The 124,391-nt window shown below is 35.9% G+C and overlaps 1 pseudogene across 7 annotated transcripts; it reads right to left on the reverse strand.

The window, feature by feature from the left end:
* Nucleotides 1–29,023: 29,023 nt before the first annotated feature.
* On the reverse strand, nucleotides 29,024–115,282 carry LOC143257376 (dopamine receptor 2 pseudogene; annotated as a pseudogene). Of its 7 annotated transcripts, none has more exons than XR_013031824.1 (4): nucleotides 115,145–115,276; nucleotides 100,854–101,030; nucleotides 43,545–43,622; nucleotides 29,024–33,580 (listed from the first exon to the last, which is right to left on the reverse strand). The product of XR_013031824.1 is annotated as a dopamine receptor 2 pseudogene, transcript variant X2 (transcript). The 7 variants fall into 7 exon arrangements; XR_013031825.1 differs by lacking the exon at nucleotides 43,545–43,622 and adding an exon at nucleotides 97,400–97,537; XR_013031826.1 differs by lacking the exon at nucleotides 100,854–101,030 and having other exon boundaries at nucleotides 115,145–115,282.
* Between the last annotated feature and the right edge of the window lie 9,109 nt (nucleotides 115,283–124,391).

The following is a 124,391-nucleotide window of genomic DNA, read 5'->3' on the forward strand; positions in this document are numbered from 1 at the left end:
CTTAAAGTAGATCCATCATAAGACGTGAGCAATAGACAATATAGTCTTAAAGTAGATCCGTCATAAGACGTGAGCAATAGACAATATAGTCTTAAAGTAGATCCGTCATAAGACGTGAGCAATAGACAATATAGTCTTAAAGTAGATCCGTCATAAGACGTGAGCAATAGACAATATAGTCTTAAAGTAGATCCATCATAAGACGTGAGCAATAGACAATATAGTCTTAAAGTAGATCCATCATAAGACGTGAGCAATAGACAATATAGTCTTAAAGTAGATCCATCATAAGACGTGAGCAATAGACAATATAGTCTTAAAGTAGATCCGTCATAAGACGTGAGCAATAGACAATATAGTCTTAAAGTAGATCCATCATAAGACGTGAGCAATAGACAATATAGTCTTAAAGTAGATCCATCATAAGACGTGAGCAATAGACAATATAGTCTTAAAGTAGATCCATCATAAGACGTGAGCAATAGACAATATAGTCTTAAAGTAGATCCATCATAAGACGTGAGCAATAGACAATATAGTCTTAAAGTAGATCCATCATAAGACGTGAGCAATAGACAATATAGTCTTAAAGTAGATCCATCATAAGACGTGAGCAATAGACAATATAGTCTTAAAGTAGATCCATCATAGGACGTGAGCAATAGACAATATAGTCTTAAAGTAGATCCATCATAGGACGTGAGCAATAGACAATATAGTCTTAAAGTAGATCCATCATAGACGTGAGCAATAGACAATATAGTCTTAAAGTAGATCCGTCATAAGACGTGAGCAATAGACAATATAGTCTTAAAGTAGATCCGTCATAGGACGTGAGCAATAGACAATATAGTCTTAAAGTAGATCCGTCATAAGACGTGAGCAATAGACAATATAGTCTTAAAGTAGATCCGTCATAAGACGTGAGCAATAGACAATATAGTCTTAAAGTAGATCCATCATAAGACGTGAGCAATAGACAATATAGTCTTAAAGTAGATCCATCATAAGACGTGAGCAATAGACAATATAGTCTTAAAGTAGATCCATCATAAGACGTGAGCAATAGACAATATAGTCTTAAAGTAGATCCATCATAAGACGTGAGCAATAGACAATATAGTCTTAAAGTAGATCCATCATAGGACGTGAGCAATAGACAATATAGTCTTAAAGTAGATCCATCATAGGACGTGAGCAATAGACAATATAGTCTTAAAGTAGATCCGTCATAAGACGTGAGCAATAGACAATATAGTCTTAAAGTAGATCCGTCATAAGACGTGAGCAATAGACAATATAGTCTTAAAGTAGATCCATCATAAGACGTGAGCAATAGACAATATAGTCTTAAAGTAGATCCATCATAAGACGTGAGCAATAGACAATATAGTCTTAAAGTAGATCCATCATAAGACGTGAGCAATAGACAATATAGTCTTAAAGTAGATCCATCATAAGACGTGAGCAATAGACAATATAGTCTTAAAGTAGATCCATCATAAGACGTGAGCAATAGACAATATAGTCTTAAAGTAGATCCATCATAAGACGTGAGCAATAGACAATATAGTCTTAAAGTAGATCCGTCATAAGACGTGAGCAATAGACAATATAGTCTTAAAGTAGATCCATCATAGGACGTGAGCAATAGACAATATAGTCTTAAAGTAGATCCATCATAGGACGTGAGCAATAGACAATATAATCTTAAAGTAGATCCATCATAAGACGTGAGCAATAGACAATATAGTCTTAAAGTAGATCCATCATAGGACGTGAGCAATAGACAATATAGTCTTAAAGTAGATCCGTCATAAGACGTGAGCAATAGACAATATAGTCTTAAAGTAGATCCGTCATAGGACGTGAGCAATAGACAATATAGTCTTAAAGTAGATCCGTCATAAGACGTGAGCAATAGACAATATAGTCTTAAAGTAGATCCGTCATAAGACGTGAGCAATAGACAATATAGTCTTAAAGTAGATCCATCATAAGACGTGAGCAATAGACAATATAGTCTTAAAGTAGATCCATCATAAGACGTGAGCAATAGACAATATAGTCTTAAAGTAGACCCATCATAAGACGTGAGCAATAGACAATATAGTCTTAAAGTAGATCCATCATAGGACGTGAGCAATAGACAATATAGTCTTAAAGTAGATCCATCATAAGACGTGAGCAATAGACAATATAGTCTTAAAGTAGATCCATCATAAGACGTGAGCAATAGACAATATAGTCTTAAAGTAGATCCGTCATAAGACGTGAGCAATAGACAATATAGTCTTAAAGTAGATCCATCATAAGACGTGAGCAATAGACAATATAGTCTTAAAGTAGACCCATCATAAGACGTGAGCAATAGACAATATAGTCTTAAAGTAGATCCGTCATAGGACGTGAGCAATAGACAATATAGTCTTAAAGTAGATCCGTCATAAGACGTGAGCAATAGACAATATAGTCTTAAAGTAGATCCGTCATAAGACGTGAGCAATAGACAATATAGTCTTAAAGTAGATCCATCATAAGACGTGAGCAATAGACAATATAGTCTTAAAGTAGATCCATCATAAGACGTGAGCAATAGACAATATAGTCTTAAAGTAGATCCATCATAAGACGTGAGCAATAGACAATATAGTCTTAAAGTAGATCCATCATAAGACGTGAGCAATAGACAATATAGTCTTAAAGTAGACCCATCATAAGACGTGAGCAATAGACAATATAGTCTTAAAGTAGATCCATCATAGGACGTGAGCAATAGACAATATAGTCTTAAAGTAGATCCATCATAGGACGTGAGCAATAGACAATATAGTCTTAAAGTAGATCCGTCATAAGACGTGAGCAATAGACAATATAGTCTTAAAGTAGATCCGTCATAAGACGTGAGCAATAGACAATATAGTCTTAAAGTAGATCCATCATAAGACGTGAGCAATAGACAATATAGTCTTAAAGTAGATCCATCATAAGACGTGAGCAATAGACAATATAGTCTTAAAGTAGACCCATCATAAGACGTGAGCAATAGACAATATAGTCTTAAAGTAGACCCATCATAAGACGTGAGCAATAGACAATATAGTCTTAAAGTAGATCCATCATAGGACGTGAGCAATAGACAATATAGTCTTAAAGTAGATCCATCATAGGACGTGAGCAATAGACAATATAGTCTTAAAGTAGATCCGTCATAAGACGTGAGCAATAGACAATATAGTCTTAAAGTAGATCCATCATAGGACGTGAGCAATAGACAATATAATCTTAAAGTAGATCCATCATAGGACGTGAGCAATAGACAATATAGTCTTAAAGTAGATCCGTCATAAGACGTGAGCAATAGACAATATAGTCTTAAAGTAGATCCCATCGTGAGCAATAGACAATATACGTGAGTCAATACGACAATATAGTCTTAAAGTAGATCCGTCATAAGACGTGAGCAATAGACAATATAGTCTTAAAGTAGATCCATCATAAGACGTGAGCAATAGACAATATAGTCTTAAAGTAGATCCATCATAAGACGTGAGCAATAGACAATATAGTCTTAAAGTAGATCCATCATAAGACGTGAGCAATAGACAATATAGTCTTAAAGTAGATCCATCATAAGACGTGAGCAATAGACAATATAGTCTTAAAGTAGATCCGTCATAAGACGTGAGCAATAGACAATATAGTCTTAAAGTAGATCCATCATAAGACGTGAGCAATAGACAATATAGTCTTAAAGTAGATCCATCATAAGACGTGAGCAATAGACAATATAGTCTTAAAGTAGATCCATCATAAGACGTGAGCAATAGACAATATAGTCTTAAAGTAGATCCATCATAAGACGTGAGCAATAGACAATATAGTCTTAAAGTAGATCCATCATAAGACGTGAGCAATAGACAATATAGTCTTAAAGTAGATCCATCATAAGACGTGAGCAATAGACAATATAGTCTTAAAGTAGATCCATCATAAGACGTGAGCAATAGACAATATAGTCTTAAAGTAGATCCATCATAAGACGTGAGCAATAGACAATATAGTCTTAAAGTAGATCCATCATAGGACGTGAGCAATAGACAATATAGTCTTAAAGTAGATCCATCATAAGACGTGAGCAATAGACAATATAGTCTTAAAGTAGATCCGTCATAAGACGTGAGCAATAGACAATATAGTCTTAAAGTAGATCCGTCATAAGACGTGAGCAATAGACAATATAGTCTTAAAGTAGATCCGTCATAAGACGTGAGCAATAGACAATATAGTCTTAAAGTAGATCCGTCATAGACGTGAGCAATAGACAATATAGTCTTAAAGTAGATCCATCATAAGACGTGAGCAATAGACAATATAGTCTTAAAGTAGATCCATCATAGGACGTGAGCAATAGACAATATAGTCTTAAAGTAGATCCATCATAAGACGTGAGCAATAGACAATATAGTCTTAAAGTAGATCCATCATAAGACGTGAGCAATAGACAATATAGTCTTAAAGTAGATCCATCATAAGACGTGAGCAATAGACAATATAGTCTTAAAGTAGATCCATCATAAGACGTGAGCAATAGACAATATAGTCTTAAAGTAGATCCGTCATAAGACGTGAGCAATAGACAATATAGTCTTAAAGTAGATCCATCATAAGACGTGAGCAATAGACAATATAGTCTTAAAGTAGATCCATCATAAGACGTGAGCAATAGACAATATAGTCTTAAAGTAGATCCATCATAGGACGTGAGCAATAGACAATATAGTCTTAAAGTAGATCCATCATAGGACGTGAGCAATAGACAATATAGTCTTAAAGTAGATCCATCATAGGACGTGAGCAATAGACAATATAGTCTTAAAGTAGATCCGTCATAAGACGTGAGCAATAGACAATATAGTCTTAAAGTAGAGTCATAGACGTGAGCAATAGACAATATAGTCTTAAAGTAGATCCATCATAAGACGTGAGCAATAGACAATATAGTCTTAAAGTAGATCCATCATAAGACGTGAGCAATAGACAATATAGTCTTAAAGTAGATCCGTCATAAGACGTGAGCAATAGACAATATAGTCTTAAAGTAGATCCATCATAAGACGTGAGCAATAGACAATATAGTCTTAAAGTAGATCCATCATAAGACGTGAGCAATAGACAATATAGTCTTAAAGTAGATCCGTCATAAGACGTGAGCAATAGACAATATAGTCTTAAAGTAGATCCGTCATAAGACGTGAGCAATAGACAATATAGTCTTAAAGTAGATAGACAATAGACAATATAGTCTTAAAGTAGATCCGTCATAAGACGTGAGCAATAGACAATATAGTCTTAAAGTAGATCCATCATAAGACGTGAGCAATAGACAATATAGTCTTAAAGTAGATCCATCATAAGACGTGAGCAATAGACAATATAGTCTTAAAGTAGATCCATCATAAGACGTGAGCAATAGACAATATAGTCTTAAAGTAGATCCATCATAAGACGTGAGCAATAGACAATATAGTCTTAAAGTAGATCCATCATCATAGGACGTGAGCAATAGACAATATAGTCTTAAAGTAGATCCATCATAGGACGTGAGCAATAGACAATATAGTCTTAAAGTAGATCCTTCATAAAACGTGAGCAATAGACAATATAGTCTTAAAGTAGATCCGTCATAAGACGTGAGCAATAGACAATATAGTCTTAAAGTAGATCCGTCATAAGACGTGAGCAATAGACAATATAGTCTTAAAGTAGATCCGTCATAAGCCGTGAGCAATAGACAATATAGTCTTGAAGTAGATCCATCATAAGACGTGAGCAATAGACAATATAGTCTTGAAGTAGATCCATCATAAGACGTGAGCAATAGACAATATAGTCTTAAAGTAGATCCATCATAAGACGTGAGCAATAGACAATATAGTCTTAAAGTAGATCCATCATAGGACGCGAGCAATAGACAATATAGTCTTAAAGTAGATCCATCATAAGACGTGAGCAATAGACAATATAGTCTTAAAGTAGATCCATCATAAGACGTGAGCAATAGACAATATAGTCTTAAAGTAGATCCATCATAGACGTGAGCAATAGACAATATAGTCTTAAAGTAGATCCGTCATAAGACGTGAGCAATAGACAATATAGTCTTAAAGTAGATCCGTCATAGGACGTGAGCAATAGACAATATAGTCTTAAAGTAGATCCATCATAAGACGTGAGCAATAGACAATATAGTCTTAAAGTAGATCCATCATAAGACGTGAGCAATAGACAATATAGTCTTAAAGTAGATCCGTCATAAGACGTGAGCAATAGACAATATAGTCTTAAAGTAGATCCGTCATAAGACGTGAGCAATAGACAATATAGTCTTAAAGTAGATCCGTCATAAGACGTGAGCAATAGACAATATAGTCTTAAAGTAGATCCATCATAGGACGCGAGCAATAGACAATATAGTCTTAAAGTAGATCCATCATAAGACGTGAGCAATAGACAATATAGTCTTAAAGTAGATCCATCATAAGACGTGAGCAATAGACAATATAGTCTTAAAGTAGATCCATCATAAGACGTGAGCAATAGACAATATAGTCTTAAAGTAGATCCATCATAAGACGTGAGCAATAGACAATATAGTCTTAAAGTAGATCCATCATAAGACGTGAGCAATAGACAATATAGTCTTAAAGTAGATCCATCATAAGACGTGAGCAATAGACAATATAGTCTTAAAGTAGATCCATCATAAGACGTGAGCAATAGACAATATAGTCTTAAAGTAGATCCATCATAAGACGTGAGCAATAGACAATATAGTCTTAAAGTAGATCCGTCATAAGACGTGAGCAATAGACAATATAGTCTTAAAGTAGATCCGTCATAAGACGTGAGCAATAGACAATATAGTCTTAAAGTAGATCCGTCATAAGACGTGACGTGAGCAATAGACAATATAGTCTTAAAGTAGATCCATCATAGGACGTGAGCAATAGACAATATAGTCTTAAAGTAGATCCGTCATAACACGTGAGCAATAGACAATATAGTCTTAAAGTAGATCCGTCATAAGACGTGAGCAATAGACAATATAGTCTTAAAGTAGATCCGTCATAGGACGTGAGCAATAGACAATATAGTCTTAAAGTAGATCCGTCATAAGACGTGAGCAATAGACAATATAGTCTTAAAGTAGATCCGTCATAAGACGTGAGCAATAGACAATATAGTCTTAAAGTAGATCCGTCATAAGACGTGAGCAATAGACAATATAGTCTTAAAGTAGATCCATCATAAGACGTGAGCAATAGACAATATAGTCTTAAAGTAGATCCGTCATAAGACGTGAGCAATAGACAATATAGTCTTAAAGTAGATCCATCATAAGACGTGAGCAATAGACAATATAGTCTTAAAGTAGATCCATCATAAGACGTGAGCAATAGACAATATAGTCTTAAAGTAGATCCATCATAAGACGTGAGCAATAGACAATATAGTCTTAAAGTAGATCCGTCATAAGACGTGAGCAATAGACAATATAGTCAAAGTAGATCCGTGACGTGAGCAATAGACAATATAGTCTTAAAGTAGATCCATCATAAGACGTGAGCAATAGACAATATAGTCTTAAAGTAGATCCATCATAAGACGTGAGCAATAGACAATATAGTCTTAAAGTAGATCCATCATAAGACGTGAGCAATAGACAATATAGTCTTAAAGTAGATCCATCATAGGACGTGAGCAATAGACAATATAGTCTTAAAGTAGATCCATCATAGGACGTGAGCAATAGACAATATAGTCTTAAAGTAGATCCGTCATAAGACGTGAGCAATAGACAATATAGTCTTAAAGTAGATCCGTCATAAGACGTGAGCAATAGACAATATAGTCTTAAAGTAGATCCGTCATAAGACGTGAGCAATAGACAATATAGTCTTAAAGTAGATCCATCATAAGACGTGAGCAATAGACAATATAGTCTTAAAGTAGATCCATCATAAGACGTGAGCAATAGACAATATAGTCTTAAAGTAGATCCTCATAAAGTAGATCTTAAAGTAGATCCATCAAGACGTGAGCAATAGACAATATAGTCTTAAAGTAGATCCATCATAGGACGTGAGCAATAGACAATATAGTCTTAAAGTAGATCCATCATAGGACGTGAGCAATAGACAATATAGTCTTAAAGTAGATCCGTCATAAGACGTGAGCAATAGACAATATAGTCTTAAAGTAGATCCGTCATAAGACGTGAGCAATAGACAATATAGTCTTAAAGTAGATCCGTCATAAGACGTGAGCAATAGACAATATAGTCTTAAAGTAGATCCGTCATAAGACGTGAGCAATAGACAATATAGTCTTAAAGTAGATCCATCATAAGACGTGAGCAATAGACAATATAGTCTTAAAGTAGATCCATCATAAGACGTGAGCAATAGACAATATAGTCTTAAAGTAGATCCATCATAAGACGTGAGCAATAGACAATATAGTCTTAAAGTAGATCCGTCATAAGACGTGAGCAATAGACAATATAGTCTTAAAGTAGATCCGTCATAAGACGTGAGCAATAGACAATATAGTCTTAAAGTAGATCCATCATAAGACGTGAGCAATAGACAATATAGTCTTAAAGTAGATCCATCATAAGACGTGAGCAATAGACAATATAGTCTTAAAGTAGACCCATCATAAGACGTGAGCAATAGACAATATAGTCTTAAAGTAGACCCATCATAAGACGTGAGCAATAGACAATATAGTCTTAAAGTAGATCCATCATAGGACGTGAGCAATAGACAATATAGTCTTAAAGTAGATCCATCATAGGACGTGAGCAATAGACAATATAGTCTTAAAGTAGATCCGTCATAAGACGTGAGCAATAGACAATATAGTCTTAAAGTAGATCCGTCATAGGACGTGAGCAATAGACAATATAGTCTTAAAGTAGATCCATCATAGGACGTGAGCAATAGACAATATAGTCTTAAAGTAGATCCGTCATAAGACGTGAGCAATAGACAATATAGTCTTAAAGTAGATCCGTCATAAGACGTGAGCAATAGACAATATAGTCTTAAAGTAGATCCGTCATAAGACGTGAGCAATAGACAATATAGTCTTAAAGTAGATCCATCATAAGACGTGAGCAATAGACAATATAGTCTTAAAGTAGACCCATCATAAGACGTGAGCAATAGACAATATAGTCTTAAAGTAGATCCATCATAAGACGTGAGCAATAGACAATATAGTCTTAAAGTAGATCCATCATAAGACGTGAGCAATAGACAATATAGTCTTAAAGTAGATCCATCATAAGACGTGAGCAATAGACAATATAGTCTTAAAGTAGATCCATCATAAGACGTGAGCAATAGACAATATAGTCTTAAAGTAGATCCGTCATAAGACGTGAGCAATAGACAATATAGTCTTAAAGTAGATCCATCATAGGACGTGAGCAATAGACAATATAGTCTTAAAGTAGATCCGTCATAAGACGTGAGCAATAGACAATATAGTCTTAAAGTAGATCCGTCATAAGACGTGAGCAATAGACAATATAGTCTTAAAGTAGATCCGTCATAAGACGTGAGCAATAGACAATATAGTCTTAAAGTAGATCCGTCATAAGACGTGAGCAATAGACAATATAGTCTTAAAGTAGATCCATCATAAGACGTGAGCAATAGACAATATAGTCTTAAAGTAGATCCATCATAAGACGTGAGCAATAGACAATATAGTCTTAAAGTAGATCCATCATAAGACGTGAGCAATAGACAATATAGTCTTAAAGTAGATCCATCATAAGACGTGAGCAATAGACAATATAGTCTTAAAGTAGATCCATCATAAGACGTGAGCAATAGATCCATCATATAGCAATAGACTTAAAGTAGATCCATCATAGGACGTGAGCAATAGACAATATAGTCTTAAAGTAGATCCGTCATAAGACGTGAGCAATAGACAATATAGTCTTAAAGTAGATCCGTCATAAGACGTGAGCAATAGACAATATAGTCTTAAAGTAGATCCATCATAGGACGTGAGCAATAGACAATATAGTCTTAAAGTAGATCCATCATAAGACGTGAGCAATAGACAATATAGTCTTAAAGTAGATCCGTCATAAGACGTGAGCAATAGACAATATAGTCTTAAAGTAGATCCGTCATAAGACGTGAGCAATAGACAATATAGTCTTAAAGTAGATCCGTCATAAGACGTGAGCAATAGACAATATAGTCTTAAAGTAGATCCATCATAAGACGTGAGCAATAGACAATATAGTCTTAAAGTAGATCCATCATAAGACGTGAGCAATAGACAATATAGTCTTAAAGTAGATCCGTCATAAGACGTGAGCAATAGACAATATAGTCTTAAAGTAGATCCATCATAGGACGTGAGCAATAGACAATATAATCTTAAAGTAGATCCATCATAGGACGTGAGCAATAGACAATATAGTCTTAAAGTAGATCCATCATAATATACGTGAGCAATAGACAATATAGTCTTAAAGTAGATCCGTCATAAGACGTGAGCAATAGACAATATAGTCTTAAAGTAGATCCGTCATAAGACGTGAGCAATAGACAATATAGTCTTAAAGTAGATCCATCATAAGACGTGAGCAATAGACAATATAGTCTTAAAGTAGATCCATCATAAGACGTGAGCAATAGACAATATAGTCTTAAAGTAGATCCATCATAAGACGTGAGCAATAGACAATATAGTCTTAAAGTAGATCCATCATAAGACGTGAGCAATAGACAATATAGTCTTAAAGTAGATCCATCATAAGACGTGAGCAATAGACAATATAGTCTTAAAGTAGATCCATCATAGGACGTGAGCAATAGACAATATAGTCTTAAAGTAGATCCATCATAAGACGTGAGCAATAGACAATATAGTCTTAAAGTAGATCCGTCATAAGACGTGAGCAATAGACAATATAGTCTTAAAGTAGATCCGTCATAGGACGTGAGCAATAGACAATATAGTCTTAAAGTAGATCCATCATAGGACGTGAGCAATAGACAATATAGTCTTAAAGTAGATCCATCATAAGACGTGAGCAATAGACAATATAGTCTTAAAGTAGATCCATCATAAGACGTGAGCAATAGACAATATAGTCTTAAAGTAGATCCATCATAAGACGTGAGCAATAGACAATATAGTCTTAAAGTAGATCCGTCATAAGACGTGAGCAATAGACAATATAGTCTTAAAGTAGATCCATCATAAGACGTGAGCAATAGACAATATAGTCTTAAAGTAGATCCATCATAAGACGTGAGCAATAGACAATATAGTCTTAAAGTAGATCCGTCATAAGACGTGAGCAATAGACAATATAGTCTTAAAGTAGATCCATCATAAGACGTGAGCAATAGACAATATAGTCTTAAAGTAGATCCATCATAAGACGTGAGCAATAGACAATATAGTCTTAAAGTAGATAGATCCGTCATAAGACGTGAGCAATAGACAATATAGTCTTAAAGTAGATCCGTCATAAGACGTGAGCAATAGACAATATAGTCTTAAAGTAGATCCGTCATAAGACGTGAGCAATAGACAATATAGTCTTAAAGTAGATCCGTCATAAGACGTGAGCAATAGACAATATAGTCTTAAAGTAGATCCATCATAAGACGTGAGCAATAGACAATATAGTCTTAAAGTAGATCCGTCATAAGACGTGAGCAATAGACAATATAGTCTTAAAGTAGATCCGTCATAAGACGTGAGCAATAGACAATATAGTCTTAAAGTAGACCCATCATAAGACGTGAGAAATAGACAATATAGTCTTAAAGTAGACCCATCATAAGACGTGAGCAATAGACAATATAGTCTTAAAGTAGATCCATCATAGGACGTGAGCAATAGACAATATAGTCTTAAAGTAGATCCGTCATAAGACGTGAGCAATAGACAATATAGTCTTAAAGTAGATCCATCATAGGACGTGAGCAATAGACAATATAGTCTTAAAGTAGATCCGTCATAAGACGTGAGCAATAGACAATATAGTCTTAAAGTAGATCCGTCATAAGACGTGAGCAATAGACAATATAGTCTTAAAGTAGATCCATCATAGGACGTGAGCAATAGACAATATAGTCTTAAAGTAGATCCATCATAGGACGTGAGCAATAGACAATATAGTCTTAAAGTAGATCCGTCATAAGACGTGAGCAATAGACAATATAGTCTTAAAGTAGATCCGTCATAAGACGTGAGCAATAGACAATATAGTCTTAAAGTAGATCCATCATAAGACGTGAGCAATAGACAATATAGTCTTAAAGTAGATCCATCATAAGACGTGAGCAATAGACAATATAGTCTTAAAGTAGATCCATCATAAGACGTGAGCAATAGACAATATAGTCTTAAAGTAGATCCATCATAAGACGTGAGCAATAGACAATATAGTCTTAAAGTAGATCCATCATAAGACGTGAGCAATAGACAATATAGTCTTAAAGTAGATCCATCATAAGACGTGAGCAATAGACAATATAGTCTTAAAGTAGATCCATCATAAGACGTGAGCAATAGACAATATAGTCTTAAAGTAGATCCGTCATAAGACGTGAGCAATAGACAATATAGTCTTAAAGTAGATCCATCATAAGACGTGAGCAATAGACAATATAGTCTTAAAGTAGATCCATCATAAGACGTGAGCAATAGACAATATAGTCTTAAAGTAGATCCATCATAAGACGTGAGCAATAGACAATATAGTCTTAAAGTAGATCCATCATAGGACGTGAGCAATAGACAATATAGTCTTAAAGTAGATCCATCATAAGACGTGAGCAATAGACAATATAGTCTTAAAGTAGATCCGTCATAAGACGTGAGCAATAGACAATATAGTCTTAAAGTAGATCCGTCATAGAGACGTGAGCAATAGACAATATAGTCTTAAAGTAGATCCGTCATAGGACGTGTGGCAATAGACAATATAGTCTTAAAGTAGATCCGTCATAAGACGTGAGCAATAGACAATATAGTCTTAAAGTAGATCCGTCATAAGACGTGAGCAATAGACAATATAGTCTTAAAGTAGATCCATCATAAGACGTGAGCAATAGACAATATAGTCTTAAAGTAGATCCATCATAAGACGTGAGCAATAGACAATATAGTCTTAAAGTAGATCCATCATAAGACGTGAGCAATAGACAATATAGTCTTAAAGTAGATCCATCATAAGACGTGAGCAATAGACAATATAGTCTTAAAGTAGATCCATCATAAGACGTGAGCAATAGACAATATAGTCTTAAAGTAGATCCGTCATAAGACGTGAGCAATAGACAATATAGTCTTAAAGTAGATCCGTCATAAGACGTGAGCAATAGACAATATAGTCTTAAAGTAGATCCATCATAAGACGTGAGCAATAGACAATATAGTCTTAAAGTAGATCCATCATAAGACGTGAGCAATAGACAATATAGTCTTAAAGTAGATCCGTCATAAGACGTGAGCAATAGACAATATAGTCTTAAAGTAGATCCATCATAAGACGTGAGCAATAGACAATATAGTCTTAAAGTAGATCCATCATAGGACGTGAGCAATAGACAATATAGTCTTAAAGTAGATCCGTCATAAGACGTGAGCAATAGACAATATAGTCTTAAAGTAGATCCGTCATAAGACGTGAGCAATAGACAATATAGTCTTAAAGTAGATCCGTCATAGGACGTGAGCAATAGACAATATAGTCTTAAAGTAGATCCGTCATAAGACGTGAGCAATAGACAATATAGTCTTAAAGTAGATCCATCATAGGACGTGAGCAATAGACAATATAATCTTAAAGTAGATCCATCATAGGACGTGAGCAATAGACAATATAGTCTTAAAGTAGATCCATCATAAGACGTGAGCAATAGACAATATAGTCTTAAAGTAGATCCGTCATAAGACGTGAGCAATAGACAATATAGTCTTAAAGTAGATCCGTCATAAGACGTGAGCAATAGACAATATAGTCTTAAAGTAGATCCATCATAAGACGTGAGCAATAGACAATATAGTCTTAAAGTAGATCCATCATAAGACGTGAGCAATAGACAATATAGTCTTAAAGTAGATCCATCATAAGACGTGAGCAATAGACAATATAGTCTTAAAGTAGATCCATCATAAGACGTGAGCAATAGACAATATAGTCTTAAAGTAGATCCATCATAAGACGTGAGCAATAGACAATATAGTCTTAAAGTAGATCCGTCATAAGACGTGAGCAATAGACAATATAGTCTTAAAGTAGATCCGTCATAAGACGTGAGCAATAGACAATATAGTCTTAAAGTAGATCCATCATAAGACGTGAGCAATAGACAATATAGTCTTAAAGTAGATCCGTCATAAGACGTGAGCAATAGACAATATAGTCTTAAAGTAGATCCGTCATAAGACGTGAGCAATAGACAATATAGTCTTAAAGTAGATCCGTCATAAGACGTGAGCAATAGACAATATAGTCTTAAAGTAGATCCATCATAAGACGTGAGCAATAGACAATATAGTCTTAAAGTAGATCCGTCATAGGACGTGAGCAATAGACAATATAGTCTTAAAGTAGATCCATCATAAGACGTGAGCAATAGACAATATAGTCTTAAAGTAGATCCATCATAAGACGTGAGCAATAGACAATATAGTCTTAAAGTAGATCCATCATAAGACGTGAGCAATAGACAATATAGTCTTAAAGTAGATCCATCATAAGACGTGAGCAATAGACAATATAGTCTTAAAGTAGATCCGTCATAAGACGTGAGCAATAGACAATATAGTCTTAAAGTAGATCCGTCATAGGACGTGAGCAATAGACAATATAGTCTTAAAGTAGATCCATCATAAGACGTGAGCAATACACAATATAGTCTTAAAGTAGATCCGTCATAAGACGTGAGCAATAGACAATATAGTCTTAAAGTAGATCCGTCATAGGACGTGAGCAATAGACAATATAGTCTTAAAGTAGATCCATCATAGGACGTGAGCAATAGACAATATAGTCTTAAAGTAGATCCGTCATAAGACGTGAGCAATAGACAATATAGTCTTAAAGTAGATCCGTCATAAGACGTGAGCAATAGACAATATAGTCTTAAAGTAGATCCGTCATAAGACGTGAGCAATAGACAATATAGTCTTAAAGTAGATCCGTCATAAGACGTGAGCAATAGACAATATAGTCTTAAAGTAGATCCATCATAAGACGTGAGCAATAGACAATATAGTCTTAAAGTAGACCCATCATAAGACGTGAGCAATAGACAATATAGTCTTAAAGTAGATCCGTCATAAGACGTGAGCAATAGACAATATAGTCTTAAAGTAGATCCATCATAAGACGTGAGCAATAGACAATATAGTCTTAAAGTAGATCCGTCATAAGACGTGAGCAATAGACAATATAGTCTTAAAGTAGATCCATCATAGGACGTGAGCAATAGACAATATAGTCTTAAAGTAGATCCGTCATAAGACGTGAGCAATAGACAATATAGTCTTAAAGTAGATCCGTCATAAGACGTGAGCAATAGACAATATAGTCTTAAAGTAGATCCATCATAAGACGTGAGCAATAGACAATATAGTCTTAAAGTAGATCCGTCAGACGTGAGCAATAGACAATATAGTCTTAAAGTAGAATCATAGACGTGAGCAATAGACAATATAGTCTTAAAGTAGACGTGGACGTGAGCAATAGACAATATAGTCTTAAAGTAGATCCATCATAGGACGTGAGCAATAGACAATATAGTCTTAAAGTAGATCCGTCATAGGACGTGAGCAATAGACAATATAGTCTTAAAGTAGATCCGTCATAAGACGTGAGCAATAGACAATATAGTCTTAAAGTAGATCCGTCATAAGACGTGAGCAATAGACAATATAGTCTTAAAGTAGATCCGTCATAGACGTGAGCAATAGACAATATAGTCTTAAAGTAGATCCGTCATAAGACGTGAGCAATAGACAATATAGTCTTAAAGTAGATCCATCATAGGACGTGAGCAATAGACAATATAGTCTTAAAGTAGATCCATCATAGGACGTGAGCAATAGACAATATAGTCTTAAAGTAGATCCGTCATAAGACGTGAGCAATAGTCAATATAGTCTTAAAGTAGAGTCATAAGACGTGAGCAATAGACAATATAGTCTTAAAGTAGATCCGTCATAAGACGTGAGCAATAGACAATATAGTCTTAAAGTAGATCCGTCATAGGACGTGAGCAATAGACAATATAGTCTTAAAGTAGATCCGTCATAAGACGTGAGCAATAGACAATATAGTCTTAAAGTAGATCCATCATAAGACGTGAGCAATAGACAATATAGTCTTAAAGTAGATCCATCATAAGACGTGAGCAATAGACAATATAGTCTTAAAGTAGATCCATCATAAGACGTGAGCAATAGACAATATAGTCTTAAAGTAGATCCGTCATAAGACGTGAGCAATAGACAATATAGTCTTAAAGTAGATCCATCATAAGACGTGAGCAATAGACAATATAGTCTTAAAGTAGACCCATCATAAGACGTGAGCAATAGACAATATAGTCTTAAAGTAGATCCGTCATAAGACGTGAGCAATAGACAATATAGTCTTAAAGTAGATCCGTCATAAGACGTGAGCAATAGACAATATAGTCTTAAAGTAGATCCGTCATAGGACGTGAGCAATAGACAATATAGTCTTAAAGTAGATCCGTCATAAGACGTGAGCAATAGACAATATAGTCTTAAAGTAGATCCGTCATAGGACGTGAGCAATAGACAATATAGTCTTAAAGTAGATCCATCATAGGACGTGAGCAATAGACAATATAGTCTTAAAGTAGATCCGTCATAAGACGTGAGCAATAGACAATATAGTCTTAAAGTAGATCCGTCATAAGACGTGAGCAATAGACAATATAGTCTTAAAGTAGATCCGTCATAAGACGTGAGCAATAGACAATATAGTCTTAAAGTAGATCCGTCATAGGACGTGAGCAATAGACAATATAGTCTTAAAGTAGATCCATCATAAGACGTGAGCAATAGACAATATAGTCTTAAAGTAGATCCATCATAAGACGTGAGCAATAGACAATATAGTCTTAAAGTAGACCCATCATAAGACGTGAGCAATAGACAATATAGTCTTAAAGTAGATCCATCATAAGACGTGAGCAATAGACAATATAGTCTTAAAGTAGATCCGTCATAAGACGTGAGCAATAGACAATATAGTCTTAAAGTAGATCCGTCATAAGACGTGAGCAATAGACAATATAGTCTTAAAGTAGATCCATCATAAGACGTGAGCAATAGACAATATAGTCTTAAAGTAGATCCGTCATAAGACGTGAGCAATAGACAATATAGTCTTAAAGTAGATCCGTCATAAGACGTGAGCAATAGACAATATAGTCTTAAAGTAGATCCGTCATAAGACGTGAGCAATAGACAATATAGTCTTAAAGTAGATCCATCATAAGACGTGAGCAATAGACAATATAGTCTTAAAGTAGATCCGTCATAAGACGTGAGCAATAGACAATATAGTCTTAAAGTAGATCCATCATAAGACGTGAGCAATAGACAATATAGTCTTAAAGTAGATCCATCATAAGACGTGAGCAATAGACAATATAGTCTTAAAGTAGATCCATCATAAGACGTGAGCAATAGACAATATAGTCTTAAAGTAGATCCATCATAAGACGTGAGCAATAGACAATATAGTCTTAAAGTAGATCCGTCATAAGACGTGAGCAATAGACAATATAGTCTTAAAGTAGATCCATCATAAGACGTGAGCAATAGACAATATAGTCTTAAAGTAGATCCGTCATAAGACGTGAGCAATAGACAATATAGTCTTAAAGTAGATCCGTCATAAGACGTGAGCAATAGACAATATAGTCTTAAAGTAGATCCGTCATAGGACGTGAGCAATAGACAATATAGTCTTAAAGTAGATCCATCATAGGACGTGAGCAATAGACAATATAGTCTTAAAGTAGATCCGTCATAAGACGTGAGCAATAGACAATATAGTCTTAAAGTAGATCCGTCATAAGACGTGAGCAATAGACAATATAGTCTTAAAGTAGATCCGTCATAAGACGTGAGCAATAGACAATATAGTCTTAAAGTAGATCCGTCATAAGACGTGAGCAATAGACAATATAGTCTTAAAGTAGATCCGTCATAAGACGTGAGCAATAGACAATATAGTCTTAAAGTAGATCCATCATAAGACGTGAGCAATAGACAATATAGTCTTAAAGTAGATCCGTCATAAGACGTGAGCAATAGACAATATAGTCTTAAAGTAGATCCATCATAAGACGTGAGCAATAGACAATATAGTCTTAAAGTAGATCCGTCATAAGACGTGAGCAATAGACAATATAGTCTTAAAGTAGATCCATCATAGGACGTGAGCAATAGACAATATAGTCTTAAAGTAGATCCGTCATAAGACGTGAGCAATAGACAATATAGTCTTAAAGTAGATCCGTCATTGGACGTGAGCAATAGACAATATAGTCTTAAAGTAGATCCATCATCAGACGTGAGCAACAGACAATATAGTCTTAAAGTAGATCCATCATAGGACGTGAGCAATAGACAATATAGTCTTAAAGTAGATCCGTCATAGGACGTGAGCAATAGACAATATAGTCTTAAAGTAGATCCATCATAGGACGTGAGCAATAGACAATATAGTCTTAAAGTAGATCCGTCATAGGACGTGAGCAATAGACAATATAGTCTTAAAGTAGATCCGTCATAGGACGTGAGCAATAGACAATATAGTCTTAAAGTAGATCCGTCATAAGACGTGAGCAATAGACAATATAGTCTTAAAGTAGATCCGTCATAGGACGTGAGCAATAGACAATATAGTCTTAAAGTAGATCCGTCATAAGACGTGAGCAATAGACAATATAGTCTTAAAGTAGATCCATCATAGGACGTGAGCAATAGACAATATAGTCTTAAAGTAGATCCATCATTGGACGTGAGCAATAGACAATATAGTCTTAAAGTAGATCCGTCATAAGACGTGAGCAATAGACAATATAGTCTTAAAGTAGATCCGTCATAAGACGTGAGCAATAGACAATATAGTCTTAAAGTAGATCCGTCATAGGACGTGAGCAATAGACAATATAGTCTTAAAGTAGATCCATCATAAGACGTGAGCAATAGACAATATAGTCTTAAAGTAGATCCATCATAAGACGTGAGCAATAGACAATATAGTCTTAAAGTAGATCCATCATAAGACGTGAGCAATAGACAATATAGTCTTAAAGTAGATCCATCATAAGACGTGAGCAATAGACAATATAGTCTTAAAGTAGATCCGTCATAAGACGTGAGCAATAGACAATATAGTCTTAAAGTAGATCCGTCATAAGACGTGAGCAATAGACAATATAGTCTTAAAGTAAATCCATCATAAAACGTGAGCAATAAACAAATAGTTTTAGAGTAGTTCCGTAACAAGACGTGAGCAATAGACAATATAGTCTTAAAGTAGATCCGTCATAAGACGTGAGCAATAGACAATATAGTCTTAAAGTAGATCCGTCATAAGACGTGAGCAATAGACAATATAGTCTTAAAGTAGATCCATCATAAGACGTGAGCAATAGACAATATAGTCTTAAAGTAGATCCGTCATAGGACGTGAGCAATAGACAATATAGTCTTAAAGTAGATCCATCATAGGACGTGAGCAATAAACAATATAGTCTTAAAGTAGATCCATCATAAGACGTGAGCAATAGACAATATAGTCTTAAAGTAGATCCGTCATAGGACGTTTGCAATAGACAATATAGTTTTAAAGTAGATCCATCATAAGACGTGAGCAATAGACAATATAGTCTTAAAGTAGATCCGTCATAAGACGTGAGCAATAGACAATATAGTCTTAAAGTAGATCCATCATAAAACGTGAGCAATAGACAATATAGTCTTAAAGTAGATCCATCATAAGACGTGAGCAATAGACAATATAGTCTTAAAGTAGATCCGTCATAGGACGTGAGCAATAGACAATATAGTCTTAAAGTAGATCCGTCATAAGACGTGAGCAATAGACAATATAGTCTTAAAGTAGATCTATCATAGGACGTGAGCAATAGACAATATAGTCTTAAAGTAGATCCATCATAAAACGTGAGCAATAGACAATATCGTCTTAAAGTAGATCCGTCAATTGACGTGAGCAATAGACAATATAGTCTTAAAGTAGATCCATCATAAGACGTGAGCAATAGACAATATAGTCTTGAAGTAGATCCGTCATAGGACGTTAGCAATAGACAATATAGTCTTAAAGTAGATCCATCATAGGACGTGAGCAATAAACAAATAGTTTTAATGTAGATCCGTCGTAAGACGTGAGCAATACACAATATAGTCTTAAAGTAGATCTTTCATAGGTCGTGAGCAATAGACAATATACTTTTAAAATAGATCCGTCATAGGACGTGAGGAATAGACAATATAGTCTTAAAGTAGATCCATCATACGACGTGAGCAACAGACAATATAATCTAAAAGTATATCCATCAATAGACGTGAGCAAAAGACATTATAGTCTTACAGTAGATCCATCATAAGAAGTGAGCAACAGACAACAGAGTCTTAAAGTGATCCGTCATAAGACGTGAACAATAGACAGTATTATCTTAAAGTAGAACCATCATAAAACGTGAGCAATAAACAAATAGTTTTAGAGTAGATCCGTAACAAGACGTGAGCAATATAGATTATAGTGTTAAATTATATCCGTCATAAGACGTGAGCAATAGACAATATAGGTCTAAAGTAGATCCGTCATAGGTCGTTAGGAACAGTCAATATAGTCTTAAAGTAGATCCATCATAAGACGTGAGGAACAGACAATAGAGACTTAAAGTAGATCCGTCATAAGACGTGAGCAATAGACAATATATTCTTAAAGTAGATCCGTCATAGGACGTGAGCAATAGACAATATCGTCTTAAAGTAAATCCGTCATAATACGTGAGCAATAAACAAATAGTTTTAAAGTAGATCCGTCAAAACACGTGAGCAATGGGCAATATCGTATTAAAGTAGTTCCGTAATAAGACATGAGCAATAGACAATATAGTCTTAAAGTAGATCCATCATAAAACATGAGCAATAAACAAATAGTTTTAGAGTAGATCCGTATCAAGACGTGAGCAACAGACAATAGAGTCTTAAAGTAAATCCATCATAAAACGTGAGCAATATAGTTTTAAAGTAGATCCATCATAAAACGTGAGCAATAGACAATATAGTCTTAAAGTAGATCCGTCATAAGGCGTGAGCAATAGACAATATAGTCTTAAAGTAGATCCGTCATAAGACGTGAGCAATAGACAATATAGTCTAAAAAGATCCGTCATCCGTCAATAAACATAAAACGTCCGAATAAAACGTGAGCAATAGACAATATCGTCTTAAAGTAGATCCGTCAAAGGACGTGAGCAATAGACAATATAGTCTTGAAGTAGAACCGTCATAGGACGTTAGCAATAGACAATATAGTCTTAAAGTAGATCCATCATAGGACGTTAGCAATAAACAAATTGTTTTAATGTAGATCCGTCGTAGGACGTGAGCAATACACAATATAGTCTTAAAGTAGATCCGTCATAGGACGTGAGCAATAGACAATATAGTCTTAAAGTAGATCCGTCATAAGACGTGAGCAATAGACAATATAGTCTTAAAGTACATCCGTCATAGGACATGAGCAATAGACAATATAGTCTTAAAGTAGACCCGTCATTAGACGTGAGAAATATGCAATATAGTCTTAAAGTAAATCCATCATAGGACGTGAGCAATAGACTATATAAACTTAAAGTAGATCCATCATTGGACGTGGGCAATAGACAATATAATCTTAAAGTAGATTCGTCATAAGACATGAGCAAGAGACTATATATTCCTAAGTAGATCCGTCATAGGTCGTGAGCAATAGACAATATACTTTTAAAATAGATCCGTCATAGGATTTGAGCAATAGACAATATAGTCTTAAAATAGATCCATAATAAGACGTGAGCAACAAACAAATAATCTTAAAGTAGATCCATCATACGACGTGAGCAACAGACAAAATAATCTTAAAGTATATCCATCAATAGACGTGAGCAAAAGACATTATAGTCTTACAGTACATCCATCATAAGAAGTGAGCAACAGACAATAGAGTCTTAAAATAGGTCCGTCATAAGACGTGAGCAATAGACAATATCGTCTTAAAGTAGATCCGTCATAAGACGTGACCAATAGACAGTATTGTCTTAAAGTAGAACCATCATAAAACGTGAGCAATAAACAAATAGTTTTAGAGTAGATCCGTAACAAGACGTGAGCAATATAGATTATGGTGTTAAAGTAGATCCGTCATAAGACGTGAGCAATAGACAATATAGGTCTAAAGTAGATCCGTCATTGGCCGTTAGGAACAGACAATATAGTCTTAAAGTAGGTCCATCATAAGACGTGAGCAACAGACAATAGAGACTTAAAGTAGATCCGTCATAGGACGTGAGCAATAGACAATATAGTCTTAAAGTAGATCCATCATAAAACGTGAGCAATAAACAAATAGTTTTAGAGTAGATACATCACACGACGTGAGCAACAGACAATATAATCTTAAAGTATATCCATCAATAGACGTGAGCAAAAGACATTATAGTCTTACAGTAGATCCATCATAAGAAGTGAGCAACAGACAATAAAGTCTTAAATTAGGTCCGTCATAATACGTGACCAATAGACAGTATAGTCTTAAAGTAGAACCATCATAAAACGTGAGCAATAAACAAATAGTTTTAGAGTAGATCCGTAACAAGACGTGAGCAATATAGATTATAGTGTTAAAGCAGATCCGTCATAAGACGTGAGCAATAGACAATATAAGTCTAAAGTAGATCCGTCATAGGTCGTGAGGAACAGACAATATAGTCTTAAAGTAGATCCATCATAAAACGTGAGGAATAAACAAATAGTTTTAGAGTAGATCCGTAACAAGACGTGAGCAATTGACAAAATCGTCTTATAGTAGATCCGTCATAAGACGTTAGCAATAGATAATATAGTCTTAAAGTAGATCCGTCATAGGACGTGAGCAATAGACAATATAGTCTTAAAGTAGATTTGTCATAGGACGTGAGCAAAAGGCAATATAGCCTTAAAATAAATCCGTCATAAGACGTGATCAATAGACAATATGGTCTTTAAGTAGATCCGCGTTAGGACGTGAGCAATAGACAATATAGTCTTAAAGTAGATCCGTCATAAAACGTAAGCAATAGACAATATAGTCTTAAAGTAGATCCTTCATAGGACGTGATGAACAAACAATATGGTCTTAAAGTAGATCCGTCATAAGACGTGAGCAATAGACAATATAGTCATAAAGTAGATCCGTCATAGGACGTGATCAATAAACAAATAATCTTAAAGTAGATCCGAATAAAACGTGAGCAATAGACAATATCGTCTTAAAGTAGATCCGTCAAAGGACGTGAGCAATAGACAATATAGTTTTAAAGTAGATCCGTCATAAGACGTGAGCAATAGACAATATAGTCTTAAAGTAGATTCATCATAGAACGTGAGCAATAAACAAATAGTCATAAAGTAGATCCGTCATAGGACGTGATCAATAAACAAATAATCTTAAAGTAGATCCGAATAAAACGTGAGCAATAGACAATATCGTCTTAAAGTAGATCCGTCAAAGGACGTGAGCAATAGACAATATAGTTTTAAAGTAGATCCGTCATAAGACGTGAGCAATAGACAATATAGTCTTAAAGTAGATCCATCATAGGTCATGAGCAATAAACAATATAATCTTAAAGTAGATCCGTCATAGAACGTGAGTAATAAACAAATGGTCTTAAAGTAGATCCGTCTTAAAACGTGAGCAATAGACAATATAGTCTTGAAGTAGATCCGTCATAGGACGTGAGCAATAGACAATATAGTCTTTAAGTAACAACCTAAGACTAGAGGGAAGGCATCTAGTCATCACCATCCCCCGTCAACTCTTGGACTACTCTTTTACCAACGAATAGTGGGACTGAGCGTCATAGTATAACGCCCTCATTGCTGAAAGGACGAACAAGTTTGGCGTGACGGGGATTACGAGTCGATCGCCTTAACCACCTGCCCATGCCAGAGCCTTTCTATACACACGCACATATATGTAGGATATTTATTAAATTTCTTGTGTAAGTAAAAATTTGTTTTTCGCCCTACAAATGTCGAAACGTTATTTGACGATTCTAGATTCAGCATTAAAATGATAACAAACGTTGATTGGAAACGTAATATAATCTCGTTTCCAAAACACACGATTGTTGTGGTGTTTTTTTTCTTTTAAATGTTCCTATTATTAAAAGCTGAAATTCTCTTGGTAAAGGATAAAATGTTTGTGTGTGAACTGACGTTGTTAACTGTTTTATTTATTCATTATCATTGTTCACGATGTTGGGTGTTTACTGATCGCAGTATTAATTCGTCATCAATTATACCGCCAAAATCAGATTATTAAACATGTTTGTCTAGAGCATTCTGTTCATAATTTAATTAATCTGTTTACATGTTTAATCTAACATGAAAATATAAATGGATTTTATGACAAAAAAGTAATTTGAGATCAGTTTCTAATTACACCTAACCAAATGTAATTAGACTCCAAATGTTAGAACAAGTGTTAAACAACGATGACGTAGCTGTCTTTTGGTTTATATGTATGTATATATATATATATAAATATACGTTTCCACACTGTTTGACTGATTTAAACATACACACTTGTGAATGCACGTTAGGTAGATTAAATGGCTGTGTTAATCTAATTTTTCTTCATTGACTACATTAGCTAAATGAAATTCTCTGCCTTGGATATTCATTTAACCTACGCACATAAGTCCTCAAAAGAACTTTGATGTTATAGGTTTGAACGCATCATTGCCTCCATGAAATGCGCTTGAAATTTGAAATGTTTGGTTCTAATCCCCTTGGGTAACAGATACAAAATAATAATATAATTTATTTCAAGTTTGTCGAGATGTCAAGGAACTAAAATGGCTTAAAACGCATCAATGTCTGTATGCGTGCAATTGCCAAGGGAACAAATTGGTTTCTCTCGTATTCAGTTGTCAATAGTCATTTAAACAAAGACATAATTTTTGTCTATCTCGTTCTTTTGAAAATTATAATTATGAAATTTATGACATGCGAAATTGTCTTTGTTGCATGAAGGATGTTAGATATGTTATCATTATTGTATATATATATATATATATATATATATATATCTTTTTCCTATAATGGAAAAGCGCACGAACTCTATCATTATACTAAATATGTAATTTTGTTTAAATAGGACTGTGATTTTTTCTGACCAATATTTGTGCTTGCGCAAAGCAGTTTCGTATGAAAGTTTGTTTTTTGATTTTCTAGGGTTGTCTGCACTCACCGTCATTAATGTAAAAGTGGCAGACTAGAAGGAAAACAGCTACTAAGCACCACCCACCGCCAACTCTTAAGTTATTCTAATCGAATAGTTGGGATTAATCATCATAATATAACAACATCTCCTATGACTGAAAAAAAAAAAAAAAACACGTTGGGAAAAGGGAAAAGGTACAATACAATTGGTAAAACGACTTGTTGGTGAAAGAGTAGCCTAAAAGTTGGCGGTGGGTGGTGATGACTCTCTGCTCTCCTTCTAGTCTTAAACTACTAGATTAGGGAAGGCTAGCGTAGGTAACCTTCATGTATCTATACGCGAAATTCAGAATCAAACTATTCGTTTAGATTTATAAAAACAAGATGGCGGATCAAAACAAATTTTAATTCTTCATCAGTTACGCCATCCTGAACTGATACACACTTATTCATCTTTCACATTTTAAACACACTCACGGGTTTGGATTTTCGTCGCATCAAACATGTTCGCCCTTTCAGCCGTAGGGACATTATAAGTTACGGTCAATCCCAATATTCGTTGGTAAAAGAGTAGCTCAAATGTTGGTGGTGGGTGGTGATGACTAGCTGCCATTCCTCTAGTCTTACACTGCTAAATTAGGGACGGCTAGCGCAGATAGCCCTTGTGTAGCTAACAACTAAATACGTTCAGAAGAAGAAAAAAATCTTTGAAATACACCAGTTTCCTTATTTCAGCGCAATATGGGTATTAAACCCCGAATTTTAGCGTTGTAAGCTCTAAATCTTACTTAGCAACTGCAAGGAAATAGAACAAGTGTCGCTAGTGTCATTATTCGTATGTTGTGTGTGTTTCTTATAGCAAAGCCACATCGGGCATGTGTCATTTAGGACAAATGTTTCAACCTTTCTACAGTAACACTTTTATGTTTATGTCTAAAATTAATGTACACTCGCGCCGCGTGGCGTACTTAAGTGATGACAAACGTTTAGTAATGTTTCGCCCTCAACAAGCTTGTCCAGTGTATATGAAGTAAACGCCCACTTTAAGATGAATAGGGAGATTTTTCTGGTTAAAGTAATCTCTGACCCAGCGGTTCCACGAGAAGCTTGAAGGTTTTATAATGCTGTAATTCATGGTTCGATTCACGCAGTGGGTGCGGCACAGAAACCTGTGATCTTGGAGGTTCTGATATCACTGTTATAGTAAAATTAATTCTTTCTTTCATTCATGGGTAAAATCAGTTTGATTAGAAATCACCTTTTCTAACTAGATTTGAAACTCTGATGGCCTGAAAGTATTGTAATCCAGGGAAAAAAAGTAATAACCTATTAAATGAACATTCTCTTGTAACGCCACATAGTATTTTCTAACTTTTCCTGTTTTGTGTTTTTGAGAAATACTTATCCCAGATTATGACTATAACGGATTATTTATATATATCGTACATAAACAAACACCGTAGTTGAAACTAGTTGGTACTTTCAATTTAAATGACACATTATGCAAAATAAAGAGAGTTCCATAAAGCTCAAGTTTAAGTTCGTAACTTCTGGTCAGTGGGAGAGCAACCACTAAGATGTGTTATCCATCTACATGGATACCTTTAACCAAATAACACTGTAACAGGCTATAATGATGAGTCTTTACTGATAAAACCGCAGGCCACGTGCAACAGTTCATTGCGGCTCGAGCCTTTGACTTTCCCATCCTATCACCACAATACTAAGCTCGATCCGTTACTTTCAAATTTGGTAAATCTGAGAGGAGGGAGGGCGCCTGTGCAAACAGTGTAAGAATTAGGCTTACGTTTCACTTTATAACCCACAGAGAGAAAGCATACTGAATGTATACGACTGTAAGTGCGTTTTAAAATAAGTTAGACATATTTTTCGTCCTTTCTTTCTTTTTCTCCTCTTGTGTATACTTATAGCAAAGCAACATCGGGCTATCTGCTGTGTCCACCGAGAGGAATCGAACCTCTGATTTTAGCGTTTTAATTCTGAAGACTTACTGTTGTAACAGCGGGGGACTTCTCCTCTTGTCGCTGGATGTTTCCGCAAGTTAAGAGCTGGATTCTCAAACACTTGTAATTAATGTTTGTGGTACTTAGAGCTACTAATGTCGATGGTACTTGGAGCTAATGTTTGTAACACATGTAACTAGTAATGTCGATGGTACTTGAGCTAATGTTTGTGATACTTGGAACTAATAATGTCAATGGTACTTGGAGCTAATGTCTGTGGTACTTCGGGCAGTACGTGGAACTAATATTGTCGGAGATACTTGTAGCTAATTTCTGTGATATTTGGAACTAATAATGTCTATGGTACATAGAGCTAATACTGTCGGTAATACTTGGGGTTAATGTCTGTGGTACGTGGAGCTAATAATATCGGTAGTGACTGGAGCTAATAACGTCTGTGGTACGTGAGAGTAATGTCGTTAGTACTTGGAGCTAATATCGGTGGTACTTGAAGATAATGTTTGTGACACATGAAGCTAATGTCTGTGTTAGGCGCAATGAATAACGTAAAATGTGTAGCTTTGAAATAAACCCAATCTGCTCTACCTGACTCCAAAATCTTACCTTTGGATTCGCCCTCGATTTGACAGACTTACGAGTGTTTTTGTTTCTGTGTTTGTGTTTTCTTGTAGCAAAGCCACATCGGGCTATCTGCTGAGCTCATCGAGGGGAATCGAACCTCTAATTTTGGCGTTGTAAATCCGTAGACATAACGCTGTACCAGAGAGAGACCTTTTTGTTTCTTCAAACTGATACAAAAATCTCACCACATACTTTTCAAGTGTACAAGAAAACCAATCGCATTTTTCCCGTTAAATGGATAAATGTTAAAGTTTTTTTTTACTATAAACCCGGGTTCGTACTTAAAAAACAATACTTTAAATAAAGTTTGACGTGTTTGAAAACATTCAGTGTGACAACTTTAAGGTGTAAGAGTTTAAACGAGCAAATTCTCGTGTGTGTTTGATATTTTAACACTATTTTAAAATATGTTGATTATACAGTCGGTTATTTTAGAGCAAAGTCCAATGGGTTATGTGTTGTGTCAACCGTAGGAAATCGAATTCCGGATTTTAGCGTGGTAAGTCCACATACTTACCGCTGTCCCATCGGAGGGACATTTGAAAAGGGACCACATCGCTTTATTGTTAATAAACATAGCTCATAAGTTATGAGGGACATTTGAAAAGGGGATACATCGACATGATTGTTAATAAACGTAGCTCATAAGTTATGAGGGACATTTGAAAAGGAGGTACATCGACTTGATTGTTAATAAATGTAGCTCATAAGTTATGGTTAAAACACTGACAAATCGTTTAGACTATGTTTTTTGTGTGTGTTTTTCGTAGCATGCATGTTCCGAACGAAAAGCACAAGTAAACACATTCACAAAAACACAAATTTATTCACAAGTCGTGACAAAAGCTCAGGAAGTTAATGAAAGCAACCAAACCTGCAAACATACTTAAGTAATACCATACGTCACATGACTAGAGAGATAACATTCTTCAGTGTACTATCACTTCACATTCAATGTTCCACGTGCATAAAAGCTTCAAATAACGATTTTAGTATTTGACATTTTGAGGAACGGTGGAAGGACAATTCTAATATTTACAAAAGTTCAGGAAATGAGGGGGCAGTGAAATAGTTTTTTTTTTTTTATTTATAAACAACGACCGAAACACTGTTAATATTTTTTTAAAAGCAGAGAATAAGTAATATTTTAAATTTATTTTGACAGTTAAGCTACTGGATATGAAGTTAAAACTAATAGGTTTATGGTTAAACTGTACGGTATAGAGCTAAAAACCACCAGGAATATAGTTGAGCTGTTGACTGTAAAATTAAACAATCATGCGTACTCGGATCTAGAAACATTTTACGTTGAAATAAAGCAAATCGTGTTTACTCTAAACTCCGCAAAATAATTAAAGATTACTTCAACATATGATTTATAATTAACCAGAAAGTAACAGGAGTTAGTGTGTGTGTATTAATTATAAATAGCGTGATTAAATCCGATATTGAAACGTCAAAGGATCGCACGTGCGAAACAGGTTGGCATGTAGTTTGGTGTAGAAAAATGTGAACCCATGAGATCACAACCGCCAGATGACAGCACTAGTGTGCACGTTCAAGATGACAGCCGTCCACGAACCACCGTTTGAGTTCCTCTCTGTAAACTTTCACACATTGTCGTCAGTTTCAGCTAATCAATTACCAACTGAGACAGCAAGGCGTTTTGAAATGATCCGAATAAGATAAATGGACAAACATAGACGAACAGATAGCATATTTTTCATGCGTTATTTTTCTTTTCTTTTGAAACAAATATTTTAATTAATAAAGGGTTAATTATACTCGTTATACGTGACAGGTGAACAGACCTTTTGTTATTGTTTTTTCCTGGTACTTTGTATGAAAATGTCTATTTCTCGCAATTTGTTTTTATAAACCGGAAAACAATCGTTTCTTAGTTCTGACGAAATACAAAACACCCAAGCTCAGAAGTGAAAAATCACAACATACCCATAAAATATATGTCGTTGGGGTTTGTTTCCGCGCAAAGCTACACAGTACTAACTACCTTCAGTCCGCTGCGAGAACTGAACCCTGCAATTTTTTAGCATTGGAGGTCTTAAAACGTACCGCTGCTCCACCAGGAGGACTGAAATGTTTGTAAATTGTTTGCAAAGAATTACGTAGAAGTTACGTAGTTTCGATTATAACTAAGCCTTTTTCTCTTTAAAAAATAAAACGTTTTTGATGACTAGGTTTTAAATAACGACTAAACATTTACGTTCCGACAATGCGACGACAACAATGCTACCAGTATTCTATCAAGATTCTCACAGGTCAAAATCTTTGGTGTAAGTAACTACAGGGTGTTCGGAAAGTCACTGTGCAGTTTTTTAATCATATTTTATTCAGTCTATTTCAAGCCAGCAACTGATAGCGGTGTTTAGAAACAAAATAAGAAGGATCCAGGCCTGTAATGATGCCAACGGGAGTCATTTTCAACATTATTTATAATTGTCATTCATATTTACCTCCTGTATTCTATATTTTGAAACATGTCTGTTAATAAATATATAAGTGCACAGTGACTTTCCGAACACCCTGTATAACGAACTTGGTGAGTACAGACCCTGGGAAATCCGAACATGGTGAACTTAAAGTCGGAGATTTATAATAGAGCAATACCTCTTGTAAGACTAAACTTAGCTTATCATTATCTCAGATAATCAAACTGAAATTAAGTGCTTTGTTAAAGTTATTTGATTTGAAAGAGATTCTTGCTGGGGAAAAATTACTAGAGACTTATGGTACTCAACGACAAGTAAACAAGTCAAAAACATAAAGTATATCATCTTTATGTGTTTAATTCATTTTAAGTTAATGGATATTCGAAAAAGTTTAAATTAAATATTTGAAAAAACTTTCAAATGTAAGTGATGTCGTCTCGCACTGAGAATGGAATTTGTAATCATAATATAAACGACAGATAACGCGCACTCATTCGAATAAATATACCAATGTTCACAGTTAAATAAACAAAGTTTATCATAACTTTTCATGTGGTCTAATCTTTCCACCCTGCTTTTTTGTAAATGTACCAGTTCTGTGTTTGTCGAAGATAAAGTATTGATAATACGCGAAACATTTAGTTTACAAACATGTATTGCACACACGTGATGAATGCTTCTCAGTTTCAGATTATCTTCAGTAAATGGGGGAAGGGAGATGAATCGTTGACTCACAGTTAGACCTCACGTAAACATACGAGTTCCGAAACGATGTCTGATCCAAGCCGAAACGATGTCAGATTCATGCTAAAACCACGTCTGATCCATGCCCGAAACAATTTCTGAGCCACACCAAATCTATGTCTAATTAATTCCGAAACGATGTGTGACCTATGCCGAAACTATGTCTGATTCATTCCGAAACGGTATATGACTCACGCCGAAATGATGACCGACCCATGAATGAATCTGTAAACAAAGTGGGGATCTGAGGCTTAAAAGTCGCACTTAGACAAGTCCAAGGAGTCAAATCAAGTGAAATATAACTGATCATAAACTCATTAGATTCCTAATTTCGTTCACGAGCAGTAATTACCTTGGTCCACGAGCCTCGAGTAAAGAGTTTCATGTCTTACCTCGAGCTACAACATGTCATATGTTGACATTGAGTTCGATATAAAGGTCAGTTTCCAGATGATACCCAGCTGCATTTCGAGAGATTACAAGACCGTTAAGTCAGAAGTTTCACTGTTACGACCACAACGAAAGCTAGATGACTGGACTTCATCCCTGGTAGTTTTCCGGAACCTTGTCCTGTACTGTTCTCTGCGTTTTAAGTACCGAGGACAGCAGATGCACAGCAGCTTGGTAAAGGCTCTCCTGAAGTCACGACTCCAGCAAGCATAGATCACCGGGTTCATTCCAGAGTTAATCCATCCCAACCAGGTGACGATAGAGAAGACCAGGTCCGGCTTTACGATGCAGTTCTCGCCGCATATTCCCATCATCACGTTCGTAACGAAAAACGGTAACCAACAGAGGATAAACACACCCATCACAATTGCCAACGTTTTGGCTGCTTTCCGTTCTTTGGCAAGCTTGGCAAGTTTCCTACTGATGGAGAAACTTTTCGCCTGGCGGGCCGACACTCTTAAAGAAGTTCTCTCCGAGCACTCCCCATTAAAGCTCATGGAAGCTGAGCCACTGGAGTATCTGGCCTTATATGTTCTGGGCTCGAACATTCCACCCCTGTGGATTCGGAGGGTCAAAGCCGTCGTGTGCTCTCCGTTGCACGTTTGTACGAGCTTTGAACCCATTTTCAGACTGTGTTTTTGCTCCATAGCTGCACGGTAGATGCGGAAATAAGTAAACACCATAACAGTGAGAGGCAGGTAGAAAGAGATGGTGGACGAAAACACCAGGTATCCTACATCGTCCGTGAAGAGACACTGATAGGGGTGTGAGGGGGTTGTCATGGCCGCTCGCCACCAGGCGATGGCAGGAAAAGAGATCAAGGCCGAGCATACCCACACTAGGGCGATCAGCACGCCAGCCTTGGCTGGGGTCATTTTTCGAGGATAGCTGATTGGATCAGTGATGGCCCAGTAGCGATCAAGTGAGATGACGCAAAGGTTAAGAATGGACGCTGTGCTGGCCAGTACGTCAAAAGAGTGCCAAACGTCACACCAGTCTTGACCAAACATCCAGTATTTGTTCATGACTTCGTGAACTGCACTGAAGGGCATGACCACAGTCCCTACTAGGCAATCGGCCGTGGCTAGTGAAGCAATGAAGTAGTTAGTGACGGTGTGGAGGTATCGTTGCTTAGCAACTGCCACCATTACTAAGACGTTCCCGAAAATAGTAGCCACGCAGAAGATGCCAAGGACCACCGCCAGGGCAGGATAATGGAGCTCAACAACCTCAAAATCGGTAGCATTCGGCCAAACCGAGTTGTTTAATGATACGTTTAAATTGTTGTCAGCTGCTGTTGGTGCGTCTTCATGCCACGAGGCTGTAATTTCATCCAATAACGTGGCCGTAGTCGGCATATACCACAACCACGGCTTACCCATGGTGTGACAAAAGCACGATTAAGAAATGAAAACAGTAGCTCATTTTAAAGAGAAAAGTATCGAAATTGTTTTCAAGCCATTTAAGTGAGATATAAGTTTCGTTTGTAATAGAGTAGAATGATCAAATTCTACAGAAGTCTACACATGGTTTCTTTACCAATTGAATCCACTGCTGACAGCTAGTGATAGCCTTTTCAAGGTCACGTGATTTTTCCTAATTCGAAACGGGAAACAGAAACTTGAAAGATTATGTTAATAAACGTGCTTGATGTTTTTTCAGGGTTTTACCACCAGGGGTCTTGTGTTAACTGGTGAACTTGTCATCCGAGTCTTGACGCTGTAAAACAATTAACAGGACAGTAAAAAACAAGAAAAATAGACAGAAAATATATAAAAATAAACAGATGACAATATTGTGGTTCATTAACACATAGAAGACAACAAATTAAGAAAACTTAATGAAGTTAGCGATATTTTCATTGTATGGTTAGTAGACTTAAGCCTAATTATTATTATTTTTTTATAAACTAGCTAATAATTATTAACTAGTTTATGTTATATCTTTCTCGGCTGCTCATGTGCTGCTACCTTAAAAAAAATTGTGAATAACTACTTTCTGTGTCCGTCTTGTCAGGGTTTAACAACCAGTACTAAAAAATAATAATTCGTAATTAAGAATTTGGCTTAGGTGACCAAATATGCTGTTAATCATGACAACAATTAAACAACCCACATTATTAATGCTAAGTTTATAAGAAAGTTAATCTGTGTTGTTCACTGCAAAGTATAATATTACAGGCTGTTTGTTTATTTATTGTTATTGTTTTTCATAATGGGGGGATAACACGCAAAGCAACATAATAACCTACAATCTACCAACCTACAAATGGCCGACCCTGATTTTGAACTAGAAGGCAGCTAGTCAACAGCACACACTATTAAACTTTAACTACTGGGGTATAAAAATTAATAGTCGAATTCGACTGTCACTCTTATTGTAAACCCAAGAAACCCCCATCTTCCAAAAAATGGATTACTATTTCGCTGGAAAGTGACGCGAACCATAAATTATCGGATTCACTGTCCGGGCACACTGAGTCTTAGCAAAAATGATGTAAATGTTTTGTTTCATAGTTTGTAGAAGTACGTGTTACTCAGCTTCTAAATGTCGGGAAAAAACAAAGATGGAAAAACAGGAAACGTTACTTCTGTAAGTTTATCGAAAAGCTACACAAGGGGCGATCTGCGTTCTACCCACCATGGAGAATCTAATCATAGATTTTAGAGTTGTAAGCCCGTAACCTCACCGCTGACCCACCAGGAAACATCACATAAAAATAAAATCAAACGAGGTACTTCAAAGAACTACAAAAACTGTTTGAAAAATAAAAGCAGTTGAGTGTTAGGTAAATATTGTACAAGCGAAACGTTATCAAATCCTGCAACGGAATAGAATCTTGTAAAGAAACAAAAAGAAAAGAAGGGGAGGGAAAGGACCACAGATAAAAAAAAAGAAATTCTAAAGGTCATTAAAACAATTATATATGTCTGCACTCCAATGTCTCTGTGAAAAGCTTGAAGACATATAAGTTGAGGTTTCATTCATGCGTTCGACACGATATTTTCACGCTTAACAACAAAATAATGAAAGATAAATGCTTACTCTGATATATATGTAAGTTAAGCCTACCAACAGTCGAATTCGGTTCGACGTGACTTCAAATCAAAACTGCTATAATTATTTGTTTTGAATTTCGCTAAAAGGTAGACGAAGGCTATCTGCGTTAGCGGTCTTTAATTTAGCAGGAAAGGCAGCCAATCATCACCACCCACCGCTAACTGTTGGGCTACTCTTTTACCAACAAATAATGAAATTGACCGTCACATATAACGTCTCCACAGCTGAAAAGGTGAGCATGTTTGGAGTGACGGGGATTCAATCCACGAACCTCAGATTACGAGTAAACTCCTGGCCGTGTGGATAGAAGTGTAGGTTAATGAACAGATAGACATGTAGATAGATAAACAGATAGGTAGAGGTATAGATTTGAACCCGAGACACTCAAACTACGAATCGAGCGTCCTGATCGCCTGATCATCTGTTATAATAAATAATACTTAGTTTTTGTCTGTCCTGTAAACGTGCATTAGCGCGCATTTCATTTCAACGGATAAAAGTAAAAGCCGAATATAATATATATTATTTTAACATTTTGTATAAAAAATATGTTAGAAGTTAATCTTCTTTTTTTAAGTGTAACATTAAATAGTAAAGTAACATTATAATTATCAAGTCATCCCGTAAGTAATATTCGAAAATTTAATACAGAAAGTGTTTCATCAGAAGGCTGTAATAACTAAAATACGTAGTAGGACATGTATAAAAATGTCCAGACATATAACAGAAACTAACTCAACTCCACTTTTTCAGTCCATCAATCAAATAACCCCTCATGAAGATGGATGTGTCTGAGAAACACATTAGACATATGATGCTTTATGAGTTTAAAAAAAGGCAATAGTGCAGTAGAAACTACATAAAACATTCAAGGTGTTTATGGTTCAGTGTCTCTCAATGAAAGAAAATGTTGAAGGTGGTTTCAGAAGTTTAGTTCAAATGACTACAGCTTAAGTGATGCACCACGTTCAGGTCGTCCTATTGAGTTTAATGAAGACTTGCTGCTGGCTGCACTTGATGAAGATTGTGCTGTAACAGTTGAAGAGCTAGTACAGAAGCTTAATTCAACCCATTCAACAGTTCACCGTCATCTGCAACAGCTTGGAAAGGTATCAAAACTTGAAAAATGGGTCCCCCATGATTTGACAGAAGCCGACCTTAGAGCAAGAGTAAACATTTGCATTTCTTTGCACTCTCGTGAATGTAACTTACCTTTTTTGGACAGGTTAGTGACTGGAGATGAAAAATTGATATTTTGTAAAAGTGTTAAGCGCCGCAGATAGTAGCTCAGTGCAGGTAAACCAGTTAAAACACAGCCCACAATGGACCACCACTCTAGGAAAGTCTTGTTAAGTGTTTGATGGGATATTGTTGGTGTGATCCACTTTGAGTTGCTGCCACTGAACGTAACGATTACATCAGATTTCCATTGTTAACAGTTAGAGCGTTTGAATGTTGCACTGAAAGAAAAGAGCCCTGCTTTGATCAATCGTAAAGGTGTTGTGTTACACCAGAATAATACACGGCCCCATACAGCAAGGGTCACATTTGCAAAGTTGAAGAGCTAGACTGGGAAAAACTTTCACATTCTCCTTATTCTCCAGACTTTGCCCCATCTGATTATCATCTATTCCGAAGTTTGCAGAATTATCTTCATGGAAAAGAGCTTGGAACACATGAAGATGTCAAAACTACCCTCTCTACATTTTTTTTTTGGACCTGGCATGGCCAGGTGGGTTAAGGCGTGCGACTCGTAATCTGAGGGTCAAACATGCTCGTCCTTGTGATAACTGTTGTCTCAGTTCATATCGTTTAAGAGCCACTATTACAAAAAAATCCATTCCAAACATACGTAATTTACACGTCTTATTGAAATAAAGATTGTTTGTTTGTTTGTTTGTTTGTTTTTTAATTTCGCGCAAAGCTACTCGAGGGCTATCTGCGCTCCCCTAATTTAGCAGTGTAAGACTAGAGGGAAGGCAGCTAGTCATCACCACCCACCGCCAACTCTTGAGCTTCTCTTTTACCAACGAATAGTGGGATTGACCGTCACTTATAACGCCCCCACGGCTGAAAGGGCGAGCATGCTGGGTGCAATCGGGATTCGAACCCACGACTCTCGGATTACGTGTCGAACGCTTTAACACGCTTGCCGGGCCATGCTGGGCCACGCGAAATAAAGAAACGAGATCTTAAAGTGAAGAAAAATAAACGATGAATTATCCTGGACTATTGATTACTCAATGAAGGCTTCAAGACATCACACTAATTTATCCGTTTATCATTAATACATTATATATCCCGTTCTTAATATGCAGGGTTTGTTTTAAACCAATACAACTTTTAAAAAAAGGGGTTATCTTAAGTTTTCAGCGTTATTTTGCTCATTAACAGAAAATGATGAGAAGTGACATTATGAGTTAACCTCAGAACGTGCTTACGACGTTTCGCTTCAGGTGATTTTGTGCCGGCAAGAATGTTACGGAAATCATTAGACGAAATAATTTTTGCTGACGAGACAACTTTCCAATGTTTCGTTTCTAAATTAAGGTTTTCATTCTATTCGATATGTACAGTGTGTTATAATTGGTTACCTGTGGAAAGAAACGTGGAACGGGTGAGAATCAGCTGTTGGTCAATCTGTGTGTATTGTGTGAATCCACGTGTAAATAACAATAGAAATTGTACCTTATTCAGACTCGAACTGAAACTTTCACTTCTTAACTCATATTAATAAAATAAATAAATAAATCTGGCCAGGTGATTAAAGCGCTTGACTCGTGATTCGAGGGTCGCGGGTTAAAATCCCCGTCGCACCAAACATGCTCGCCCTTTCAGTCGTGTGAGCGTTATAATGTGACGGTCAATCCCACTATTTGTTGGTAAAAGAGTAGCCCAAGAGTTGGCTGTGGGTGGTGATGACTAGCTGCCTTCCCTCTAGTCTTACACTTTTAAATTAAGAAGAGATAATGCAGGCAGCCCTTGTGTAACTTTGCGCGAAATTCCAAAACAAACAAGCATTCTGACGAATACATACGTGACGACAAAATAATACAGACAGGGTTTCATTGTAGCAGACTTCCCACACCGACATCTGCAACATAGAGTGTCGTTCCCATGTCATCATTATGTTGATTCATTTGGATTCTAGTAGACATCTACGAAATAAGGACCCTATCCAACTTTGACACTGTGGGTACTAATTGTATTCATACAATTTGTGAGGCTAGATTCTTTATTCAATATGGTGAAGTCTCGGTTTCGCATCGTCAGTGGAGGAGGCGCTAACCACTTGTAATTTCAGGATATCATAAAACGTCTGATTAGGTGCATCATGAATCTGATTATATCTATGGGGAAGTAACTAAGTTGTTACTTTGGATTCGGGATTCTACAGATGAACGTGGAAAAATAGCCTCGCTCTGATGATGTATAGTGTTCAGATAAAATAAACTTATCATTTTTTATACCAGAGAGACTATCTCGACTATCCTTACAGTATTGCTGTGACGTAAGAATTAAAGGTCAAGCATAAAGGTTCGATCCCTTAAAAGAAAATCAGTATGGTTCGGTTTGTTTTGAATTTGCGCAAAATTACACGAGGGCTATTTACGCTAGCTCTCCTTAATTTAGCAGTGTAAGACTAAAGGAAAGGCAGCTAGCCATCACCACTCACCGCCAATTCTTGGGCAACCCTTTTACCAATGAATAATGGGATTTATCGTCATATTATAACGCTCCCATTGCTGAAAAGGCATGTTTGATGTGACAGTATTCCAAGCCGGGACTCGCATTAATTTATTTATACAAATCAGAGAAATGGTGTTTAACGTTTCGATAGGGGACGCTGATTCGTTGCAACGTAACGTACTGTTATAAAGTTCAACATATTAAGTCGTAAAAGTATGCAAATTGCTCAATAAAAGCAACGCAAGCACAAATAAATCAGTTTTTCAGCTTAAAATTCCATAGTTTCTTTAAAATGTTAAACTTTTGGCCTGCACTTCTAAAAACTTTAAATGGAAAGCATTTAAAAATTACAATGAAATACTTAAAAACTTGACACCTTTTAATTAAATGACTGATAAGACTATAATCACAGCTTAAATAGCGGTCGTCTGTGGTGGTTGCGTTTTTTAAAACAGGCTCAGACATTTAAGTTGCACGGTAATAACCTTCGTCTTGTTTCTTAAAACAGGCACATACATTGAAGTTGCTTAGCAATAAAGGTTTGTTTTTTTAAATTGAGTTTACGCTTACTGAATAATAAAGACTTATATTGTTTTTATGACCAGACTAAGTGATGAACTAATTCGTGAAATTCTTTAAAGGCTTTGACATTTTAGAACCTCATTGAAATTTGTACTTTCACTTCAAAGTATAGCCTAATCAGTGAGACCGTCATAACTATATATTACTGATAAAAGAGTATTGGTGTTTATGGAGTATTGGAGTCGTTGGTTTCTAAAATGTTATTCAAAAGGCAGGCCTAGTTTTAAATAATTTTTTTCAATATAATTATCATAATTAATATCGTATGGCATTAAAATAACAAAATAATGTTGAATAAAAAATAAAAACATCCCTATTCTTCTTTGTAGAGACAAAATAAACTTAATAAGAAATATAAACTTCATCAGTTTAGTTTAGTTCAAAACGAAACTTATCTTGTTCACAACTCAACTTTTGATTATGTTGCACTCCAGTCGATATGAAGAGTTGTAATATTGTGCGAAAGGCCTCGTCAGCCCTGCACATATCAGACATAATGCAGTTAAGATGTTTTTATCACTTTCTCTCGGAAGTTAATATTAATAAAATATAATAGATTTAATAAGATAACATCCGGAAACAATAAGGACAAAATTATATTAAGTATTAGCTGTGCATAATATTCTATACGTATAACAGTTAGAGAGCAAATATTCTAATAACAATTATTGTAGTTTACATCTAATAGTCCTACTTTATAATTATTGTAGTTTACATCTAATAGTCCTACTTTATAATTAGTGTAATTTACATCTAATACTCCTACTTTATAATTATTGAAGTTTACATTTAACAGTCCTACTGTACAATTATTGTAGTTTACATCTAATAGTCCTGCTTTATAATTATTGTAGTTTACATCTAACAGTCCTACTGTACAATTATTGTAGTTTACATCTAATAGTCCTACTTTATAATTATTGTAGTTTACATCTAATAGTCCTACTTTATAATTATTGTAGTTTACATCTAATAGTCCTACTTTATAATTATTGTAGTTTACATCTAATAGTCCTACTTTATAATTAGTGTAATTTACATCTAATACTCCTACTTTATAATTATTGAAGTTTACGTCTAACAGTCCTACTGTACAATTATTGTAGTTTACATCTAATAGTCCTACTTTATAATTAGTGTAATTTACATCTAATACTCCTACTTTATAATTATTGTAGTTTACATAAATAAAAAACTATATACTCACTTTACATCTAACAGTCCTACTGTACAATTATTGTAGTTTACATCTAATAGTCCTACTTTATAATTATTGTAGTTTACATCTAATAGTCTTACTTTATAATTATTGTTGTTTACATCTAATAGTCCTACTTTATAATTAGTGTAATTTACATGTAATACTCCTACTTTATAATTATTGAAGTTTACATCTAACAGTCCTACTGTACAATTATTGTAGTTTACATCTAATAGTCCTACTTTATAATTAGTGTAATTTACATCTAATACTCCTACTTTATAATTATTGTAGTTTACATAAATAAAAAACTATATACTCACTTTACATCTAACAGTCCTACTGTACAATTATTGTAGTTTACATCTAATAGTCCTACTTTATAATTATTGTAGTTTACATCTAACAGTCCTACTGTACAATTATTGTAGTTTACATCTAATAGTCCTACTTTATAATTATTGTAGTTTACATCTAATAGTCTTACTTTATAATTATTGTAGTTTACATCTAATAGTCTTACTTTATAATTATTGTTGTTTACATCTAATAGTCCTACTTTATAATTAGTGTAATTTACATCTAATACTCCTACTTTATAATTATTGAAGTTTACATCTAACAGTCCTACTGTACAATTATTGTAGTTTACACCTAATAGTCCTTCTTTATAATTAGTGTAATTTACATCTAATACTTCTACTTTATAATTATTGTAGTTTACATAAATAAAAAACTATATACTCACTTTACATCTAACAGTCCTACTGTACAATTATTGTAGTTTACATCTAATAGTCCTACTTTATAATTATTGTAGTTTACATCTAATAGTCCTACTTCATAATTATTGTAGTTTACATCTAATAGTCTTACTTTATAATTATTGTTGTTTACATCTAATAGTCCTACTTTATAATTAGTGTAATTTACATGTAATACTCCTACTTTATAATTATTGAAGTTTACATCTAACAGTCCTACTGTACAATTATTGTAGTTTACACCTAATAGTCCTTCTTTATAATTAGTGCAATTTACATCTAATACTCCTACTTTATAATTATTGTAGTTTACATAAATAAAAAACTATATACTCACTTTACATCTAACAGTCCTACTGTACAATTATTGTAGTTTACATCTAATAGTCCTACTTTATAATTATTGTAGTTTACATCTAACAGTCCTACTGTACAATTATTGTAGTTTACATCTAATAGTCCTACTTTATAATTATTGTAGTTTACATCTAATAGTCTTACTTTATAATTATTGTAGTTTACATCTAATAGTCTTACTTTATAATTATTGTTGTTTACATCTAATAGTCCTACTTTATAATTAGTGTAATTTACATCTAATACTCCTACTTTATAATTATTGAAGTTTACATCTAACAGTCCTACTGTACAATTATTGTAGTTTACACCTAATAGTCCTTCTTTATAATTAGTGTAATTTACATCTAATACTTCTACTTTATAATTATTGTAGTTTACATAAATAAAAAACTATATACTCACTTTACATCTAACAGTCCTACTGTACAATTATTGTAGTTTACATCTAATAGTCCTACTTTATAATTATTGTAGTTTACATCTAATAGTCCTACTTCATAATTATTGTAGTTTACATCTAATAGTCCTTCTGTGTAATTATTGTAGTTTACATCTAAGAGTGGCCTGGCATAGCCAAGCGCGTAAGGCGTGCGACTCATAATCCGAGGATCGCGGGTTCGGGCCCGCGTCGCGCCAAACATGCTCGCCCTCCCAGCCGTGGGGGCGTTATAAGTTACGGTCAATCCCACTATTCGTTGGTAAAAGAGTAGCCTAAGAGTTGGCGGTGAGTGGTGATGACTAGCTGCCTTCCCTCTGGTTTTACACTGCTAAATTTGGGACGGCTCGGTGCAGTGGGCTAACAACCTACTCACTTAAATACTTGTTGAAGAATCCGCAAGCGATTGCGGCCCTATATTCCTAGATGGAATTTAATGGTGATAACATTACTAACTAACATCTAATATTACTACTGTATAATTATCGTATTTTACATCTAATAATAGTAACGTGTAATTATCATATTTCACATCTGATAACCCTAAACTCTAATGATCGTATTTCACATCTAATATCCCTACTATATAATTATAATATTTCACACGGTAAAATGTTTTAAAGACAAACAACAACAATAGCTCAGATACATGACTCGTTAACACTACCTGTGTCACGAACTAGGTGTTTCATCTACCACATCTCGAGTGTAGAGAGTATCTCCTACCCTGTGTCGTATACAAGGTGCTTCACCTATCCGACTTTTTTTAATAAACCTTTTACAGAAGAAACTGTATAAATGTTTTCAAGAATAACCTACACCTTTTGTAAAGGAGAAACTTTGTGACATGTAATATGTAGCCATTATCTGCATTGTTTCCTTCCGTGGAAAATGTTAATGTATAATATTAATTTTCGACCTGAGAAAGTCAACCATTCCGATCAAAAACACAAACAATCCCAGTAATAAGTACAACTAATTAAATATACTGTTTCTTACACGATCATTTTATACGAAAAACACAAATAATTGTTTGGTATTATCGCTGTTATCGATATTTTTGGTTGTAAACTGATTTATATAAAAAGGAGTATGAATTTAAAACTGGTTAGTGATGAGTCAGTTCAACTTACCAGTTAGAAATATGTTAATGTGAATGTCTCAAGCTTCGTGTAGTTCATACATTTTACACGAAAAACCTGTAAAACGTCATATTGTCTCGTCACTTTCTTCACCCACTAACTTACGTTTTACCAAGAAATCGTAGAACACGTGCTGTCGAAACATCTGTTTTGCCTGAGCAACAGATGAAAGGGAAACCGAGACAATAGGTTAAATGCAGATATATTTGGTTAAAGGTTATCGCTTTCTTTTTGTTGAATATCATATGTACACATCTATGTTTGACAAACGTAATGAATGCTCTCGATAGTTAAAACACAACATCTTTCTTTGATACCGCATTCATATATCTGTTTCAGAGATCATTCTCTATTTTTATATTATTTTATGTTATATTAATATTATGTTATATTTATTATTATATTATATTATTATATTTTTATATTAGCATACGAACTTAGGACTAACCTCAATTTCCTATGTTGGCTGAGCTTCGTCATTGTGGGGTTTATGGCCGAAAATGTCGTTAAGAGCGAGGGCACATAACTGGTAAAAGAATGGATACTGATAGTTATAATTAAAAACGTAATGACAAGTTTATGTAACTGGACGTAAGCCTTATAAGTAGCTTGAGAATTGTTTACGTTGACGAAATTCATTAACAAAGAAATTAAGGGTTACCTTGTTTCGTCAGTAGGTGCCTAACATGGTTTATGAAACCCTAAATTTTCTTCTCAATGTTTCTAAAACACTTATATACAAATATCGAGCTCGTGTATCAAATACGAACATGTGTTCATATTCCCACTTTCAACAGGACGTTACTGATAATAACCAACTACACGAGATTATGGAAAATTAGTGAACAGAATAGTGAACCAGCGAAGTCTCCGTTTCCGAGCAAGACTGCCGTTAAACATAACTGTCTACACCGCACCATGCCTTATCCGGCACTATTGTATCATCATCTTGGCGTATGTGATGTAGTGATATGGAGAAGCCGACATCCAGCGGAGACGCGTCTGCTCTGTTCCTGACGTAAAATGGAAGGTTCTTTCCAGGCACGTTTAGCTTTACGACTGTATACCCGCGTAGAAATATATTTAGGGCCCAGCATGGCCAAGCGTGTTAAGGCGTGCGACTCGTAATCCGAGGGTCGCGGGTTCGCATCCCAGTAGCGCCAAACATGCTCGCCCTTTCAGCCGTGGGTGCGTTATAATGTGACGGTCAATCCCACTATTCGTTGGTAACAGAGCAGCCCAAGAGTTGGCGGTGCGTGGTGATGACTAGCTGCCTTCACTCTAGTCTTACACTGCTAAATTAGGGACGGCTAGCACAGATGGCCCTCGAGTAGCTTTGTGCAAAAATTCAAAAACAAACAAACAAACAAATAGAAATATATTTATTTACGAGCCTTCTGAATTAAAAAGAATGCTTTAGATTTGTTTTGGTTTGTATAGAATTAAGCACAAAGGTACACAATGGACTATATGTGCTCTACCCAATACGGGTATCAAAACACGGTTATTAGCAGTGTGAATCCGCAGACATACCGCTACACTGCTTGGGGGCACTAAGTGATCAACCAAACTCGTATGTCTTCCGAGATATCGTATAAATTTAACACGTCTTGAGTAACAATCATATAAAAGTTTAAATGGAAATAACGTCTATGGAGCCTCTGACGTAAAACACATGTATGTAAAATCTGTAGTGTGGCAGGTACGTCCAACTAGTAACGTCTACGTCAGCCCATGTTATAACATGTTAAAATGTCTAGTGAAGTAATATGTAAATACAATGAAATATATAAGTCTATTAATTAAGCTATGACTGCAGGGAAAATTATAGAATGTTAACAATCTGTACGTTCAATAATTACATGCAGTATCTATCTCTAAAGAAAATCTAGGCCCGGAATGACCAGGTGGTTAAGGCACTCAACTCGTAATGTGAGTGTTGCGGGTTCAAATCCCCGTCACACCAAACATGAGCGAGCCCCTTCAGTCCTTTCTACCTAGTTACTGCCAATGTAACCTCATAATTTCGCCCACTATTTCGTTATTTTAATCTGTCTTGCTGTTTGTAATCATGGTCTCCTTCACCCTTTTCAACACCGACCTTTGTCTGAAACATTCACCACCATCTTCTCGCTCTAACATTCAACTTTCCATATACATCTCTTGTCTTTCTTTTCCAGATTCCATTCTCTTTCCAACATTCCTCATTCCCCCACTGTGCTATTCTCTCTCCAACATTCCTCATTCCCCACTGTGCTATTCTCTCTCCAACATTCCTCATTCCCCACTGTGCTATTCTCTCTCCAACGTTCCTCTTTCCTTTCTGTATTTCTTTCTCTCCATATTCATTATTTTCCCCACTGTGCTGTATATTTCTTTCTCCAATATTCTCGTTTCCCCACTTGTGTTCCTTCCCCACTTTCTTTCTCCAATATTCCTCGGTCCCCACTGTTCTGTTCTCTACTGTTTCTGTTCTCTCTCCGGCGTTCCTCGTTTCCCCACTGTTGCTGTTCTCTCTCCAAGCGTTATTCGTTTCCACCACTGTGTATTCTCTCTCCAAGCGTTCCTCGTTTCCCCGTGCTGTTGCTCTTCGATTTCTCTCCCGTTGTTGCTGTTCTCTCTAAAGGTTCTTTTTACCACCGTTATATTTCTCTCTCCAACGTTCCTCGTTCCCCCAGCTGTGATGTTCTCTCTCCGACGTTTCCTCGTTCCCCACTGTGCTGTTCTCTCCGGCGTTCCTCGTTTCCCCACGTTGTTGCTGTTCTCTCTCAAGATTCTTCATTTGCCACCGTTAATATTTCTATATATCTCCGACGTTCCTCGTTCCCCGTTGTTTGCTGTTCTCTCTCAGGTTTCTTCATTTCCCACCGTTAATATTTCTCTCAGCGATTTCCTCGTTCCCTCGTTTCCAAAGGTTATTTAATTTTGCTGTTCTCTCTCCAACGTTCCTCGTTCCCCCCGCTGTTCTCTCAACGACGTTCCTCGTTTCCCCGTTGGTGCTGTTCTCTCTCTAAAGGTTATTTCATTTGAAGTGGTAATATTTCTCTCTCCGGCGTTCCTCCCCCACTGTGATGTTCTCTCTCCAGCGTTCCTCGTTTCCCCATTGTTGTTGTTTTCTCTCCCAAGATTCTTCGTTTCCCATTTGGTGCTGTTCTCTCTAAGAGATTCATTTTTTCCTCTCTCTCAGCGTTCCTCGTTAATATGTTCTCTCTCAGCATTCCTCATGCGTTTCCTCGTTTCCCCCTTTTGTGCTGCTGTTCTCTTGCTCAGCGTTCTCTCCACTGTTATATTTTCTCTGTATTCTCTGTTTCACGTTTCTCCAAGCGTTTGTTGCTTTTTCTCTCCAACGTTCTTCGTTTCCCCATTTGGTGCTGTTCTCTCCAAAGATTCTCTCGTTTCCCCACTTTTGCTATTCTCTCTTGACGTTCTTGTTCAGGTTCCTCTGTTTTCTCTCCGGCGTTCCTCGCATTTTCCCCTGATGTTTGCTGTTCTCTCTCCAAGCGTTCCTCGTTCCTTGCTGTTCTCTCTCGGCGTTGCTTTGTTTCCCCCACTGTGTTGCTATCTCTCGTTTCTTCGTTTCCCAACGTTCTCTTCGTTTTCTCGTTTCCCCACGCCTTTGTGCTGTTCTCTCTCCAGCGTTCCTCGTTTCCCCCTTTGTGCTGTTCTCTCTCCAGCGTTCCTCGAGTTCATTGTTGCGTTCTCTCGGCATTATTCAGTTTCCACTGTGCTGTTCTCTCTCCAGCGTTCCTCGTTCCCCCAGTGTTGTATTCTCATCCAACGGTTCTCGTTTCGACGTTCATCGTTTCCCGTTCTCTTATCTCCAACGTTCTTGTTTCCCCACTGTGCTGTTCTCTCTCCAGGCGTTCTTCGTTTCCCCCAGCTTTGTTTTGCTGTTCTCTCTCCAGCGTTCTCTCGTTTCCCCACTTTGTTGCCTATTCTCTCTCCAGCATTCCTCGTTTTCCCACGTTTCGTTCCCCATGCTGTTTCTCTCTCCGGCGTTCCTCGTTTCCCTTGATGGTTGTGTACTCTCTCTATCAACGTTCTTCGTTTTCCTTTCTGTGCTGTTCTCTCTCCAACGTTCCTCGTTTCCCCATGTTGCTATTCTCTCTCCAGCGTTCCTCGTTTCCCCGTTGTTGTACTATTCTCTCTCCAAGCGTTCATCGTTCCCCCACTTTTGTCGTTTCTCTCTCCAGCATTGGGTTTTCGTTTCCCCCATTTGCTGTTCAATTCTCTCCTCAGACGTTCCTCGTTTCCCCACGGTTGTTGTATTTCTCTCTCCAGCGTTCCTCGTTTTCACGCTGTTAGCTTATTCTCTCTCCAAGCGTTTCTTCGTTTCCCCACTGGTGCTGTTCTCTCTCCAGCGTTCTTCGTTTCCCCGCTGTTGCAATTCTCTCTCAGCGTTCCTCGTTTCCCCACTTTTGCTTTCTGTTCTCTCTCGGCGTTCCTCGTTTCCCCACTGTGTGCTGTTCTCTCTCAGCGTTCCTCGTTCACCACTGTGCTGTTCTCTCTCATTTACGCGTTCTTTCTCGTTCGTTTCTCTCCCACTTGTTGTATTCTCTCTACTTCCGTTCATTCTCCAGTACGTTTTCATAATTTTCCCCCTTGTGCTGTTCTCTCTCCAAGCGTTCCTCGTTTCCCCCACATTGCTGTTCTCTCTCCGGCGTTCAGCGTTCCTCACTGTTTCTTCTTTTCTATTCTCTCTCCAGTTCTGTTCACCTCGTTTCCACGCATTCCTCTCGTTCATTCTCCAGCGTTCATCGGTCTTGTTATTCTGTTCTCTCTCACGCGTTCTTCGTTCTACTTGCTTTTGGCTGGCTGTCTCTCAGCGTTCCTCGTTTTCACATGTTTGTTCTGTTTCCTCCAGTTCTTTCCAACGTTCCGCATTGCTCTCTATCGAGCGTTCCTCGTGTTCTTTTACGCGTTCTTCGTTTTCCCCACTGTTCTCTATATCAGGCGTTTTCCTCGTTCTCATTAAATCGTTTCCCCGCTGGTTTCTGTTGCATAGCGTTCGTTTCTCTCCGAGCGTTCCTCGTTTCCCCCTGCTGTTGTTCTCTCTCCAGCGTTTCATCTGTGTTCTCCGACGTGTGCTGTTGTTCTTTCTATGTTCTCTCCAGCGTTCCTCGGTCCACTGTTCTGTTCTTTCTCCGGCGTTTCATCGTTTCACCAGCGTTTCCTTGTTTGGCTGTTCTCTCTCCGGCGTTCATCGTTTCCCCACTGCTAGCTGTTCTCTCTCCAGCGTTCTCTCTATCCAGGCGTTCCTCGGTTCCCCGTTCTCTCAGCGTTTTTCACACGCCACTGTTCTTCAACGTTCGTCGTTTCTCTGTTAGCGTTCTCTCGTTTCCCACTTGTCTTGTATCTCTCTCAGCGTTCCTCGTTCCCCTTTGTTCTCTCTAAAGGTGCCACCGTTAATTGTTTATCTCTCCAGCGTTCATCGTTCCCCCTACTGTGCTGTTCTCTCTCGAGCGTTCCTCTCTCCGTGCTGTTTCTCTCCAACGTTCCTTCCCTTTAGCTGTTCTCTAAAGTTATTTATTTGCCCACGTTTGTATTCTCTCTCAGCATTCATGCTTTATTCTCTCTCAACGTTCTTCGTTTCCCCATCTATTGCTTCCATTTGCCCACAGTTTCTCTGTTTCTTCGGTGTTCTCAACGTTTCTCTCTCAGTTCTTCCACTGCTGTTTCTCTGTTCCTCGTTCCCCCCATGTCTTCTCTCTCCAACGTTCCTCGTTTCCCCTGTTGGTTCTATTGCTTTCTCTCTATTCAGCTCGTTTGCCCACTTTCGTTTCCTGCGGTCCCCGCTGGACATTCTCTCTCCAACGTTCCTCGTTTCCCCGCTGTGCTGTTCTCTCTCCAACGTTTCCTCGTTCCCCCACGTTGCTGTTCTCTCCAGCGTTCCTCGTTTCCCCACTGTGTTGTATTCTCCGGCGTTCCTCGTTTCTTCCCAAGGTTATTTTCGTTCCCCCTGCTTTATTCTTTCTCTCAGCGTTCTTCGTTTCCCCACTGTGCTGTTTCTCTCTCCAGCGTTCCTCGTTCCCCACTGCTGTTCTCTCTCTCAAGCGTTCTTCGTTTCCCCTTGTGTGCTATTCTCTCTCTCAGCGTTCCTCGTTTCCCCACTGTTTTATGTTCTCTCAGCGTTCGTCGTTTCCCCACTGTTGTGTTCTCTCTCCAGCGTTCCTCGTTTCCCTACTGCTGTTATTCTCTCAGCGTTCATCGTTCTGTCGTTTTCCATTTCTCTCTCAATGCTTCACTGTTACTTTCCTCGTTTCACAGTTCTCTTGGTGTTCTCTCCAACGTTCGTCGTTTTCCCCCTGTTGCTGTTTTCTCTCCAACGTTATTTCCTCGTTCCCCGCATAGTATTGTTCTCTCCAAGCGTTTCATTCGTTTCCTTGTTTGTTGCTGTTCTCTCTCCAGCGTTCTTCGTTTCCCCACTTGGTCCGTTAATTCTCTCTCCAGCGTTTCATCGTTTCCCCCGCTCCAGTGTTCTCTCTCAGACGTTCATCGTTTTCCCACGTTGCTTATTTCTCTCCAGCGTTCATCGTTTCTTTTGCTTTCCTCTCCTCTGCGTTCCTGAGTTCCCCATCTCTCATCAGCGCGTTGAATTCTCTCTCTCGTTCCCACCGTTGTTATTATATCTCAAGCGTTCTTCGTTTCCCCACTGTTGCTGTTCTCTCTCAGCGTTCCTCGTTTCCCCGCTGTCTGGTGTCTCTCTCAACGTTCTCCCTGCTGTTGCTATTCTCTCGTTTCCCCACTGTTATTTTCTCTCCAGCGTTCTTCGTTCTTTGCTGTATCTTTCTCTCTCAGCGTTCTTCATTGCCCACGGTGCTGTTCTCTCTCTCAAACGTTTATCGTTCTTCGTTTTGCTGAATCTCTCTTTCAAAAGGTCCTGTTGTTGTGTTCTCTCTCAGCGTTCCTCGTTTCCCCGTTGGTGCTGTTGCTTGTTCTCTCTCCAAGGTTCTCTCGTTCCCGTTTGGTAGCTGTTCTCTCTCCAGCGTTCATCGTTTCCCCTTTTGCTGTTGTTCTCTCATCTTTCGGCGTTTTCCGACGTTTCCGTTTCTCCCGTTGCTGTATTCTTCGTTTGCTGGGTATATTTATCTCTCCCGGCGTTCCTCGTTTCACCCGTTGTTGCTTTTCTCTCCAAAGTTCTTCGTTTCCACCGCTTGTCATTGCTGCTCTCCAGAAGCGTTTCCTTCGTTTCCCCCTTTGGTTCATTTAACTCTATCCCGACGTTCTCGTTCCCCGTTGTTGTGCTTTGTTCTCTCCAAAGTTCGTCGTTCCCCACTTCGGTAACTGTTCTCTCTCCAACGTTATTCCCGTTTCCCCACTTTTGGGTCCATTTTCTCTCTCCAACGTTCTTCGTTTCCCCCCACTTTTGTGCATTCTCTCTCGACGTTCCTCATTTCATACACCGTCGTTCTGTTCTCTCAAGGCTATTCCTCGTTTCCCACTTGCTGTGCTGCTCTCTCCGGCGTTCTTCGTTTTCCACTTCGGTAGTATTCGCTTCGACGTTCATCGTTTCACCATTGTAGCTGTTCTCTCTCCAGCGTTCCTCGGTCATCCCCCGCTGGTAACATTCTCTCTCTCAGTATTCTCGTTTTCCCCGTTTCTTCCTTTTTTCCCGGCGTTCCTCAGGTCCCCTGGTTATGTTCTCTACTCCAGCGTTCATCGTTTCCCCACTGTGTTATTCTCTCTCCAGCGTTCCTCGTTCCCTCCATCAGGATATTTCTTCTTTCTCCACATTCTCATTGCTCTACATTAGTTTATTCTCCAAATTCTCATTCTCTTAATTGTAAGAGCATGTTCTCTTCTCCAACATTCTTATTTCCCTCTAAGCATATTTCTCTATTCAACATTCCCTATTCCACACTGTGGTTTTTCTAATATTCTTTTCTATTTCTGACATGTATTCTTTTTCTAATATTCTCTTTATTCTACTCAGTGCTTTTACTAATTATTTATTTATTGAATTTATTCCACCACTATTTTATTTCTATTCAGTGATCTTTTCCATTATTCTATTATTCTATTCTTTTTCTAACATTTCCATATCCCTCCATTGTATTTTTCTCCAATATTCCTTTATTCTCTACTAGGTGTTCTTTTCTCCAATATTCTTTATTCCCTCATCACTAGCATTTCCAATATTCCTTAGTTCCCTCATTTGTATTTCCTTTCTCTTTGTAATTCATTCTCTACTGTACTGTACATCTTTCTCCTGAATATTCATTATTCCTCTACTCAGTGATTTCTTTCTCCAATATTCTTTATTTCTCTATTAGTATTTTTCCATCTCTTATTTCATTCTTACTTATGTTTTTCTAATATTCTTTATTCTACCCATTGTGTATCTTTCTATCTCCAATATTCATTATTCTTTCTACTTGATATTTTTCTTCTCCAATATTCCTCATTCCATCACATTAGGTTATATTCTTTCTCCAAATTCTTTTATTCCTCTTACTTGTCTCTTTATTTCTCCTACATTAGGCTTCTTCTCCAATTTTCTCACTCATATCAGGTATTTCTTCTTCCAACATTCCCTATTCTCCACTACTCAGTATTTTTTCTCCAACATTCTTATTCTCCATTAGGTTATTTTCTTTCTGATTCTCATAATTTCATTCCCCTATTCCCATGATTCTCTCTAATATTTCTGTTTATTTCTATCAGGGTTATTTTCTTTCTCCAACATTCTCATTATTCTCACTTGTATTTATCCTTTTTCCACATTTCTATTTCTATTAGTTATTTCTCTTCCAACATTATATCCCATCAGTTATTCCTTCTCCAACATCTTCTTATTCTCTACTCAGGCTATTTCTTTCTCCAACATTCTTTGATTCTCCATTAGTATTTTACTTCTTTCTCCAATATTCTTTATTCTCCAGTTTTCTTTTCTCCAACATTCATTTCATTCCTATTAATTATTACTTTCTCCAATATTCTTCTTCTCTTCACTTTCAAGTTATTTTTCTAACAATATTCTCATTATTCTCTACTTGTAAGTATTTTCTTTCTAATATTCTCCTTCTCAACTAAGGTGTTTTCTTTCTCCAATATTTTCTCTATTCCCTCACTGTAGGTTATTTCCTTTTCTCTAATATTTTTATTCTCTACTGTGTTTTCCATTCCACATTTCTATTCCCTCACTGTGTTTTCTTCTCTCAATATCCATTATTCTCTATTGTATACTTCTTTCTTCCAATATTCTCTTGTAGTTTCTTCTTTATATTCTTTTATCTAAGTATTCTTCTCCAACATTCCCTTCAATTTGTGTTATTCTCTACAAATATTCCATTATTCTACATGTCAGGTTTTCTTCTCTCCAATTTCATTCTCACTAGGTTATTATTCTCCTTTCCAATATTTTATTCTACATCAGGGTATTTTCTTTCTCAATATTCTTTATTCCTCACTATTGTTATTTTCTAAAATTTCTATTTCCTATCAGGTATTCTTTCTTTCTTAATATTCTTTATTCTAATTCAGTTATTTCTTTCTCCAATATTCATTATTCTCTACTATTATATTCTTCTCCAATATTCTTTATTCTATTACCCACTGTGTTCTTATCCAATATTCCTTATTCCACTGTGATATTTCTTCTCCAATATTCTTTATTCTCTATTAGTATTTCTTTTCTCCGATATTCTTTATTCTCCACTAGTTATTCTTTCTAATATTCTTATTACTCCACTCTACACTCTCCATTATCTTCTCTACTAATATTCTCTTTATTCTACTGTGTTTATTTTCTCCAATATTCCTCTATTCTCACTAAGAACTTCTTTTTCCAATATTCTCATTCTCTACTGTGTTGTATTTCTTTCTCTCCAACATTTATTCTTATTCCTCTATCAGGTTTATTTCTTTCCAACATTATTTATTCCTCTACTGTGTATTTCTTTTTCCACATTCTTTATTTCTAACTGTGTTCTTATTCCAATATTTCATTTATTCTCTACTGTAGTTTCTTCTTCTCATAATCTATTCCTTTATTTCCACCATTGTTTCCTATTTCTTCTCCAATATTCATTATTTCTAACTCAGTTTTCTTCCTCATTCCTATTTATTTCTATTTCTATCATTGTTATTTCTTTCTTCCAATATTCTTATTCTCTAATTGTGTTATTTCTTTCTCCAATATTCATTATTCTATTTTCATTGTTTATTTTAACAATATTTCTATTGTATTTCTCTCTAATATTCAGTATTCTCACTTCTCCCAATATTCTATTATTCTTTCCTTCATCAGTTTTATTTCTCTTCCAATATTCTATTCTTATTGTGTTATTCTCTTCTTTCCAATATTCCATTATTCCCTATTAGGGTGTATTTTCTTTCTCTCCAATATTCCTTCTATTCTACTAGTTTTTTCTCTTCATTTCACATTATTCCTCCACTATTCTTTCTTCAATATTCTTTGTTCTCTACTAGGCTTTTCTCCAATATTCATCTATTTCCTTACTGTGTTATTTTCCTTTTCTCCAACATTCTCATTCCTCTACTATCTGTGCTATTTCGGGTTTCTCTATTCTCATTCTTTATTTCTTTCCAATATTGTTATTCTCTATCTTCTCTAATATTCTTATTTCTCTACTGTAATATTTTCTTTCCAATATTCTCTTTTTCTCATTTGTTTTTATTTCTTCCAATATTCTTTATTCTCTATTGAGTCAATATTTCTTCTTCTCCAATATTCTCTAATATTCTACCTCTCACTGTGTTATTCTTTCTTCAATATTATTCTTTATTCTCTATTCTTATATTATTTCTTCTCAATATTTTATTCTCTATTGTGTTATTTTCTCCAATATTTTCTTTTTCCTATCTGTCTTTCTTTCTCTAAATATTCCATTATTCTCTATTCCCTGGTTTCTTTTCAACATTATATTCTACCCACATTATTCTTTATATTCTTTATTCTCTTATTATTCTTCTCTTCTCCAATATTTATTACTACTGTAGGTTTCTCTCTCCAATATTCTTATTCTCTACTTAATATTTTTTCTCTCAATATTCTCCAATATTTCCCCACTGTGTTATTTTCTCCAATATTCTTTATTCCATATTATTTTTTCTCACATTCTTTTTATAACTCCACTAGTATTTCTTTTCCAATATTCGGCTTTAGTTCTCTTTCTTTCTTTCCAATATCGATTATTTCCCATTGTGCTATATTTCTATCAATTTACTTTTCTCCAATATTGTTTTATTTCTACTATGTTTTTCTTTCTCCAATATTCTCATTATTCTAATTTGGTAGTATTTTTCTTTCTCCACATTCCTTATTCTCTCAATTTTTATTCTATTTTCTTTCTCCAATATTCCTTTATTCTACTGTGTTATTTTTTCTTTCAACATTTCTTTATTCCCCTATTGTGTTTTCCTTCCTCCAATATTCTACTGTTTCTACTGTGTATTTCTTTCTTGTCTAATATTCTCTTATTCCCCTCATTAGTACCTTTCTCCAATGTTCCTTATTCCCCTAATTCAGCATTTATTCTTTCTCCAATATGTTGTTCTATTCCTTTATTAGGTGATTTATCTTACATTCTCTTATTCTCTAACTCAGTTATTCCTCCAATATTCTTTCACTTTCCATTGTTTGTTTTTCTCTTCCAATATTCCTCATTCTCCCACTTGTGTTTCTTTCTTCTCCAATCGTTCTCATTCCCTTATTTCTCCACTCTTCTTTCCAATTGTTCTATTCCCCATTGTGCTATTCTTTCTATAGTATTCTCTATTCCTCAATCCAGGTGAGTGATCTTCTCCAATATTCTTTCATTCCTCCCCACTGTGTTTCTTTCTTTCTCCATTCCATTTATTCCTTATTCTACTCATCAGCTATTTTCTCCAACATTTGTTTTATTCTTTCATTAGGATTATTCTTTCTCCAATATTCTTATTCCTACTCCAGTTCTTTCTTCCAAATTTTTCATTCTCACACTTAAGTATTCTTTCTTCTCTCCATATTTTATTCTATTCTTCATTGTAGTATTTTTCTCCAATATTCCTCTATATTTCTATTTGAGTTATTTTTTCTTTTTTCAGGTTTAAAATCTTTCCTATTCTTTATTCTATTGTATTATTTTTTCCAATATTCCTTTATTCTCTCACTTCGTTATTTTCCAATATTCATTCCTTTATTTCTACTGTTATTTTCCAATATTCTCCTTATATCTTCTTCATTGTGTTTTTTCTCCAATATTCTCATATTCCCCACTAGTGGATATTCTTCTCCAACATTCCTTATTTCTCTACTCAGTTCTCTTTCATTATTCCTTTATTCTCTTTACTCCTGATTTCCTAATATTTTATTCCTTCAGGTTCTTTCTCTAATATTCCTTATTCTTCCCACTGACGTATTTCCTTTCTTCTCCAATTATTCCTTATTCCCCATCAGGTATTCTTTCTCGTTAATATTCTTTATTTTATTGTATTTTCAATTATTTCTTTCTCCAATCAATTATTCTCTCTCCATTTTTTATTCTCTACATTAGTTTATTTCTTCCCCACTGTGCTATTCTCTCTCCAACATTCCTCAGTCTCACCACTGTTTTATTCTCTCTCGGCGTTCATCGTTTCCCCACTGTTTGTTATTCTCTTTCCGGCGTTCTTCGTTTTCCCTCTCTTGAAACTTATTCTCTCTCCAGCGTTCTTCGTTTCCCCACTGTTAACATTCTCTCTCCAGCGTTTCTCGTTTCCCCCAATTGCTTATTTTTCTCTCAACGTTCCCCACTGTTTGCTATTCTCTCTCCAACATTCCCCCACTTTGCTATTCTCGCTCCAACATTTACATTTTCGTTTTAATACAACATTCTAGATTTTATCATATTTTAACATTTTATCTCCTCCTATTGCACCATTCTACACATTTCTCTCATTCCAACATACATTAGATCAACTAACAGCTATATGGACTCTTTTTCTTTTCTATCTGTTCAACATTTTCGCTTTAAGTATTCACCATCTTTCGTTTCTATCTGTTCTATATTCCTGCTACAATATACCCCACCTTTCGTTTCTATCTGTTCAACATTCACGCTACAAGTGTTCACCATCTTTCTTTTCTATCTGTTCAATATTCCTGCTACAATATACCCCTCCTTTCGTTTCTATCTGTTCAACATTCACGCTACAAGTGTTCACCATCTTTCTTTTCTATCTGTTCAATATTCCTGCTACAATATACCCCTCCTTTCGTTTCTATCTGCTCAACATTACCGCTACAAGTGTTCACCATCTTTCTTTTCTATCTGTTCAATATTCCTGCTACACTATACCCCACCTTTCGTTTCTATCTGCTCAACATTACCGCTACAAGTGTTTCCCATGTTTCGTCTCTATCTGTTCAACAGTTGTTACACTTGTACTGCAGAAAAGGTAACTATTTAAATATTCGGAAGAGCTAGTTATTGTATAGTTAAAATGTTATGCTACTCGGTGACTCAATGATAAGCTAAAAAGATTACATGGTTTAAACTAGAGGTTCGAATTTTCTGGGTAAAACACAAAGAGCTCACTGAACATTTTCGCACTTATAAATGGAAAACTTACTGAACCTGATGTAACAGACAAATGATTGTTTCAAAATTTCATTCGGAAAAATTAAATTAAAATGATAATACGAAAATTCAAGATTCTTACATGTTTACATGTTTTCTTGTTTCTTTAAATCGAAGAAAAGGATTTCAAAAAATTTTCCAACAAAAAATTACATTTCTCAAATTTAAAAGCCTTTTAAATGAAAACAGTCAGTCAACCTTCTAAATCGCATTTCACTTCTATTGGTTAATGACGCGAAAGGGGTTCGAATTTCATGGGATGGATAAATTTTTCTTAAAGAACTATAAAGTCACACGACGAGAACAAACGGCTACAGTAACTTGAATAGAACTCTTAGCCCTTAGATATTAGAAATTAAACAAGCCTTTTGTTCACTTTAATACAGTTTTACTGTGTAAACACTTTCTCAGATATGATTTGATGATGAACGCTTGGAGTAAACTGGGATTTTTCTGTTGGATTTCTACTATTGTAGTCTGGAGAATGGGTCACATAGTCCAGAATGAATAACAACCATAATTCAACACTTCAAGAGCACTTATGATTTTCACAACTAAAGAAACACGAACACTGTGTCAAAAACAACAACATAAATAAAACAACATGGAACTCAAGACGTCAAAATGCTATTTGTGTCTACATAGAAACGTTAAGTGTGAGTTGTCATTGGTTTTCATTTTATGAAAGTTGGAAGTCATTTTAAATTGACAGTTTTACAGAATGTTACAGGTTGTTTATTGTTACCTAATAGTTTTTTTGTTTGTCTCATATTTTGGGCTAGTTTTTCGAAACTGTTTTCCTGAAAACAGCAAAATGTGTAATAAGCTAAAAAGTTTGTATTGGAATTTATTATTGACTTCATTATTTTGTTGGTTGTATTGTTCAGTTAGTGTTTGTTATTGTAAATCTCTCTCTCTCTTAGATATGTTGTTGACAGTACATTAATTTAATTTTTATATTGTGTTGTGACATGGTGGTCAGTTTCCAAACTTCTAGTCGTGTTTAAATAGTTATTTAAAAGTATAAATGTAACGAAATACGTACATTTACGTCACAGTAATATCTAGTTATAAATAATTAAAATATATAGAACTACTGGCCCATGTTTCTTCTATGCTGTAATACGTATTATGATTTCTCTTATTTATAAAACCATGAAAAGTTTTACAATAAACGATGTATTTAATTCCTGCTATAAAAGTATGCATATAAATAATTGCACATTATATTTTGTTGTTAATATTTATATTTGTATATATATATTTTTAATCACATCTCTCACCTACTCTGGTCGTCAGTAGCTCAAAATTAGGGTTAGCGACGCACTGCCTTATTACTTTTGCCGTTAATACACTTACAATTTAGGCAAACTTTAACGCATTAAGGACTACAGAAACAAAACCTTCACGTAGTAGTTACACTATAATATTTTTCACTGACTGATTATTTCTACTTATTTATCCTAAAATATATGCTTCTCGTAAAACTTTGTTGGTCTGAAATAGGTATAATCATTTTCAACACGAGGTTATCTTTATAATTATCTTGGTATATAAAACTAAATGTATGAACTATTGCTATTTTATACAAGTTATGTTTTAACTTTTGATCTCCTTAATTCATTTAGCTACCTGCTTTTCAGCTTGATTCTTTTTTTGTTCTTAGTTGATTCAAGAAAATGTGTGAAAACCCATTCTTTACAATAAGTTGATTCAATATATTATATGAAAACTCATTTGTTACAATAAGTTGATTCAAGAGACTCTGTGAAAGCCCTTTCGTTACAACATAATAAATTCATTCAATATATTATACGAAAACTCATTAATTACAATAAATTGATTCAAAATACTGGGTGAAAACCAATTCGTTACAATTAGTTGATTCAATATATTACATGAAAACTAATTTATTACAATAAGTTGATTCAAGATACTGTGTGAAAACCCATTCGTTACAATAAGATGATTCAATAAATTATACAAAAACTCATTTATTACAATAAGTTGATTCAAGACACTGGGTGAGAACCCATTCGTTAATATAAATTGATTCAAGATACTGAGTGAAACTCATCTCATTCATAAAGATAAGTTGATTCAAGATATTGTGTGAAAACTTATTCACTGTAATAAAAATCCTAAATGATATTGAAATAGGGATTTTTCGACTTGAGACATGTGGGTTAAATGGTCGGGTAAAAAATCCCTAAGTTTCTGGAGAAGTCAATCTAATTTTGAACTAGCCACAAAAAAAATTGGCGGGCAATCAGTTGCCGCCACAAGAACTTTCTTTGTTGGGGTCTTTAAGCCTAATAACGATTTTTACTACCACTTTTATAGCATTTCCACAAATGAACTCGGATCATGTTCTGTAGTTTCACGTCTCGAACCCCAGATGTTAGATCTGTAGTCCCGTATCTTAATCACTAGGTGAAGCACAGATCTAAAAAAACTGAGCAATCTTGTATTAACACAAGCTGTCTTGTACATTTGATGTGAACAGTAAGTTAAGTAATACTGGATGAAAAAATGCACGAGTCGAAATAGCTTTACAAAAATATTTCGGGGACCTCATCTAATTGGTTGAAATGAAATTGTTTACGTCGTCTGACCACGAAAGAATTAATGGCCAACTAGTTATAATAATAAAAAAAAAACACTCTAATTCCCAAAATTAGGTGACAAGTACATCATTGCTGTCGAGGTTTATCACTCAATACCAGTAAGAGACACAGTATTCTTTATTTTCTCCTGTATTAAAAACAAAGCTACATAACAAGATATCTACGCTGTGTTGAAATTCGTTTTTAGCGTTAATAACTGAGCTACTGGGAACGAGAAGACATTCTTCACCAAAATTCAAAAAAAATCCTTTTTAGATTCCAGGATTCCATCAGTATTGTAAAATTTCTCTCACATCTAATATGGAATATTTTAATACATTAATCGTTCTTTAAATTGGTTAAAACTGTTAACGAGAAGAAATGCCAGTTTGGTTAAAAACACCGAAATGGAGAGAGCCAAATACACTTAAGACAGCCGCAGGTCATTATAAAACAGCACACAGCATCAGTCGCAGTTAAATATAAAACAGTGTAAAGGTAACAGTAACAAATAATTATCAAACAGTACCCAATAATACTTACAGTGAATTCTAAAACAACAGTCGCAGTAAATTATAAAACAGTACACAACATAAGTTGCAGTAAATAATAAAGCAGTACACAACATTAGTTACAGTAAATAATAAAACAGTAAACAACATTAGTTACAGTAAATTATAAAACAGTACACAACAATTCTTACAGATAATTACAAAACAGTACACACCATTAATTACAGTTAATTATAAATCAGTACACAACATTAATTACAGTTTGTTTTTTGTTTGTTTGAATTTCGCGCAAAGCTACTCGAAGGCTATCTGCGCTAGCTACAAACAGTAACAACAGTAACTATGTTGTAATTATGGTACTTGTAATTGAATGGTTCATACAGTAACTATGTTGTACTTATGGTACAAGTAATTCAATGGTTCATACAGTAACTATATTTTAATTATGGATGTAACTTTGTTTAACCTTTGTACACATCCTCTCGGTATTTTAAAAAACTTGAAATGCTGTAATACAAAACCTTACACAGAAAGAGAGAATATAAACTCACAAAAGATTTATGATGGGTGCTCCAAAATTGGAAGTTCGAGCGTTTGGAAAGCTCTGAAGTTTGACTCAAAAATTGGTACTATCTTGAATCGATTGTTTGGAATTAAGCACAAAGGTACACAATAGGCTGTCTCTCCTCTGTCCACCACGGGTATCGAAACCCGGTTTCTAGTAAGACATATCGTTGTGCCAATGGGAGGGGGACATTAGATTTTCGAAAATTGCAAATTCGAGCTTCCAACTGGGTTTCATTGAAATTTTAAGACACTCATAATCAGCTCCAAGGATGGACATGGACAAGTAACGTCTCGTTCAAATTCAGTACCTTCTTTTGGATTTTCGAAAATTTCGCGGCAGTACATCCAAATTGGGATCTTTCCAGAACTGGATGTAAACATTTTTGTCCTTCGTAAATTTATAACGATTAATTTAGAAGTACACGTGTACATAACTAACTACACGCAAAACTGTGAAAAAATTCAAGTCTGGGTCTACACTTACGCTTATCACACATCAATACTATACGTTGTATACATAGTTTTTTTCTTCTTAATAAAACGTCCATATTTCACTTCCAGTTTAGTCTGACATGCCTACGTGATTAAAACGGTCATGCTTTTTGCATGTTAAACTCAAGGGTCTGTCGTGATAGCTAAGAACAGACAGAACTACAAACACCCAGTCTGACAGACATGGGACCAAGTGAGATACGGATAAGGAAGGTATAAAAAAAATTCCAAGTCTAAGTAGCTTCGCGATATTGCAGTATTAACAATGACTTTCCACGCTGATGTTTCTATACTCATTTTGTTACTCAATATGCATCACGTGGAGGTATGTTTCCACAGTACAAGTTTATCTTCTCCAAGTTCATTTCCTACGGCATCTCCACACATGTATATTAATATCCTAGCCAAGATGCAACTATATACAAATCACTTTTCTTAGGAAATTACTAAACACTAACCACCGGAGAAAAAATATTTGCAGTGTTATTTTTTGTTTGTTTGAATTTCGCGCAAAGCTACTCGAAGGCTATCTGCGCTAGCCGTCCCTAATTTAGCAGTGTAAGACTAGAGGGAAGGCAGCTAGTCATCACCACCCACCGCCAACTCTTGGGTTACTCTTTTACCAACGAATAGTGGGATTGACCGTAACTTATAACGCCCCCACGGTTGAAAGGGCGAACATGTTTGGTGAGACCGGGATTCGAACCCACGACCCTCAGATTACGAGTCGAACGCCTTAACACACTTGGCCATGCCAGGCCCTAATTACAGTTAATTATAAAACAGTACAGAACATTAGTTGCAGTTAATTATAAAACAGTACACAATTATAGTCGAAGATAATTACAAAAGTATACACAACAGCACATACAGAAAATTATAAAACAGTACACAACATTTGTTGCAAATAATTGTAAAACAGTACACAACAATAGTTACAGTGAAGAAGAGAACAGTAAAGAACAATAGTAACAATACATTATAAAACAGCACAGAACAAAAGTTACAATAATTTTTTTAAACCGTACATAAAAATAGTGACAGTAACAATATAAAACAGTATACAACAATAGTCACAGTTAATTATTAAACAGTACATAAGAATATTCACAGTTAGTTATAAAACAGTACACAAGAACAGTCACAGTTACTTATAAAAAGTACACAACATTAGTTACAGTTAATTATAAAACAGTACACAACAATAATTTAAAAATAATTATAAAATAGTTTACAAAAATACTTACAGTAAATTTTAAAACAGTACACAACAGTAGTTACACGACAGTTCTTCCAGTAAATAATAATTACACAACATTATTTACAGTTAATTATAAAATAGTACACAACAATTCTTACAATAAATTGTAATACAGTACGCAACATTAATCACAGTTAATTATAAAACAGTAATCACGATGTTAAAGTAAATAATAAAAAGTACATACAAATAGTTACAGTAGATTATATAACAGTACACAATAACAGTAACAGTTACTTATAAAACAGTACAGAACAATACTTAGAGTAAATTATGAAAGTACACAACAGTAATCACAATTAATTATAAAACAGAACACGACATTAGCTACAGTTACTTATAAAACACTACACAACAATAGTTACAAACAATTATAAAACAGTGTACAACAATAGTCACAGTTATTTATAAAACAGAACACAACGATGTTACAATAAATAATACACAGTACATAAGAATAGTTACTGTAAATTGTAAAACAGTTTACAACAATGGTTACAGTAAATTATAAAACAGTACACAACATTAATTACAGTTACTTACAAAAGAGTACACAACAGTGGTTACAAATAATTATAAAAAGTTAAATAAAATTATAAAACGGTAAAACCCAATACCAATAGTTGTAGTAAATTGTAAAAAAGTAGACAATAATAGTCAAAGATAATTATAAAACAGTACACAACAGTTACTGTAGTAAATTATGAAAAGTACACAACGTTATTTACAGTTAATTATAAAACAGTACAAAACGATAGTTACTTGTTTGTTTTTTTTGTTAATTTCCCACAAAGTTACTCGAGGGCTATCTGTGCTAGCCGTCCCTAATTTAGCAGTGTAAGACAGAGCGAAGGCAGCTAGTCATCACCACCCACCGCCAACTCTTGGGCTACTCTTTTACCAATAAATAGTTGGATTGACCGTCACATTATAATGCCTCCACGACTAAAAGTGCGAGCATGTTTGGTGGTACGGGGAATTCGAATCTTCAACCCTCGGATTACGAGTGTGTCTTAACCACCTGCCCATCTCGAGTTTTTGTCATTGTCTTCTCGTACGACACGAAGGCTAAACGACAAGGCATAGCCGTCCCTAATTTTGAGCTACTGACAAGGAAAGTAGCACGAATAGTGGGATTGACCGTCACATTATAACGCCCCCACGCCTGAAAGAGGCGAGCACATTATTGGTGCGACCGGGATTCGAACTCACGAGCCTCGGATTACGAGTCGAACGCCTTAACCCATCTGGCCATGCCGAGCCACGATAGTTACGGCACATAAAAAAACAAACAAGAATAGTTACAAATAATTTTTAAAAGTTTACAACAATAGTCACAATAAATATAAAACAGTACACACGCAACAATATAGTCACAGAAATTATAAAATAGTACACAACATTTGTTACAAATAGTTGTAAAACAGTACAGAAGAATAGTTATAGTAATTTATAAAACAGTAAACAACAATAGTCGCATGTAATTATAAAACAACACACAACAAAAGTTACAGTAAATAATAAAACCGTACTTAAGAATAGTGACAGTATATTATGAAACAGCAAACAATAGTCACAGTTAATTATTAAATAGTGCACAACAGTACATAACAATAGTTACAATAATTTAAAAAGTGTTTGCAACAATAGTTTCAGTAAATTATAAAACAGTACACATCATTAGTAAATTTGAAATTGTACCCAACAATAGTTAAAGTAAATTCAAAACAGTGCACAACATTAGTCATAGTTAATTATGAAACAATAGTTACAGGTAATTATAAAACAGTACACAAGAAGAGTCACAGTAAATTATAAAACAGTAGAGAACATTAGTTACAGTTAGCTAGAAATCACTACACAATAACAGTTACAGTAAGTTATAAAACAATTCAGAACAGTAGTTACAGTAAGTTATTAAACAGTAGAATAAAATACTTACTGTACATTTTAAAATAGTACATAAGAATAGTTACACTAAGTGATTAAATGTTTACGACTATAGTTACAGTAAATTATAAAACATTCAGAAGAACTTTCATACCTAATTATAAAACAGTACACAACAATAGTCACAAATAATTATAAAACGGTACACAACAGTACTTATTGTAGATTATGAATTAGTAAACAATATTAATTATAGTTAATTATAAAACAGTACACCACAATAGTTACATATAATTATAAAACGGTACACAACAATAGTTACAATAATTTATAAACAGTACACAACAATTGTCACAATGAATTATAAAACAGTGCACAACATTAGTTATAGTTAATTATAAAACACTACAAAACAATAGTTACAGCTAATTATGACTATCGTTGCGTGTGTACTGTTTCATAATTTATAATAAAATAGTACCCGTCCAACAATAGTCACAATTTGTTATAAAACAGTACACACACAACAATGGTCACAGTTAATTATAAAACTTTACTTTTTAGTTCACAGAAGTTAATAATACTACAATATTCTTCAATGTTGTAAAAATATTAAAACGAATTGTGGTTTGTTATACTAATGCTTTGGGTAATAATGATTAAAAATTGAAGTAATTCCATTTGTCATTTTCTAACAAATATACGAACACCTATTATATATTTTTTCTACGCTCTAACAATGTTGTATCGAACTATAAACGAATGTTTTGAAAACAATTTGTCCAATCGTTTTCTTTTCTGGGATTGTATTCGCTGTTGATTTTGTATCTCTAATATCCAGTATCTTATCTAGTCACAAAGATAGTTTATTCTATATAATTTCTACGCAACTTAATTACAATCTCTTTAAGAGGTATCCTCCAATAAAAAGCGTCTATGGACTTGTTATAGGTATCTGTGTGTTTTTTATATAAATCACTCACAATACAATTTTAATACATAGGCAAATAATGACGAAAATAAACAGCATAGAAGTGAACTTTAATCACATCCGTATTACAGTTTGTCGTACACGCCGACGCTAGCGGGGAGACAGTCCACCTGACACGTCGCTGACTCCCCCCTTCCCGTTTAAATTTGGCTCAGTTATGTGGCTCATGGTCTCCTCCTCGTGAAGAATAACCTGAACCGAGATTACGCAACGTGTGTGTGAAACATAAAAATCAATAATGGAACTCTTCGCGATAACCAATCATGTATTTTCAAAACAGGAAATGAAAGTCAAACAAAGAATCTCTTCTCGGTACTTCTGGAACAAATTTCCCTGTGAAAGACGACGTTCAAACTAATATATCTTTAATGTTTCAAACAAAAGTGCCAAGAAAAACGAATGGCTCGCTTGTATAAGTATGTTTTGGAAGTTTTGAAAGGGCTGATTTCATTGGCTGGAGTTTAAAACGAGAGTGAACAATTTAAATCTCCACTCTCAAAGTCTGTATGGTTGATTATATTCATTTTGTCTTAAGGATGTTAATTATTAGAGATAAAAATTGGTACCTTGGAAGGTGTTTTATAATTTTCGCACACAAACTACCTGAAGGGCTATCTGAACTTATGTGTCCTTAAGTTTAATCTGCTAAGAGCAGAGAGAAGGCAGCTAGTCGACAGAACTAAATGCCAACTCTGATTGGATAGAGACACTCACTGATTTTGCTGAATAGCCACTAGCCTACGCCCGGTCCAATATATATATTGGGTTGAGGAATAATTCGTGAGCATTTTTTCAAGTTTAAAAATATATATATAAAAAATATATAAATGAAACACTTTCGCAAAATATTTCATGTCATTTGGTAGATAATTTTTTGCTCTAATAGATGGTGTGTTTGATTTCCATATGTCTTTAATTTTTGCTTTCATTTTCAGCTCATTAAATGGAATGTCAAGTGGACAAAATCGAGCATTTTCGACACCATCTGCTTTTCGCATTTAATTTCTTGCAATTTCGTTTAAAACAATGCATACTATATACCTAGGTATTACATGAAATAAAGTATCATAATAAATGTTTTGGGTGTAATGTGTTCATGCATTGAAGTATTGTATAGTCTTGCATGTAATGTTTGAATGAAATGATTTAAAAACGCTCACGAATTATTCCTCAACCTAATATATATGTAAAATATATATACTTCTGTTGTTAGGCCTAACACCTCCATTTCTGAGTGCCTGAATAACAGGGTGGTTAGTCTGTTTCTTTCTCTCTCTCTCTCTTTATATATATACAAGCATTTTTTAGACAGTACTGTGTTTTTCAAACACAGAAGTGTGTTTATTATGCTTTCTCAGTTTAAAGATCACTTCAGGCCACGAAAGGTAGATGAAGGTTGTGTTTTCACCCTGTGTGCGTCTCAGTAAGGTTTTTAAGAAAACGGCGTAATGGATTTGGACGAAAGCTGGTGTACGTTTGGGCTGAGGTCACTACAAGGTTCTGCTCGTTTAAAAACAATTCTTATCTGTTAACACGGTGGCAGACTTTTCACTCTATAATTTTAATTGATAACTCAGTAAATAATGATAGGATTTTGATGAAATTTGGTGGACATCGTTCTGCATAAAATGGTTTGTTTCTGTTGTTATCAACGTACACATTTTCGTATTTGTTGAAAGCCGAATATGGCCAATGCTACGTGGCGGGGGTGCGCGCTCTACTGAGGGCACCGCTAGTTTCAAAAGATTTTATTTAACTAAGAAGAGGGTTTGGAAGAAGAAAGTTAGGCCGAAAATAAAAATAAACGAAAATATTTATCCCCTTATTTTGTATTGAAGAGAATCCTGGAATAAGTACCATACTTTTGTTGAGAAAACAACAAAGACATGTAAAATTATGTTAGACGTGTGTGTGTACATACGTGTTCTCCCAGTTTTTGTTCTCGTAACGGTCAGAGTAGAGACAGTCCATTGTTTAGCTATGTGTTCAACTATAAAGAAACAAATAACTAACTAGATACAGTAAGCGATACAATTGTGTGAAAGCTTAAACTTCATTCCGAATTATGATAAACAGTTGAAAGCAAGTTTGATTCCTTTACACTGTGGAGCAACAGAATGATTAGAGTTTGAGCTTTCAATGATTGTAAACATTGTTAAGCAATAGAATAGTTACAGGCTGAACTTTCAATGGTTGTAAATATTTCAATGGTTGTAAACATTGTTAAGCAACAGAGTGGTTAGAGTTTGTGCTTTCAATGATTGTAAGCATTGCTAAGCAACAGAATGGTTAGAGTTTGAGCTTTCAATTATTCTAAAGATTGTTAGGCAACAGAGTGGTTAGAGTTTGAGCTTTCAATTATTCTAAAGATTGTTAGGCAACAGAGTGGTTAGAGTTTGAGCTTTCAATGATTCTAAAGATTGTTAGGCAACAAATTAGTTAGAGTTTGAGCTTTCAATGATTGTAAACATTGTTAGGCAACAGAGTGGTTAGAGTTTGAGCTTTCAATGATTCTAAAGTTTGTTAGACAACAGAGTGGTTATAGTTTGAGCTTTCAATGATTGTAAACATTGTTAAGCAACAAATTAGTTAGAGGCTGAACTTTTAATGGTTGTAAATATTGTTAAGCAACATATTAGTTAGAGGCTGAACTTTTAATGGTTGTAAACATTGTTAAGCAACTGAATGGTTAGAGTTTGAGCTTTCAATGATTCTAAAGATTGTTAGGCAACAGAGTGGTTAGAGTTTGAGCTTTCAATGATTGTAAACATTGTTAGGCAACAGAGTGGTTAGAGTTTGAGCTTTCAATAATTGTAAACATTGTTAAGCAACAAATTAGTTAGAGGCTGAACTTTTAATGGTTGTAAACATTGTTAAGCAACAGAGTGGTTAGAGTTTCAGCTTTCAATGATTGTAAACTTTGCTAACCCATAGAACGATAGGAAAACTTGAGCCTCATGTGCTTTATGAGCACCGTTAAGGAACATGACGGCAGGCTGGTTTAAGATAACATTTTATTTATCTACCAGTCTGTTAACATTTATACGACTTCTTTTCTACTGGCCAGTTTACGTATCACTATGTCTGTTTTACATATATACATCAGCGTGTTTACTAACCGTGTACTCTCTTCATTCTTTATGTGTTTATTCCAAACAGTCAGAAGAAGACATGTTTTATGTCTGTCTTAACGCTGAATCAGGTTTTAGTTTAGAAAGAATATAAAGATTAGTTCTCTGTTAATTATTAATGTGACGCTTCAATCAAACTCAGCATGTTTATAGATTTTGTTACTTAGTTTAGACGTTCTTAGATGCAGATTGAAGTCACACGAATAAGTTTTTTGTTGTTTTATTTACTTTATGACCATCCCATATCAAAAGTTTAAAAAAGTCTAAATAGACCATTCATATTTAAATATTCCTTGATCTATTTTGAAGAGCGGATTAGTCTATTAAATTTTCCGATATCTATTTAATATGCTGTTTTGATAAACAATTTACCTGTCAGGCCCTTCATTATATAGTTGATCATCTGTTTCTAGGAATGTGTTAACCCTCTTGGCATGGCCAAGCGTGTTAAGGCGTACAACTCTGAGGGTTGCTGGTTCGCATCCCCGTCGCACCAAACGTGCTCGCCCTTTCAGCCGTGGGGGCGTTATAATGGTACGTTCAATCCCACTATTCGTTGGTAAAAAGAGTAGCCCAAGAGTTGGCGGTGGGTGGTGATGACTAGCTGCCTTCCCTCTAGTCTCACACTGCTAAATTATGGATGGCTAGCACAGATAGCTCTCGAGTAGCTTTATGCGAAATTCGTAAACAAACAATTTTCTTAAATTTTTGTGATAAACTTGACCTTTTCTGAGAATATTGAAGATTGACATATCTCATACATCGTTTCTTAAGAGACTAAAGGTTGACTGACATATCTCATACATCGTTTCGTAAGAGACTAGCACGTTTTTCGAAACTGAACACAACAACCTATATCTCAAACACGAAAAACGTGCTAGTCTCTTAAGAAACGATGTCAAACTTCAGTTTTTATATATAACGAGTCTCTGATTCCTTGTGTTTAAGAACGAGGTTAAACCGCAGAGATCGAACCCAAAATGTTAGTGTTACAAGACAATCCTACCGCTGAGTCGACGAGGACATAGATAAATAGCATCTCAGATATTAATCACATATCAATTATTTGTGTGTGTGTGTGCAGTCTTTCAAACTGCATATAATGACATCAGAATAATGGGATATTTATTTAAGTTGAATAATAATTACACAATAATATCAACATGATATATCTGATGCGAAGCGATAAACTTTACTTTGAAAGGTTAATTGATAACGTATCATAGAGAGCGCTTTGGGATAATTCACGTTTTAACGTAATCGTCATGACGTAATAACTAATTATCAAGAAGAAACATTTAATTTAAATATTACAAAATATCTTTTATTTTCCAGTACATGTTTCTAATTATTCGTTACGTTATAAACAAATGTATAATAAGTCAGTGATTCTGTAGTGTACTTTAGGCTAAAGTCTCGTTTGGGTAACAATGTTCGAAAGTGACACGACATTACGTTGCGAACAACTTTAGTGCGTGACACGTCGTGGCGTAGCCAAGTTAACGTGACCAGAGATTGAATTCCAGGTTAACGGTTCCTGTCCTGTTGCGTAAAACAGGTACTGTGTACTTAATACGATGAACGCGTGATAAGAGTGACGGTCAAATACAACTATTCATTTAGAACAGCCCAGGAGTTGGAGATTAGTGTCTTCTCTCTAGTTATTTATCAGTTCAAAATTAGGAACGACTATGTGTAGCTTTTCACATATACATACACGATTTTAAAAGCAAACAAAATTACTCAACATTTGGGGCACTGTTTTGTTCTTTATCTCTTCCACAGAGGGCTCTGTCGTCTGCTTTAATGAACTCGTTTAGTTTTGTTCATAGAAGAGCACAAAGGCACACAATAGTTTATCAGTGTAATGAACAGCGGGAGTGTCAAACCCAGATTATAGCCCTCCGATTTTCCTCTAAACCAGCAAGAATCTGTTGGCTTTTTCCATTACAGTAATGCCCTGCTTATGGTTGTGTTGTTAAGGGGCGCTCGAATCGCAATCTTCAGATTTGCCCTTTCAGCTGTTAGAGCGCTATAATGTAACAATCAATCCCACTATTCGTTGATAAATGAGTAGCCCAAGAGTTGGCGGTGGGTGGTGCTGGCTTGTTTCCTTCCCTTTAGTCTATTACTGCTAAGTTATGGACGGGTAGAGCCCTTGTGTAGCTTTGCACGAAACACAACAAATCAAACCAATGTTGTACTGTCTTTTTCACACATACTTTAAAAAATATGTAAAGATACAAACAATGGCCAGTCAAAGAAGGGGCACTGAAAGTGATTGTAATGATATAATACATTACAGTAATGGTATAATATATTATTGTAATGATATAATATATGATAGTAATGAGATAAATATATGACAGTAATGATGTAATATGTTATTGTAATGGTGTAATGCATTATTATTATGATATAAGATATGAAAGTAATGATATATGATAGTAATGATATAATTTAAAATACTATTGATATAATATATTATTGTAATGACATATGTTATTGTAATAATATAATACATCATAGTATTGATATAATTCCTTATTGTAATGATATAATAGAATGGTTAAAATTCTCCTCCAGTCGAAACAACAATAATATTTTATATATTTTTTCCAACAACACTGTTTTGTTAAGATAAAAACACTATTCATCTGGGGCCCGGCATGGCCAAGCGTGTTAAGGCATGCGACTCGTAATCTGAGTTACAAAGTTGCTTATATAGGTAAAATAAGATTTTAGTTACAAAGTTACTTTCAAAGGTAAGATAAAATTCCACATACGAAGTTACCTACAGAAGTAAGATAAGATGCCAGTTACAAAGTTGCTTACAGAGGTAAGATAAGAAACCAATTACAAAGTCACTTACAGAGGTCAAGGCTCGGCATGGCCAAGCATGTTAGAGGGTGCGACTTGTAATCTGAGGGTCGTGGGTTCGCATCCCCGTCGCGCTAAACATGCTCGCCCTTTCAGCCGTGGGGGCGTTACAATGTAACGGTCAATCCCACTATTCTTTGTAAAAGAGTATCCCAAGAGTTGGCGATGGGTAGTGATGAGTGCGTGTGTTTCTAATTCCTCTCTGAATATTTCTCCTCTACCAAGACTTGGCGGAGACCAGCAAACCACCCTACATAGCAATGATTAAACACAGCAAGTAAAACGGCATTTGTACGACAACTGAAACTTAGGGTTAGTTTATTGGTCTCGCTTAAAACTGATGCCAATAAAAGACAACAATCTGATTCAAGCTTTTCAACACCTGCTGTCTCGACGGAGGGATGGCGTATTTACCATATGTCGGTTTGTCGTTAAGCGCAAAGCTGTATAATGAAACTACCCGTGTTTTTTCTTCTTATCGCAGGGATCGAACTATGCATATCAGAGTTATAAGCCCTTAAGCTTACCGTCGAGCCACCAGCTTTACCATTTCAGCCTAACATACTGTCCAAGCTTGGCTCGAACTCCGGCTTTATTAAAACCCTTTCGAATCCTGCGTAAAGGGACATTCTACTCTCACGCGCTGATACTGCGCATGTGTAATAAAACGGATAAGACTTTATCAGAACTTTCAGCTGTCTGTGCTTCTATAAATAAAACACGTGATTTATGTTTCACGAGTGGAACTGGGTTGTGAAGAACTACGTCTACACTTGCCAACCATTGAATCTAACTTTACCGCGAATGAGACGTAATTAAACATCTTCTTCAGAGGTTCAGAGATGAGACCTTCTTTTATATTACACTCACTAAAACAAATAACAAACAGTCAATACCCTTGATAACGAGTTCTTTTAGGGCATGTTAGCAACTATTGACACATTGCTACTTATCAAACAAGCGTGCGTACAAGGCAGATATTAAATGCGGTATGAAGAAAAACTGACCCCCTCCCGAAAATGCGAAAGATTGTATTTTTAATCACTTAACACTAACACACAAAGTTTTTACAGCGTTGCTCAATAAATTGTGCGTTGGTAAATTCTACAACGTCATACATCATGTGTTGTGACAACGTTGTGGCACTGTTTAACGTTAATGGTTAACATATATATATATTAATGAAATAAACCATTTATCAAAATTTAAATAGCAGTTTGCGTATTTGTAAGTACTGAACGACATTATTTGATGGTTGTTGGTTTGTTGTTTTTTTTTGTATGTTTTCAGAACGTTGCAGCAAAGTTGTACGCACAACTTTTCTTCAAACACAAATTGTCGCCAAATTAATATGTTTTCACTTTCTATTGAGCAAATATTTATTACTTTATAAACGAGAAATACGCAGATAGCCCTGGTGTAGCTTTGTGCAAAATTCGAAATAAAACAAACCAAACTAGTTTTAAATAACACGATCATTCCAGGAGTTTATTGGTAAAGACTCAATACCAATGGAAGCTCGTGCACTGAGTTTGACTGTTTATGTCTTGATATCTATAACTGATCGAATTTGGATCTGTTTGTGTGCCGTCAGTAATTAATTATAAATGTGTTAGAAAACAGACTATCATAACTTTTGGAGTTGTTTTAGAGTCAATAGTTGGTTGTTGTTGTAGAAAACATATTATAGTGGATTTGAGAGTTGTTTTTTTAATCTTAAACGAGTGTACATAAAAGCTTTTGTATTTCTTAAAGTGATTTAAATATATTAAAAACGGTTCCCTTAAAGAAATCAGGCCCCACACACAGACAGACAAAAATTCTTTAAGCACATGACAAGATTGGTGTTATTAAAATTATTATTTCATATAATTTCTGTAAAGAGATGATTTTAAACAAATCAGTGAGAACTGAAGTACCTTAGAAACCAAATATTTTTAGTAATACACGAGCAAGTATTAATATATTCAAACAGAATACTTTAATGATTGGTTTCAGTAATTACGTAATGTGATAAATGGCCTAGTCCGTGAAACCACTGTTTCTTTGCATTTTCACGCAAAGTCATCCCTAATTCCGAAATGATATACTTGAGGGAAGACAGTGAAATTATTGTTTAATTGTTTGTTTGAATTTTCACACAAAGTCGTCCCTAGTTTTGGAATGGTATACTTGAGGGAAGACAGTGAAATTATTGTTTAATTGTTTGTTTGAATTTTCACACAAAGTCGTCCCTAATTCTGAAATGGTATACTTGAGAGAAGACAGTGAAATTATTGTTTAATTGTTTGAATTTTCACACAAAGTCGTCCCTAATTTTGGAATAATATACTAGAGGGAAGATAACTATTCACCTCTACCCACCACCAGTTTGTGGGATATTCTAATCAAATAATGGTATTTGACTTTTATATTATAACGCATCGTGGGCCCCAAAGTTTTAAATACGTTTTTGCCCCGGCGGTGAAACCTGGGACTCGCTGTCCAACACGCGTTAACCATTGTAAAACTAAAGTCCAGAAACCTTCATACTTCCAACAAATTTATCATTGGTTCACATTTTAACGTCTTTGTGGACCATATGAACTACACTTTCTCGTTTTTACCCCAATGAATATACAGTCGCTACGTTTAATTCTGAAGAACCTGGAAAACTACTGAACAAAACAAGTAAAAGGAAAAAAAAAAAAAAAAATCACTCATCGTATTGCATATAACATTGGACTGATCACACGTTACAAGAACAGTTCGTTCTCAGTTATTCAGTTGTTCAACTAGTGAATGACCAACAATCGGACCATGAAATGCCACTAATTATTACAGCCATTTCTGAGGAAACATACTCGAATAGTAAGAATTTTAACAGCATAGAGCTAAATCATATACGTATCAAAAGAAAAATGGCCTCAAAACTACACCTAATAAGCAATTTTAGAACAATGTCCTTATCCAAAGAAGGAAAGTTACGATCGTGAAAGAGAATCTTTGAACCCAGAAAACCCATTGAAATAAAGCTAAAAGATATTTTCTAAAGCCGCTAACAATAAATCAAATTTAAAGAAGGCTAAACAAGTTTCTAGATGCACCTAGAAGTCAGCGAGAAACTGGAATTAAAGAAATCTCATTTGACAACACATCTGAAATATCCACCAGTGTTACTACAATTAATTTTTGAACATTTAATCTGTTTATATTTGGTGTTGGAGGAGAGTCTGCTAAAACGACTGCTAAGATTTAAGTTGACAGTCGTTTAAAATGTACGCCTTATATATATATCTGATGTTCTTTTTTTGGAGTTGATTTTTACCAATAGTTAAACATGATTATCCTTCTTTTCCTCAGATTACGTAAGATCCGTATTTTCGAACTCATATGGAAGGGCAGGGTGACCCTCAGTCAATCGCCAGTTGACCCCCAGCTCATAGCCAAGTACCGTTTATGGAGTTCGGTAGACAGCAGAAACAGTAAATGGACCATTGATCCACGCAACCCCTTTTACCCATCCTAGTACCCGTATATTTATGTAGAACTTAAGTCAATACACCTCCAAACAACGTACATCCTACCACCCCTGCCTCAGTAGCACAGCGGCATGTCTGCGGCCTTTAACCGCTAGAAACCGGGTTTCGATACACTATCTGGGCAGAGCACATAGTCCTTTGTTTAGCTCTGTTATTAAACAAGTTCTCCACTGCTATATGAAACATTATCTTGTCCCCGATGAGACGTGGAATTCCCCGAAACCGATACAACCGTGTGACAAGTGATAAACCAATTTGACAGACTGAACTTTATATATACGCATATATCTATACTTTATGTAAAGACACTTTTTATATAGAAAAAAAGTACTTGAAATGAATTAACACTTACGTAATATCTCTCTATTATCTAGGTAATAGCCACATACATTATTATATAAAAATACTTTACAAATTATAATAATTGCATTTAAGTGTGTGTGTGTAAGAAACATTATAAGGTAAACCTTTTGTTTCAGTATTTTCAAATGATACATACAGTACCAGCAAACGTCTTTTCCGTACCTTGCAGAACGATCTCACCATGTGTTTTACACAGCTAATATAAATGTGTTTCTGAAGAAAACTTTAACGTTGGAAACTCTCCGTAATAACTAACTCTGGGCGTCACAGTATAATTTAATATAATTAGCTTGAGTTGTGTAATAACTAACTCTGGGCGTTACAGTATTAGCTTGAGTTGTGTACGTCACAGTATAATTTATTATAATTAGCTTGAGTTGTGTACGTCACAGTATTAGCTTGAGTTGTGTACGTCACAGTATAATTTATTATAATTAGCTTGAGTTGTGTACGTCACAGTATAATTTATTATAATTAGCTTGAGTTGTGTACGTCACAGTATAATTTATTTTTTCTTATGAACGCTCTCGCTCACTTACTTATCTGACATCTCCTTTTTATTTGTCTGTTTTATTGACATACGCGCTTTCTATACCTAGTCGAAATGGAATCCCGGATCTTGCCATTGTAAGTCTAACATTTCCACTCGCTCATCGAGAACGTATACAAGATGAACTACTGGAAAATATTGAGACGACGAAAATCAATTCCGTGTTCGTCAGTGTTGCCCCCATCCTCCAGTGACTCAGTAACAAGTACGTAGGCTTATAACGCTGAAAACAGGGTTTCGAAACCAGTAGTAGAACAACGAACAAATATCCCGAACAACAACGAAATCAAACTCGTTCAGTGGTGAATGAACGTCTGATTAGTAAACTTCACAAAGATCAGAGTGACCCTAACAGGTCGAGTTAGAGTAAACATTTGTGGGATGTTTGGAGAGTTCAATGAGTTTTCACGTGGTGGTTAATTCTCTATTGATCTGAAAGAAGTTCGTTCAATTGAGTGTCCTATAGGCTGTTACACATACTCCAATAACTCAGTCAGTGTATATATACGTTATCCTCATGAATTTGTTTTTTCCATACTTGTCTAGGGAGTAAAAGTTGTTTTCTTTTCTCTATCTATCGTCTTTGCCAAAAATGTCTAAATCCCTCTAGTACGCGCTACAAGTTCCAAAACTTAACTGAACCGTATCACAAACATTTTTGGTATTAAATAACTTTTTCGGGCTTGTGTATTAATCTTAAAATATTTGTTACCAATAATGTTCGTGCACTAAAGGAAATTTACTTCCTTTAGGGCCACAGATTATAAATTAAAAAACTACAATTATATTTTTTCTCGAATGAGAATAAATAGTTTGTTCATAATGAAGTTAACGTATTCTGTTAGACTGGAGGTAAGGCCTGCAGTACTCGCTGCCAACAGTCAGATTACTGCTCCACCGCATTGCAAGTGCGTTTTGCATTCGACGGAGAAGAATCGTTCACAATCGGAATCGTGGTTAAAATTAATAAGAAAACGTTTGACGTCATTACTGCAAAAAATATGTATGCGTTCTCACACTCAAAGCATTTTGCGACGAGACAAGAACATGGAATTACTTTTTAAAAATCCATGAGAATGTAACCATCCTATTTAAATAACACTGTCGCCCATTTCAGTTACGTTATTGCCTGTCTGGGGTCATTATATAGTCTTCTGTTACTATGGTAACTGAATAGTTAAAGTATCTCGAAAGATTTCAAAGCTGCCGGTTTTTATCCTTTCTTTTTGTAGAATAGAAATCTTTTCTTTTCAGAAATGCACTTTTTATATAACGACATTAAGGCTTTCGTTTGGTTTGAATTTCGTGCAAAGCTACACGAGGGCTACCTTCCCTAACTTTGCAGTGTTAAGACTAGAGGGAAAGCAGCTAGTCATCACCCACCGCCCACGGCCGAAAGGACGAGCATGTTTGGTGTGACCGGGGCTCGAACCCTCGACCTCGGATTACGAGTCGAGTGCCTTAACCACCTGGCCATGTCGGGCTCGACATTAAAGGAAATGGTGAAGGTAATTTCAGTTCGTTAGTTACATGTAGGAATCATTATTTTTGAATAAAATTTATATTTTTAATACAGTAGAACAAATTGTTAATAATGGGTGAATATTTTTATATGCATAATTATTTGTTTGCTTGTTGTTAGGCGCAAGTTCCACAATGAGTTATTTGTCCACCAGGAGTATCGAAAGCTTCTGGCGTCACAGCTTCTGTAGTCACGCGGGCGGGGAATGGAGAGGCTTTATAATGACGAAAAGATGGACCGTATCCTAATAAACTCGATGTTAAATATTTTATATTCACAGGAATCTTTGGATTGACTTATAAAAATGACGTTCCCCCATACCCCAAACTAATATAACGAGAACAAGAGAGACCACATAATTACAGAATGTGGATATTCATTTCTCCCCATCATTCAGTAAAAAACTTGAAACCTTATAATTATCAGATTCGATCCGTGCTGTTAGTTCTAGTGCAAGTTTGCCTTTGAAAACAAATAAGTTTCAGTGATTTATTCCATGTTCTCCCAATCATCAAATATAGTTAGTTACTCAAACGCACGCGCACAAAGATCATAATTCATAGGTTTACGTAGTGCGACTTAGTTTTTAAAGTTTGTCGATTAGATTAGATCATCGTATCTGATTTTATAGACTATACTGATCTTTAATATTGATTTTTTTTATAGCAAGGGTATCAGATTTGGTCGAAAAAGTTCACACCACATTTCACACATTTGGTTAAAAATCGTGAAAGGTGTATCAGTGCACGTAGTAATATAGCAAGCCTTGTAGTACGTAACTCCACTCTGCGCATGCTCAGAATGATATTGTTAATTTGAAATTAAGCACAAAACTCTGCCCACACGAGTGTCGAAATTCAATTTCTAGCGTTGTAATTCTGGAGACATACGGCTGTGTCACTGGACGCTACATAGAGAAATCTTAATCCATACAATATTTTGATTAATCAGACTAAGTTAATAATCACCCATAACAAAAATACCCCTCCACCTATTTTGTAGCGGTTTGATAAAATATACAGATTAAAAAGTATAGAATACAATGGGTAACAGACTATAGGTGTCGCTTTAAACGCAGCATAGTAAACAGTTGTTTGGAATTTTAATGAAACAACTCGAATAAACAGGTGGTCCACCAAAATCATGGTAGTGTACACCTGAGAAAAAGAAATACTTATATTCGGAAAGTGCTCGGATTACTGATGGTTCGTCTTCGGGAAGCATTCGGATTGTAGAAATTACCTTACAAAAAAAAAAGAACGTTTTATATTCTCCACCCCCACATACACACACACATATTCCACCAACACAATTTACACTGAAGAAGCTGGAACAATTTCAAAACGTGGCCCATAGACTATTCTTTAAACGTACTCCAGCTCATTCGTTCTTCGGTTTTACAACCTGACCAACCCTTCATATAGGATCAACTCATGGGCTAAACGGATAAGTTTAAAACTAGAAAAAAAAAGGTCTATTCATAGCTGCCAGTAAAAATTAGTTAAACCCACGGGGAGGGTATCTAGCCAGTAACACCCGATACTTATGTGAGCACTCCTGAAGGGACATTAGAATTAACTGTCACTGTAAAAGTGTCCTTTAAGTTTAAAATACGGATTTTGGACCTTTATACCAGCCGCTAGACACGCTGAAATTAACCACATTCAAGTCAAGTCGCTTGTTTTTTGAACTTTGATATAAAACGTTATAATTACCTAAATGCAATATTTTTTTTACAAATGTTAAATATTTTTTTGTGTTAAAACGTTACCTTTAAACAACAATGTAGATAATTAAATCATCTCCGAGTTCTTTTATATTTGTATTAAATTAAACGCCCCCAGTGGCTCAGCGGTATGTCTGCGGACTTACAATGCTAAAAACCGGGTTTCGATACCCGTGGTTGGAAAAGCACAGATAGCCAATTGAGTCTCTTTGTGCTTAATTCAAGACAGCAACATTAAATTAAATGTTTAAATATGAAATAACCTGAAACTACAATCTGAAATGTACTATTGGTACAGCACCATCTTGTGTGCAGGATCAGAAATAAACAGTAAAGTAAAAAAATATCCTCGAGAGAGTTCTTGTCTCGTGCTGGGTCTAGAACGAGTCTCATTTTTTTTTCTCCCGTCACCTAGAAACCCTTACGTCTCGAGGGCTCACCAGTCGCGATCATATGTCGTGTTTGACGAGAGTGACAGGAAACCAAAATATTACTCGTTACCAACCAAATCCTCTTACAGTCATTTCTAAATTATCTTTTGTTTGTTTGATTTTTAATTTCGCAAAGAGCTACACGAGTGTTGTCTGTGCTAGCTGTCCCTAATTAAGCAGTGTAAGTGTGCAAGCAATAAGCCATCACCATCAACCGTCAACCTTTGGACTACTCTTTTACAAACGAATAGTGGCATTGACTGTCACTTACAACGCCCCCATGGCTAAAAGGACAAACATGTTTAGTGCGAAGGGGATTCGAACCAACGACCCTCACATTACGAGTCGAGCGCCCTAGTCACCTGACCATGCCATGCGTGAATTATCTTTAACTGACTAACATTTTTGGATGGTGTACTTCACATACCAGAAGTGTTGAAGAAATATATATATCTAAAGGTGGGGGCGTTCTCATGGCCCTCTCAGTCCCAGGAAACATTTTTCCTGGCCTGTCATGGGGTCCACTGATAGCTCTTGTTCTATAAATACACTGTTTCCTTCGTATTATCACTCGTCACATGCAACTTCACCCACTGGTTCTTGAAACCGGTGAGACTAAATGTTCCCACTAATCATGTTCCTCGTACACTCGATGTGAGAAATAAACTTGGATAAACACGTATTTTATGTGGGGGAAGAGGAAAGCATTGCTAGCTACATTTTAATTTAGTATTTTCTACTATTATTCCAAGAATAAAACTTTCCAGAGCAGAGAGGGCCGCGCCCGTTGTTTCTCAGGTCAAGTTTCTTATTGCATCAGATGGTAGTAAGATATTGGTCATACTAAACAAACGTTATTTTTAGTTTAGCTATATTTAGCGTAAAAAATCCCTTCTACTTTTGTCATATTGACTACAATTTTGAAATTGGTAAGTCCATAATTGGCTTTAATACTAATAGGCAAAAAAACACAAAAAGATAAACCTAAAAATAAAGCCAAGCTGAATATTTGTTTTACGAAAGATATGATTTATTCCTGTAAATTAGAGGATTGGTTCCATACTGGTATACCATAACTACTCTCTGGGAAGTCAATAAAATCGGCTTCTAAAATAGGCCCGGCATGGCCAAGCGTCTTAAGGCGTGCGACTCGTAATCTGAGGGTCGCGAGTTCGCATCCCGGTCGCGCCAAACATTCTCGCCCTTTCAGCCGTGGGGGCGTTATAAAGTGAAGATCAATCCCACTATTCGTTGGTAAAAGAGTAGCCCAAGAGTTGGCGGTGGGTGGTGATGACTAGCTGCCCTCCCTTTAGTCTTACACTGCTAAATTAGGGACGGATAGCACAGGTAGCCCTCGAGTAGCTTTGTGCGAAATTCCAAAACAAGCAAACAAACAAAGCTTTTAGAACAAGCCGGCTCTAAATCACAGGACGATATCATGATGGGCCAAAGAACTGAAAACATACATCTATGGAACCAACTACCTGTAAGAACTAGAGTAAAACAGTTAGTACGTTTATCTATGGAACCAACCGGATACAATAACTGGAGTAGAACAGTTAGTAAATAGATTCTATAGAACAAACCGGCTACAATACCAACAGTAAAACATGCTTTCCACAATCCACCAGGACATTATAAAAGACCGTCAACACTACACACACATTGACTTGAAGACGAAAGGCGGAAGACTTTCGAAACGTCGTCCTCTACACTTATGTCTCTACAACAGGCAGTTGCCGTCCATGCTACAATGTTTCATAATGAATACTCTGCCTAAACAATCTCTCAAAAAACAGTAAAACAGTTAGTAAATACAGCTATGGAACCAACCTAATACAAGAACAAGAGTAAAACAGTTAGTAAATACAGCTATGGAACCAACCTAATACAAGAACAAGGGTAAAACAGTTAGTACGTGCCTCTATGGAATCAGCCAGCTACACGAACTAGAGTAAAACAGTTACTATGTATATTTGTGGAACCAACCGACTACAACAACTACAGTAAAACAGATAGTAGATATATTTATGAAAAGAACCTTTTAAAAGAACTTCAGTAAAACCATTAGTAGACATATCTATGAAAAGAACCTTTTAAAAGAACTAGAGTAAAACAGTTAGTAGATATATTTATGAAAAGAACCTTTTAAAAGAACTAGAGTAAAACAGCTAGTACGAACATGTATGGAACCAACCATCAATGACAACTAGAGTAAAACATTTAGTATGTTCATCTATGGAACCAACCATCAATGACAACCAGAATAAAACATTTAGTATGTTCATCTATGGAACCAACCATCAATGACAACTAGAGTAAAACAGCTGAGACATACAGCTATGAGACCAAGAAGACGTGATGTCGAAGAACACGTCTCATGTGTAGAAGCCTTATAAAAATAGCAGTAAACACCTTTATTCGGTTCAAAAGCTTATCAGAGTCCTTATTGTTTGCGTGTGGCTGAGGAATGCTACTGACTGGCTACACAGTTCTAATAAATGGTTTAAAATGATGGACGACCATACTTAAATTATAAGGATCTGAGACTCGTCTGTATAGCTATCGTGTACGTACGGTGTCGTTTAAGCCTGATAATAAGACTTCCTCTCACATCGTTAATTGTTTAGGATATTAAACCTGTACTAATATTTCTAAAATTAAAAAAAAACTTACAGTTTCAGTTCTCATATTCTGTCCCGTTTATGAGAATACAAACTTGAGACATTGTAAGATCTACATTCCTTCTGCCCTATCCGTTGCATAACGGAACGTCTGTGGACAGCTCTTTTGTTAAATAAAAACGTATGAATTAACGCTGTATATCAGAACCCTGTTGGACATAAAGAGAGAAAGTTCAGCGTATAAAGCAATGCAATGTATAAAAATTGATATTTGAGTTTCTAGTGGCCATAGACTCGTAACTGAGACGAGTTGTTCGGCTTCACATCCAAGGATAAAGAATTCGAGCTCAAGATAATTAACTCAGCGATCCTTGTTGTATTGTATGGATACAATTATATTTTTCTCAGTCGAATGAGCGATAAACGCCGAATTCGATGTCCTGGCCAACTGCCAAAGCTTGAAGAAGAGCTTGCATTAAACTACTGATTAAGACTTCTGTTAGTTTTCAGTTTCAATTGCCACGAAAGGTTGGATTTCTTAACCTTTAAATTAGACCATTCCTTCTGCTTTTTCTGTTCTCAGTTCCTCATCTGTTCGATATTTCATTTAAACGTGTGACAAGCAATAAAACGATTTTGTTGCACAAGTCATATAAAAAACAGCGTTTAGTGATCTAAATTAATCAATTTTCAAAGTCTCTCTTCATTAGTGGCTGATGCATTACTCTTGTCGTGGTGGCCGAGAGGAAGAAAAAAAACCAAAAACAACTATCTCTGTGCGTAATTTGAAACAACACAGCTATTAGCAGTTGAAATACGTGGATGAATGTGTTGGAGTGAAATACATTTATCTTTAAGGAAAGTTTAGTTTAAACGTAAGAATCAAAGTTTTATTTAATATAAAATCGATCAGTTAATAACTTTTTTTTCATAACTTAGCCAGTCAGCTTCGTCCTTAAAATGTTGTTACATCCGTCATCCAATCGGTATCGCTGGTTGAAATGTCTAATAATGTCGTCACTTCTAAATCATTATATATAGCCATAAACTCTTTAATTATTCACGTGTTTTTGCTATTTCTGAAATAAATCACGTATAATTACGATTTTTCATCATGAACAATTGGGCACATCACGTGACTTCCAAGGGTAAATCATATATCGTTAAAATACATTTATAAATGTCCAATATTAGCTCGAACAGAAGCAACTAGCCAATAACACTCGAATCCTTAGAAGAAAACACGAAGCATTCTCGGACCTTTTAATTCCCAAACCGAAACAATTGGTGTTAGGCCCATGAAAGGTCAAATATCAAAAGTCATTCTTAGGAACATTAAATCCTGTTTTTCTGTTAAACCTCAGTTTTCCTTTCAGATCAAATTGAGAAAAATTGTTCAAGTAAAATCGATATATTTTTCGTCAGATTTCAAGTTTGTTTTGCTAAATTTAGTAAAAGAGAAATTACACATTTCTATGGATAAAATATAACACGAATTATAATAAAAGAATCATACTTTGGTTCTTTATAAATATTCTAGGCTTAAAAAGATGGTTTTCAAATTCATATAAAAAAGCAGTCTTGGTATAAGAATATTCAAATGTAGGGTTAGTTTCACATTAAATGTATATTATTTCCATTTTAAAAAATGATGCTGGCATATTTACAAGTGATATTACTGAAAATCAGTTATCCAAATTTGTATAGTCTGTTAAAATGTCTGTCGTTTGTAAAATATCTTTATTCAAATGTTGCGATTGGATTGTAACATAGTACGACGTATATAAAACTAACAATTTTCGACCTTGGGTTTTTACCCGTCTTACTTTTATCCATTACGCCCGATTTCAGACATGCCAAACAGTAAAACTACCGAGACAGTGAACGTTGTTTGAGATTTACAACCGAAAATGAAGAATATGTGTTTACAGTTAGTGTACTTACTGGCCACAAGAGGCGCTGCACATAGTATTTGATTATTGTTTTAACTGAACCAGTGCTCATTCGTTATTAATATTTATGCGGCCTGCTCCAATAACCAATTGGAATCAGTTTATGAAACCTTTTTAAATACATGTCTTCAAGGAAGAGTTGTTAACAATAATGATAATAAAATTACAACATATAAAACGCCATTTTGAAAATGAATCTTTTTCGTTCTTAATTTTTTTTCAACCGTTTACCTTTTTCTGTAAAAGTGTTTACAAAAAAAAGGAAAGGCTTAGCATTTAGAATCTAAAGTTTAAAAACAGTAACATACGTTATAGTGACACACTTTTGTATATATGTACAGATAGCCTGGATAATATCTCTACACAATGTTCACTGTGTTTATATTAAGAATGAATAATTGAGACACAGCTGTTACTTCAAGATGGCTCTGTTCTCTAGACTTAGCTTATAATGTCTACACAGTATAAAAATTATAAATTAATTCATGTTTACACACATACACACACAAACAGTTATATATATTCGTTAAGAAAAGAGAAAGCTGTCGAGCTAATGTTAAGTCATTTCCTAATAACGAAGCGAAATACATTGCCGCTCCTGCCTAACGAACACGGAATCATAATGAGCTAGTAACGCCCTCTGTTTATTTGTCCTGTGAATTAGGAAGGGAAATATTTGTCGTTATAAAAATTGCGCTGCTCGAAGCGATTGTTCGTAAACCTTGTCAAACCAAGCTTAACGAAGACATATAAGTTTCTCTGTAAAGTAATTATAAAATAAAATCTCACACATAAAATTATTGTATATTAAAAGTGTATTCCTTGGGAAAACAAAAATTCATCAGAGACGTTGAATATTCATAAATTTTATCCAGAATATTCATAAATTTTATCCAGAAAAGTCTGGACTTGGTATGAGGAGTTTCAAGAGCTACCATAGAAGGTTTTCAATACTATTTCCGCCATTTTTAATGAGTATATTAAGCCTAACCAATCTCTAGACTATCATGTATATTGTCATCAGGTTATACAAAGTACTGAACTCGTACTTGTGAAAGAGAGAAAGATATACAAATGTGTTTGTGTGCTTGTTTTGTTGTTAAACACATGGCTACGGAGTGGCTATCTCTTCTCTGCCAGCGGAAGGTATCGAAACCCGATTTTTACCGTTATAAACCTTTAGACTTAGCGCTCAGGCATAGAGAGGAAGTAAGATAAGAAATATAATCAATGTTAATTTAAGTGGGTGTACAGTGGCTTTGAGAAATACTTATTATTATAATTATATTATAATTATACGGTTAATTCCACTATTCGTTGGTAAAAGAGTAGCCTAAAAGCTGGCTGTAAGTGGTGATGATTAACTGCTTTCCTTCTAGTCTTTCTTTGCTAAATTAGGGACGACTAGCACAGATAATCTTTTTTAAACTTTACGCAAAAAAACAAAAAACAACAACAAAAAGAAAGGTACAAAGAACGGTTATCACTGTTGTTGATATATCGAACCCCGAACTTAAGGGTTATACGCTCCCAAGTTTTAATAAAATGCTCTTAATTTTGTAAGTTATATTTTCTTTACTTCGTAGTCCGTAAAAGAAATAAAACTTGTTAGACTTGTTTATAACTGAAAAAAATTTAAAGCGATGTAATTTATTGTGTTGTCTATGTCATGTTTTATAACCCTTTTTTTTTTGCAAATTTTGGAATTAAGCACAAAGCTAAACAATGGGCTATTGGTGCTCTGCCCACCGCGGGTATCAAAACCCAGTTTCTAGCAGTGTAAGACCGGGAAACACAACGGTGGGACGTGAAATATGAACCCTCACATTGTACGTGTACCATCTTCAGTTTATTTGGTTCACGGTGTTATAATTATTGGCAAATGTCGACCTAGTTTCCAAGCAAAGAGAGATTTTATCTCTGTAATGGGAAATGCTTCGATTCGACGACACTAAAAATGTGTCAGTGTCTTGTTTAGATACTTGATATTATGAAAAAAGTATTAAAAACAAACAAACCAAAACGTCCATCTTTGGAACATTCGACCTCGTAAGATATCGTGTGGCAATGAAAATACAAATTCAGGCTTTTGGTTTGACCGTGGCAGGTCACAGGTCACATCGAGACAAGCGTTCAACAGTACAAATTGATTCTGATATAACAAGAAAAAGACTGCAACCGCTCCTCCAATCGAGGAAAATGTTTGGGTTGATAATTTCTGAAGGACACCCCAAGTCACGCGCATGCGCCTCTCGTGTTGGTTGAAGCAGACTCGCTTGTTAATCTTGAAAACTAAGTGAAAACTCTTTAATTACTGAGTCCATCAATCCATATAATGAATCGTCTGTCACCAAAAAGCACCCTAGCGTCAATAAAACATGGTTTATAAGTTTTTGTTTTCCATGGTAGTCAAACATACAGACACACACATATACGTGTATATAAGTGTGTGTGTGTTTTTTATGTGAGTGAACTAAGTTTACGCCCGAAAGTATTCGACAAATAAAACAATTCATTCTAATCAGAGTCATTGAGCTGGTTTCAACAGTATGCTTAGTTAACTATTCTCATGTTAATCAGTTAATTAGAAATATATCAGTTATTCAATATCAGTGAGGCAGATTAAAATGAGAAACAATGAAACAGAACAACAGACAAGTAGAATTAGATAACTGAATAACTTGTGTGTTAGAGTTACAATCTGTTTGTCGCAAGGAGTTGAACTGTTGATATCTGGAACTTTTTCTGACTTGGAATAAAAGACAATCGTTACAGCGCCAAATTTGGAAATGGAGCATACACAGAACACTGTGGCTTAGAAAACGTTCTGATGTCATGGGGTCACGATGAGTTGGTATCTGTAACAGGTGTTGGTCAACCACAAAACCTCTTTACCAGAAGAAGCTCTGTACATTATCTGCTTTCATTTCTTCTACCACTGGCATATGGGGGGGGAGCAGATTACAACTACCTTTGTAACAACAAGGACCTTTCGGTGTTACCTTGGATCAAAGAATTCAATATGTTCGACCTTTATTTCAAGTAAGAAGACGTTCCATATATCAATCTGCTTGTCGTATAGTCAGCTATTTTTAAATATTCATCAATCTATCTTTATATTGTTTATGTGCACCCGTGTATGTCTCGCTATCTATGTACGCCTGTATGTATATCCGTCTTCTTATCTATCTTATTCTATCTTCCTATCTAGAAGCAGCTGTTTATATATTTTCCTATCTATCAACGCCAGTCTTTCTATATTCCTCTCAAGCTACATCTATCTATCTATCTTCATCTATCTCTCTTTTGGTGTTCACCTACACATTTTCATTCTTATTACCTCAGAATGTGTAAAACTTCATTAAAAATCAAATTTCCTGGTTGCTTTCAAGGCGTTCCACTGATACAAGAGCCATCTGGCAATAAAGAACTGACATAGTCTTCCTCCAGCAGGCGCACGTGGGCGGGATAGTTTCACGTGAAATGTATAAACAGTGATCACGGCCTTCCTCTAATAATTCACGGGGATGCCTCTTAATATTTCACCGAAATGAGAAAATATTTAATTTTACCTTCTCAAATACGACCTGTGTACACAGAAGCTTTCTCCAATAACTTAAGAGTCAACATCTAGTTTGGTATCGTTAATAGTTGCATCATGTTTAGATAAGCCAATTCTATTAAATGTTGAAGTTACACATTCTGTCAAAAATGGCTTATTCTCATGTTATGCAACAGTTTGCTTAAAGTTAAGCCACTTTTGTCATATGCTGAAGTCACCTTTTGTGTAAACAGAACCTTTTATGTGCTATACAGTAAACTGTTTAAAAGTAGGTCCGCTCTCTGAAATACGTTAACGTATATATGTAAAACATTAACGTAGCCAAAGAATCTTTAGTCTCAAATCGAGAAATGTGTAACGCTGCGCTGACAGTTTTATAAGGAGCATTTTATTCTCGAAGTTGCTCGATCATATATCTTGGAAACCCGGACGTAAAATTAAAATACTAATAAAACTTTCAAAACAGATCATCGTTAGAATACAATGACACAATAAATATTTATAACCTCAATTGACGCGTTTCAAACAACTAACGACGTAAACACGAATGGAGAAGGAAATCTAACAGCATCATTTCAGTTATACCTGTCATATTTCTGTAATAGGAATAAAAGGATGGATATCGGAATGGGGGGGGGGCGAAAGGGGCACAGTTGTACAATTTTGACCGGTAGAGAAGTGACATTTTCACGAGAAATAGAGACTTACGTATAACTTCAACGGAAAGTCACTAGCTCAGTTTTGAAAGATTTGAATTCCGTGGCCACTTTTAACGTAGCATTAGTGCCCTTCACGCCCCCGAAAGAAGAATAAAAAATTTCGCCGCCTACGAACAAAAGATGGCGGTACATGTTTCTGAGTTTTTAAGGGAGGGTTATTCTATAATACATGGATAATACCTTACAGTAAAAAATACATAGAAGTTACACAAAGTATCAAATTTTACGTCGGTAATTTTAAAATTAACTGAAACTCAAATTTTGTTTGTGCTAAACTCGTAGGTAGAATAATATTAATCACTTTATTGTTAACAAAGAAATCTAATTATATTAGGGTTAACGGTAATTCAAAGTATTTTTGCCCTTTACTTGTACAGGCCACAAAGCCTTATTAGCAACTTTGTTATTAACGATGAAATCTGGCTAATTTAAACAATCTAAGAAAATATAGAAAACTCTAACACATAAGAAGGTGGCAGAAGGAGTTGATTCCTAGTTCTATAACACTTTTCAACGCCATTTGACATGTTCGTTTACTTTCATCCTTTACGTTAAGCCTTTAACTGCCTCACAGGTGCTCCCACCGCTAGAGGGTAGAGGGCAACACATAATGTTGCCAATTATGTAGCTGTGTGTTTAATTCTAAACAATCATATTTTACCAGAAATGAAACTTCAGGCCTAAAAACGTTCTTTCAGCACTGTTATTAATGGGTTTCTTTTTTTCTTTCGTTTTATACTAGATAAAACCCGGGGTTTCGCGCGATCGTGAATTTATCAAAACAAAGTGGATAAACATACAAACAAATCTGTAGACGTATGTATTATTAGTTGTTTTTTTGCGTTGATTAAACAGTTATAATAAAATATACATTTCTTTTAGTTCAATAAATCCTACTTAGAGAAATCACGAACTATGAAATATTGCAGCATAATTAGTTGATATCATGCTTTATATACTTGGGAGTGTCACGGTAAACCAGATACCACTAACAAATCCTATATGATTATTGTTTTCGTTCCTCAACTTCTAGAGTTAAGTATGAAATCTCAGTAAATTGTCTTTTGAAGCATTGTGTGTTAACCATAATTTTAACAAGAAGTTAGTAAAAAACGAATTATAAGCGAATTATTTAAGGGTTTCGATATTCACGGTGGATAGAGCACGGGTAGCCCATTGTGTAGGTTTGTGTGTAACAACAAACACACCTGATGTCATATTCTTCTTATTAGAATTATTTTAAAGTTCCTGCTATTACTTAATAATTTTCAGGTAATCTAAAAAAAATCCCTAACGAAACGTTAGGCTAATACTTTTACGAATATAGTATAATATCTCAATAGTAAATAAATAAATATACATATATATATATATATATATATATATATAGCTTCCACAAGTAAACCTAGATGTATCAATGATATATACAACGAACTTTCATAATAATAAACTAATTAGATGGTGTTACACGTTATGTATTACGGGTATGTAATTAATCACGTTGGACTTACTTTAGGAACTTCTCTTGTTATTTCCATCCAAGCTGAGTCTTTCATCAGTTCTGATGAAATTAACAGAAGGTATAAATCAAGGCTTTGATTTGTTTTGAATTTCGCGCAAAGCTACACGAGGGCTATCTGCGCTAACCATCTCTAATTTAGCAGTGTAAGACTAAAGGGAAGGTAGCTAGTCATCATCAACCACCGCCGACTCTTGGGCTAATCTTTTACCAACGAATAATGGCATTGTCCGTCACATTACAACGTCCTCACAACTGAAAGTGCGAGCACGATTGGTGTGACGGGGATTCGAACCCGCGATCCTCAGATTGCGAATCAAGTATTTTAACCACCTGGCCATGTCAGGATCTTAAATACAGCGAGTATAAAACATTAATACATGATCAACATTGTATCAAATCTAAACGTAAAAAAAAACAACTTGAAGAGGTTCAGGATAAGTCCAGTCAACATGTTCTGGAGAAACGAACCAAAAAAAGAGTGCGAATATTTTCAATGCTTGAAACTTGTTAAAAATAGATAGAATCATCAATAGCCGCGAAAAGTGGATTTTTTTTAGACGGCATAAAAGTAAATTAATCTACGAGATATTTTATTATTATTAAATATAATTTTCTGCACCAGCAAAGCCAGGTGTGGTTCACGCGTGTACCCGATTCGGTTTTATTATTCAATTGAATCTTCATCAGCCTTCCCTCAAACAGAAATTATTTTATTTGGGATTAAAGTAAATTAATCTATCTGACCTTGGGCGTGGTTAGTTACACCAATCAAAAGGGTTTGACGTCTTGAATTCAACACTGTGATTGATTCTCAAATTTGTCAAACGAAGCCTGAGTTGTGAGCTAAAAGTTTGTACTTTAAAAATCAAAACCAAAACGTAGAGCCGTTCTATGAGCCACTATGCCGCGGCTGAAAAAAAAACAACAAAAAAACATTGTTGACTGTATGTTTCAGCGTAAAGCTACACAACTTTATTTTTTAAATTATAAGCCCTCAATTTTAACGCTGGTCCACCTGTAGGGAGGAATAGGGCGTTTTAATTAATAAACAAGGATTTTAGTCGGTGTCTGACTCGATCCTGTTAAAACATTTATTAACACTTTAGTGAGTCCTGTTGATAAGGGACTATGGAAATGCAAATAGTAGAAAAAAAAAGTTTGGTGTGGTTTGTTTTAAATTTCGCGCAAAGCTACTCGAGGGCTATCTACACCAGCCGTCTATAATTTAGCAATGTAAGGGAAGGTAGCTAGTCATCACCACTCACCGCTAATTCTTGGGCTACTCTTTTACCAAAGGCTGAAAAAGCGAGCATATTTGTTGCGACGGGGATTAGAACCCGCGATCCTTAAAGTACGAGTCGAACGCCTTAACACACCTGGCCATGCCGGGCCAAACGAAACAGAAACGGACGTTTTGCAAAGCTGCTAATATGATAACGTGTATAGGGTGTCCTAAAATGAATACATCCAAAAGAATTTATTATTTTTGGTACATGAACAAAGTATTTCGGGTAAGCTAACTATTGTGATTATATTATTTATCATTATTATTTATTAATGTATTTTAATTGCAGACTTCAGAACTGTCCACCAGGTGGAGTAAAATGACATTTTCTGAGTAGAGTCCCGAATTTCACCCATTTGGGAATATTTGAAAACTAAATTCTACCATAACAAACTAAGAGAACTGAACTTTCTATCCGTGATGGTGTCGTATTCATCTCTACAACTGTGTTGGAACGCGCATTCTCGGAATGTGAACTTAGAAGTAGACGAGTTATAACTTATGATGGAACACACGTAGTAGCTCGTTAATTAAATTCAATGTCCCCCAGTGGCTCAGCGCTACGTCTGCGGACCTACAACGCTAAAATCCGGGTTTCGATACCCGTGGTGGGCAGAGCACAGATAGCCCACTGTGTAGCTTTGTGCTTAATTCAAAACAACAACAACAACAATTAAATTCAATGAAACTTTGTTGTTATCTCAAATATTAATCAAATTTATTTTCTGTTTATTCCCTTTGGGATAAAAACAACTTTTAGGTTAAGTGGTTGAGATTTCATTAGATTTTGGCAAACGTCCGATTTCATATGTTTGTAAAGTTCAAAAGATACTTATTTATCAACAAGTAACAGAAACGGTCTAATATTTAATTGAGTCATGAGAAGGAGGTTACATGCCATCCAATACAAGGTTAAAGTTCATTATTAAGACGTTACAATACAAATTTATTTTTATTCTGTTTCATTTCTGTTTCGCTATCAATCTCTCTAAAGAAAACGTTCTACTCAACTAAAACCTAAGAACAAAATAACGAAAAAGGAAAAACAAGACGCATTCCATCTGCTTTGGAAACGATAAACCTCTTTGTGTTCAATTCCCTTTTGTGTGTGTGTATATATATATAAAGATACATACGTTAGACGATAAAGAGGTTTGTCAGTTGTTTGAGAAACAAAACAAATACAATAATCTGCAAGAACTATAAACAAGAGAGAAGAGAGAACTGGATTTCATCCGTCTTGTAGGATGTTTAGAAACGGGAGGTCTGGATATTGTTATTGTCTTAGCGTTAAACTACACAGAGAGCTTATCTGCTTCCTGTTCGACATGGTAAATCGAGCCCTCGATTTACGGAAATGGAAGACGTGGATCGAGTTTAGCATTCAAATAAATTAATTAATATATTTTTTCTCTATTCTTTGATAGATTGTTTAGGCAGAGTATTCATGATGAAACTTTGTAGAATGGACGGCAACTGTCCAGTTTTTTGCGGTGTTTATCTGGACTTTTTTTTTTTTGCAGAACTCTACTTGAGCACTTGCTGCACACGACAATCTCCGACTTCGAACAAATAAATCAACAGCTTCCAAATTCCAGGCTGCTTTTGTTATAACTTACCAGACCGAACACTAGAATTTACCCTAATAATAGCAGAATTTATAGTGTTAAAAAATAACAAAGAAACAAAGTTGTGAATAAAAAAGAATCATTAGATGGAAGATACGAAGTTAAAAACAAAAATATAAACAGAAATCTGTCAAATATTTGATAAATATATCTTCAAAATAAAGCCGACCATATATATTGTAGTTCCTCCAAGTTAAAACATGAATTATGTCCTAATTTTTTTAGTGTTTCAAATGCATAACCATAAAGATTTAACACCTATTTTCAATACATGCAATAGTCTGCTAATATTAAAATAAACTTATAACCTGAAATGTTCCATTTTTCTCTTTCTGTTTATTTCATCCGATCAGTTTGTTTAAAGTAAAATTCTAGAGTAAGAAATAGCGTAGGCATACGTATAAGAAAAAAAAAAAATTGCATTATTTGAATAATTGTTGTTGTTTGGAATTACGCACAAAGCTACAGAATGGGTTATCTGTGCTCTGCCCACCATGGGTATCGAAACCCGGTTTTTAGCGTTGTAAGTCCGCAGACGTACCGCTGAGCCACTGGGGTCATATTTGAATGAATTCAATGTCTCTGTAGGCTAGGTTTACTAACCATCGTATTAATTCGGACTTTAATTTTCCAGTTAAGAAGTTAGCTTATAATGTATCCTATAGATATAGATTCCATGTAATAGTTTAATTTGTTTTATTGTTTAATTAATTAGATATTAAATCCGTAATTTGCAAATACCAAATACCATGTTTTAGAAAGAGCAAGGCATACGGAGCTGTCACATTTTTTTCTGCTTGTTTAAATAACGTTTCTTTCTAAAACATCGTATTTGATACTTTCAATTGGAACAGCACGTTATGTGAAAGAATAACCCGTGATGACGAGAAAACCCCCTTGTAGAGAAAATTATATATTTAAAAATTGCTGGTATGGATAGAGAAAGCACTATTTAGAGGAGCGAACAACGTTTCGACCTTCTTCGCTCCTCTACATAGTGCTTTCTCTATCCATACCAGCCGTTTTTTTACATATATATATGAAAGAATGTCTCAAGCACAAGCATCCCTGAATCAGAATGCTGATTAGAAGGAGGCAACTAGTCACCAGCGATCGTCGTATGCGGACTACTCCTGATTGAATGGTATAATTACATTAAAATGTAAAACTTGCGTAACAGCATATAGCAACTCGAACTTTGAACCTTAAGGTCTGCAGCCCTACACATTAACTACTAAGCTACGTCAGGCGTTCCGGTATCAGAGAAAGTTAATTATCTGACACGCTGGAATGAGAAACAAATGAATTACTCACGGAAGCGAAGTGTTATAAATTAAAACGTAAAGTTTCGATTCAAATTAAACGAAACGTTCATGCCTTGCTGAATACCCATGACACTGATGAACCTTTACTGACATTATTTAGAACATAACTTCTAGTGTATCAGCACAAGTCCATAAATCTTATGAGGCTGAGAAAAGAAAGTTTACGTGGCGGTGAGCCCGAATACATCTGGCGGTTTCTATCACGTGCTTCGTCTATTCCTGCTAGGTTCGAAGACTGATACGACACAGTTGTAGCGAACTCAATCCTTGCGTTGCTAATAGCAATTAAAAGTGAATTATGAAGCCGTGCCTTGAAAGGTAAGATCTCTAGAAGTTTGTTAAGCCTTACGAACCAGTCATTCATCAATGTATACAATATCCTGGAAAAACCAGCGTGTTTATGTGTAAACTGTCTGGTTTTCTACAAAGTATAGTTTGTTGTTGATTGACCGTTCTAAGACTTTACAATTTCCCGTCCGTGTCGTATTGCGCCATAACTTATGCACGTGGACTTGCAGGAAAATATGAACCGAGTGATGAACGAAGTAGTTCGGCTTTACTCGATCTTCGGGCTCGGGAGCTGCTCGTAACCGAGAGAATCCGACAAGAAAACTACTGACGTTGTTCGACCAAACAGAATAAGGCTTATCACACACCTGCTGCTAATAAAATGATGCAACAGAAACAAAGTTTATTCATAAGACATATGGTATAAGCATTGAAATTGTAATTAAATTCAAATAATTTAAACCCTATACCAGCTGTCATATGAATACATATTTACTTCAAGTGGGTCTCTCGTCATTATGAACAACAAAATTTGTTTATACAATGAACTAACTGGGGCAGTAGAGCTAAAAGATACAGTATTATCACGTGACGTTCAACTTAATATAACACACACATTTCAGGAAAAGGTGGTGCGATATAACACTTAAATTCAGGTAAAGGTGGTACGATATAGCACGCGAATTTCAGGAAATGGAGATACGACACAAAACGTGAATTTCAGGAAAAGGAACGAAAATAGTCTGTTACTTCTATATACTAGAACACACTAGAAAGTTTTATCATAGAAACTTCTAAACTAGCCACAAATGAGTTTTATAAAACGTAGCATTTTTGTTTTAAAAAAAAGAAAACAAAACCTTTGATAACCTGAAGATGATCTAGGAAGGTCGAAGGTTGTCCTCTGCTTATGAATAAAAGTGTTAATACCTATACCAGCCATTCTGAGATACATTAGCATGAACTTGGGATTTATAAAGATTCAAACAATTATGAAATTATTTCACTATCAACATAATGAAATGACTTTCGTTACTTAAGGTGTGGTGTAACAAGCTAACTGTTATAAATCAAAACCAATGTTTCAATTGAAATTAAACAAACCTTCACGTCTTACTGACTGTCTATGGCACTGATAAACGTAACGTTAATAACACAAACTGTGGTATATCGGCCGCACGAGTCCCTAAATATTTTCAATCTGGTACTTACCGCTAATAAATAAAACGATTATTAAATTACTAATGGGCCCGGCATGGCCAGGTGGTTAAGGCGCTCAACTCATAATCCGAGAGTCGCAGGTTCGAATCCCCATCACACCAAACATGCTCGCCCGTTCAGCCGTGAGGGTGTTATATTGTTACGGTCAATCCCACTATTCGTTAGTAAAAGAGTAGCCGAAGAGTTGGCGGTGGGTGGTGATGAGTTCCCTCTAGTCTTACACTGCAAAATTAGGGACGACTAGCGCAGATAGCCCTCGTGTAGTTTTGCGCGAAATTTAAACCAACCTATCACAAATTTGTTTCCCCTCTCGTACACCAGGTTTGTCCCAGAACCTCACCTCAGAGTCATTGAGGGTCTCCGTGTTTTTGATACAGTGAATTCTTTATTTTATACTTTCTCAGCATGGATTCGAACCCAAGACCTTTCGTGCCATTTTTTTTTTTAAATATTCAAACTACCACATGGGTTTTATCATTGCTAATGTTGGACTACTAATTATAAGCTAGGCAGCGCTACAAGCATTTTCTCGAACACTTTTTCAAATCGAATAATGGATCAAAGTGTCATTTTTGTAGCACACTTACAACTGAAACTGCATATTCAATTTCATTACATTTGAAGACTTGGACAGCTCCATGAATAACAAATCAATTAATAATCTATTTTTTTATCATTGTTAAGTCTTAGCATCACTATATTTATAGCAAACATTCACACAAATATTTGATAATTTAAGCCTAAACAGTTACTGTCTAGCTAAGCACACAGCATAAAGTCCACTTAAGGTCAGTTCGAATTTATAAAAGGACGTAAACATTTGAGAAAGGTTCACCGAGAAAAAAGCGTCGATTGAAAGTTGACAAGGACAGTTAGCCACTTGAAAATCAAAAATTTGCTACGTGAGTTTACACCGATAACGAACACTTCGTGGTTCGAAGAGACCAGTGAATATTTATTATAAACAAAATTAGCTACGAGGAAAAAAAAACTGATAATTCTGAAGCGATACTAAATGGACTGATTTTATTACAAAATTACATGAAGGACTAGTTGTGTTATTCTCACCGTCGGAACCACAACTCGAATTTTAGCGCTATAAGTCTTAAATCTTACGGCTGAGACACTGTGGAAGGGTAAGACAATGAAATTATATACAATCATAAGTTGATACACAACAATGACAAGAAAATATAGTTTATATTTACTATGGACATTTACTCGCAAAATTCAATTTATTACGTTCATTAAAACGATTTCCTCTAGGATGGATTAAGATAGGAAATACTAGAAAATATTACTAAGAGATGGATTAAGATAGGATTTACTAGAAATATTTCAAAGGAACGGATTAAGATAGGATTTACTAGAAATATTTCAAAGGAACGGATTAAGATAGGAACTACTAAAAATATTTCTAAGAGATGGATTAAGATAGGATCTACTAGAAATGTTTCTAAGGGATGGATTAAGATAGGATCTACTAGAAATATTTCTAAGGGATGGATTAAGATAGGATTTACTAGAAATATTTCTAAGGAACGGATTAAGATAGGATCTACTAGAAATATTTCTAAGGAACGGATTAAGATAGAAGCTCCTAGTAACTATTTCTAAAGGATGGATTAAGATAGAAAATACTAGGAAATATTTTCCCACTTTCAAAACTTTTAAGCAAAGTTCATGTCCACAGAAATTATACATTCAATGCTGGAACATTTATTGATTGTTCTATATCTGAAACAAATATCCTTCATGTAAGACAGACATCCAGAGGTCATATTCTCTCAACAGTTAAGTGTTGTTGGAGAAATAAATTGTTCAAACAAATGGTTATTTAAACGATAGAATGTTTTTAAGCACACTTCACGTGCCTTTAGAATATTAAAAAAAGAATACACTCCTCCCACATACACATACCAAAAAGGCAAAATAAACAAATCCAGGCATACAGACAATAAACTCAGTGATGCAACATAAGTTGATGATTTGTTGTATAGTTAAAAAGAGTCAGGGGTTCGAGAGTAGATAACACGGTAAAAAAAAAACCACATGGCTGAAAGTGCAGAACGAGCTCGGCTACATCACGTCTCGAACCCTGGACTCTTTTGTATCGATGCCTCAAATATCAGTGCCCATTAATCAATAAATTTTTATTTCAGGTCGTTTTACCTTTCTGTCATTCTTCCGTGGTCTTGTCCTCACCTGTCCCTGATCATTCTGAGCTGGTATCACTTAGAGGTGTCAAATGCATCAAAGAGATAACAAGTAGAACTAGTAACTTCCATTAGTTTATCTTGTCTCGACTATCTAAAATGATCGTGAGTTTAGCTGTTTCAATTGGACAGGTAACATATCATCGATATATGAGGCACGTGCTTTCATGTCTTTTTTTTTACTTTCCACTTTAACTACAAACTTTTCGTTAATGTTAAGCCCATGATCAACAGGTGCGAAAAAAAAACACGTTATGATATTAATTAAAACCTCAAAACGATCGACAACTTCCCATCTGGTGGCGGAAATTAACAGCAACAATAAAAGATATATCAGCCTAATCATCTCTTAACTAATACATAGATAACATTTACCTACGACAACTCACGGACTATATTATAAAACATGACAATTCTATATATGGTTTGTTTATTTTCCTACTTAATTTTTATAAGATGCAGTTTTAGGCCTAGAGTGGGTGTGAATAAAGAACAAAGTGTATACATGTTAGGCTGTATAATAGTCAAGGTTTCTTTTGAAGTCGATCGATGAAAAACAGAACATCAATTTGATAACTTTTGTAAAAACTAACAGTTTACTTAGAAGGTTGTAGTTAATCTGCATACTAAGGATTTGTTTTGTTTCTTTGTTTTGAACTTCGCGCAAAGCTACTCGAGGGCTATCTGCGCTAGCCGTCCCTAATTTAGCAGTGTAAGACTAGAGGGAAGGCAGCTTGTCATCACCACCCACCGTCAACTCTTGAGCTACTATTTTACCAACGAATAGTGGGATTAACGTCACATTATAACGCCCTCACGGCTGAAAGGGCGAGAATGTTTGGTGCGACAGGGATTCGAACCCGCGTCCTTCGGATTACGAGTCGAACGCCTTAACACACTTGGCCATGCCGGACCATAAATTAAACAGATAAAAGGTGTGACTTAAATTAAAATAAACACAAGCGTTTAATCTCATATTAAAGCCCCCATGATTGATTTTAACGGAGATAGTTACGTTTGCATTCATTCACAAATTAGTATTATTTACCATAAGCTGAGGTATCTGGTCTTTGTCCGGATATAAACTTAAATGTTTGTTTATTTGTTGTTGTTGTTGTTTTTATTTCGAGGAAAGCTACACGAGGGCTACCTGCGCTAACTGTCCTAATTTAGTAGTGTAAGACTAGAGGGAAAGTAACATGTCATCACTACCCACCGCCAAATCTTGGGATTCTCTTTTTACCAACGAAGAGTGGGATTGAACGTTACTGAAAGGACAAGCATTTTTGGTGAGATAGGGATTCGAACCCACGACCCTCAGACTGCGAGTCGAGCGCTCGCTAACCACCTGGTTATGCCAGAGCCTATAAACTTAAATGTATAAGATCATGAAATAATCTTCATTGAATATCCCCGTTACGAGGATGTTATCTTCAACATCAAAAAAATTTAAAAATAAAATTTATATATTTAAAGAATATTGTCGATATATTTTACGAATATTTAATTGTACACATAGAAACACAATCGTACGTTATCTAAGCCGAAGATGTACGTTATTACGTCATGGGGTGTTCATTGTATAAGTTACACATTATATAAATAAAAGATATACGTAATGGAGTGTTCATTGTATATTATTCACAACATGTCATCCTAACCATTATTGTGTACGTCTGGGATAACGAACAACTTCATGTCCTAGCTAGTAATATGCACGTGAATAATTTCAACCCTATAGTATATTATTGTATATTATCTATCTAGTAGTATATACAGTACATGGTCAAAAGTATGTGGACACCCCTTTTTAATTAGTGGGTTTGGCTATTTCAGCCACACCCATTGCTAGCAGGTGCATAAAATCGAGCATACAGCCATGCAATCTCCACAGGTAAACATTAACAACAGAATGGGCTGTACTGAAGAGCTCAGTGGCTTTCAACGTGGCACTATCAAAGGATGCCACCTTTCCAACAAGTCAGTTCGTCAAAATTCTGCCCTGCTAGAGCTTCTCCGGTTAACTGCAAGTGCTGTTATTGTAAAATGGAAACGTTTAGGAGCAACAACAGCTCAGCCACGAAGCGATAGGCCACACATGCTCACAGAACGGGACCGCCGAAAGCTGAAGGGCGTAATTCGTAAAATTCGTCTGTCCACATTTGCAACGCTCACTACCGAGTTGCAAACTGCCTCTGTAAGCAACGTTAGTACAAGAATTATTCGTCGGGAGCTTCATGAAATGGGTTTTCATGGCCGGGTAGCCGTACACAAGCCTTAGATCACCATGCGCAATGCCAAGCGTCGGCTGGAATGGTGTAAAGCACACCGTTATTGGACTTTGGAACAATGAAAACGCGTTGTCTGGAGTAATGAATCACGCTTCACTAACTCGCAGTCTGACGGACGGATCTGGGTTTGCCGAATGCCAAGTGAATGCTACCTGCCTGAATGCATGGTGCCAACTGTCGAGTTTTGTGGAAGCGGAGTAATGGTCCGGGGCTGTGGAATGTGATAGGTTATTTGGTTCCAGTGAAGAACAATATTAATGCTACAGCATACAATGACATTCTAGAGAATTGTGTACTTTCAACTTTGTGGTAACAGTTTGAAAAAGGTCCTTTCTTGCTTCAGCATGACAATGGCCCCGTGCACAAAGCGAGATCCGTTAAGATATGATTTGTAGAGGTTGGTGTAAAAGAACTTGATTGGCCTGCACAGTGCCCTGACCTCAACCCCATCGAGCACCTTTGAGATGAATTGGAACGCCGCCTGCGAGCCAGCTCTTCTCGCCCGACATCAGTGCCCGACCTCAGTAATCCTCTTGTGACTGAATAGGAGTGAATACCCGCAGCTATGTTCCCAAAAGAGTGGAGGCTGTTATGGTAGTAAAGGGGGGACCAACTCTATATTAATGCCCATGGTTTTGGAATGAGATGCTCAACAAGCACATATGGGTGTGATGGTCGGGTGTCCACATACTTTAGGCCATGTAGTGTATGTGTATATGATATACCTGGTAGTATATATGTGTATGTGATCTGCCTTGTAGTATGCATGTGTATATGACCAAGCTGGTAGTACATATATCTACCTGGTAGTATGTACGTCTATGAATACTGTTACTGTACGGTTAGCAAAGTATTTCCTGTGTTCTTGGTGTGGACACTTTTCCATTTCTAAAAGTTTCTTTAAACAGATAGATAGAAGAGATAGACAGAGGGAGAAATAGATATTTTAACAGCTTTAGTCGAGCTTGTACGTGAGCTGATAGAAGAGTTGTTTTTGTTTTTTTCCTTTTCGCGAAAACATCCCACACGTGGTTAACGCGCACTCGATCTTTCCATAAAAACATCAATTTCAATTACCTTGTAATGTCTGACATCAACTAAATTGACAAGAATACAAACCAAAGATATGAACGGGAGATGAAATCTGTTTCTTCTCATATTCTCTCTGCCTACAGACTTCGTTTGAAATCTGAAACAGATATGTGGTAATCCTGTGGGACGAGTTTTGGCATATCCCCGGGAATGCGTCTTTGTGGCTAGCCTTGTTTTGAAACAAAATTCGACGTAAAGGCAGCCCTATAACACAAATTTAATAAACTTTAATTATAATGTAATCTTTAGCACCCCATAAAATATGATTTATCACTTAACAGTATATCTTTTATCAACCAACAATTTGCTTATTTACTAAATGTGACGTATACACGTGAAAATAACAACAAAACGAAAAAAAAAAGAACTTGTTTTTTATCATTCGACAAGAAAATTAACTGATTTAGTGTGTTACATATTACTTTGTTTTATGCCCCTAGGTAGCGTGTTAAAGGGTTTTAGTAGTCGAAGGGCACGCGGAATACCGCTTAGTTATCGGAAAACTCGGGAAAAAACCCACCGTCTTTTGCTTGATATCACACCTTTCCTTTTATAAGGTAGATATTATGGAAGCGTTAAAATTCACCTATAGAACGTTATCATCGAAGATTCGTGTTTTTATTATGTTGTTTAAGATAGCAAAACATGTAAACTATTTATTTATTGATGTTTGAACCTTCAACCGTTTTACGTTCAATATCCAGTTGAAAATAAGTCCCTTCAGCAACCACCGTGTAGTGACGGTTACAAATGCCTTCAGTAACCACCGTTCAGTGACGGTTACAAATACCCCTTCAGTAGCTATCGTGTAGTGACGGTTAGAAACACCTTCAGTAACCACCGAAGCGTTACTCGGTGTGTACTGTCACAAATAAAGTGACAGTAAAAAAAACACACCTTCAGCAACCACCGTGTAGTGACGGTAAGAGAAACACACCTTCAGCAACCACCGTGTAGTGACGGTAAGAGAAACACACCTTCAGTCACTACTGTGTAGTAATAATTAGAGAAATTATGAAAGATGTAAAATTGTAGGTCGTGACTTTGTTCTCTCTTTCACGAGACATTTAGCATATTCTAATGAATCTATTCCACCTTTCTTATTATTATTCGCTGTCTTGTTTCTTAGCAAAGAAGTGATTTGTGTCAAAATTGAGCACAACCATTCTTCAACGTAAGGAATAATTAAACACTGGAAGCTTAAAAGGCTTTATTTCTTCCAGCAATAACAAATTAGCTCGCGCTTTATATTCCGAATCACGCGCTTTGTGCTGGCCTTGATTAATGAAAACCGTACGCAAATTTCAATCCCAATAAAATGACATCGAAAATCGGTTATTGGTGAAAAAAAAAGGCATGAAACGTCGATTTCATTATTTCTGACCACGTGCGATCTGCTTTACCCTGTTACAAACACATAGTAACATTAAAAACGTCTCTTAGCTTTAGATGCGCTGTATTGTACAATTTAAATAATAGATCCCTAGTCTCCTATCTGGCTTATCTATCCGTTATTATCACATAATTTAAATTAAAATTAATGTCCCTGCAGACCTCGTTTTTGCTAGATACCCCCCTCCCCATTGTCTTTACAACTTGAAGAACTCCAAAATCTTGGCTCCTTTAAATGTTTAGTCTAAATTTACTTTTAAAATAAATTATTGTAGTTGATTATACAACATAGATTCGAATGTGACAAGTTCTGAATATAGGATCTAAACACGTTTATTTATTTTGAATTTCGAACAAAGCTACAAGAGGGTTATCTTCGCTAGCCGTCTCTAATTTAATAGTGAAAGATAAGAGGGAAGACAACTAGCAATCACTACCCAACGCAAACTTTTGGGCCACTCTTTTGCTGACGAATAGTGCGATTAATGGTACCATTATAACGCTCCAACATCCGAAAGGGCGACTTTGCTTGGTGTTACAGGTACTCGAACACATGGCAAGCAGATTACAAATTGAGCAGTTTTAGTCCACAGGATATGTTACAACCTGTGGGTCGCGGGTTCCAATCCCCATCTCACCAAACATAATGGTTCTTTCAGTTCTTGGAGGCGTTTTTATGTGACATTCAATCACACTAATCGTTGTAAAAAGTCGCCAAGAGTTAGCGGTGGGTAGAGTTGACTAGCTGCCTTCCCTCCAATGTGTTATTTCTAAATCAGGAACTAATCCAGGTAGTTTTTGAGTAGCTTTTCGCGACATTTATAATGAACAAAGTTCTGTTTCCAAAAAAGGCGAATGTCACTAATAACATTTCAATGACATCATGATCAAAATTACTTTACAGTTTTCTAATGGTTATAATTATTAAATCCGTCAGAGGGCGTTAGTGCGCACAAACAGTTCTTCCTTCCGTGTTAAACAGCCATTATGGAGAAGACTTTGCACAGGTCATAGTTTCCGATCTTCGCCGTTTCAACATGTAAGAGCATTATAATGTGACGGTCCATCCCACTATTCGTTGGTAAAAGAACATCCCAAGAGCTGGTGGTGAGGTGACCACGAGCTCTCTTACTTCTAGTGCATAACTGCTATAATAGGAACGGCTAGCGCAGATAGTCCTCATTATCGATATGTATGTTAAGCCTAACCCCAAAGCGTATTATCCAAGACGTCAGGTGGATTTCTATTCAACGAAATTATTGAGAATGGAGCCGTGAATCCGTCTTCCTTATACATTAGACGGAATATGGAAAGCTAGTAGATTTTGTTTGTTTGTTTGTTTGTTTTTCAATTACGCACAAAGCTACTCGAGGGCTATCTGTGCTAGCCGTCCCTAATTTAGCAGTGTAAGACTAGAGGGAAGGCAGCTCGTCATCACCACCCATCGCCAACTCTTTTGCCAACGAAAAGTGGGATTGACCTTCACATTATAACGCCCCCACGGCTGAAAGGGCGAGCATGTTTGGCGCGACCGGGATGCGAACCCGCGACCCTCAGATTACGAATCGCACGCCTTAACACGCTTGGCCATGCCGGCCCAAGCTAGTAGAAGTGGTGAGGTTTTGATGTGATAGATTTAAGACGGAGCTTTTTCCAATAAAAGTTATGTTACAATGTTAGTTTGACGATTAACGACTGTCAGACAGAACAGGACCGGACAGTAATAACACGTTGGGACTTCGAAATCACTTTGTTATGATATATTCAAATTATTCCTAACGCCAAAGCCAATCAAAAATCAATAAAATATATTTTACTGCACGTATTCTGAAGAATACTAAATACTATCAAAATACTATTCTAATACTAGAATACTAAAAACTACCCAGATAATTCCCTGTAGGACGTTAAACAAGGCCCGGCATGGCCAGGTGGTTAAGGCACTCGACTTGTAATCTAAGGGTCGCGGGTTCGAATCCCCGTCACACCAAACAGCTCGCCTTCTTAACCGTGGAGGCATTATAATGCGATGGTTAATCTCACTGTGAAAGACTAGCACAAGAGTTGGCGACATTTTCTCCAGTCTGGTTAATCTCACTGTGAAAAACTAGCACAAGAGTTGACGACATTTTCTCCAGTCTATGACTGATAAATTAACAATCACTCCAAATGCTTTGTTTCTAATAGGAATGTATGCATTTTTATATGGACAATATTGTGACGTAATATATATGCTTTTTACATATTGCATTATGACGTAATAGTGTAACTATATGTGTAGTTTTGGACAGTATAAAAAAACTCGCATTTCACAAATTTCTTCTATATAAGAAATGTTCCAACGTTTCATTCGCAATATAAGTGATAGGATATTACCAAGCTGTAATATATAAATACATACAGACTTACATACATGTATGTGACGTTAACCCAAGGTTTGAGCCCCGCCACCTAACATACCTCACGGTCACCTGCGGAGGTTTTATAAAAGTTACGGTCATTCCTAATTTTCATTGCTATAAAGTAGCCCACTTATTGACCATGGAGGTTTCTGACCAGCAAAGTTGTACCTTATTCGTGCTCAAATAAACAAGTAAAGACCACGTGCTTAAGTTTGACTTCAACGTGTTTCTTTATCTTCCATAATCGTCTCCATTAACTTGGACCTAACATACCGGACCTTAATCACGGGGTGTGGACGGTTCTAATGAAAGGGTGTTTAATTGGGTTACATTAGACACGCCAAGTTGATTATGTTATATCAGAGGAAAAAATTATTCATTGTTAAAAGTAATAAATTATTCGATAGTTTAGGAAAGAGCATTTATCATACGTTAAAATGGTAAATTATTTGGTAGATTAGAAAAGGGCATTTATCATACGTTAAAATGGGAAATTATTCATAGATTAGGAAAGCTCGTTTATCATACGTTAAAATCGTAAATTATTTATTAGATTACAAAAGAGTAGTTACTACAAAGACAGGCGCCACAAATCAAAAGGTCAAATGATTTTCTCCGCTGAATATTTTCATGATCTATAACTTCTTGTTTCACGTAGTACAGACAACATGACATTCCAGTGACCGAAGATACTTCAAACATCTTATGCGTCTTTTTACGTTTATTTGGATTATTAGAAACAATTCTAGTAGCTTTTGAGAAAAATTTATAACTTGTGCACGCTCGACTTATACTGAGAAACAATCGAACTTTTCAAGAACCACGTTCCGGTCGCTCACTCCTCTTGAAACTACTTTCTCTATCGTAAGTCGAAATGGGTTCGATGACCATGATTACGATCTATTTCAACACATTGGAATTTCTGTTGTAGCAAGTTTCTATTAAAGAAGGCAGAGCTAGACGAAGACTATCTACTCTAGCCGTCCCTAATTTAGCAGTGTAAGACTAGAGGGAAGGCAGCTAGTCATCACCGCCAACCGCCAACTCTTAGGCTACTCTTTTACCAACGTGGGGGAAGGTTGACCTTCACTTTGTAACGCCTCCACGGCTGAAAGGGCGAGCGTGTTTGGTATGACGCGGATTCGAACCCACGACCCTCGGATTAAGAGTCGAGGGCCTTAACCACGTGGCCATGCTGAACTGTTCGAATATAAGTCAACAAATAAATCTAATTATCCATTTGTTTGTCTATCATAATCTAATTATCTCAATCAATTTCTGAAATTCTCAAACTTCAGAGAATTCTCTTAATAACATCAGTACCCTCTTACTGTTTTGAATGTGTATTTAAAATACCCACAACCTATGTTGTATTTTAAACGTACACATAACGTATTTTGTACTTGAAATATATGAACAACGTATTTTGTATTTAAAATATATGCACAACGTAATTCGCATTTAAAATGTACGCACAACGAATTTTTCTCCATTACTGCAACATCAGTCAATAACTACTTATAAGTTTTCCAAGTTTTTTGTTTTTTATCAGAGATTTCTAATTATTCAGTATTTACACTGCGTAAAAACAGCCAATGGTTAGCGTGCTGGAATGTGGATTTGTGGTTCGCGTCCCGTTACCGCCTCAAATATTGCCATACGCCCTTTGGGGTCGTGGATTTGTTACAGCAGAGACGGGCCTAATTTACAATTCGAGTAGAGTAAACCCCTAAGTGGTAAGTCTACTGATTTACAACGCTAAAATCAGAGTTCGATTCCCCTCGGTAGACTCAGCAGATAGGCCGATATGGTTTTGCTATACGAAAAAAACAAAAAATACACCTTCTACACCTCACTTCACAATTAGTTACGGCTAGTGCGGACAATATTCGAGTAATTAAATAAATCCAAGTATGTAACAACAAAATGCATTTTGTTTTCACTCACAATGTCCTATATTGTCAAGGTAGGTTACCGAAAAAACAAATCGAACTCCTCACTTTGAAGACTACGTGTGTGATCAAAAACCATTATTAGGTCGGTCAAGGGTAGCCCAAAAGTTAGCGGTGAGTGCTTCTACTAGTTGTCTTCCTTCTACTAAAACTAAAGAAATTCAAAAACAGCTCGCATCGATAGTTTTCGAGTAGCTCTGCGCGAAATCAAAAGAAACCAAAACCTAATTTCAAGTTAGGGAACGAAACATAATTATCAATTTGAACAATTAAGAAAATTAAAAAAGTAGGGTAAACGAAATAACAAGAAACACAACACCCACTTATAGGGTGGACTTCAATTAACTGGAAGTACATTATTTTTATAGAATGTTCAAACCAATAGATTTTTACTAAACACTCGTAAATTTCTTTATAGAGTTGGATGTTTTGGGCTGGGTGTTGTAGAATGGTCTGGTTTATGAAAATGGTCAGCATTTTCCTTTAACAGCTGCAAACGGCATTAACATTACCGACGACAGTGGTCGCAATAATACCAGGTGCAATTTACTTTATAAGTTATATAAGTATGTTTTATCTTCCAATGCCTACCCCCCCCCCCCAGTAACACAGCGGCATGTAAAACAGTAACACTTACTGAAATTTGCAGTTCGATGTAATTCCTGCAAAGAATAATTTTTATCATCATCATCACGAAATGAACAGCAACTAACTAAGCTACTATTATTGCCCCAAATTAGGATAAATCCAACGGGCTGTCTGAGTTCTGCCCAGTGCAAACCACTGAGGGATTATGATGAAACCTGAAGTACATCATGTTAACTCCAAGACATCAAACAACACTTAACAGACACATTCTTCAGAAGAACAAATTACATTAGAGCACGACATTGCCAGGTGGTTAAGGCACTCGACTCGTTGTTCGAGGGTCACGGGTTCGAGTCCACCATCACATCAGACGTGGGGCGTTATAATGTTACAGTCAATCCCACTATTTGATGGTAAAAGAGTAGTCTAAGGGGTGGAGGTGGGTGATGACGACCAGTTACTTTCCCTCTAGTCTTACATTACTAAATTAGGAACGGATAGCGCAGATAGCCCTCGTGTAGCTTTGCGCGAAATTCAAAACAAATACATTAAATTACTAAAAATCTTTAACATTACTTTTTAGTAATAAACCTGTTTTGAGCGTCACTCATATACAAGTTGTTACATAACACGAAAAAGCTCAATAAACATAAGCAAACCTATTATGACGTCATGATTGACAGCTGCTTTATTATTATGAATGGCTCTTCCATGTTCGTATGAAGTGTATGTGTGCGTTTTCTAACAGCAAAGCCACATCGTACTATCTGCTGAGTCTACCGAGGGGAATCGAACTCCTGATTTTAGCGTTGTAAATCCGTAGACTTACCGCTCTACCAGCGGGGTAAAAGGTATGAAGGGTAACACTGGTAGATAACAAATCCATTGTCTTTTTCGGCTCCTTCTTCTTGCGTATCATATCCATACTGATTACGTGAAACTAGTGACCAGTATACCAGCTGTTCTTGAGATGTAAAAGTATTAATATGTGCATTGTTTTAAAACTCGATGTTTGAACAGTTTCCATCTTTTTTTTCAATTTTAGTTTCTCGAGTAGTTCAGTAAATTAAATCAGACATCAATGACGTCAAAAATCACACTTGAAACTTACTATATCGTAGCACACTTAACACGTGCTATAAATACTCTATTTTTTTAAGAACAATAATGAAGAAGAAAGCGTATTGCAATTCCTGATACGAGGTCATCTTATTTTAGGATATATCACCACTAAGCCTAATCGCTGGTTCAATGGCTACTGTGAGCATGTTACCAACAGCTGTTGCTGCTATTTAGAATATTTTCACAACACTAGGTCAGGTGATTTGGGCGATTCACTCGTGATCTGAGAGTCACGGGTTCGAATCTCTGACCGTCACTTTTAACGTCCCGCAGCTGAATAAAGGACTGCTGGCGCAGATAGCCCTCGTATAGCTTTGTGCTAAATTAAAAAATAAAATAAGTTATCATATACATTTTGGCATCCACTTGATGTCGACTCGTCGGATACTCTTACCTGTCGGGATTTCACTGTCACTCTTTTAACACGCCCACGAACCAAAGTGTAGAACGCAATTTTGCAACAATAGAACTCTAAAACCATGATACCCCGTACTCACCGTCATATCTCATTAAGTCTTAGATTCCACTCGATCGTAACGAATAATAAATAATCAGTTTGGAAAGAACTGTTTTAATTGTTGTTGTTTTGTTTTTTTTCAAATTGTCGTGCTGAATGTCGTACAGCGCCCCTTACGTCTTTATTGTGAAATAAGTTTTAAAAATTCGAATTCACCGTTGAAAAAAAAAAGAGAGACTTTTTATACTCTGACCGGAAAATATTTTTACGTTTTTACGCAGGGATTAAAATATATAACCAACATAAGTTAGTTGTACTTATTTAAGACTTAGAACGTGGGACAATTAGACGAGATAAAGGGTTATTACTTACGGTTCTCCACTTATAAAAACTTTGTATTTTAGTTCAATTAATAACTATCCTACGAATTATCTAAGTCTGATGTTGTGAGAGTCACTGTGATGTACTCGAGAGTATGCTAAATAAAGAGGAAAATACTTTAAAGTATACGATATTATGTTGGTTTTAGAATTTTCGCGCAAAGCTACACAAGCGTTACTTGCACCTAGAAGTACCTATTTTGAAATCATATACTGAAAGAAAGGCAGATAGTAAACAGCATTCACCGCCAACTCTTAAGGCGCTATAATAAGATAGTGGAAATTGACTCTCACATTTATAGCGCGTCAATGACTCCCTGGTTGTGTAGCCCTTTTCAATGGAAATTGTGTTGCAGTTCTGTTTACAAGATGCACGATCGCCAGACACAGCAGGACCGAACGTGGCAATGTATGCTAAAACGACGTGGTTTTAAAATATTTTTCTTCTTTCACTATATCTCTCTTTCTCTTTGGTTATTACGTATATTTTTCATGCACATACACACTAGATGTCTCATAATTTTCTGTCTCTGAAAGCTCCTATTCAGAAGGGATGGAACATAGTTTGCCATCAGGTGCTAAAAAAAGAAAACAAACATCCTCTGAGGTTCTCGTAGCGTAATTATCAGGATATAATATACGGCTTATCTTTTAAAAATTGCAGTTTTGGACGTTGCTGTAACGATACGCAATCCCCATAGGAATTTCTAAATGTCAGCGTAAAGTAACCAGTGAAATGGGTTATCGTAGACTGAGTTTTATAAGAATTTCTTTTTCCACAATAGTTGTTCATCGTTAACGTCATTGTTTGTTATTTACAAACACAACCAATAATTTCGGTAAACAATATGAGAGACGAAATACTCATTAATACATTAAAACTTCCCTAAAGCGTAAAACATTAAATAAAAAAACCTATACCAGAACGATTAATGTATGTAATTGACAGTCGTAAGAGTGAAAGGTTATTACGCTACAAATTGAGTTTCGATACCAGCTGTGGGCTGAGCACGAAACTAATAGGATAATAAACTAGTGTTGCTTCTGCCATCTATTGACCCTGTATAAAACTAATTTACAGGTTACAGCAAATTATCGGATGTAAAATTTCGTTTTTCAGTAGCTACCGTTAGATGTAATAGATTAAACGAAATCGAAAGTGCCTCCATGTTGACACACATAGGTCAAATAAACTATTCGTCCTTAGTTCACACTATAAATGAGGTGTTTTCCTGATATTATTATTATTATATTATTATGGACGTCATCTGATTTTGAACGACACCCAAATATCCCGTGATTCCCCATCTGGGGAAGGCTCGGCATGGCCAGGTGGGTTAAGGCGTTCGACTCGTAATCTGAGGGTTGTGGGTTCGCATCCCCGTCGCACTAAACATGCTCGCCTTTTCAGCCGTGAGGGCGTTATAATGTGACGGTCAATCCCATTCGTAAAAGAGTACCCCAAGAGTTGGCGGTGGGTGGTGATGACTAGCTGCCTTTCCTCTAGACTTACGCTGCTCAATTAGGGACGGCTAGCACAGATAGTTCTCATGTAGCTTTGTGCGAAATTAAAAAAATGGGAAAACAAACAAACAAACCCATCTGCGGTCTTTCAATAGAAAAGCACTACAACAACTTAAATGTAGATACACATTTGGAACAATTCCTTATATGTGTCCATATTAATTCTCGTGTTAGTCTGTGTTCACTCCTGAGACCTTTCTCCCCTTTATAAAATCTCTGACCCCATATTGGTCTCCAAATTTTAAAATTTTTGAATAGATCTAATTTTCAAGTAAATCGATTCATTTATAACAAAAAACTGGTTTTAAAACTGATTTCAGCACCTTCCTTCCCACCTCGTTCTTCTGGCCCAGCATGACGAGGTGGTTAGGGGGCGCTCGACCCGCAATTTGATGGTCGCAGACACGAATTCCCGTCACACCAAATATGCTAGTCATTTCAGCAGCGGGGTCATTATAATGTTGCCGTCAATCCTACTATTCGATGATAAAGGAATAACTCTTTAGAATTCTTCTTGTTGTTACCTTTATTTATATTTCGTGAGGGTGGTGTGTGTGTCGCTGGGATCGATCTCTGAATTTTAATGTTATAAGTCCTCAAGCCCACCGTTATTCATATCTTCACCAAATCTAATAAAATTAAAGTTTTATTTAATTTTAGACAAGATTTGGTCTAATTATTGGATATTGTGGATAGCATTTCTTAATTTTATGAGATTATTTTAACTATTCTTGGATATCAGCCAAGAAGTCATTTGTTAATTATCAGGTATCGTGGCGTGGCTCATGATAAGTGTATCCGCCATTTTTGTATTTTAAAACTACTGATCAAAACTAGCCAATCACAATAAAGAAATTATCCTGCTGTACGTGTTTGTTTTTTTTTTCAGAACAAAGCTTTGAAAACGACTGCGCATGCGTTAAAATTTAAATCATGTGTTAAAGCGTTGACAGCTCGAAGTGTATACGGAAACAAATGTGTAAAAACTGAAACACTTCAAAGCACTGAAAGATAGCAACACCGAAAACGAAAGACGCTGCCGATACAGTTTCCATATCACATTCTTAAGAATCTTCAACGCTAAACATATGACCACATGTCATCACGTTTTCAATCCTCTTCAATCAAACCATATGACCACGTGCCACTGCGTTTTCAGGCCTCTTCAATCTAACCATATCACCATATGCCCTCACGTTTTTTCGAACCTTCTCAATCTAATCATGTGACCACGTTTCATAATGTTCTCAGATTATCTCAATCTAACCATATGACCATGTTTCATCACGTTCTCAAGTCTCGTCAGTCTAACCATATGACCACTTGTCACCACGTTCTCAAGCCTCGTCAGTCTAATTATAAGACCACTTGTCCTCATGTTCTCAACATTCTTCAACCCAACCCTATGACTACGTACCATCATACTGATAAGCGTCCTCATTGCAACCATATGATCCTATGTAACCAGAACATCAAAATGGAATATCACTATGTTTATATACCAGACCTGATAAAGTAGAGACATTCTCTATCACTTGCACTGTTGGAAAAAAAATCTTAATTGAAACATTTCGCTGGTGATTTTATTGGTATCGTTGTTGTTTGTCATCAAGCGCAAAGCTATACAAGGGGTTATCTGTGCTCTGCCCAACAGAGCTATCGAAACCCAGTTTCTAGCGGCACAAATCCGCAGACACTGCTGTGTCCGTTATACTTGGAAGGGGAGATTAAACCGTAACTTTTATACAAAGACTGTTCGACACGAACCATGTTTACTCTTTTTCATGTTTAACTGCTTTCATATTCCACCACCTTCAAGTAGTACAGCGGTATATGCTGTATTATGTTGCAGACTTACAACACTAGAAATTGAGTTGCAGTAACCGTAGTGGGTAGAACACAGATAACACAGGACTGCTATGGTTTTATTGTCTTAATTTTCACATATTCTACACTAATTCCTATGCGCCGAATTCGAAAATGATATCCATTGTTTTCTCCATCGCTTACAGCTTTTCACAAAACATCATATGTACTTTTACACTGAAATCGGTTCACATCTTGTTATGCTTAAAATGTTGACATCCACTGACTTTTGATTTCACTGAACTAATCGAGACGTAGGAGTCTTATCGATTGTTCTAGGGTCCAAACATAATAATAACATATGTTAATTTTGGTAAACGAAATAACAATTTGATCAAAGTAAGAGTTTTCTTCTTTCCGAAGCTCGACATGGCTAAGTGGTTAAGGCATTCGACTCATAATCCGAGAGCCGCGGGTTAGAATCCCCGTCGCACCAAAAATGCTTGCCCTTTCAGCTGTATGGGCATTATAATGTGACGTTCAATCCCACTATTCGTTAGTAAAAGAGTAGCCCAATAGTTGGCGGTGGGTGGTGATGACTAGCTGCCTTCCCTTTTGTTTAACACTGCTAAATTAGGGACGGCTAGCGCAGATAGCCCCCGTGTAGCTTTGCGCGAGATTCAAAAACCAAACCAATCTTCCTCCGGATTCATTAAAAGATAGGAAAAATAATAATATTATTATTTTAAAAATCTACGGAGCTAGATCATGCAAAATCCGTTATTAAAACCAAAAATAACTGTTTACGAAGTTTAAAATGGCAGGTCTGTGTAATCTGTGTACTGTGAAGCTTTGTTCTCAAGTTCTACCAAACAAACGTTTCTATCAACCAAAAAATTAAGAGATATAAAACATTAACTTTTGACTTTGTTTTAGTACCATTCACTACAGGTAGGGGTCTTCCTATTGCATTATATTGAGAATTTTCACGCCAGCCCTTGCTGCTACACCAACTATGAATTGGCAATTAAGATTAAGTGGGTGAAATTATTCGTTTTTTATGTGGGTGTACACAGCAATCTATTAACAACAATTAACAGATTTAAACAGCGATGTGTCTTATTCAGGTTCGTATACCCACAAGTAACTTGTATGTAACTGTTTTGTTTCTTTATGAATTTCGTGGAAAGCTACACGAGGGTTACCGGCGTTAGCCATCCCTAATTTAACAGTGTAAGATTAGAGGGAAGGCAACTAGTCATCACCACCCATTGGCAACTTTTGGGCGACTCTTTTTACCAATGGATAGTGGGATTGGCCGTAATATAAAAACGTCTCCACGGCTGAAAGGGGGGAGAATATTTGGTGTGAGTGGGATTCGAACCCGCGACCTTAAGATTACGAGTCTAGTTGATATGAGTTTCTATCATAAGAACAGCCTGGTTACAAACGTTTATCCAACATTGCCACAAACGAGTACAGGTACAGTGTCACAACACTAACATTGAAAATACAATACGACGGTTGAAAGATATACAAATAAAGACGTGTTAATGAGGTTGACCGCAGTCCAGTAATTAGCGTACCCGGGCTGTGAGTTCTAAAGATCAGAATTCGCGCCCCATCAACGCACTGTGTGGTGACGGGTTCGCTATAAAAACGGCAACGAAATTGTTTGTTTGTTTTTCTTGTAACAAAGCCATATGGGGCTATCTGCTCAGCCCACCAAGGGGGATCGAACTCCTGATTTTAGCGTTATAAATCCGGAGACATACCGCTGGGGGCCGGCAACCAAATGTTGGCGAGTGGCTAATAATAAAACTACCCGTTTTCTCTTTAGTATATTAGTACAAAACAAGGGACGGCTAACCCAGACAGCCCATATGCAGATTTGGGCTAATTTCAACAAACAAACCTGTGCTAGTAAGTCATGTAAACTTATTTTTGTACGTAACTAGATTTACGATTTACAATGTTAGGTCTAATAGGAAGATATCTACTTTATTTGCTCCCCTTTGATACGTCTACGGCCTTATACTGCTGGAAACCAAGTTTCAATACCTGTGGTGGGCAGAGCACAGGTAGCCCTTTGTGTAGCTTTGTGCATAATACTAGAACAAACACACAAGTTACTTTACTTTTCTTCTTGAAACAATCTAAAAGTAAGAAGAGAGAAACAGACACGTTTTATTGTTAAACCAGTTCAAAAAATTAATTTGTTATATTAGTCGGTACTCTATGAAATAACTCAAAATAACGTTCTCGGATTTCATATTCGAAGGCTTGTCCGTTTTAAGGCAAAGCCATGTTGGGCGCTCTGCTATGTCCACCGCGGGAAATTGAGTCCCGAATTTTAGCGTTTTAAGTACGTAAAATTTACCGCTAAACCACGAGTGGAGGGCGTATTCGAATCTTTCTTATTTCTAGTGTACTTTTGCTGTAATAGGTCAGAGAAAGGCGTACATTATCTGTGTTATGATTGACGAAGTTCGTCCCCAGTATTAACAACGATAACCCTTTTCTAGTTTTTATCTCTCTTAATGTACAAAGTTATAAAATACTTATATGACGTCACAAGTATAGAAAATATTTATGTGCATTATCCTTTCGTTTAAGCGTGTGTTTTTTATCACACATACGATAAGTCCTGACTGTATGATACGAACATACACACACAAAATGCTTAAAAACTTACCATGGCACGTGGTCAGTGATAGACTTCATTGTGAAACTGTTACGGTTTTTTTTTCATTTGGAATAAAAAATATTATTCTTCCTTGCTTACTTTCACAGCCGCGTCCTCGCCTGCGCAACCGATAAATAACTCGTGGACCAATATGCCTACAAACTCCGTTTACGTGCAATCATACAACTATTTGCCGACGGAAGTACGTCATAAACAGTACTCTAACACTGCCTGGCGGCCAAATCCTTGGATATTTTAAGACAAGAAAAACTTTCTTGACTGTAAAAATTCAGCGATAGGTAAACAAAACTAAAACCCAAAGGATAATCAAACCAGCGCCTGCGGTGTCAAGTACAAAATTTTTCAGATTAACTCTGTGGGTAGTATGGGGTGCACTGGAGGAGACTACAAGTTTATAAGCTGCAGTTCGATAATAAATTATACACTGTGCGCTTTTTTTTTCATCTCATTAGTGACGAGTTAATTAATAGCCTTTTTATCGAAACATCGAGTTTTCCAAAACCATATAAGTGTGGTAAATATAACGTTTTGTAATTCGACTAACACAGGTAAAGGTGGCTAGCTTTGACAAAGATATAAAAAAAACAGAAGTAAGAACAAGTTAACATTCATTGAAAAATGAAAATATTGCGAGAACAATAACTACTGGCACCTGTGAAAGTCCATATAGTACTAGCAATGATTACCCATAATTACTCATTTAATTAATTAAAAATTACTTCGTCAAAGACATTAGGAAATAAACCCTCTCTAAAATTCAAGAGGTAAAAAAAATATTTTGTCATAAAATCAAATTCATATATTCTTCATTTCTTAACGCTAGATCGTAAAGTAGTAACGATCTGGGAAAGAAATATATACTTGCTGTTTCAGAGCAGTAACCCACAGCCTACTAGAGTAATTGTTTGTACGTTGCAACACCATAACTGTTTATTATTTCAGAAACAAGTCCAGATTAAATGAAGTAAAGCAGCTCAATAGTATGTGTGTATGTGATTCCTTATAACAAATCCACAACGAACTATCAGCTGTGATCACGAAGGGATCGAGCTCCTGATTTAGGCGTTGTAAATCCGAAGACTTATTACTGCCCTACAGGAGGACTGCTTATTACTAAACATGGTTCTAAAATACAAACTTCATGTTTTTGTTCTTTGTTTGTTTGCGATAGAGAGACATGAATGTTAAATCCACAGTTTGTCTTTTCAGTGTTTTTCAATATTCTGATGTTTATCTTTTTATATGCATGTCCCTCAAAGATACCATCTTATGAAAATTATATCTTTCTTGATTATTTGAAGTGGTATTTGTTAGTGTCAACGTGAATGACGCTTTAGGAACAATATTTGGTACTGTAAATCTGAATGACACTTTGGGAATGATATTTGGTACTGTAAATCTGAATGACACTTTAGGAATGATATTTGGTACTGTTAACATAAAAAGCACTTTAGAAATGGTATTTAGTGCTGTCAACATGAAGGGCACTTCAGGAACGATATTTGGTACTGTCAACATGAATGACACTTTAGGAATGTTATTTGGTAATGCCAACATGAAAGACACTTCAGGAATGTTATTTGGTATTGTCAACATGAAAAGCACTTTAGAAATGGTATTTAGTGCTGTCAACATGAATGACACTTTAGGAGACCTATTATTCAGACGGGAACGTCAAAGATCTCGAAATTCAAGCATTACCATTACTAATTCTAAATTGTTAATCAGAGTCAGGTCAACCAATTCACAACACCGCCCACACGGTTACTCCTACGGCATGATTGACTGGTTTGTTTATAATACACCCACACCTAGCGCTAACCGTGTTCAAGAACATATCAGGGGCCTGAAGTTAGAACATCTCGATCCAAAGGTTGATATTTTAACCTCTCAGAGACTGGCAAGTTAGACGAAAGTTCGGAGACAACAATTCCCAAGAAGATGTGAAGTAGTTCTTTTAAAAACAGTAATCCAGGCTACGTTAAAAGGCAAATCTTGAGAGTCCAGACCTCAGCAAGTGCCTCGAACCGCAAGGGGTTAAAATGGAAAATTCTGCGCATTTGCGAGAATTATGAAGAAACGTTTTCACGAACCTGGCCCACTCTAGTAGTTTGTGTGTCTCGGCTTGGGTCTTCAAGAGTTCATGGCTTGCTTCCCATTACTACATGATCACACTCCAATTCTGTGGCTGTTGATAAGCTACAAGAGTGACTATCAAATTACAGTCTTCTATCAGACAAGAGTTTTACGATAGTTGGTGCTGACCAACTACATATCAGTTCCAAGTTAAGTACAGCTGTATCAGTTCCAAGTTAGTACAGTTATATCAGTTCCAAGTTAAGTTCAACTGTATAAGTTACGATTTAAGTACAGCCATATCAGTTCCAGGTTAAATACAGCTATATCAGTTCCAAGTTAAGTACAGTTATATATAAATAACTTTTGCTGTAGTTTGGATGAATATTCTCAAACAAACAAACACGTTTCAATGTTTTAATGAGTGACCTTATTTACCATCAAAACTATTGTACTTTATCTTTCAACAACCACGGGACGCCAGAAATACAAAATTGGGAAGGGCTCGTTTTAATATTTACTACGTAGCGCGCGTCTTCATCTACCCGGATTTTACGTTAAATAGAGCATTTAAAGAAAAGTTCGTTAATTACCAGTGGCTCTTCACCATGTCCTTATAACTGACCGATAAAATATCTCATTTTATAACGTCAAGAAAATTCATATATAAAGCTGACTAGGCAGCAGATTTTGATTTTGAACATTTTTTTCTCACGTCAGGTGGAAAAAATAGCCATTGATGTGTGTCCAGAGGACCACGTGTTACAACTATGCCTGGCATATCTAAGTTATTGACATAATAAGCAACGACACATGTAGAATCGCCAAGTGAAAATTTTTGTCACGAATGTAAACTGACAGGTTGTATTGATGCTAAATAAGGAAAGAGAGTAGGAGAAAGATATAAAAGCTGTATGAGGAACATTACGAAAATATCTAAAATAATAGGTACAAATATATACTTATAACAGGATATGTCTTATGGAAAATATTTATTATTAAGCTTAAAACTAAACCGAGGATCCAGCCCCGAACTTGAACGTTGTTGTTTATTTGTTTGTTTTGAAATTTCGCTCAAAGCTACTTAAGGGCTATCTGCGCTAGCCATCCCTAACTTAGCACTGTAAGGCTAGAGGGAAGGCACCCACCGCCGACTCTTGGGCTACTCGCTTACCAACGAATAATGGGATTGACCGTAACATTATAACGATATCACGGTTGAAAGGGAAAGCATGTTTAGTGCGACAGGGATTCGAACCCGCAACCGTTAGCTTACGAGTCGAACGCCTTAACCCACCTGGCCATGCCAGGGCCCTTTAGCGTTATAAGCTCTCAACTTTTCTACTGTACTACCAGAAAGCATATCAAATGTTATTTAATTAAAGCATATTTGAAAACTTTTAAAAAATATTGATTTTTTACGAATGAATTTTTTGTTGTTGTTAGTGGTTAAGTATAAGCCTACACAATGGGTTATCTGTGTTATGCCCACCACGAGAACTAAAACCTGATTTTTAGCATCAACGTCCCTCAGACTTACCTTCGAACGATTGTGGGAAGGGGACATTAGATGATAAACCAGCATCAGAACCAATCACTTGTACCATTACCTTCAAACTTCATATCTGGGAAGGTAGTTAATAATTAATTCTAATTAACTTTGTTTCGTTTCTATACCAACGGCGTCATGTATGTAGATGTGAGCAAAAAAAAAATATGTTTAAGTTACTCTGTCCGTTATTTGTATTGCAGGGCAAATTTCAATTATAACTAAAGCGATATCTAAAATACGTGAAATAAAGACAAAGAGCTTTTGACGCTCGAACAGAGAAATATATATACACCATTCATTCATCTTCTCTGTGACATCTGTTTGTTTCTTTGTTTTAAGTTTTGCGCAAAGCTAGCCATCCACAATTTAGCAGAGTAAGGCTAGAGGGAAGGCAGCTCGTTATCACCACCCCCGCCAACTCTTGGGCTACTCTTCTGTCAACGAATTGTTGAATTGACCGTCACATTATAATGCCCCTACGACTAAAAGGGCGAACATGCTTGGTGTGACGGGGTTTGGAATCTGCGACCCTCAGATTACAAGTCGAGCGTCCTCACCATCTGGCCATGTTGGGCCACCTGTGTGACGTCATGGATTCAGTTTTGCAACTTTAAATATACTGAATGTCAATGTGGGTTGTTTAAAGTTGAACAACGTATCTGCCCGAATCAGATCAGAAGTTAATTTTCAACCATTCGAAACGCGCGTCACCAGATTGAGAATCCGAGGATTTATGGTTCACATCCCGATGTTGCAAAAAAAAATTAAACAAAACAAACCAGCTTTCTTCACACTAGAGCTGTGGGTGCGAAATGAGAGTAACGGTCAAATTTCACCACTCATTCAAAGATGCGTAGTCGGAAAGTTGGCGGTGGATCCTTCTAATTTTCTACCTTCCCTCTAGTCCATCAATTCAAAGTTTTAAACGATTAAGTGTAAATTTTCCACTAGGGGAATTTTATGGATAAACATAACAAACCTAACTTTCCCCCCCCCCCCCATTTGGATACCAGAGACGTAGTTCACTGGTTAACGTTTTCATTATTTATTAACTGTTTCTTGAAACAGCCGAAGGCGTTTAGATTTGAAGAAACAAAAGTAGACTCCTTTGACACTTGACCACCCAATATCTGACATCACAGAAACGTTAGCTGAAAATCCTTGGACTTAACTAAACAAAAGTATACAGACGAAAAGAAACTAACAAAACAAAGCTATTCAAAAACGCAATCGAAATTATGCACGCTTATTATAGCAAAATCCTGCACATTCCACTTGACTAGTTCAAATTAACAAGTAATCAAAAGATTACTTTAACTTGACCTGTTGAAACTCACCAGAATGGAACTGAAGAGTCGAACCTCTATTTCGTGATGACGAGAAACCTACTTGAAAGACAAATGTATTATTAAGACTCTGGTATGGATATTAAAACTTTAATTAAAATAAAGTACAGAAGAACGTTTCACCCTTCTTAGGTCATCTTCAGGTTGACAAAGAGTTGATTTAGGTCAACCTGAAGTTGACGTAAGAAGGTCGATAAGATGTTCTGTACTTTATTTTAATTAAAGTTTTAATATCTTTAGTCGTCTGGGGAATACGAATCTCTATTTGACCATGAGTAAGACTTGATCAGTCATAGCTGTATGTTTGTTGAATTTGTTGTCATTGTTTGTCAAAACAGATAACGCTCGTGTCAGAAATACAAAATACTTCTTTAAGAAATCTTAAGATCTATTTAGATGTAGTATTTAATTGAAATTAAGCCCCTACTAACTGAGCCTTAATCTTATAGTAATGCGAGATAAGTTTCTTGTTTGTCCTCTAACGTCTCCAAGGTTTCTAATCTTTGACCCTTTCGAATATGATTCAATCAACTACTATGCATCAAGAATAAGTCATCGTTCTTCTAAAATGTATAGACGTTACAACTTTGATGATGGCTAAAAATAAAAGCATTAGAGGGGTGGCCATTAGGTATGCGGATGGGATTTATCCACTTTCCCCTCTCATTACATTGAATTTTTTGGTTTGGTCTGTTTTGAATTTCGCGCAAAGTTACACGAGGGCTTTCTGCGCTAGCCGTCCCAGAATTTGCAATGTAAGATTAGAGAGAAGGCAGTTAGTCATCACCACCCACTGCCAACTCTTGGATTACTCCTTTACCAACGAATAGTGGGATTGACCGTCACATTATAACGTCCCCACGGCCGCTAGGGCGAGCATGTTTAATGCGACGGGAATTCGAACCCGCATAATCCTCAAATTATGAGTCGAACGCCTTAACCACTTAGCCATGTCGGGCCTGTCTTACAACGTAATCACGGTTCTAAAGAGCGGGTCACATTTTCTGTGCAGCACTGGACGCGATCCAAGAGCTCTCTCGAATTCATAGTCCGTGTACACTAAAATCTGGATACGCACAGCCCGATGAATGAAGTCCCTCCTGGTAGAGCGGTAAGTTTACGAACTTAAAACGCTAAAATCGGGGATTCGATTCCCCTCAGTGTACTCAGCAGATAGCTCGATGTGGCTTTGATCTAAGAAAAGACACACACCCGAAGAGTGAAAGACAAATGTAATGTTTTTGCTGATCGACATACGAATTGGGTGCGCTGTAATATAGAATGACACTAGGTTGTAGCATGACAACTTTGCTGATAAGAATCACTATCAGTCACCATATAACAGTTGCTACTAACAAATAATCGTGACAATAATGCCAATGACAATCGTTGTCATCTGCTGCTGGCTTTAGTTTTTGTTTTATGTATTATTATTTCTAATTTATCCGGATACCAAATATAAATACTAAATATTTGTTTTTACATTATAAACGTCATATAACTCTGTGTAATAGAAGTTGTAAAAAAACAAAAAACAACAACAACAATCAATTATATTTACGAGTCAGGAGATGAACGAAACCAGATTTGATGTTTCGCCAAGTTTCAGTTTCAAACTTCCGAAGGAAAAAACACAACAACCAAAATATACAACCAGTTATGTCACACACGAATATCTACATGCATGAGCAAATAAATATTTATACACAAGAGAGACTTCGATGTAGGAGTGCATAGATCAGAGTAATATAACAAGGATATCTTATGTACACATTCTCGAATAAATATTAATGCACAAGAGAGGCTTAAACGTTGAAGTAGATATATCAAAGTAACATATCAAGGATATCTGTTGTATACGTTCTATAAATCATTTAATAAAGAATACTTAATGTCTATTGAAAAAAATGAAGCAAACAGAAACATAGAAAATTTTAATGACCAGGGATCAAATGAAATTCTAGTATTTCTTGAGAAACCTCTATATAGCATAGTGTTTAGATTATTTAATGAATGGTTATCGTTCATGTGATGAAGTAAGACGATTGTGACTTAAGCCTTTAATTAATTTTGTTGCCAAAAGTTATTAAAAGCTATTTCAATCTTTTCTCACTTGCGAGCTGTTCTCGAGTCAGGTTTAGTTTCTATAGGACCGAAGAGATTATTGTAAATTCCAGGTCTACATGCTAACCCTGAAATATCTAAAAGCGACTGTTGTCTGTAAGATTTCTCAACTGATGAATTTGTTTTCTAGAAAAGAACAACAAAAAACCAACAACAAACCATTTTTGTTTATCTCAGAGGAACATAACTTAATCTAATGGTCAGATTGGAGAACAGAGAGTCTCTGATACGAGCGGTATAAAAGTGACAGTTAGTTCCACTATACGGTATAGAGTAGCTGCTTCGAGTAGCAATTGCTGCCAGTTAATGGTTTGGAATTCACAGATTAAAATTATCTCCTCAGAAGTATATCTGATAGGTCCGCTAATAACAGTAACAATACGGCTCACGCAGGCCTATCCTGAATTAATACTGGGTAAGTTTAAATATACGATACAAACAATGTGCAATGGCTAGAATATTTGTTTAAAATTTAAAAAGATAAAAAAAATGTGTGCATCAGAAGAAAGAAGGATACACCAGGTAACTGTTCAGTATTATTTGTCATTAATCGTCAAATATCACTCAGTGGACTAGCAGAAGGACCTCTGACATTGTCCAAAGCCAAGAGAGTGAAATTTGATATGACAGAGTAAAACTTTAATAACAGTTTTTTTTAGCCATGTGTTTTGTGTCACGTTAGCATATATTCAGGACAAATAGCAATAAATTTATGACCATCATTAATATTAACGTAAGAAGGAAACCCGTGGTGTATGCCTATTCGACAATGACATTCCCCTTGATCCACTTTTTAAAATTAGGGTTAGTGAAGCCGAAGATTTAGAGGTCTTGCTTTATGCATAAGTTGTCATTCAGGTGAACAAAGAAGCGCCACCTACTGGCTTAACATATCCATCTTCAACGTATGCTCATTTTCTTCATCGAAAAACTTATTTTTTATCGTTTTGTTGATGAAATTTATTTGGTACATTCTATGTTATATCTTAATCGTATCGTGTAACCTAAGTTCTTCCTAAGCGGACTTGAAATATTAATTAGAACGCGACTTCTTTCAAATTATTAACTATCTACCCTATGACAAGGATCACTCAAATTTTAAAACCCCACATTTTTTTTTCCCTGTAAAGAACTGTCTTGTTCAAACCCTTAAGTAACTAGAAAAATTGATTCGTGTTTCTTTGTACAAACAGTTCATTCATAATGAATTCGAGAAATAAACTAGAAACTTATTGTTTTATTCGGGTGAAGAACATTCGAGACTTCCTTTTCTGTGTGCAGAATCTAGATAGGTAGATGGTCTAACGAGGGCTAGCCGTCTTTAATCTCGAAGTGATATACTAGACTAGAAAGAAGACTGTTAGTCAGCGCCACCTATCGCCAGCTCTTGGGCTAGTCTTTTACCAACGAATACTGAGATTGGCCGTTACATTATAATGCTCCCTCTCCGTCAAAATGGCGAGTGTGTCCGGGAAACAAATTCTGTTCCGAGACCCACGGACAGCTAGTCGTTTGCTCTAATCACCAGCCCCAGAACGAATGATCAGACGGACGATTAGATGTAAAGATAGATAGACGGACTGACACAGAGTCAGGTAGATAAATACCGGATGAACCGACAGACACAAAAAAGAGGCAAATAGATGAATAAACACTTTTTCGAACAGACAAACAAATGAGAGGACGGATGGATGAATGGACAGTAGACGAACAAGTGACCAAGCACAGACATTCTTTAAATTATTGTGGTAAATAGATAAATCATAAAGCACGTGAACTTTTGAACACGTCTTTTTACACGTTTTTAGCTGTTAATTAATGTTGAGAATCGTTGTGATAAGTTCATTCGACCGAGAAAAATAAAATAGCAACAACGATGTTTATTATGCCACGTTGTCCTATCAGAATCAGTTCTTCAGAAAGAGATTACAAGTCACGTTTTATTATCAGAATCAGTTCTTTAGAAAGAGATCACAAGTCACGTTGTCTTATCAGAATCAGTTCTTTAGAAAGAGATCACAAGTCACGTTGTCTTATCAGAATCAGTTCTTCAGAAAGAGATCACAAGTCACGTTGTCTTATCAGAATCAGTTCTTCAGAAAGAGATTAAAAGTCACATTGTTCTATCAGAATCAGT

This window comes from Tachypleus tridentatus, chromosome 7 (assembly GCF_004210375.1).
Source record: "Tachypleus tridentatus isolate NWPU-2018 chromosome 7, ASM421037v1, whole genome shotgun sequence".
Lineage (NCBI taxonomy): Eukaryota > Metazoa > Arthropoda > Merostomata > Xiphosura > Limulidae > Tachypleus > Tachypleus tridentatus.